The sequence below is a fragment of the Mustela lutreola genome, chromosome 2, assembly GCF_030435805.1.
Source record: "Mustela lutreola isolate mMusLut2 chromosome 2, mMusLut2.pri, whole genome shotgun sequence".
NCBI classification, from domain to species: domain Eukaryota; kingdom Metazoa; phylum Chordata; class Mammalia; order Carnivora; family Mustelidae; genus Mustela; species Mustela lutreola.
Window position 1 is genome coordinate 5,515,271 of NC_081291.1, and position 134,421 is coordinate 5,649,691.

Below are 134,421 nucleotides of genomic sequence, written 5' to 3' on the forward strand. Positions count from 1 at the left end.
TCAAAGAGAATGAAACTTTTGCACCATTTTCAGAGTTTTTATAGAGATGCCAAATTGATATATTTACATGTAATGGAAACATGAAAAAGTTTTATTAAACAATTGTTCATAGCTGTGTAGACATTTTAATTCAGTTTCCAAAGCTCTCAAAGCGTATTTTTGGAGTACGGAGTGATATCGGTTCGGGGTGTTACTTACGGTTCCAAATGACTCAATTGTCCAAATACTTAGATCTTTCCACAGGGATCAGGTTTGTGTTAAATGCTGTATGTTAACTCTGACTGGAATTGTGTGATATTTTGGTAATAAATGAAGTGGGCTCATCGAGATGTGGTGGTGTAGGGCTGATGGTGTGTGATTATAAGCAGCCCCGCTGAGCACAGTGCCGCCCAGGGCCGCAGGTGACTCCCTCCTGGCTAGGTGAGCGACAGCTGCCTTCTGCCCGGCTGTCCCCTGTGTGCCCTGCCACAGAGTGCACTGGGACAGCCCAGTCCCAGGGTGTAGAGGGGAAGACCCCCTCCCACCCCCGCCCACTGCCCCTGCCCAGATGTGCCCCTCATCTGGACGTCCACACAAGCCAGCCCCCTCCTCTGGGAGACCCAGAGGCCTCTCTTCTCCAGAGATTCTCTGAGAGGTTTGTGGGCTTCCTGCGTTGCCCCTGGGCCTTGCCTCTCCATCTGCTCCCCACACCAGAGCCCCGTGGCCGTGGCCATACTGAGTATCTTCTGATGCTAACCTCCTTTGGTGATGAGAGAGTGAGTTCTCACGTGGAGGCACAACAGAGCACAGGGGTCCGTAACACCCACCCATCTCCCTCCTTTCCAGATGTGGCTAAACGGTCCCATGGGTTCCCTGTAGAGAGGATCAGTCTGGTGCCACCTGGGGAAGCAGGTTGGCATTCCAGCAAGAAGGGGCTCTGAGGGTGTCCCTTGGGTCCTCGGACCCAGAGCCAGCTTGGGGCCTCCAGCCGGGGCTCCTGGGGCCCCGGGACCCCTGGGCAGCCTCTCAGGTGCCGGTAGTCCTAGGCATCAAGGAGAAAAAGGATCTGGGTGTCAGTCCTTCTCCGTGTGTTAGATAGCAGGGCTTCCTGGACCTGAGCACGGTCCATCTCCTCCAGGAGCCTCGTTTAGAAGCAGACTTGGTGTTGGCAGGTCCGGAGTGAACCAGAGTCTGCATGTCTAACCAGCGCCCCTGGTGAGGCCAGAAGTGTGCTTCAACGAAGCCTACCAGCCCCGCATCTCCACCTGATGGCTGCCAGTTCCCCCTCACCCCAGAATGTGGAGGCCCGAGAGACAGCCCCGTGTGCAAGGTGGTTGGGGGCCGGGAGCTCTCTTCACCAGATGGTCTCCTGAGCTGCTTCCGTGTTTCCATTCAAGGTTACGCTTTCGAGGACCTGCCTCCCTTTATCTCTGAATTTTGTTTTTTTGTTTAACCTCAGTAACATCTTAGCCCGATTTGAAAGGATTTCCAGGAGAGAAGGGAAAAAATCACAGGCACCATTGTCCTCTGGGAAACTGGTTTGTGTTTAATAATAAGATCCAAGTCGTGACATGAGAGTGCGGGCCGTGGGGGCACCGTGAACTGACCCCCTTATCCTCTGGGGCTCAAGAAAGATGCTGGTGGCCGAGGGCTTAGAGCCTCTGACCCCTGGCAGAGCCCTGGGCTTTCCACCCACCAGCTCCTCCACGTGCTGGGGCCTGGCAGTGGTCGGAAAGGACCAGCCTGAAGACCCCCAGCCCGTGCGGGCGAGCCGAGAGCCAGGCGGGTGCGGCCGCGTGTGGCGGCACAGAGAAGAGTGGGCGGTGGCTGGAAGACGATGACAGGCAGGCGTGGCTGCTGTTGGCGACCAGTCGTGCCGTTTGCTTTGCCGAGTGCTTGGCAGCCCTTGACGGGCTCATCCCTGTGAGGGAGAGGTTCGTGCGAGCGCTGCGCGGGTGCCCATTTTACAGATGGTGCAAATGAAGCTCGGCCGGTCGGAGAGGAGACGGCATTCGGTGCTTTGCTTTTTGTTTTTTGGGTTTTTTTCCTTTTTAACCAGTCTGGTGTAGAGCATTCCAGGTTTCACTTGCTTCTTAGTTTTGTGAGTGTCACAGACGCTATCAGATACAGTCTGTGCCGGGCCAGGAGCTCCAGGGACACCAGGGGCCGCACAGGAAAGATCCTGGAGTCCAGGGCGGGAGGACGTGCGGCCTCCGGGAAAGCCAGTTCTCTACAAGTGGATGCAAGCATTCTTCGTCCTCGTAAATAAAATTGCCACGTCCCAGGGAAACCACCGTGTGGGTCGTCACCAGATGCGGACGGCGTGACGGGGACAGTCTGAGTGGACACACGGAACTCGTGGCAACTGGCAACTTCCCACAGGGGCCCCTCCGATGGCCGGGCTGCCGAACCCGGGGCCACAGGACTCCCGAGGAGGGTCACACGTGCTTGAACTGGAGGCTCAGGGGCACCCGCTCTGAGGCAGGTGGAGGTGAGCGCGCTGCCTTTCCCCAGGGCGGGGCCAGTGTGGCGCGTGTGTCTCCGCAGGTTCACAGGTCTCCCCGGCAAGCTGGCCGGAGGCAGGTGGCGGAGGCCTCCAGGGCTGAGGCCACCCCCGCGGTGAAGGGGGACTGGTACCTCCGTCCCTCCGCTGCCTTCTTGCCACCAGTGTTGGGCCGGGACGAGGCAGGTCCACTGCGAGTCCCCACAGGGCATCCGCGGTGTGTGAGCTCACGGGGGACAGGAAAACAGCCCGCAGCACAGCGGTTCCAGGTGAAAAATGGAAGTGACCAAGTATAGGGACTCTTGGCAAGGGATGTGTGCAAGGCGGAGGTGTCAGAGTCCCGCACGGACCGCTGACGGCCGAGGGGGCCGTCCCGAGAGACCTGGTTGGTGGTGGAAGACGCCCGCCGTGGAGGCGTCTGGGGCCTGGACCCACAGAGGCACAGAAGCACGAGCCTTAAATGTGCTTCGGCAAAAGGCGTCCAGATTTATTATGATCTTTTCTGATCATTTTTAAAACATCTTAAAACATTCCACTCATCTGTTTTTGTGACCCAAGGAAAAAGATGTGTTTGGTAAGTTATTTTTAAACCTTTCAGCCACGTGAAGATGCCGTCTTAAATGTTTGAATTTAAAGAGGTTGTGTGTCAAGCACCCCGTGTTCTTCCCTCTCTTTCCCCCTTGTTCGGGTCCTTTTAATCCCCCCCTGCCCGACGCAGGTTATATCCCTGAAAAGGCCAGGAATCAGACTGGAAGGTGTGGCAGCTTGTCGGTGAGGACGGGGTCGGCAGGGGACAGAGGGAAGGAGGAGTCAGGGCCCTCCCAGCCACCCCTGGCGACATCCTGCAGGCTGGCGTGAGTCTTAGAGGCAGGGGGACATTCCTGGGCTTGTAGACATGTCACGCAGTCACACGGCCGTCTCCTGTCTCTGCGTGTCTGTCTGTCCAAACTGCCCCTTTCTATGACCTCAGTCCATTGGGTCAGGGCCCACCCTACTGATCAGCTTTCAACTTACCACCTCCTTGAAGACCCTGTCTCCAGATAAGGTCACATGCGGAGGTCCTCCTGGTTAGGACGCCAACACGTATTTTTCAGGCGACACAATTCAGCCCATACCTGGCCTTCTCCAAGGTTTGCCAGCAGGTCTTCTCCGAGCTCCCCCAAAGCAGTGCGGTGGGGGTCCACTGCATGCCCCACACTGAGCTCCCCTCCGTGTGTTTCGGGAAGGAGACTGAGCGTGCTTCCTGCTGCCTGGAAGGGTTCCTCCTGCTGGATTCCACGTGACAGTGGCTGGCAGGACAGGCTACACGATTTGTGAGGCACAGTGCAGAATGAAAACGGGCTTTGTTCAGAAATTTCAGACAAGGGGTGCCTGGCTGGCTCAGTCGGTGGAGCATACGACTCTTGATCTCAGGGTCGTGAGTTCCGGCCCCATGTTCTTAAAAAAGAAGAAAATATTTCAGATAAAATGTGGTCCATACGTTGGAATATATGCAGCCTTATAAAGGGAGGACATCCTGACCCCTGCCATGGTGTGGAGGGACCCCGAGGACACAGGGCTCAGCGAGAGCAGCCAGACCCAGAAGGACCCGTCCCGCAGGACCCCGCTCCCAGGAGGGCCCCAGGAGAGTCCCGTCCACACAGACAGGAGAGGAGAGGGTGGGAGCTGGGGCTGGGTCAGGGGCTGAGGAGTCCGTGCTTCGTGGGGACGGAGTCTCTGTTTGGGGAGATGGAAGGTTCTGGAAACAGAAGGTGGGGATGACGGCAGGACAGTGTGAGTGTGCCTCATGTCACTGAGCTGGACGCTTAATGGTTACGATGGCAAATCTCATGTCATACGAATTTTACCACGATTAAAAATAAAGTTTAAGGGGCGCCAGGGTGGCTCAGTGGTTGGGCCGCTGCCTTCGGCTCAGGTCATGATCTCAGGGTCCTGGGATCGAGCCACACATCGGGCTCTCTGCTCAGCGGGGAGCCTGCTTCCTCCTCTCTCTCTGCCTGCCTCTCTGCCTGTTTGTCATCTCTCTCTGTCAAATAAATAAATAAAATCTAAAAAAATAAAAAATAAAAAAAATAAAGTTTAAAAAATGTACTGAGAATGTTAAAATGGCCACAGCAGAGCGCGACACGGAGCACGGGGCCGCGTGGGTCTGCAGAGGGTCACTCAGCCCCCCAAAGCCGCCCACCTGGCTGCGGCTCGCGCCACCTGCTGCATGAGCCTGCAGGCCTCCAGGTGCGGCCGAGACTCCCTTGCCCTTGGTGCCCAGGTCGGCGGGGGAGGTACCCACTCCCCTTGCTGGTGCTGACCGCAGCCCAACACACCCAGTCCTGGCCAGTCCCCGTGAGAATCCACACTGGGGTTGCTGGCGGAGAGTACTCAGCGCCAAAAGAAGCAAGGTGGGCAGTGACGGGGTGGCAGGGGCCTGGGTGTTTGTCTGGGGCACGGCCCCTCCTGGGCTCCCGGCCCACCCCGAGGGCTTCTGCCTCCGCAGGCAGCCTGAGGTCGGGGAGCCTGGCAGCCCTGGCCCCGAGCCCCTGGGGGCGGGAAGCCCACAGAGGACAGCAGCCTGCTGTCCCCTGCCGCCGGCCGCCGGTGCACTGTCCTCCGCACGTGCTCGCCCTGCCTTCCCTCTGTCACTGCCCACGTCCCTCCCCACCCACACTCCCCACTGGTTCCTGGCCCCGCCAGCCTGGGCCGCCGAGTCCCCTACGGCCTCCGTCACTGGTTCCTGGCCCCGCCAGCCTGGGCCGCCGAGTCCCCTACGGCCTCCGTCCTTCCAGCTGTTCTGGCACTCCGTCTGCACATAATCACGGGGTCAAACACTCGAGAGCGCGTGGTCCGTGGGTGAGCAAATCGTGGTCCATCCGTACAGCCGCGTAGGACTCAGCCGTAAGAAGGAGCAAAGCTCTGACAGGCTGCCGTGTGGACGAACCTAGAAAACGTGCTGAGCAAAGGAAGCCAAGACACAAAAGGTCCCATATTGGGGCGCCCGCGTGGCTCAGTCGGTTCGGCGTCTGCCTTTGACTCAGGTCATGACCCTGGGGTCCTGGGATTAAGCCCCGCATCTGGCTTCCTGCATGGTGGGGAGTCCGCTTGTCCCTCTCCCGGCACCCCCAACTTGTGTTTTCTCTCTCTCCCTCTCAAATAAATAAAATCTTACCCCCCCCCCGAAAAAAAGTCACATATTGTCTGATTTCATTGCTAAGAAATGTCTAGAACAGGTAAATCCGTAGAAAGTAAATCAGTCACTGCCTGGGGCTGAGGGAGGAGGGCTGGGAGCAGCTGCTTCGTGGGGACAGGGGTTCCCTTTTAGGGTGATGGAAATGTTCTAGAACTACAGACTGTGACGTTTGCACAACTTCTATGCGCTAAATGCTGCGGAATTGCTCACTTTAAGAGGGCGAATTTTCTGTTACATGGGTTTCACCTCAGTCAAAAGACAAAAATCATCTTCGGTGTTCCAACTGCCAAGAATCCGATGCCAGTGAGTGCGACCAGCTGACTCACCCACGGGGGCTCGGCCCTGGCGGTGCCAACCTGGAAGGCTCCGAATGGGTCTGTTCCCACAGGAACAGGGAGTCGGGAGAGCTAGGTATCTGTTGGCAAGGGGGGCTTGAATAACAGAAGTGTATCGTGTCACAGGCCAGGAGGCCAGAAGTCAGAGATGCGGCTGAGGGCAGGCTGGTTTCTTCTGGGGGGGCAGGGGGAGCCCATTCCAGCCCTTCTCTGGCGTCAGGGGCCTGTTGGCCATCTCTGGCGTCCCCTGGCTTCTGGGAGCTTCACCACCATCTCTGCCTCCATCTTCACACGGGTGTCCCTGTGTGCGTGCCTGTGTCCAAATGTCGCTTTTATAGCGACGCAGTCCTGTCGGATTTGGGGCCCCCCGCCTCCAGGATGACATCATCATCTTCACTAACCGTCCCTGCAGTGAACCTGTCTCCCAATCAGGTCCCATCCGGAAGTGTCCTGAGGGTCAGGACTGCAACATACGAATTTGTGGGGAACAGCCTATTGCTTCACAACAGATTGGAAATTATAAAGATTTATTTATTTTAGAGAGGGAGAGAGAGAGAACATGAGTGGGAGGAGCAGAGGCAGCAGGAGAGAGAATCCCAAGCCGGCTCTGCCCTGAGCACAGAGCCCGATGCGGGGCTCGATCTCACGACCGTGAGATCACCACCCGAGCCGGAACCAGGAGTTGGGCGCTCAACTGACGGCACCACCCAGGTGCCCCCGGACTGGAAGTTTTAAGCCAAAGTCAAAACCGGAGCCTTCACTGCAGCTCGTTAGGGACCGTAGGCTGCCTGGGGAAAACGCCTTCCACTAGACAACCACGCGCGTGAGCCCTCCCAGGCCAGGCTGAGAGGCCAAGTCTGGATGCGGGTCGAGGAACTGGGGAGGTTTTGTGGAACCAGGAGGGGCCAGAGGAGGGAGGAGGAGGGAGAAGCCCCTGGCGGAACAGGACAGGGGGATTCTGAGAGCAGTGGGGCAGGGCTCCCGGGACAACTCCATCCGCTAATATGGCAGAATGTGCCAGAACCCAGGAGGGCAAGCCTGGGGAATACGGGGCCCCCAAAATGCTGGCACCATCAGCTGGGACCCTGATCTCTACCCTGGCAGTTCCCTCAACCCCCCACTCTGGAGAAGTCTCAACGGCAGAGGGCAGGAGAGGGTAGAAGAAGACGGGGCTTGATCCCAGGACCCAGCAGGGACGACCCCATCTTCCCACTTCATCCGGATGCTGGGATGTGACATTTCCCGATGGGTCGGTGGCTCCCAGCCCCCAGTCCTGCGCCAGCCTTCCTGTCTCTGCCCTTGACGCTGCTGCTCCCTCTTGCATCTTAGCCAGCGTGGAGCCCTCTGTGAGGCTCGAACCCAAGACCTGAGCTGAGATCAAGAGTCAGGCACTCGACAGGCTGACCCACCCCAGGCGCATTCCCCCCCCCCTTTTTTTTTCATTTCATGGTATTTATTGATACTTAGGTGACCATGTGAATGCCTTTTATAAGTCATTAAGTGCTTTACATACCCGAGGAGTTACTAGTGTACGAACTTCCCACACCACCTGTATCCGGTATGTCCTCCCCTCTGAGAACAGGGGGGTCCACAGAGACGGGAAATTGGTCAGAGCTTGCTGGGGGAAGGGAGGAATAGGCACAGGTTTTCTCTTGGGAGGGGGCGATAAAAATATCCTAAAATCAGACATTGCGATAGTCGTACAACTCTGTGAATATACTAAAAACCGCTGAATTGTATACATTTTAAAAGGATGAGTTTCAGGGTGCCTGGGTGGCTCAGTGGGTTAAAGCCTCTGCCTTCAGCCCAGGTCATGATCCCAGGGTCCTGGGATCGCGCCCCACATCGGGCTCTCTGCTCAGCTGGGAGCCTGTTTCCCTTCCTCTCTCTCTCTCTCTCTGCCTGCCTCTCTGCCTACTTGTGATCTCTATAAAATAAATAAATAAAACCTTTTAAAAAAAAAAAAGGATGAGTTTCGTAGTATGTGGATCCTGCCTCAAAGGTGTTATTAATAACACGAATCCCTCCTACTGCACTCAGACGCTCGCCACCGGTCTCAGGGGCTTCACAGACATTCCTCCTCATGTGCTAGATGCCCCCCCCCCGCGCTTGTCCCCAGGACACCAGGACACGTGATAAACTGTAGAATCTTTCCTAAACTTCTTTTTTAGATTTTTTTTTTTAATTTGACAGATCCCAAGTAGGCAGAGAGGCAGGCGGAGGCGGGGGAGCAGGCTCCCTGCTGAGCAGAGAGCCCTGATGTGGGGCTCGATCCCAGGACCCTGGGATCATGACCTGAGCCGAAGGCAGAGGGTTTAACCCACTGAGCCACCCAGGCACCCCCACCAAACTTCTTTTTTAAATAGTATTTAAACTGGGGGCTCCCAGCTGGCTCAGTCAGTAGGACGTGCAACTCTTGATCTCCGAGAGGTGAGTTCAAGCCCCACGTGGGGTGTGGAGTCTATTTAAAATAAACAAACAAATGGTATTTGAAATTGATCTGGGGGAAGTAAAGTCAGAACAGTAACATATACCCACCTTCTTAAAACTATTTTATTCATCATCTCGGGAAATACTAGGTATGAAAAAACCTGAAAATAAAAAAATGAAAGAGGAAAGTCCCTGGAATACAGATGTGGGTAGATTTCTTTTTTTACTCTCCATTTTGGTTGAATTGAAAAACAGATGACAATTTCTTTAAAATCACGAAAACTCTCAAGATACAAAGTGTATTTATTACTGTGTAGCCTCAGTTTCCCCAGATTGTGCTACAAAACTCTCCAGTGTGCCCAGAAGATCACTATAGTTCTTATACTCTATGAGCAGTTCTCCTGGCACAAGGTCAAAGGCACCACTTGCTTCTGCCAACCAAGTCTACTGTGCCTTTTATCCCGGAGGGAGCGCAAGGATAGCTCCTTCACGTGTTCCCTCCGAGCGACTTTTGATGTGGAATGTGGCCAGTGGATGTGTTTCTAGCTGCCTAGAACTCAAAGGTCCGGAAGTAAAATTAATGTTGGCAGCTGTGCGTGTTTATTCCCACAGAATTTCAATACCGGCGACTCAAGACTTTCTCACCCAGTCCTTTTTAATGCCTTGAGCAAGGGGATATAGGAGGAAAGGAGCTAATCTAGCCACTTCTCACCTCCCTGGAATCGAGTCTCTCTCTCTCTCTCTCTTTCAAATAAATCAATTAAATCTTTTAAGAAAAAATAAAGAAGTTTCTCTGGTGATTCTTATTTTTAAAAAAAGACTCTTTTTACATTAGAAGAAAGCAGAGGTATCGCCCTTCTTGCTCAGAGGAAAGAACGGATCCAGAACACATCTAAATGTGCTGGATAGAATGAAATCTTGGAAGAAACACAAGCCGTCGGTAGTGACAGATTAGAGCATGAGACTTGATAAGCGATGTGGCAGATTATGAATTTGATAATCCGGAAATGTTTTTATCTGTTTTGCCTTCGGCACACAACCGCTCTTCCTAGAAAGAGGCTTTCTGGATCTGACAGCAGGAAGATCGTGAAGTCTAGAAAACTTAACAATTGCAGCTATAACAGTTGCAGCCGTATTTGTGTAAGACTTTCTCCCGTCCTCAGATTTCTGTTATTTTGTCATAATGAGGAAAAACTCAAAGATGCCAAAATCTTTCATCTTTTGTTTAGGCGGGGAGGAGCAGAGGGCGAGGGAGAGAGAGAGAGAGAGAGAGAGACTCCCAAGCAGGCCCCACGCTTCCCTTAGCACGTGCTTCCGGTCCATTCCTGTTGCAACAGTGCAGAGCGTCATCCCCTTTTTGGGCTGAGAACCGTTCCTGCGCGTGGATGCGCCGCGTGACGTTTTTATCATTCATCAGTCAGTAGATGCTGGGGTCACTTCCCCCCTCTGGCTGTTATGAGCAAGGCTGTGTGAGTCTGGGCATGTGCAGGCCGCTTCCATGCCAGCCGTTTTTCTGTTTTTTGTTTTTTGTTTTTTCTCTTCTCCCCTCGCCATCTTCCCTTTCTGGATCACGGTCACAGAAGCGGGGTTGATAATCGTACCAAGACTGCAAAGACAGACCCTAGGATGATAAGTCCCCCAAAATACACTCAAAGCACGCCCCACTGCGATTTGCCTGCGCCCCGGGTGCTTTGGCCTTCATGGGTCCCCCAGGCCATAAGGAAAAAATGCATATATATATTAAAAGTTAAAATTTGCAACTGGGGCGGGGGGCATAAAGATGGATATAATCCAGACTAGATTACAGGTGTTTTTTTTTTTCTGATTGTAAAAGAAACGGAAACATTTGCAAGGACCCCCAGAGTACTGGGGGCCCTAGGCATATACTAGATAAGTCAGCTCTGCTAACAGGTCCGGCCTGGCTCTTGGGAGGGCCCGACTCACTGACTACCCCACCCACAACCTACCCAGGCTCTGATGAGCGCAAATGATTTCGACAAGAGAGATCAGCGCGGTGGTTACTAATGGCCTGCGTTGCCCACCTGATACCCGAACAGGCAGGTGTGGCCATTCCACCGTCACCGAGCCCCGTCCAGCCCGTCTCCTGGCTTCTCAGCAGAGCCCCCCCCCCGGCCAGGCCCCCCGGTTTGGGACACTATGGTGGCTCCTAGTGACCTCCAGAGGCCTCCTCACTGCAACCAGAGGGATCTTTCTGCAAAACAGAAAGAACGGTAGGGCTCGCAGGACACCCACCGAGTCCTTCTGCACCCGGGATATTTGCATAGGTCATCCCCCCAATCCCAGAGCGTCCTGACCTCTCCCCTGCCTGCCATCCCTCCCCACAGCAGCCTTCGAGAATCGAGAATCGCTTTTGGCCCATCACAGACCTCCCCGCTCGCTGCCCTTTGCTTCTTGGCCTAGAAAATGGGGGGATGCTTGCTGTCAACTTCCCAGACTTGAAGAAGTCAGCGTCTGCCTATGCATGGCTCTTGCTTCTTCGTTACCCTGCCCCCACCCTGCCCCGGGGCCAGGAGTGCCCCCTGCTCTGACCTGGGACGACAGCCCTGCCCTTTCTTTCCAAGGTCACATTCTCTCCGAGGCTCCCAGCCGCTGTGGGCAGCTTCCTTCCCCTCGGCAACTTTGGGCGCCCATCTGTACCCAAGAGCTTATGCTAGCATCCGCCTCAAAGGTGTGGGGGGGGCCGCGGTGGGGGGGCTGCTAAAGGAGCCGGCACTTGGGGGGGGCAGGCGGGCTGGAGCAGAGGAGGGGAGCTCCAGTGCCAGTAGCTATTATGGTACCTGGAGGAGGCGAGAGCAGGAGATGGAGAAGAGAGCCAGCCGGTAGGGGAGGGAGCAGGGGCGGGAAGGAAGCCAGGCAGAAGGCAGACAGAACGCGGAGGCCTGTGGGCAGCAGCAGCTGGGCGTGGGCAGGGGCTCTGGGCCCGAGGCAGGACTCCCAGAAGCTGTTGGAGGAGTTTGCAAGCGCGGCCCTAACAAAATACCACGGGCTGGGGGGAGGGGCTTACACGTCAGAGGGCTCCCCTGCCCCCACACCCCTCCTCACCCCTCCCCCCCCACCCCACCCCCCGCAGGTGGCAGGGCCTCTGTCCTTGGCTGACAGGTGGCCCTCTCTGCACCCATGTCCCGTGTCCCGTGTCCCGTGTCTGCCTCCTCTTCCTCTAAAGGCACCAGTCACACTGGACCGGGATCCATCCAAATGACCTCATTCACACTTGCTTATTATCACTTTTAAGGCCTTATCTCCAAATCATCGCATTCTGCTGGGCTGGGGGTGGTAAGGAGGTTCACAGATGAACTTGGCGGGGGGCGGGGATGATGGTCAGCCCAGAGCGGCCAGCGGCCAGCGAGGGGCTTGTTGGAAGAGGGGCTTGTTGGATGACAGGAAGCTTGAGGAGCCATTGGTTGCAAAGAGGCAGACTTCTCTTGCTAAGGATGTGTCTGGGGCCCCAGCCGGTCTCCCCGATACCAGAGGGCTGTCCGGGGCGGCCCGCGGGGGAGCCTAGCTACGTGGTGAGATGCCGGACTCTCTCATTCGGGTTCTTCACGGCTACAAAGGGCCTGATGAAACCAGTATGCGAAGCTCTTGGCACACTGCCTGGCCTCGAGAGCTTAATAAATCATTCTTAATTAAGATGATTTGGCTGGCAATATTAATCTAGGAAAACCACCATTTGGGCCAAAAGGAAAAAAAAAAAAAGAGCCTGATTACATAATGATAAACATCACGAAAAGTTGGAGACATGGCATTATTAAAACTCTGTGCCACATAGAATATAATCACACCACATGGAAAAAATGTTCGAAATAGAATAAACTGCCAGAAACGTAATTGCAGTGAGAATTTAAGAGACTCCGTGGCAAAGCGAGGTACGAGAACAGAAATCCTCTATCCGACAGTCACACTCCTCGGTATTATCCAAACTTACAACTGCACCCCCAAACCCGCGCGCACAGGTGTCTAAGGTTGATTGACTCATCAGCACCCAAACCCGGAAGCAGCCGAGACAGGCTTCAGCGGGGGCGAAGAGACAAACTGCGGGACATCCCGCCAAGGGGGTGATATCCAGGGTGAGAAAGAGATGAGCTCCCCAGCCCTGAAAAGACACAACAGGGGAACTTCAAATGCAGATGAGTAAGCAAGAGAAGCCAGTCTAAAAAGGCTACTTACCCGCTGTAGGAGTCCAGCCCCGTGACATTCTGGAAAAGGCAAAGGCACAGCAGACCATGCAAGGATCAGTGGCTGTCGGGGGGGGGGGGGGGGGGCGGGGGGGGTGGGCAGGGGACGATGAAGGAGCCCAGCACAGGGGAGTTTTAGGGCAGTGAAACACTCGGTATGTCACCCCAATGATGGGTGCATTCATTAGCCATCTGTCCCAACCCGTGGAGTGAACCCCAGTGTCAGCCCTGGCTCTGATCGATAACGATGTCGGTGTGGGTTCACTGATGGTGACAAAGCCGCCCCTTTGGTGCCAGGTTGACGGTCGGGGAGGCCCTTGTTTGTTTGTTTGTGTTTAAAGATTTTGTGTGTTTGTTAGAGAGAGAGCACAAGCAGGGGGCATGGCAGGCAGAGGGAGAGGGAGAAGTAGGCTCCCCGCCGAGCAGGGAGTCTGATGGGAGACTCGATCCCAAGGAGCCCTTGTTTTTTACATTAATGCCTTTATTGAGAATACAGTACCCTTCAGGGAGATAAATATATTAAATGTATGCATTCATAAAAAGTAATGACACAGAGGGGTGCCTGGGTGGCTCAGTGGAGTAAGCACCAGCCTTCGGCTCAGGTCATGATCCCAGGGTCCTGGGATCGAGCCCCGCATCGGGCTCTCTGCTCAGCGGGAAGCCTGCTTTTCCCTTTTCCTCTATCTACGTATTCTCTCTCAAATAAGTAAATAAAATATTTAATTTTTAAAAATATTTTATTTATTCGACAGAGAGATCACAAGTAGGCAGAGAGGCAGGTAGAGAGAGCGAAAGGGAAAGCAGGCTCCCCGCTGAGCAGAGGGCCCCATGCGATGCAGGGCTCGATCCCAGGACCCTGAGATCATGACCTGAGCTGAAGGCAGAGGCTTTAACCCACTGAGTCACCCAGGTGCCCCTGAAAAAATTTTTTTAAACTTTCTATTTTAGAAGATTTACAGAAAAATTCCAAAGATGGTACAGAGTTGGGGCGCCATCGTGGCTCAATGGGTTTAAACCTCTGCCTTTGCTCAGGTCATGATCTCAGGGTCCTGGGATCCAGCACCGCGTCGGGCTCTCTGCTCGGCGGGGAGCCTGCTTCCTCCTCTCTCTGTCTGCCTGCCTCTCTGCCTGCTTGTGATCTCCGCCTGTCAAATAAATAAATAAAATCTTTAAAAATAAAAAAAAGATTACAGAGTTCTCATGTACCTTACAATCTTTCCCCTAGTTACAATATCTTAGAATAAAGTCTTTGTTATGATTAATGAACTAACACTGACACATTATAATCGACTAAAGTCCATATTTTATTCAGATTTTTTCAACTTTTCCATGATGTCCTTTTCTCTACAATCACCTAGCTGTCATGTCTCCTTACCCTCCTCCTGGCTGGGCCAGCTTCTCAGACTTTCCTGGTTCGTTATGACCTTCCTTGACAATTCAGAGAGGAACCAATCAGGAATTTTATAGAATCTCCATCAGCTGGGACCTGTCTGATGCTTTTCTCACAGACAGACTGGGGTGGGGGGTTTTGGAGGAAAACCCCAGAAGGGAAGGGCCCCTCCCATCATATCACATCCTATCCAGACAGAGTACATGCTGTCCGCAGGACTAATCTCAGGTGTGTGTTCAAGGAACAGTAACAAAGACTGACAACATGCATAGGCCAAGAAGAAAATCTCTAAGCACAAAAAGTAGACACTGCCCAGGCCTCAGGTTCTGTTACAGTACAACTACAGAAAATGCAGGGGGCGCTACCCCGGAGCCCTGAGTCTCAGCCTCTCCGGGCTGCACAATCAAAACACCCTAACACTGATGGCGGCGGGTGGGGGGCTCTAAACTGGCCCCCATGGTTCCCATCTCCTATATTCGTGCTCCTGTCTGATCTTCTCTCCTTGAGGACAGACAGGATCTAGCGAGTCCATTTCAACTAAAAGAATACGATCCCTGGGATCGGAGATTAGGTTACAGAAAACCGTGACTTCTGTCTTGCTGGCCCTCTCGTACACCCGTGCACGTCCGCTGGCTGTCGTGTTGGAAGCTGCCAGATGCCCACTTGGCAAACCCTGCAGAAGGCTGCCAGCCGGCGGTCCGTGAGAGACGGAGGCCCTCGGTCCGACAGCCGGCCAGGGACTGAATCCTGCCAACAGCCGCAGGAGTGATCCTGGAGCAGAACCTCCGCACCGTCGGGCCTTGAGAAGATGGCTCGCAGACCCGTGAGACGCTCTGAACCAGGGGACCAGCTGGGCCATGCCAAGATGCCCTTCCCCCAGAAACGGTGAGAGCATCCAAACTGGTCTTAAGCCATGATATGGTGGAAAGATAAAAACAGCTTTATTGGGGCTCCTGGGAGGCTCAGTTGCTAGGCATCTGCCTTTGGCTCTGGTCATGATCCCAGGGTCCTGGGATCAAGCCCCGCATTGGGCTCCCTGCTCAGCGGGAAGCCTGCTTCTCCCTCTCCCACTCCCCCTGCTTTGTGTTCCTGCTGCTCTTGCTGTCTCTCTCTCTCTCTCTCCGTCAAGTAAATAAATAGAATCTTAAAAAAAATAAAAATAGGGGCCTGGGTGGCTCATTGGGTTAAAGCCTCTGCCTTTGGCTCAGGTCATGATCTCAGAGTCCTGGGATCGAACCCCGCATTGGGGCTCTCCGCTCAGCGGGGAGCCTGCTTCCTCCTATCTCTCTGTCTCTCTGGCTGCTTGTGCTCTCTCTCTGTGTCAAATAAATAAATAAATAAAATCTTTAGAAAATAATAAATAAAGTAAAATAAATAAATAAAAATAAAAATAAATAAATTAATATAGCTTTATTGAGGTAAAACGGATAAGCAAAATCTGCAAATCCTTAGCGGATATAATGTGACAAGTGTGAACCTGCGCGCACTTCTTGGGGCACCTGGGTGGCTCAGTGGGTGAAGCCTCTGCCTTCAGCTCAGGTCATGATCCCAGGGTCCTGGGATGGAACCCGGCATCGGGCTCTCTCCTCAGCAGGGAGCCTGCTTCCCTTCCTCTCTCTCTGCCTGCCTCTCCGTCTACTTGTGATCTCTGTCAAATAAATAAAGAAATGATCTTTTTAAAAAATAAATATTTTATTTCTTTATTTGATGATGGGACGGGGGGGGGCAGGAGAGCCCAAGCAGGGGCAGTGGAAGAGGGAGAAGCAGACTCCCTGCCGAGCAGGGAGCTGGATGTAGGGCTCGATTCCAGGACTCCAGAATCATGACCTGAACCGAAGGGAGACACTTAACTGACTGAGCCACCCAGATGCCCCTAAAACTGAAAATTTTAAAGTGTACAATATAGCATAGAGAACTGGAGGTCCTGTGTGCACAGCACAACTCACTTTGCTTAACTGAAACTTGCACACACTGAACAGCACCTGCCCATTCCCCCACCCCCTAGTCACCCGGAACCACTACTCTGCTCTCTGTCATTCTGTTTTGGAAGAATCTGTTCCATGGCCATGGTGAAATAATAGTGTTTCTGTGATAATCCCAGACCCAAATCTTGACCTTCGTCGATGAAGACTGCATGCACACACACTCCCAAGAACAGGCTTTCTGGATGCTTCTCCAGAGGGCAGCTCCCTGAGTGCCTTGGTCCTTGTCCTGCTCTTGGTCTTGCCATGGCCTTGCCCAGTGCACACTCACCACACGGCGCTGGGAAGGTTGCCTGCATTCTGCCACCACACCAGGCATCCTGGAGCACACACACGGCTTGGTCTACTGATCAGGGAAAGGTCTTCTTCGTCAGCTGCACTGGGGGAGTGCGGGGCGCTAAACCGCACACAATGATGTCTCACAGCCTGGAGTCTTAAAAGTCCAAGATCAAGGTGGTGGCAGAATTCGGTCTTTCTGACTCAGAGAGCGAGCGAGTGAGCAAGCGCGAGAGAGATCTTAACCAATTCTTTTTTTTTTTTTTAATTTTGTTTATTTATTTGACAGACAGAGATCACAAGTAGGCAGAGAGGCAGGCTGGGGGTGGGGGAGCAGGCTCCCTGCTGAGCTCACCCCACGCAAGTCTCCATCCCAGGACCCTGAGATCATGACCTGAGCCGAAGGCAGAGGCTTTAACCCTCTGAGTCACCCAGGCGCCCCAGATCTTAACCAATTCTTGAGTGTACAGGACAGGATCGTCAACTACAGAGCCCACTATTGTAAAAATTGGGGGATGTTTCCCAAATCGGGGTATCCTCCTGAGGCAGGGGCTGTGCTATCTCTGTGTTCCTCCAGGCTCCTTCCGATGTTGGTATACACAGTGCCGCAGCGAGCGCCCAGCCAGACTGCTGCTTACAGAACTAGGAGCTAAGGAACGGGTGTGTTTTAAGCCACGAACTTGGTGGTGAGTTGTGGTGCAGAAATGGAAAAATAACATCTCACCACATAAGGTCGTTGGAGAACTTAAATGAGACACAGCACGCACAGCACTTCCTACGGCGGGCGTCCGGGTCAGGAAATCAGCGACTGTTGGTATCACTGACCACCCACTGTGTGCCCAGTACAAATCAGCTGGAGCACATCGCTGGCCTGGAAACCTCAACTATTTCCCCACAGGGGACCAGGGTGATGAATGCAGAGCAAGGTTCTCTGCCCACACCTGCCGGGCTGGAATAATGCCTGGATGGATGGACACACCTACAATGTCCCCTGGGCCCAGCATGACATTTGCCAGCGGCTGCTCTCCCTTCTCCATCTCCCCCCCATCCTCCCTTGAGCTCTTGCGGCCCAGCAGCTCAGCATGTAAATACACTCCTCCCTCTCCCTTCATAGACATCATAAAAGATGGAACCTTTGACCAAGCCAGCACACGGAGTGTCCCCCGATTACATCATGAACCTCCTGTTGGCGCGCATCGGAAACACGCATCACCTATGGGACCTCTTGACAACATAGGAACTAATCATGCTGAAATTAGTCACCTTCAGAATGTGAGGCATGTTTACAAGACAACAGCCCTTCCAAATGCTCGGTCATAAATGATCCCTCCCCCCAAAAACAAGGGGACTTGTATAGATTTCTTTTTTAAGATTTTATTTATTTGTTTGACAGACAGAGATCATAAGTAGGCAGAGAGGCAGGCAGAGAGAGGAGGAAGCAGGCTCCCTGCTGAGCAGAGAGCCCAATGCAGGGCTGGATCCCAGGATGACCCGATCCCAGGATGACCCGAGCTGAAGGCAGAGGCTTTAGCCCCCTGAGCCACTCAGGCACCCCAGGGACTTGTTTAGATTAAAGAAAACTGAAGGAGGCATGACAACCAAAGTGACGCTTGATGGAACCTTGGATTTTTCTTTTTTTGAAAAGCTACAAAGCAGGACACCTGGGTGGCTCAGGGGGTTAAGCCTCTGCCTTTGGCTTGGGTCATGATCCCAGGGCCCTCGGATTGAGCCCAGCATCGCATCGGGCTCTCAGCTCAGCCTGCTTCCCCCTCTCTCTCTGCCTGCCTCTCTGCCTACTTATGATCTCTGTCAAATAAATAAATTAAATCTTAAAAAAAAAAAAAAAAGCTACGAAGAGAAAATTGGGGAAGGAATACTGGAGAGTTTTATTTGATTGATTTAATTGCCAATAATGACTCTCTCAGGTTGATAAGGGCATTGTGGTCTGGTAGAGAATGCCCTTATCAGAAATGTGCTTAGGTATTTTTTTGTTAAGATTTTTTATTTACTGGTGCACCTGGATGGCTCAGTCATTCAGTGTCTGCCTTCAGGTCAGGTCATGGTCCCAGGGTCCTGGGATGGAGCCCCTACCGGGGGCTCCCCGATCAGCAGGAAGCCTGCTTCTCCCTCTCCCACTTTTCCTGTTTGTGTTCCCTCTCTTGCTGTGTCTTTCTCTGTCAAGTAAATAAAATATTTTTTTAAAAAGATTTTTTACTTATTTATTTGAAACAGAGAGAGAGAGAGCAATGCAGGGCTTGATCCCAGGACCTGGGGATCGAGACCTGAGCTAAAGGCAGACGCTAAACGACTGTGCCATCCAGGCGCCCCAGAAGAGGTATTGAAGGGGAAGTGTCCTGATGTCTGCAACTCTCTTTCAAAGGTTTAGCAAAACAAACAAATATGCTTGTATACATTTGTGTCAATACATATAAGAGATGGCAAGGGTCAAAATGAATCTAGAGGAAGCGTCTATGAGTGTTCATTATACCACTCTTGCAACTTTTTTGGTGGCTTTTAAATGTCTCAAAATGAAAAGGTGGAGAAGCACAGCACCCTCAGGCCTCCCCATATGTTCCTCCAGCTGCCATCATTTCTTCCGCTACACACAGCAAAGATTCCTCAGCGGTGTCCATGCCTGCTCTATGGGCCGGCTGAGTGTTTACTAATGGGCCCTCTAAACGAGCCAAAGCTCAAGATCTGTAGTGTCTGCCAATTCCTGTGGTATAAATACTCCCACCGTGGCTGATTTTCAAGCCTTGGATGTAGCGTCACGGGACACGGAGTTGATAGAGGATGCAAAAGTGCACAGGACAGCATTCCCAGCATCCAGATGTGACTTACGTAAATACCTCCAGTAGCACAGCTAGCGACACGTGGAAAAATAACGAGAAAGCACTGCGTTTTGAGTATTTATTACCTTTGCCTAAATACGATCCATGTGATGGGGAAGTTTACACATGAACTTTTCAACAACGGCTGTTTGACAACTAGCTCCCAGATTCCTAAAAACTTGACAATTAGCTCTCGCCGGCCAGTACAAGTTGACTCCGGCTTACCTCTGTTAAAAAAAAAAAAAAAAGGAATCTCAACCCACTGAAATCTGGCTTCCACCATCACCGTTCGACCAGAATGCCCTTGCTTCTCACCAGGGACCTCCGTATTGCAAAATGCCAAGAATGACGGACCCGGCCTGGCTATGCCTACCTTGCCCGAGTGCAAGAGTCCCCGGCAGCATCCAACACTCCGCACACCACCTGCCTTCTCTGAGGTCCTCCAGATGCTCTCCCTACCTGTTGACCAGTCCTGCGCAGTCTCTTCCCAGGGCTCTTCTCCCTCCACTTTACCCTCGGCCTTAGATATGCCCATTTGACACACTCCCAGGTGCCCTGATCCGATCTCATGGTTTTAGCTACTATGAAGAAGCCCTGACCTTCTTCTCAGCAACAAACCTATATATCCCAACCACTTAACTAGTTGGCTCTTCTTGGAGTCAAGATATTTCAGACAAATCCAGAGTGGATCGCAGACTCCCACCTGGAGGTGGAGCTTCTGAGAGACAGAGAATTGTCCAGCCCTGAAGCTAGAGGGAGTGTGTGTTGCCTCCCTTTCAAGTCCCACAGACCTTATCACAGTTTAAAACCTCAAAAGGCTACAAGAGGGCAAAGGCAACACGCGCGGACTTCGCCACCGTCCCCATCCCTCCCAGACTCAGACTGCGCGGCCACGTCAAGGTACCGCCACTTGGTGGCGGCATTCTCTAAATGGCAAATAGTGTCCCGGAGCTAAAAAGACAAAAGGCCTGATCTTCTTCAGGGCCAAGTGTGTCAAGTCACACGGAATCCGTGGAGGAGTGGCGTCCACCCGGCCTGGTCTCAGCTTCACCTTCCTGTTCTGGACTAAAACCAACAGGCGCTTTCTCAACGTTTTGCACAAAGTGGGCTCCTGGGCTCTCGCTTTGGAGCAACTCACTTGCCCTTCTGTCGGTCCCTCCAGGCCACTGTCAGTGAGACCCAGGGCCAGTCACTACAGGGCCGGCCCGCGGGCCCATCGGTCAGAATCCAACGGAATCGCCCTCGTCCTTCCAGCCGCGGCAACCCCGCGTGATCTGCCGGAGAGCTCACGGCTCGCGACGCAGCACCTCCTCACGACCCGCCCCTTCGCAGTCTTATCCAACCACAGGTCTCCGCTTCAAAAAAGTGCCCGCCCCCCGGGTGACATCCAGTACCAGGCCCCGCCTTCCGAAATCCTGCCCTATCAGAGGCCTAGCTGTCTAGGAATTTCCCCCCTCATTACGCTCCGCCCTATGCCACACCGCTCTCCAAGGCTCCGCCCTCCCCGGGAATGCTGTCTAGTCATAGGCTGTTTCTTCTCCGAAACCCCGCCCCCAGAGCCGGCTTTTCCCAGGCCCACGCCGCGCCACATCGACGCGGCGGGTGACGCCATCGGGCCGCGTCGCAAGAAGGTCACACGGGATCCTGCAACATGGCGGCGGCGGCGCTGTGGGGAGGCTGGTGCCGCTGCCCGCGGGTAAGTGGACGTGCGGGGTTAGGGTGGAGATTGGGGGCGGGTCCAGGGAGCTCCAGGCCTGCGACCTCCAGGGCCTTTTTGTCCTCAGGCCTTTGGCCCCCTCCGCCCTCCCTTGGGCTCGGCGAGAACCTTGGGGTTGGGGCATTGGGTCGGCGGAGGCCGGGCCCGGGATCCCGGAGCGAAGCTCGTGGGCAGGAGCAGAGCGTGCCGGGTCGGAGGCCGCCATGGGCGGAGCCGGGCGGGGGGCGAATCGCCCCTCACTTCCCGATCAGACTCCACGTGCTTCGGGGAGTGAATGGTGGCCTGGGCGCCCAGTGGAGAAACAGCGAGAAGTCAGAACACCGTGACAGTCACGGCTCGCGTTTATATGCCAGGTCCTCTACCAAGAGCATTTCCTGCCTCGCTCCTCCTAACCCTCCGTGTGAAAGTGCGGCTGGTAGTTGTCGCCCTGGCTGAGAGCTTGGGTTCACAGGGGCGGTGGGAGTTGAGGTGTGTATAGCGCGCTCAGAAAACAGTAGTGCTTCATGTTGTTGGGACTGGGTGAGGAAACCGGGGCTCAAAAAGGTTAAGCAACCTGTCCACAATGTCAGCTACTCCAGTAGCTGACACGGCCAGCACCCTGGGTCAGGCTGACCACAGAGCCGGAATGCAGGGAGGAAATGTCTCATAGGGATCCTAGTGTGGGGAGAAAGAAGCTCTCTGATTCAACGCTGGTTTTTTTTTTGGGGGGGGGGGTGCTGCTTGTCTTAAGAGTCAGGGCTGAGAGATTGAATCTCTACATGTTTGGATTTGGGCACAAAAACTGGTGGGGAACCAACCTCAGGTTTGGGCATACTGTGGGATTTCTTTCCTAAGTTAGACAGACTATTTCAGACTGTTGCTGAAGTCAGTGGCTCCAGGATCAATAATGTAGGCAGAGAAGAAGAACTTACTTAAACTCTTGGGAGTTGCTCTCTCTCTCTTAAAGATTTTACTTTATTATCTGGCAGAGAGAGAGAGAACAAGCATGGGGAGCAGCAGGCAGAGGGATCGGGAAAAAAGCAGGGAGCCTGGTTCAAGGCCTGGTCCTAGGACCCTGGGATCATGACCTGAGCCAAAGACAGATGCTTACCGACAAAGCCATCCAGGCATCTCAGGAGTTACTGTTTGTTTTTTTTTTTTTAACAATTTTTTTGGTAAGTTTATTTATTTAAGTCATCCCTATCCCCAGCATGGGGCTCGAACTTATCACCCTAAGATCAAGAGTCTCAGTCTGTTCCAACTGACCCAGCCAGGCATCTCAGGAATTACTCTTGAGCTATAGGAGATGGTGACATTTGGGATGTTGCTTAAAGTTCCTGGAGAATGGAGGAGTGACACAGGGAGAGGAAAGGGCCAGAGAGTGGAAATGGAAGCGTGATTCTGCGGGGTCACTGACATCAGCATACCTGGCTTAGCTCTGAGTGCTAGGGTTCAACATTGAACAAGACCTGCACAGGCCCTTCTCTTATGGGGCTTAAGTTCTTCATTTGGTGGGAGCAGAAATGCCTTTTATATGACATTAAGAGTATCTTTGCTCAGGTGGGTCCCCTCAGTTGTCCCGCTGGCAGCCCAGCCCTGGACCAGGACATGGTAGGTTTGTCCCAGGGTTGTGCCTGGACCAAGAAGTTCTCCGTGTTTTACCTCTGAAAGCCCAGGTCTCTGCTCTTCCAGGGCTGGTAGAAAGGGGGTAGGCTGTGAGAGAAGACTGCTTACTGCCAGTGTCGAGGCTCTGGGTGCCCATTTCAGGTTCTGGGATCAAATCAGACTGGCATGATTCACCTTCTTCCACTGTAGGTTGGCCTTTCCCAGGCCTCCTCTGGTTTCCCCCAGGTTCAGAGGCAGGAAAGTAGACATGGACTCTGGAGGTGCAGATCCAGTGTCGTCTTTTCCGCAAGATTCTACTGGCTTCTCAGAATTTAGCAAGATTGCCGAGCGACTAGCATGCAGCACAGGCATGCGGTAAAAATTGGCAAATCAGTCTTGGGCGACCCCCCTGCTTTTTAGTGTGGCCTACCTGCTTCCCTGTCAGTCTCTTACCTGTATTGGGTCTTTTCTCTCTTCTCGCCCAATTAGAGATGCCTCGGCAGTGGGGTCCAGTTCCTGTCCAGCCACAGCCTGCTGCCGCTACGCCACCGTACCTCTCAGACGCGCTGGCCCGGGAGAGAGCTGCCCGTGGTGAGTGACTCAGAATGCCGGCAAGCTGAGGGCAGGGGAACGTCTTCTGAAAGATTAGGTCTAGGTGACAGGAAGAGAGGGCCTCAAGTGTTGCTCACACTGCCCGGGGCCGCTGATAGGCTGACATTCCACAGCTAAGCCCTTCGAGGTTTCGGAGCCCAGCCTGCTGGTCCTCTCGGGAGGAGGTCCAGCCTGATGGAGGGGATGACGTGTCGGCTCTGATGGCTGGGAAGGCGTCCCTGGACTCTGCTGAAACCCACCTCCCTGCGACTCTTCCCTTTTTTCTGTGACAGCCCTCCAGGCATTGGAGCAGAGTCACCCACATCAGGAGCTTGGTTTCCTGTTTCTTTTGTTCCTCAAGACCACATTTTCTAGAGCTTTTGCCCTTCCCTTCATACCTCTTCAACCGTGCTTCTTTCTGTGGGTGCCTCACCGCTATTGGGAGGAAAGCCCAGAAGCTGACCTACCTCCCCAGACCCACACGGGGGGTGGGCAGCCCACACCCTACCGTTCCCTCTGGGTTTCCTCTCAGCACTAGACTCTCTCACGTAGACAGTGGTGCAGTCCCAGACAGTCTTGGAACTTGGACTACCCCCACCACCACCACCACCAGAAAGCCTGGCCAGGCTGGCCCTGCGGCTTGATAGGGGCTCGGGAGTCGGTCACCCTGAAAGTGGGAAGGCCGGCCGTGTCCACGGTGGTGCACTTGCACACTGTGAAAGTGCCCATTGTCCCATGGCACAACTCCCTCGTGTCGCTGTTCAAGCATTCCCTTTTCGGAGCCTACTCTCATGCTTGCGGCAGAGCGGAGATCCGAACCTGGCCTAGTCTGACCTTGAAGCCTGTGTCTTGGGCAGTGGACTGACTCTTGTTCCTGGAGTGGGGCCTTGGCCTTTCTTGTGGCCTCCCTAGGCTCTGGCTTCTGGGTTTGTCGGGTTTTCCTACAAGAGAGACCCCTGAGCTTTGGTTCTTGGTGACAGTGATCCTGTGGGTTGATGAGGGAGGTTTGTGCCAAGCCCTGGGGTGACACGTGAGTCCCAACTTTGGACTTGAGAGTGACCCCCAAAGGAAGCAGTTGTTCCGGCCCCAGAAGCCCAGGGAGCAGGGTCCCATGCCAGCTTCTTTGGGATAAGGGGCCACGGAGTCCTTTGAACTCCAGTCCTAGGACAAGGGCCCCTTTGGCTGTTGACCTTCACCTGGGGTGAGCACATTTGAGTCCCTCTGAGGATTCTCACCTGTGCCTCTTTCTTGTCCAGGGTTTCCTCTGTTGGAGAAGGAGCCTGGTAGTTTGTTTTGTTTTAGAATAGACTTTATTTTATTTTATTTTATTTTATTGAGATCTTATTTATTTATTTGACAGACAGAGATCACAAGTAGGCAGGGGGGCAGGCAGAGAGAGAGGGGGAAGCAGGCTCCTCACTGAGCAGAGAGCCCGATGTGGGACTCGATCCCAGGACCCTGGGATCATGACCTGAGCCAAAGGCGGAGGCTTAACCCACTGAGCCACCCAGGCGCCCCAGAATAGACTTTATTCTTTTGTGCACTTTTAGATGTACAGAAAAGCTGAGCAGGAAGTACAGAGAGTTCCCATCAGCTCCCCCTCCCCCTCTCCTCCCACCTGGGCACAGTGTCCCTGTGAGGCGTCTCTCCATGAGGCGCGTTTTGCGTTAGTGGAGCGCGGTAGCTACGGCTGATGAGCCAGTATCGATCTGTAATCATTACCTGACGTCCGTGGTTTACCTCAGGGTTCACTCTGCACATTCCTGGGCTGAGGACAGACGTCTGCTGCGTGTCCACTGTCATCGTGTCCCAGAGAGTAGTCTTGGTGCCCAGAAACTCCCGTGGGCTCTGCCCATTCATCTCCCCCGCCAACCCCCACCAACGGGCCCCTGATAACCACTGATCCTTTTACTGTCTGCATGGTTTCACCTTTTCCAGAAGGTCCTAGAGCGGGATCATACCGTTTGGAGTCTCTTCAGATCCGCTTCTCTTACTTGGCGGTATGCAGCCAAGGTTTCCCTGGGTCTTTTTTATTTTTTTAAAGATTTTATTTATTTATTTGACAGGCAGAATCACAAGTAGGTGGAGAGGCAGGCAGAGAGAGGAGGAAGCAGGCTCCCTGCTGAGCAGAGAGCCCGACGCGGGGCTCGGTCCCAGGACCCTGGGATTATGACCTGAGCCGAAGGCAGAGGCTTTAACCCACGGAGCCACCCAGGCGTCCCTCCCTGGGTCTTTTTTAAATTGAGATGTCATTGAGATAGGACGTTGTGGCAAGCCACTGCATCTTTTCATGGCTTGCTAATGCATTTCTTTTTATTATTGAATGATATTTTATTGTCCGGACATTTCACAACTTACCACCTGATGCTTTTTTATTTTTTTATATATATGTTTTCTAAAGATTTTATTTATTTATGAGAGAAGGAGAGACAGAGTGTGAATGGGGGTGGAGGCAGAGGGGGAGGGAGAGGCAGACTTCCCACGGAGCGGGGAGCCCAACTTGGGGCTCCATCCCAGGACACAGGAATCATGACCTGAGTCGAAGACAGATGTTTAATTGAATGAGCCCCCCCCCAGGCACCCAACCCGATGCTTTTTTGATTTGACTTTTGTCACTCAGGAAAGAGGTAGCTGTTCATTGTGAAACCCGTATCGGCGCAGAGGAGAAAGTACAAACCCTTTGTTTTTTTTCCCATTTTTTTCTAGTCCAGATCTTATTCTTCTGGAAACAGGAAAGGCTTTCTCTCTGGCTTGTTGGATAATATCAAACAAGAATTAGCCAAAAACAAGGAAATGAAAGAAAGTATAAAGAAGTTCCGAGATGAGGCCCGCAGGTTGGAAGAGTCTGACGCGCTCCAGGAAGCCAGGAGGAAATACGTGAGTCCCTCTGCTGCGCGTGTCCCCCGCTGGGACACTTGCTTCCCGCGCGGTGCCCGTGTGGCAGGGGCAGGCGAGGTCACTGTGCTGGCACTGGGGGGCGAGGGGACAGGAGTCCGCTGCCAGCCCTCCGTTTCCGTGGTGAGATGGAGCGCGGCCTGTGCACACCAACAGCGCCATCTCCATCTCGTGAGCAATGCCGGGTCTCGGAGCCCCCCAGCTGCAGGATCCGAGTGTGCATCCGCCGGGCGCCCCTGGTGACCGCGGGAGCAGTAGGCTTGAGACGCGCTCTCCTGAGAGGCGCTCGTGGCTCTCTGAGTGAAGTGGGTAGAAAGCGGGTCACCGCACTGTGGGTGTCGTCATTGATGAGCAGCTGCGAGACGCCTGCCATGGCGAGCGGGCTGCACCGCCTCTGCCACACAAGGCCTGGGAGGTGGGGCAGCCCCCCACCCCGCATCCGCTCTGGGTCTCTGGGCTGTTTGTTCTCTCGGCGCCCTCCCGAGCCATGCGCAAGGTCTGCTCCATCTGTGGTAGATCACCCTTCCTCTCCATTAAGGAAGGGAAGGGGGCTGAGGGGTGGTTTGGGAGCAGGGCAGGTGGGACCGTGGCTGTGGGGGATCCGGCCGGGGCTGGCAGCTGCAGGGGTGCCGAGTGAGGCAGGACCATGTCAGTTAATGTCAGATGTGGGGGAGGGGTGGGGGAGGGGACTGCTCTCCCTTGCACCTAGCGAGAGAGTGGAGGGTCTCCACAGGTCCGCCTTCCGGCTGCTGAGCCCGCTGGAGAGGCTGTGGGGCAGTGAGAGGCCCCCGGGGCGGGGGAAGGAGCCTCTGAGAAAACACTTCTTTGGACCCTCCCCTGTAAGAGAACTGTGGCGTCGTAACCAAAAGAAACACCATCCCTACCGTAGAGAACCATCGAATCGGAAACCATGCGGACGAGCGAGGTGATAAAGAAGAAGCTGGGGGAGATCTCGGGCACAGTGAAGGAGGTAATGGTCTCGGGGCCCCCGCGCTCCGCGCTCCGTTGGCCTCGCTCCGGGGCCATCTGCTCGGTGCCTCTGGGAGGAGCGCGGAGCGGGAAGCAGCAGGCAGAGCCGGCGCCCGGGACTCGGCAGGGCGGGACTTGGCCCAGGCGATGAGTGGCCGTGGGCGGCGAGAAGGGAAGAGCGTGCCTGGTCGGCCGCTTCCGGAGTTCGGCTGCAGGGCGCCCCTGGGAAGGAGGGTGAAGTCAGACTAGCCCACGTGCCCTGCAGTTTACCGCCTGGGTGAGAAGCTTGCTTGCAGCTGGCAAAGACCGAAGGCAAGAGGAGGATTTTTTTCTTCCTGCCGAACAACTGGGAAGCGCTGCTTGGCCCGCAGGCCGGGGTGGAGACGGGAGGGAGATGCTGCGGCCTTCCTTTCCGGGGCTTGTTTTGCTTTTCTCTGTTCTGGGCAGGAGAGAGGGTCAGGCCAGTGTCGTGCTGGACGCAGGCTCCTCCCCTGTGTTCCCCAGGCTGCCACTCCTGCCCGTTCTGGGGGGAGCCCAGCAGACCTGGTGTCTAGCCCGGAGCCCAAGGGCCCAGCACCCTGGACATCGTACACGGGGGACCTGAGTCTCGGGGCCCCGTGGGCCAGATGCTCACCTGTTCCTGCCCTTGGGAGGGTTAGACCGGCCTAAGTCTGGGGGAGCTCGTGCGGGCCCCAAGGGGCGCTGTGCTGACATCCCCCTCCCTCTGTCTCAGTAGAGTCTTGACGAAGTCAGTAAAAGCGACCTTGGCCGAAAAATCAAGGAGAGCGTGGAAGAAGCAGCCAAGACTGCCAAGCAGTCCGCCGAGTCAGTGTCCAAGGGCGGGGAGAAGCTGGGGAAGACAGCCGCCTTCAGAGCCCTCTCGCAGGTGGGTCAGGCCTCGCGGCCGGGGTGCCCTGGCCTCCCTTGGCCTGCTCTGAATCCAGGAGCCAGAGCTCCCAACTCGGAGCGCCGCCCTGGAAGCGGGAGCCCCTGCCCGAGGCACCGGGTCTGTGCTCCACTTGAGGCCGGGCAGCCTTGGGCGAGCGAGATCCTCTGAGCTGCTGACTGTCTTTGCTTATGGCCCTAAACCGGGGACCTGTTGCACTCCGGGTGACTGGAAGTCCTGAATTCGTTCCCCATCACCTGTCGAATCTTCCTTGGCTGGGTCCTCTCTGGCCATGGGGGTCCCAAGATAGAAAGCCCATGTTTCTGCTCTCAAGGGGCCTGGGGGACCTGGCAGGGATGAGCAGTTCCTGAGCGACAAGTGAGGGAGGACTATATAGGGAAGAGGCCACAGGTGGCGGGGGCGGGGGGCAGGCTCTCCAGAGGGGGGCGCGCATAGCCCCCTGCACGCAGCCAGAGCCCCTGCCTGGGGGTTTGAGACGGAGGCCGAAGAAAAGCAGGTTCCATCTAGAACAGTCCTGCTGTCCATGCAGGGAAGTCAGGCAGGTTACTCAGGGCCACATGACCTCAAAATTGGGGGAGGCCAAGGCCCTGGGTTGCCATCAGGCCCTACACTGGGGTTCCCAGTGCACATGCACAGGCCCGCCGTGGTGGTCCGCAGTGTCGGGAAGGTCCTGGGTGCCCACTGCGTGGTGGGCTGCTTTCCTCCAGGGGGTGGAGTCGGTGAAGAAGGAGCTCGACCAGAGTGTGCTGGGGCAGACTGGGCCCTATCGGAGGCCAGAGCGGCTCAGGAAGAGGAAGGAGTTTGCGGGAGAGAAGTTCAAGGAAGAGAAGGTGTTCGAGCCCAATGAGTAGGTTCGGCGCCCCGGTCCCCCCCACCCCCCGCGCCGTTCGTTCCCCAGCTGCTTTACTGCTCTGGAGTTCCTGCTCCCTAGTGCTTCTGGGGGAGAGGGTGGGGCGGTGGGAAGGGGAGGGAGGAGGCAGGAGGCTGAGAGCTGTCCGGCTCCACCCTCCCCTCCGGGCCGGGCGGGAGGGAGGGCTCGGGTGCTCCCCCGCTCACCGCTGGCCCCGTCTTCCCTAGAGAGGCCCTGGGAGTCGTGCTGCACAAGGACTCCAAGTGGTACCAGCAGTGGAAAGATTTCAGGGACAACAACGTGGTCTTTAATCGTGAGTGTTCACATCTCCAAGGCTCAGCTGACAGCGTGGCCGCAACAGCAGACGCTTCCTGAGTGTCCCCCTGGGCTGGGCATAAGCCAGATCCCCTCACTTTACAGAGGAGGAGACCAGGGTCCGAGGGGACCAGCCGCTCCCACAGGCTCACCAAGCCAGTGAGCAGCAGAGCCCTGGCCGAGCACAGGCCAACAGTGGCCAGCCCCGCTCACGCGGGCAGCCCGGGACATCTTGGGCCGGTGGGCCAGGGACCCTGCCGTGGGGGCCGTCACCCGCCGCTGTCATTGCCAGAGCTGTTGCCAGCAGCAGGGCGGCCAGGCACACCCGTCTCGCTGGGGCCACGGCTGTGGATTCCACCATGAGATACTCCCCGCTAGGGAGAGCGCTGGTGCGGCGCAGCCAGCCAGCTCGCGGGCCCGGCTTGCTCTGCTCTCGTCTGGGGTGGGGGGCCTCCCAGGGGCTGCACACCCTCGTCCCTTGTTCTGTGAGGCTTGCTAGAGGCCTGTTTCCTGTGAAGGGAGAGCGCCAGGCAGCGGGGCGGCCCCTCACTGTTCACATAGCCCCCTCGACCCACTGCTGGGGACACAGGCTCGGAGAGGGCCCCACATTTACCTTTTCTGCTCTGAGAGTGGATCTCACAGGGGCCCCAAAGAGCCCTCGGAAGTCGTGGAATAGAGGCATCATTTTGGAAGGGCCTCTGACCCTGGCCCACGTCCCCACAGGGTTCTTCGAGATGAAGATGAAGTATGATGAAAGCGACAACGCACTTATCCGGGCGTCCCGTGCGCTGACGGACAAGGTCACGGACTTGCTGGGTGAGTGGCTTGCCTGTCCTTGCCACTGGGGCCGGCCTCGGGAGGGCCGTGGGCCCTCGACCCACTCCTGGCTCGGCTGCCTCCAGGGGGCCTGTTCTCCAAGACTGAGATGTCGGAGGTGCTCACGGAGATCCTGCGAGTCGACCCCGCCTTTGACAAGGAGCGGTTCCTGCAGCAGTGTGAGAATGACATCATCCCCAACGTCCTGGAGGTGGGTTGCCCCTCAGTGGGCCCTCCCTGTTCTGCCCTGCTTCGGTCACCCAGGGCTATGCACAGCACACAGGCTGCGGCCTGGTGGGGCACTGTGCCAGGGGCAGACGGCTGTCCCGGCTTCAGAGGTCTGAGTCCCCACGCCTGGCCTTTGTTTGTCACGCGCCTCTGAGAAGGGACCCGGGGCCGCCCATGGGCCCTGCTGGTCCCCACGATGGCAGGTGCTCTCTGTCTTGCCTTGCCTGTGGGGTGCGTCTGCTCCCGGGACTGAGTTCCCCATCACGATGTCCGGCAGCAACTCCTACCTCCGTTGCAAGCTGGCCTGGAGCCTCCTGCCCGGCTCCGTCGTGCTCACTGCTGGAGGCGGTTCCCTCGAAGCTGCCTTGAGCGGCCGCCTGGGGCCTTTCAGGAGTTGGGGACACTATGGCACGGGGGCCAAGCCACAAAGAGGACCCTGAGGGGGCTTCCCTCCGAGGTGTCCTCTCTGTGGGAATCCTGGTCCCATCTCCTAGCCCCTCTTTATGGCTCAGAAGCGAGGAGAGAGCAGTTGGCTCAGGGTCCTGCCACAGTGCACCCTCCCCAAGGCCCGTGCCCGAGGTTGGTGGCCTTTTCTGTGCCATGTCTGTTCCTTTAGCCCCCACGATGTGGCCGGACCCGGGGAAGGTCCTGATGAGACCCCAGAGGGGCCCTGCACTCCCTGATGGGTCCCTATCCCCGCCACCTTCCTCCTCCATCCCAGTGACCTTCCCAGGGTCCCCTCCCCCTCCGATTTCCCAGGTCCCTCAGGCCACTCTGGGCGGGGCCGGGAGGCTGTCGAAATGGAGCAATCCCCAAAAGCAGCTGTCCGAACACAGATGAAAGGTTTCTTCCACGGGAGCCTGCCTGTGTTTACCCTCGGGTCCTGGGCTCTGGGTCCTGAGCTCCTTCATCACCTTCTGTGGGTGTGGCCCTGCCTGTGGGTTCCTGCCGAGGCCTCCCCCATGCCATCTGGAGGCCACGCCCGGGTCCCTGCCTCTGGGCCTGTGAGGACCCAGCGGGGCAGAGCTCCAGTGGAACGAGAAGGCAGCTGCTGCCCTCCTTGGCTTAGTTTCCCGGCCGGGGTGAGCCCGCCACGATGCCACCTTCCTCTGCCTCTCGTATGAGGCCTTTGGGACCACCCTGGGCTTCTGGGGGTCAACACACAAGGCCCTTGGTCCCTGGGGGCCCCTTCTCCCCAGCTAGAGTCTTTAGTGGAGGGCCCCCCAGCTGGATCATCCCTTCTGAGACTCAAGCTAATTTTTTTTGTTGTTGTCCCCTTTTAGGCCATGATTTCTGGAGAGCTCGACATTCTCAAAGATTGGTGCTATGAAGCTGTGAGTACTTCTTTCTTTTTATTTTTTCTAGTTAGGCCTAAAAAGAATCACAGCCTGGAGATCCGCTTGGGCAGGACGGTCAGAGAAGGGCACGACAGGGTCTGGTGTCCTGATTGTGGGGAGACCCCGGGGGCCAGGGCTGGGCGGAGAGGGGCTGTGAATAGCCCTGGGTGTGTGTGACCTTCCTGTCCCTGGGCCAGAGTCCATCATCACGCGCATGTCACAGGCGTCATGAGGAAACAGCACGAACACAGATGCAGCATTTGCAGGACACGAAGCTCTGATGGGACTCATTAGCTGTTCTCACTTCAAGTTCCCGAAACACAGATCAAAACAGACGGTGATAGATTTCCCGCATGGGGAGGAGCCGTGTGTCCTGACAGGGCCTGACTAGGCTGCCTGGAGTCAGGGCTCCGGGTCCCGGGGCTGCACGGCGCCGGGCTGTGGACAGCGGGCCAGCCCTCCTCGGGAGCACACTCTGTCTGCCCCGGACCTGGCAGCCTCTGTGTCCCCGCAGGGCTCTGGCCAGCCACCTCGGCTCACCCTGCTCACTCCCTGACCTGTGTCTTCATGGGGCTTTTTTTTTTCCCCGAGCTTATTTGTATTAAGCAATCCAGAGCCTTTTTTGGCTGATTCTATTCTGCTTCCAGCTCACAAACAACTTGGAGAAAGCAGAGGAGAAGATGTCAGGTTTTTTTTTTTTTAAGTACTCCTCTGCATGGTGACTAATCCAGCAGACATTTCTGAGAGTGGGGGTGGCATTTTTTTTTTTTTTTTTAAATACTTTGGGTCCATTAGGATGTGGTTGATTATCTTTGCCAGAAAGCTGCTGGTGCCCCAGGAAATGCACTTGAAATTGCAGGTGCTCTTAGAGAGGGTGTTTTTTAAATGTCGTTTTTTTTTAAAGAATCACACCAGAAATGGGAGTGGCAGCGTTTGGGTTTTTTTCTTGGTAGATCAGTTATTTCCGTAAAAAGTAGGTATGATTGGAATGTCTTCCATCATAGTTGCTGAGTCCAGAGAAGGTTCCAGAGGAAAGCTGCAAGGCTGCCCATGTCCCGGGCCTGGGCGCAGGCTTGGGGAGAGGGCTGTTGGGGGGCGCTGCTGCCCCTGGGGAAGAACGAGCTGCCTGCAGCCAGCAGCTTCTCAGAGGAGCTGGTCAGCGAGGAGCAGGCCTCCCGGGCAGCCCATGTCAGAGTAGCCGCGGATTAGGGCAAATCCTAGAAAACGCGTTTGATTCCAGGCCAAGACTCAGGACTGTGAATATGGGCAAGTCCAGGATCAGTCAGAGAGGCCTCGCCGGACGCCTGGGCCTGTGGTTTCAGATCCTGTAGCGGAAAATTACCAACCCTTCGGGGCTACCACTTGTAGTTCATGGTTTTGATGCAGCGCTGCCTTTGCTGTGAGGGACGGGGCCGTGCTTCGGACCAGCAAATGGGTGGCAGCAGCCGGCTGCTCGGAGCCGGGCTCCTGGCATCTGCCACTCCTGGCATGGCAAACCCAGGCGCCAGGAGCCGTTGCTGGACAGTGCCGGGGCCGAAAGCACGGAGCTCGGCTGGCGAGCCAGGGAGAGTCTCCCAGGCCTGTGCACCCGGACCCGTGGGGCGCCGGCCCTGGGGCGTGCTGGGGACTACAGGTGTGCGGCTTCTCATTGCAGACCTACAGCCAGCTGGCCCACCCCATCCAGCAGGCCAGAGCGCTGGGCCTGCAGTTCCACTCCCGCATCCTGGACATCGACAACGTCGATGTGAGTGTGTCTCCCTGGGGGTGTGCTCGTCACAGGGGTGCCCTGTCCCTGGAGGAGCTGTGGCACGGGCAGGTGCTTGGGTTAAGGGACCTCCAGGGTCCCTTTCAGTGGGAGCCTGTGGTGGGAGAATGCTTAGGCAGGTGGCAGACACACTGGATGCCTCTGCCCTGACCTCGGGGCCCCGGAAGGCAGTGCGTGTCCCTGCACCTTTACTGGGAAGGGTGGGCGCTTTGTCAGGACCGCTCAGGCCCCCACTGTCCCTATGGGGAGCTGAAGACACGCCAGCACGTGCTTCCCTCTTCCCTGCCTGTGTGCAGAACTGGCCCCTCTGGGAGGCCTTGATGTGTGCACCCAGCCCATGTCTGGGGCGGCCGCATGGGTTCTTAGCAGTTGGGACTTGGGCTCACACTGGGAAGGACCTTGGAATCCCCCACCCAGAAACGGGCGACCCCTCAGTCTCCTTCTGGGGCCTGGGCAACAAGGGGCACAAAGGGAGTGCTGGGGCCGCCTCTGCAAAAGGGAGGAGCAGGGAAGGGGTGTGGCCACTCTCTGAGCACCGGCCCCGCCCCCTCCCCCAACAGCTGGCCATGGGCAAGATGATGGAGCAGGGGCCTGTGCTGATCATCACCTTCCAGGCCCAGCTGGTGATGGTGATCAAGAACCCCAAAGGCGAGGTGGTCGAGGGCGACCCGGTGAGTGAGGGAGGAATTGGAGCAGGACGGGTGGGTGGCCGCCCTCAGCTCCCTGTGCTCTGGAGCCAGGAGGTTTTATGACTGCAGAAGCAGCAGGGCTGGGCCTTCAGAAGTCGAGGGCCCTAGCTGGGCCTGGTGGAGGTCAGAGGGTGACGGAGCTGTCTGGTTGTGCCACATCCTGAGTTGCAGCCTCTGGAGCCCAGAGCCAGGCTTACCGCCCGCTGCCCCACTCCCTGGTCCCTTCCAGCGGGAGTCCCCTCTTGACAGTCCCTCATCCCCAGCCCTCACCTTCCCCACCTCGACAGGACAAGGTGCTGCGCATGCTGTACGTGTGGGCGCTCTGCCGAGACCAGGACGAGCTCAACCCCTACGCAGCCTGGCGGCTTCTGGACATCTCTGCCTCCAGTACGGAGCAGGTCCTCTGAGCGTGGTGGCCATGACTGGGGGCTCCTGGGCTGGATCAGCACACAGTGGACACCCGGAGGACTGGTGTCTGCCCACAGCAGTTAGACCTTTGGGGACAGGACTGTTGGTTCTCTACCAGGGTGACTGGAAGCAGCTGGATGGGGAAGGGCTGGCAGCCGCAGAGGGCTTCTCTCCACACTGCGGGCCCACACTGCTCCTCTGCCCTGTGGGGCTGCTGGGCGAGGTCACTGCGGTGCACAGGCCAGATGGTGCCAAGGGGCCCCTGCCCAGGGATTCTCTGGAGGCCGGACGGCAGGGCCCAGGCCCCTGCCACTCAGAGTGGCCCACTGGCCACTTCAGCCAGGCCATTTTGGCTTTGTTTTTTAACAGTGCCCTTATTACCCTGTATATATGCCTGATATTTGGACATAATAAAAGACCAAAGTGCAGGAAAGCAGCTTGGGTCGTCTGATGTGTCTGTCACTTGGGGGGGGCGGGGGGAGCTGGGACTGATGATGGGGTGGTGGGAGCTGGCCAGGAGGCCACAAGGAGGTGGGCAAGGTCACTGAAGGAACTGTGGCTCTGGAGGAGCAGTCTTGCCTGGTCAGGACCCTGCTTCCCCTGTGGTGGTGGTGGGGGCCGTGACACAAGAGCTAGCTAGGGAGCTTTTCAGTAGGCCCGCTGGGGTTTCAGAGGGTTGGGGTCCCCAGAGCTGGAGAAGCTGGAGTGCCGACAGGAGTGATTTTTGGAGGCACTGGGATCCGCCCCCGCAGGACGTTTGGTCCAGGGGTCCATCGCACAGAATTGCGGGGAAGGTGCGGAAGTCGGGCTGGGCTGCCTGGATGCTTCTGGGGTGGGGTGGGCGGGGTCCTGGGTGCTGAGGCTCCCCGCGGCGGAGGTCTCCCGGGCGCCTCGGGGTGGGAGCTCCGTTCTCGCCGAGTCCGGGGCGGGGTCGCGAGCCCGCGCACCGTTCCCTGCGCAGCCTCCGCCCCCCGCGGGGGCCCCGCCCCCCGTCGCCATGGGAACAGCCGCGGCGGCCCGGCTAGCGCGCGGCTCGCCTGCCTCGGTCTCCGGCGCTCCAGGGGCGGGTGGGGTGGGCTGAGCCCCGGGCGCCGCCGCCGCCACCGCCGCTGCCGCCGGGGAGAGGCCGAGAGCGGAGCCGGCTGGGTCCCGGAAGAGAGCGCAGCCACCGGGCGCACGGTCCCCGTCCGGGTCGAGGCCAGGGTGAGGGGCGCGGCGGGGCGGGGGTGGTGGGGGAGGGGTCCCCGGGACGCCGAGAACAAAGGGAGAGGGGCGGGGGACAGGGCTTCGCCCCGCTGCGCCGCCGGGCTGCGCGTTCGCACCTGTTGTGCGCGGGCCAGCCGGGTCCGGGCTCCCTGTCCCCACTCTCAGCGCCCCCACCTGCGCGCACGGCTGGAGTTGGGTCCCCGCGTGCCTGTGGCGGCTTGCCCGGGAGCCGGGCTTGGGCGTAGCCAGGGGGACAGAGGCGCGGGCGGGGGCTGGGTCCGGGCAAGGTCAGGGGGCGGTGGCGGGAGAGGCGGCGCAGTGGGCGGGAAGGCGCATCCTCATCCCAGCGCCCCCGGCCGGCTCCTCTTCCGCAGGGCGCGCGGCGATGTGAGCCATGAGCGCGACGTGGACGCTGTCCCCCGAGCCGCTGCCGCCGTCGACGGGGCCCCCGGTGGGCGCGGGCCTGGACGCGGAGCAGCGCACAGTGTTCGCCTTCGTGCTCTGCCTGCTCGTGGTCCTGGTGCTGCTGATGGTGCGCTGCGTGCGCATCCTGCTCGACCCCTACAGCCGCATGCCCGCCTCGTCCTGGACCGACCACAAGGAGGCGCTTGAGCGCGGGCAGTTCGACTACGCGCTGGTCTGAGCCGCGCGGGGCCGCTCCCCAAGGGCGGACCCGACGGGGGCGCAGCCTGGCAGGGGATCGCGCTCAGGACCCCGCCCCATCGCCTAGCCCGAGGTGGGAGGGCGTTAGAGGTCCAGCTCCTCCCCCTCAGACCCTTCCCATCTTTCCTCCCGGCCCGGCCGGAGCCCCACTTCGTGCCTTTATCCCGCCCCGTCCTCGCTCCATAACTCGACAGCTCGGCTGGCCCCCGACTGGGAAGAGGCCCCCCATCCCCACCCCAAGGCGTATAGGTGGTTCTGCTATTGTCCTGTCGCCGAGCATGAGTGTCCCGTCCACTCCTGGATGCGGGGGACCCGCGTGTCCCCTCTCTCTCCCCTGTGGTCTGGCCACCCTCACTCCTCCGCCCCCAAACCCCCCTTAGTGTTGAGACGCTTCTGCGGGGCAGTCTGTCCTGCGCCCGCGTCGTGGAGGCTGCCATACCCACGTGCCCCGCGCGGCCTGCCCCGGAGTTCGGGATCCGAGAGCACCGATGGCTGCTGTGTGTCCAGGACGCCCGGCACCTTCGGTGGGAGGAGTGCGGGCAGGTTCTCCCCAGCACAGGTCAGCACCCCCTGGCCCTCCTTTCGCTTCCCGCGCTTCCCTCTGAGCCCTCCTGAGCATCCCCCGGTGGCCTTCCCCAGCCCTTCTGCCCGCTCCCTGCCTCCGAGCGGATGTTGTCAATAAAAGCTATCACTGAGCGCTTACTACCCGGCCAGCCGCGCGTGACCTGTACCCTCTGCAGGACCCGCAGTGAGCCCTCTTAGCATCGCTGCCCCACGGGCGGGGGACCAAAGTCAGGCAGCCGCAGGGACTAGCCTGCACGGTGCTGAGTGGCAGGATTCCAGCCTGGCTGGAATGTGAAGCCGGGTCTGACTCGCACATGCTCTTCGTGGCTGCCCCACGCTGCCAAAACAGCCAGGTGGCGTTTTGGGGGGACTGGCCTGTGAACTAGCTCTGTTCAGCAACGTGCATCGCTGAGATCCACCCCCCCCTTTCTTTCCCTTGACTTGGGAAGAACCGGGGGAGGCTCCGTGGAAGTGGGGGGCCAGGGAGGCCCGCTGAGCCAAGAAGTGGCAGGCTCTCCTGGCACGGACCACAGCTGCACCCCAAACCTCTCTCAGCCTGGTTCCTCCTGCCCACCTTCCACGTGCGCTTTGGAAGCCAGGGGCCCGGCAGCAAGCGAGTGGGCTGGCTGGGCTCCACACCCGCCGGGAGACGTGGTCTGTGCCCCAGGGAGCCGTGCGCAGCGTGTGGGGAGAAGCAAGCGCTTCTATAAAAGGCAGGCTGTGTGACTGCACGGGCTCTGTGAACGCGATTCACCCGCTCCCAGAGGACTAGTTGGGCTGCGGGGGGCGGTGCTGTGCTGTGGGAGGACACCCGGCTCCCGGCAGTGCGCTCCGCAGCCTCTCCCTGAATCTACACCCTCAGGCAGGCTGGGGAAGGGGGACCCCTTGCAGGGAGACACCACCACACTCCCGGGCATTTGGGACCTTTGGCAGGGGTGCAGCAGCAGCATTTCCTCACCCAGCCCGGCTCCTCCCTCCCTGTCCTCAAGGCCCCTCCACCCCCAGCTCCGCCTCCCTCCCTCCCTCCTAGCACCTCCTCACTTTGCTAAGGCCACCTGGGGGGGGCTGCTCCCGTCTCTCTGAGCTCCTGCACAAGCAGCCGCCACGCCTAACCCTTGACCTCTACCTGGGGCCTGGCTCCCCCTCCTGGCTTCTCTTCACCGGCGTGAGGTGAGGTCACCTGCGCTGAGAACCTGTCAGGCTCAGAACTCATCCTCCACACAATCAGCAATCACCGAGGGTCCCCTTCACGGCCAGACCAAGGTCACTCCCCGGGGCACAGAACCAGACCTGGCAGTGGCGGCCTCTACTGACGACTGGGCCTTCCTTCCGGCCTGCCCCCCCAGTTCAGCCTTGAGATCTAAGGCTCCCTCAGTCCTGTCTGACTTCTCCCTCTGGCACTTCGGGCCTCCACTCCCATCATTCACTCACAGGAAAAAGGGAGCAAGACAGATTGACAAGAACTTTACTCACAGGATGTAGGATGCAGATGTTGGACAGGACAGGAGCTCCCCGCCTCCCGCTTCCCCCACCTCAGTTCCGTGGCCAAACCCCTGTACAACCGTGCCTCTGTTTAGGAGACCCCTGCTGTGTTGGTCACCTTAGAGGCCAACCCCTGCTGCCCACCATGTCAGGGACCTTCCACCGTGACAGGATCCTCCTGATAACCTGGGGCCAGCCCAGGCAGCACTGAGGGCCGGGGGGCTCGCAGATGTCTGCTGTGTCCTCCGTCCGCTGGGCCTTCACCTAGCAGGGCCGGCTGCCTGGCCCAGAAGTTCCAGGGGCACCAGGAACGGGTTCAGGGGGCAGACCCCAGCTGCTTGCCAAACAGACCTTGGCTCCCTGGGCCTGGCGTTCTCGGGGGCCTGCAGCTCCGCCTGGCTGGCCTGGCTGGCCTCCTTGTGCCCCTGGGCGCCTGTCCCGGCATCCTCAGCTCCGGGCGCCAGGCCCTCGAATGCTGGGTCGGGTTGGGGGGCTGTCAGGTGCGCGTACATATCCGACAGGTGTTTAACCAGGGCCTCGCAGGGCAGGCGGAGCAGCTCTTGTGGAAGTGCCAGGAGCAGGTCCAGGACCACTGCTGCCTCTGGTGATGGACACAGAGGGCTGGGGTGAGGGCAGGGCAGGTGTGCTACCTGGGGCTCCCTCCCTCACAGCCCCTGTCCGTTAGTCTCACCAGCTGCAGAAAGCTCAGGGCCATGACACCTGCGGGAAACAGACGACAGGTACTTGTAGATCTTCTCGAAGTCCACGGAGAAGTCTGCTTCTGCCGGCGGCGCCAAGGGGTCAGACAGGGATGCAGCTGCGGCCTCCGAGGCGGGGCCATTCGTCTTCGGGGCGGGGCCAGGAGTGTCCGGGCTGGGGTCCTCCCGCCCGCCAGGGGCGCTGAGCAGCAGTAGCTTTCCCCTCGCCTGTGTGGACTTGGGGGGCTTGGAGTGCAGGAGGCTGACGGGCTCCGTGGCGGCGATGGTGAGTACCTGGCAGGAAGGGAGATCGGGGAGGGGAAAGAGGGGGAGGTCCTCCTACAGGCCTCCCTCCTGCCCTGCACCCCGCGGAGCCGTCCACCTCCACCTGCTCACCAAATCCCCCCTGTTGGACGTAACACGGAGGGGCTGTCGCAAGCAGGGTCACTGAGGCTCCGTGTGTTCAGTGACTGGCCAGCGTCCCAGGGCGGGCAAGAGGAAGGCCCCCTTAGCCTTGCGCGCACCACCCTCTCCCGGCCTGCGGGATGGCTGTACCTGTGAGAAAGCCACAGTCAGGGCCTCCTCCAGCGGGCCTGTTATCTTCTCTGCCAGATCCATCCATACCTGGAGGGGGCGACAGAAAGGCCCACGGTGGGCCTGGGGACCCACCCTCGGGGGTCTCCAAGCCCTGCCCCTCCTGGGGACCCCCTGAGGTTATTCCCCTCAATACCCACATCATGCCACAGGGGCCGGCCTCGGGGGGGCGGGGGGGCTTGTCCTGCCTCACCTCGATGGGGGCCGGGGTCTGTGTTTCCCGGCGCCTCCGTCCCTGCGGGCCACCGGGCTGCACCATCTGGATGGCCTCCCGGACCACGCGGCCCTTGAGCTGCCGCAGGAAGTCCCGGATCTGGAGAAGAGAGGAGGCGGCCGAATGGGCCTTCTGGGCGCCCAGGGCTGGAGAGAGAGGCCAAAGCCTACCGCCTGCTGCGGGACCGGCACTGCTCCCCAGCCTCCCGCTACCCCGGTGTGACCGGTCTCGGGGACTCTGCCCCGGGGTTCGGGGCCAGGCCCCAGATGTGACCAGCCACCCTGCACAGGTGTAAGGCCCAGGATAGCTCCGCTCCCTCCCCGCAGCCACGGCCCACCCTTTGCTAAGTACTACCTCGCTTCACCCACTCGGCCCCGTTTCCTGGCTCTCACTTCAGCCTCACTGCCCCGGGGTCCCGCGGCTCTTTCCGCCCTGACCCGGCCTCCATCCACTTGGTCTAATCGAAGTTCGACCCTCAGCCTCTCGCAGGCGCGGCCTCTACCTCGCCCCGCCCCTCAGCCTCAAGCATGCCCCGCCCACGCCCAGCAGCTCCTCCAAGCTCGCCCCGCCCCTCGGCCTCATGCATGCCCCGCCCACGCCCAGCAGCTCCTCCAAGCTCGCCCCGCCCCTCAGCCCCGGCCTCCCCGTCCCGCCCCTCGGCCTCACGTACGCCCCGCCCCCTTCGCTCACACCCCGCCTCCTTTCCAAGTCCCCTCGCCCCCATCCTCGCGCTCGCCCCGCCCCTCCGCCGCCCGGATGCCCCGCCCACGTCCTAGCCCAGTCTCCAGCCCCGCTCCCTTCCCGGGACCGCTCACCTCCGCCTCGCTGCGGCCGGGCAGCTCCCGGGCCAGCTCGGCGGCATCCGGCTCCGGCTGGCCCTGCCGCGCCTGCAGCAGTCGTAGCAGCTGTCGCTTCTCGCGGGCGCTCCAGGCCGCGGGGCCGGTCACCTCGCCCAGGTAGCGCGCCGGGGCCGCTCGCCGCCGCTGTGGAGGCTTCATGCCGGCGAGGGCGGTCTCGCCGCTCCGGCCCGTTTCCCTGGTAGGCGGGGCTACGGAGGCCGCTGGGGTCAGAAAGCGCGGCGCGGAGGCGGAAACAGATGGGGGCGTGGCTCCGCGTTGGTGGCCCAGGAGAGCGGCGTAGATGGGAGATGGAGAGATTGGCCGGCGAACTGAGGTGGGGGCACATGAGACACCCCCCCCGTCCGCATTTTATCTCATCCGTGACCTGGAGCCGAAACCATAGATCTCCTGCCGTCTCTCCATTGCGGGACTAAGTCTTGTAAAACTCCTACTGTGTGCTTTGCTTCTCCAAAAGGGGTGGACCCTGGCAGGAGGGCAGCTGTTCAGTGGTAGCCAAGAACCTGGGTTGTGAGGCTGGCCTGCCCGGAGGACCTAGAGCAAATGGTTTGGCCGAACCGAGCCTCAATTTCCTCATTGTAAAATGGAGCTAGCAGTCCTGCTCCGGAGAAGGGAGGAACTGGGGCGGCAGACATTCTAAGAGCTCTAAACTGGACGGAGTGGAGACTGAAGCAGAGGCCAGAGGTCGAGGCCTTAGCGAGGGCAGGGTCCAGGGTGGGGGTGGAGAGCGGAGAAAGCCTGGCTTTGGAGGAGGGCAGGTGCAGGGGTTGAGAAAGGAGGCGGACCTTTTTTTTTTTTTTTTCAATTTGACAGAGAGATCACAAGTAGGCAGAGAGGCACACAGAGAAGGGGAGGCAGGCTCCCCACTGAGCAGAGTGCCCGACCTGGGGCTCGATCCCAGGACCCTGAGACCAGGGCCTGAGCGGAGGGCAGAGGCTTAATTGACTGAGTCACCCAGGCGCCCCGAAGGTGGACCTTATTAAAACTTAAGCAGATGGGATTGTTTGGGAAAAACTCCCTTGGGTCTGCCCTGGCCCCCATCTGCACACGTATATATGAGTGTGTGGGCCAGGTCCCCAAGTCCTGGTCCAAGGCCTCTGCTTCCTGCCCCCTATAACCGCGCCAAGTGCACACGCAGACTTCAGAACTCAGTAGGTCAGACCGGGTGTTTATTTTGAGCCCAAGTGCGAAAAAGAGGAGGAGCCGTCAGGGGCACGAGGGTTCAGGAGGCAGAGACAGTGGTCCCACTGGGTCTGAGGTCCACCCGGCTGGTCCAGTCCTGGCGGGCCTGGTTCAAGGCCGTGGCTGTTGTGTCTCCGGACCGTGCTGGGGGTGTGCCATCCCTGGGGAGGGGCTACCCAGACTGAGCGAAGCAGAGGGACACCATGCAGGCCGCCCCCTTCCCAGCGGATCATTGGCCGCCTCCATCAGTCTGTGTGCAGGAGTGAGGGTGAGCGGTAGGTCTGAGTCGCGAATTCTCCTTGCCTAGTACTTGTTCAGGTCTGAGGACCCCTCTTGTGACACAGAGCCTGAAGCTGGGTGCAGGTGACCCCATGCCCGAGTCTGAACTCCACCAAATTTTGTGACCTTTGACAAGTTACTTCAGAGAGTGCCTCATGTTTTTCATTTCTAATATGGGGATTATAATAATATCTACCTGAAAGTTGTTATGAGGATTACATTAATTAATATTAATGAAACCTTGAGAACACTTCCTGACACAGGAAAAGCCTATGAAGTCATTATCATTACCTCCCTCTTCCAGCTGTCCTCCAGGCCCCCCGTTACAACCCCCCCCCCCGCCCATTTACCTGCCTTATTGGGGCCTCCTGGGCTGGGGGCCGCTGGGCGAGTCTCTCGGGGCGGGACCGGGGTTCGGGGGTGCTGGAAAGGAGAGGCAGGCTGCGGAGCAGTCGGGGTTGCTGCGCATTGAGCCGGGGCAAGTGCGCCCCCTGGCGGCTGCTCTGGGCGTAGCGCAGGCAGGTCTGGGGATGGTCGTGCCCCACCGGCTGGGTGGCGGCGACCCGGGGTTCCGACCCGCGGGAATAGGCTGGGGGCCGTGCGGAAGTCCCGGCGGGCCGAGGTTGGTACCTGAATGCGCACAGACAAGGCCGAGCCCGGCGGCCAGCGCAGCGCCCAGCACGAAGGCAGCCAACACCAGCGCCACCACGGGCGCGGGCTCCAGGGCCGCGGGGGCCGGGGCGGGAGGCTCAGGACGCACGGCTTTGCTGGGGATGCCCTTGGGTGGCCCTGTGGGAAGTACATCACAGGGACTGGGCCCAAGCCCCAGGTTCCTCCTCACCCCCCTTCCCGGGACCCTGCGAAGAACTGCGCTCTCACCGGGGGGTGGCCGCGGCACTGTGACCACGATGGGCTGCGTCAGCGTGTGCAGGTGGGGACCGTCGGCACCCAGACTCTCGCCGCTGCCGGCGCCCGTGCACGCCTCATCCTGAGGCAGACACTGTGGGGAGGAGGAGGCAAGAGATGGGGACGTCAGGCCCCAGGATTCAGGGACCTGTCCCCGGCGCTCCCGAGAGATATAGGTGTCTAGCTCTCTATTGCAACCAGGAGTCGCACCAGTAAACTGGAAATCCGACCCCGTGAGAGGTCCCCGAGCCCAGCCTCTAAGATATACAAGCATCCAGCCGCCTAGCCTGTAAGGACTCCAAATCTCAGGCCCTCAAGGTCACACGATCCAGTTCTTTGAGAACATTAGACACCCAGAAGTTTGGCTGCTCAGCCGCCTCTGCATCTGTAGAGCCAGCCAGCCCTGGAGGGAGCTCAGAGTTCCACCCAAGGTGTCCCAGAGCAAGCCCAGTGTTCATTCCCTGTCCCCTGGGGAGCCCCTAGGGAGAGCGTCACAGCCCTCCCCCTCCCCACCCACCCACACTCCCCGCACAGGCCCTGAAGCCCAGCCACCAGCCTGAGAGAGACCCAGTGACTCTCCCCAGCTCCAAGGGTCTCCAGGCTCCAAAGCGTATGAATCCTAGATCCCCAAGCTCCAAGGGACTCTTCCTTCAGAGGCCAGAGGGCCTGGGCCCAGCCCCCGACTGGCCCAGGCGGCCATTCCCCGCCCCGCGCACCAGCGATGGCGGCGGCAGCGTCAGAGGCGCAGGTGTCCGGCGGGCTCCCCGGAGGCGGCGGCAGCGGCTCAGCTGGCAGTGCAAAAACTGCACCGAGGCGTTGAAGACCGGGCGCAGGCGGAAGCTGAAGCGCACGGGACCGGCAGCACCTGGGCGCGCCGGCGGTGGCGGGAGGACGACGGAGGAGTCGGCGGGGCAGCCCCCTCGCAGCAGTGCCAGGGCGGGCCCCGGGGCCGGGCGCGAGGACGGCGTCATCGAGCAGCGGTGCAGGATCAGGCCCCAGCGCGGAGAGGGACGGGCCAGGGCCGCCTAGGGTGCGGGGGCGGGATAAGCACCAGCCCCGGCCGCCCCCATCCGGCCTGACCCGGCCCCGAGCGCCCCGCGTCCACACCTGCACGAACACGCGGCTGTCGGCCGGGACCTCGAGCGGCCCCGCGCGGCGCGGGAAGGCGTCCTCGGCGTCCGACAGCTCCAGACTGAAAAGGGGTTGGCGCAGCCAGGGCCCAGGAGCCGCGGGGAATGGAGGCGCTGGCGGGAAGAAAGGGTGACACGACAGAGGTCGCGCAGCCCCTCAGCCCCTCCAGGCCAGTGCAGCGACCTCCCCGCCTCCTTTGGGAAATGGGTGCTGTTGCAGTAAGGATTCACCCGCGCTCGGCTCCGCGCCGGGTTCACTGCTGGCAGAATAGGTGTGGTGTGTCCCCCTGAAGGTCCCGGGACCCTCACAGCCCCGCCGCAGAAGCTGGGAGTAAAGCTACGCACCTCTGGGGAGGAGCCCCCACTTCTCGGACCTGGACTTCTCCACCCGGCGCAGACCAGGGGATCCCCTGGCTGGGCCAGTCCAGTCGCAGGGTGCCCGATGGGGGTGAGGCGGTCAGGCTGGGGGAGGGCAGCTCCCCAAGGGCCCCAGGGCTGCTCTGTGGGGGCAGCAGGGCCAGCTCCGGGCAGAGGGTGCCATCCCCCACTTTCCTTTCCAAGCGTGCTGTGACCAGTGGGGAAGGGAAGAAGGGGGGTGCTGTCTCTCTTCCCCTCTGGCACAGCAGGAGCCCATCCAGGCCTCCAGGGTCTCCGGTTTCCTCACTCCCGGACTCAGGGCAGCTGCAGCCCCAGGCAGGGACACACGTGCACCCACACCCTCTCTGCCGGAGGGACCCTTGTCAAATTATGTTCTCATTTAGGACGGCCCCCACACACAGTTCCTAAAAGCACTGGCACACTGCTCTCCCGCGCTCATGGGCCTCATAGCTGCTGGGGCCTCTGAGGAAGGTGGGGGGTCCAGGAGAGGAACCTGGAAAGGGGAGACAGAGGCAGGGCCCACCTCCCCGGCCCCCGTGTCCCCCACCCCCTGCAGACCCCCCTACCCCCAGCAGGGCAGGTGAGCAGTGGAACTGAGAAAGGGCAACACGGGGGCGGCAGCGTGACGGGCCATGTCCCCAGCATCTACGTACCAAGCGGCCCGCTGGGCGAGGTGGCGACCCCAGGGAGCAGGACCAGCAGCAGGAGCGTGGCACCCGGCATGCTGGACCGGCGCTGGAGTGTGCACTCCCGCCTCGGAGGCAGCCTCCGGGCAGCACCGAGGCCCTGCAGGTAGGCAGGCAGCCGTGGCCTTGGCTGAGCGGCCACCCAGGAAGGCAGGGCGCGGGGGCGGCAGGCTGAGGGGTGCGCATCAGAGCCGGGCGCCCAAGGTCTGCCAGGGATTAAGGGCTCCTCTCTGACCAACCTGTGGCTGTTGGGGCGTGGGGGGGGTCCCGCACACTGCTCGCTTGATACCAGGCCACTCAGTACAAACACCACCCTACCGGCCCCCGCTGGGCTTCAGTCTCCCCTCGTGCAGAGGCCCCTTCCCCCAGAGGGGCACGGCTCTCCCCCCCCCCACCCCCCGCCCCCCGCCAAGGTCAGAGCTCACAGCCCCTTCCCACCTCTTGCTGCCTGGGCCTGCCGAGCTGAAGACAAACCACAGACTCAGTGGAAGAAGAGGGACGGTTTATTCTCAAGCGGCTAAGGGCTTACAAACAAGGGCATTTCGTTTTTTAAAAAGGGTGTGTGGGGGGGGAATACTGGCGACCAGAGAAGGAGGGGTCGAGGGCCGGCAGCCCGGGCCAGGCCACCCCAGGCCCCTGCCTGCCCGCTCCGCCCTCTGCCTGGTCAAGAAGGATGGCTGGTGACTGGCGACGGAGGGAGGACAGGAAAGAGGCAGAGGGAAGAAGAGGTTCCCCCAGAACCCCCACTTCGCGCGGAAGGGGGGCAGGGACGGGCAGACACACTCACAAAACAGAAAATAGTTAAATAAAAATAAATCCAGGTGGCTGGCCCAGGGCCTCCGCTGGCCCTGGGCCCAGCCACGGAACCTTCCAGCTACCCACAAAGGCCTCCCCCGCTCCTTGGCTGGGCCAGGTGAGGGAGGGTGGGGGACCAGACCTGTGGGCCCCCCACCCTGCCCCCATCCCCTCACAAAGGGGACGGGGCAAGAGAAGGCGGCGGTCCCCCTCCGGGGCAGGGGGCAGAGAGCAGAGAACTCTGTACTTTTGAACACGCGGCGTTTCGGAGTTCAGGAGCGGGAGTGAGAGTGGACAGGACGGACGGGATACAGTGACGCCTCGGCCCAGATGGCGTCCGTGGCCGGCCAAGCTCCTCACCTTTGCTGTTGGTTGGTTTTGTGGTTCTGTGGGTTTCTGTTTGTGTTTTTTGTTTTGTTTTGCTGTCCACTTGATTTGCATGCATCACCAACAAAAAGGAAACACACCCCCTTCCCACTGGGGCTGCTGCGGAGGGCGCAGGGCGCACTGGCCAGCTCTGGGGGAGTCCAGGGGTGCTCAGGGGCACTCCAAGGGCGTCCCTGCCTGCACACGCCCAGCCCTCAGCCAGCCCCACCTCTGTCCTGTGTCACGTCCTCGAACCCCCACACCCGCCCCCTGTACCCTCTCTCCTGCCTCCCCGGGGCCCCCGGGCCCCCGCTCCTGCCACTGAGCCCCTCTACCATGTCCCTGCCGCAGCAGCGTCCGCTGCCCTCACCGGGCCCTGCGCCCGCCTTCCCTGAAGGCCACCCTGTGTGGCCGCCGCCCCTTGGGCTCCCTCCACGCCCCCTGAGGTCCTCAACTCACCCCACCCCAGCTGTGGCCAGTCTCCAGCCGCAAGGGCTGGCCCCAAGGGAGGAGGAGCCCCCCAGAACCCACCTTTGGGGCTCGCCAACCCCCCAACCCCTGCCCCAGACGCCTATACCCACAGGCGGTTGGGGGGCTCCACCACAAGCAGCTAAACATGACTTTGGTAAAAGTTTCTGAAGGTACCGACAAACCCCATGAGAACAAGCTCTTTGCCCCCCCCCCACCCCAAACACCCCACCAAGTACAATAAAATACAATAAACTCCAAAAAGGACCCCCTGAGATCAAAGAGAGAGAGAGAGAAAGAGACCAGCCCAGGCCCAGCTGCAGTCGTAAGGCCCAGCCTGCCTTCCTGGGGCGAGGGCACCAGCTGACGGATTCGCCACTGCCGGAGACCTAAGTGGACCCAGGAGTCCCGCTGGGGGGCGTGGGCAGAGCCCAGGTGTGGGCAGGAGAGAGGCAGAGGCAGGGAGGGAGACGCGGAAAGCCAGAGAGGTAGAAGGGAGCAGAGAGGGAGGCGGCGGCAGGGAGCAGGGCTGCGGAGGGAGGCGGCGGCGGAGGGGCAGGCACACGGCAGGCGGTGGGAGGGAGGGGCGAATGCGCGGGGAGGGGCGGGACGGGCGGCTCTCTCCCGGGCCCTGGGGGCCGCCCCAGCCCAGAGGTTACGACTGAATAAATAGCGAGTCTGCTCGTGGCCTGCTGTCTTCCGTTCACAGTGTCTGTCAGGGGGACGCGCACGGCCGGCTGACCCGGGGAGGCCGGCTGACCCCGGGGACGGGAGGGGCTGGGGCCTGGCGAGCCCATCTGTCCACGGCTGGTGGGCAGGGGGTCGGGGCCGGGTCGGCGCCCCCCCTACTTTCTGTCCTCGGCCCTCAGCAGCTGTCCAGGTCCCAGGTCTCCCCTGGCGGGCAGCTGGGTGGCCAGATGGGGAAGGGGGGGCCTGTGGCCATGCCCCTGGCCCCCAGTGGGGCTGGCCGCCACCACGTGGCTACCTGAAGAAGGGCAGGTGGTGCTGGCTCAGGACTCCACTCGTCCTCGGTGACTCGGTCTTCGCCATGACGTCCTTGAACCAGGACGCCACGTCCACCTCCAGCATCTCGTAGCGCTTGATGAAGCTGTGTTCCTGCGGGGCCGAGGGGCGGGGCTGAGGACGGGGGGAGGAGCCCAGCGGCAGCTCCGCCCCTGGGGGAGGGGGGTTCCGGAGGAGAGGGAGGGGTGGGGAGGGGCCCCAGGTACTCACAAGTAGCTTATTATACTTTGGTCTCTTCCTGTGATCCTTAGTAAGGCTGGAGGAGGAGGAGCAGGAAAGAGGAGTAAGAGCCGGGGAAGGAGGGGCAGCCGGGCGCTCCGTCTCGGTGTCCCGGCTTGGAGGGGGTGGGCACCCGTGACCTGGGGCTGCTTGCTGAAGCCCGAGGCCCCGGAGCCCTGCACTTAGGAATCCGGCCTGCGACGGAAGCCCAACCTGGACTGTGAAGGGCTTGTGGGACAGGTGAGTGGGGCTCCCGTGGGACAAGCAAATGCAGCCCCTGTGCAGGCAGAATTCGGCTCGCAGGGGCTGGACACACAGCCCCCCCAACCCCACCCCGCGAAGGGCCAGCTTCTACCCGCACCCCTGCTGGGAGGGCCTGCCTTCTGGTGTGGGTGGGGGGCTGCTCCGTGGTCGTCCCCCCAGCCCCAACATCCCTAGCTGGCGACTCTAAGCACCTGCATCCCTGACCCCTCGCCCCGCCTCCCGGGGGGGGGGGAGGCAGGGGCTCCTCACCAGTCTTTGACAAAGGACTGGAAGTCCCCTGAGAAGCCCATGTGCCCGGGCAAGAGCGGGGGCTCTTCCTGGAGGACTTTGGTAAGGACCTCAAAGTCTGTCTTGCAGTTCTTGTAGGGAAACTGTCCCGTCGCTAGCTCCACCTAGAAGAGACGGCGGGGCCGGTGGGGCTGAGGACGGGTTCCTCCTCTCCCTTCCCGCCTCCCTCTGGATCCTCAAACGGTGGGGGCCCCCCACTCACCAAGGATATGCCCAGGCTCCATACGTCGGCCCGGATGTCATAGTCTGGCTTGGTGGGGTCCGGAGGGTCTATGCGCTCCGGCTGCCGGGGAGCAGAAGGGGAGGATGTACCCCCGGGTCCGGTGCGTCACATGGATCCCTCAGGCCCACCCACCCAAGCGCTGCGCGTCTGGGGCCCCACTCACCGCCATGTACGCGGCACAGCCGGCGCTGCGCGTCTTGGCCTTGGAATCGACCAAACGTCCGCTGATGCCAAAGTCACAGAGCTTGATCTGGCCCCGCTCGTCCAGCAGGATGTTCGAGGGCTTGACGTCTCGGTGGATCACGCCGTGCTTCTCCTTCAGGTAGTACAGCGCCTTCACGATCTGCAGCAGGGACAGCGGGACAGCACGGGTGACGGGAGGACACCAGTGACAGGAGGACAAAGCAGGTGGGTGGGTGGGGGAATGGTGGCGGAAGCACCCGGCCAGCCGCACCCCTGCCCGGTCCACTTACCGCCACCGTCATCTTGCCCAGGATCCGCTCGGGGATGGGGCCCTGCACCCGCTTCTTGAGCTTCTCCGCACATGTGCCCATGAGCTCCATGGCGATGAAGACGTCCGTCTGCAGGCGCAGCACAGGGAGGCTTGGGTGCGGCTGTACCCCCCAACTCCCGCCCACCCCACGTGGACTCCGCCCAGGAAGGAGGAGACCAGCAGAGCCCCGGGGGACAGGGGAGCATCCGCGGCCGCCTGCCAGTGCTCACGTTGGTGATAAACGTGCCGAAGCACTGCACGATGTAGGGGCAGTCGTGGCTCTTGAGCACCACGTCCAGGTCCATGAGGATCCGCTTGTTCTCCTCCTTGTTCCCCGAGCGCCGCATTTGCTGCACAAGGACCAGGGGAGCCTCAGCCCGCAAGTGGGGAGGAGTGGGGGTCGGTTCTCCGGACGGGGCTCACGTGGGGCGGGGCTCACCTTGACGGCGATGACGTGGCCCGTCTTCCGGAAGCGCATCTTCCACACCTGGCCGCAAGTGCCGCTGCCCATCTCCCCCAGGTTCTCCAGATCGTTGATTTCGGCCTGGTAGCGCTGGCCAGGACAGCCAGAGCTGGAGGATGGGCCGGGCCTCGGCACCGCCCCCACCCCAAGACCTAGCCCCGTGGTGTGCCTGCCCACCCCCCAGGGGGCCAGGGCCAGGGTGGTACCTGGCCCCCGATGGTCAGGTAGCCGGTCTGCTTCATGATCTCCTGTAGCTTCTGGTCAATCTCAATGCTGAAAGACAGGACGGAGGTCTTAGTGGGGGACGGTCCCAACCAAACCGAGGCCACCCTGGTTCCTGACCCACAGGGGTTCCCACAGATTTAACCACCCTCCTCCCTAGGACAGGTGAAGTGGCCCTCCCCACATCCTCTCCTGACCCCCTCCCCCCACTGGCCAGCCGCCCCTGTTCCAACAGCTCACCTCTCCATGCTGCGGGGCATGAACAAGGTTGATGGAAGCCCCAGCATGTTGCGGGGCCGGGCAGGGGGTGTGGGGTGCTGTGGGGAGCTCTCGGAGCACGGTGAGCGGCTGCCCCCATCATTGGCCAGCGGGAGCTGGAGGGCTGGGTGGGGGGTGAGAACCAGGAGTGAGAGGGGGTTAGCCACCACCTGGCACTCTGGGGCCTTGGGACTCTGGTCTCCCCCTTCCTGGCATCAGGTAGGCCAGCACAGACCCCCCACCCCCCACCCCACTGGGCTGGAGGAGCTAGGGTCTCCCTGACCACTCTCAGAGTGCCTTCTCCCGCCCCCCTGACCTGGAAGAAGATGGCGTGGGCTGGCAGGGAGGGGTGGTTTCCAGAGGCTAAGGGGTTGTCCCCAAGTCTGTGCTGACACGGGATCATGGCCCAGGGACTGATGACATCCTTCAGCCAGGCGGCCCGCCCGATATGCCCCTTTCCTCCCCACCTCTGCCCAGGAAGCTGGCCCAGGGCCACAGCGCCCACACTCCGGACCATGCGAGGAGGGAATGCCTGCTAGGATCAGCCTGGGTTCTGGCCCTGACGGCAGCACTGAACTCGGCTGCCCATTAAGAATCAGGCAAGACCATCCCAGGGAGCCAGTGGGCGAGGGCCCCATGCTTCCTTCTGGCTGCCTGGCCCCACGTTCTGTTCCAGGGTCAGGGAGGGCCACCCTCTAGCCAGTGGGCTCATCTCTGAGCCTCCCAGTTTGGCCTGCAAAGCTGGGGCCAATGGATGGGGGCAGGACCCCAGGCTGGGCCTGTGTCCTTGGGGTGAGGGGATTCCGGTGGCACAGCCCCCGCCAAGGGCCGGCGGGCTGGGGCTGGGGGTGGGGAATGGGCCAGCGGGGGGTCTTCTCAGCAGCCTGCATGCGAACAGCTCGGGCATGCTCCACGCAGGCGGGCAGGCAGCGGGCAGGCAGCGGGCACCCCAGGACGGGCAGGCGGCATTCGGGGATCAGGAGGGCAGGAGACAGACAGACAGATGGGAGCCAAGACTCGGGGCCCAGCTGCCCAGAGGAGGCACTGCAGAGACAGTCCAGACAGGGGCCCGGGACAGGACAGTAGGTTCCCGGAGGGGCTGGGATCCTCCCTGGATGGGCTGCCAGGAGGGTGGGAGCAGAGACCCGTGTGGCCCCTGGAGAAGACAGATGATCCTCCACTGAACCCTTGTAGCCCAGATGCCCAGATGCCCAGATGCTCTAAAAGGGGGTCCCTAACCGTGGAGGGCACTGGCTGCAAGTGTCTCTAAGTGGGGCCAAAAGAGAACCTTCCTATGGAGAACGGCCGGGAGGCCTGGGGCCACCGTCCCACGACCCTCAGTTGATGCCCCCTTCTCTGCCTGCACCTCCTGCCGCGGTCCACGCTCTCCTCCCACAGTTCTGCAAGCGCCTTGTGACGCGGGCCCGTGGACAGTGACCCGTGGACACAGACGAATACGCTTGAATTGCTGCCATCTGGGTACTTTCTCCGCCCCGTTACCCCGGGCCCAGACCACGTCCAGAGTGAGGGAGCAGGTCCGTGATCCTAGCCTGCAGCCGCAGAAGGGACACGGGTCTTGGTGGGGTCTGCTCAGAGCAAAAGAAGAGCTCTGGGGACCCCAGGGAGCCTCCTGTGCTCCCTCCCTGTCGCTCTAGGCCCTGGCTTTGTCACGTCCCTGCTGCACTCCTCTGTCATGGCCGGAGTCCTGATCCCTCTGTCTCTGGCTCAGCAACCTCAGGGGCACCTGAGGGGCCCCCGTGCTCCCCTGTGCCTGGACTCTCTGGCGACACTGCCAGGCTCTCGCCCCCTGAGAAATATCTGGGCCCCTTTTCTGCCCTGCATGGTCACCTCCTCTCTGGGGTGAGAACCACACCCCGACCCTCTGCACGCTTCTGGGGGTGGGGGGAAGACACTGCCAGTGGCCCTACAACTGAAACACGGTGGGGACCTGAGGGGGGCTAAGGTGGGCGAAGGGAGGAGGTACACAAAGGCTCTGAGAATGGAGGTTACAGAGGTGGTGAGAGGCCACGTGGCAGGTCAGGAGGGCACAGTGAGAGCGAGAGGCTGAGTAAGAGAAAGAGAGAGAGAGAATAAGAAAGCGCATGGGAACACAGGACCAACAGGAGCCACAGACATACCGGGCTGTCAGTCCAACATACATGCACACACACACACACACACACACACGGGATGGCACAACCAGCCCCCACGCACACACATACAGACAATATGCCGAGAGCCCTGAACAGAACCAGCCCCACGCTGTCTTAACACACACACACACACACACACACACACACACACCATCTAGTTCCACCTACACAAGGGCCAACAGGGCCAGACCCCTCAGATGTGTGTCTGTCTCTCCAGCTCTCTCTCTCTCTCTCTCTCTCACACACACACACACACCCACACCCTGCACACACCTGCTCCGCACCCACAAGCAACCGCACTCAGGACCCTGCCGGCTGCTTCCTCTACCTTCGTTCACGGGCTCCCTGCCTCCCACGAGCCTGGGCTCGTATCCCAGCTTCTCCAGAGGCCTCCCTGACCAACCACCCCCTGCAGACCTGGCCTTTTCTACAAGGCATCGCTGCTTTCTCCGCTTCTTCCACACTGGGAAAGTGCTCACTGTCCGTGACTGTCAGCGACAAGGGGCCCTTGGTCCATTCTGTCCGCCGCTGTGTCCCCAGAGTGGAGCGAAATGTGTTTGCTGTGTTGTTGAAACAAATCAACAGGAACAGCCCGACAGCCTGACTCAACCTTCTCTTTCTCCCTTACACACGCATGCACACACGTGACCTCTCACAGGCGGCGGACTCCCGGTGGGTAAAGGAGCTCACTTCCTCTTCCAGGAGTCCAAAACTGAGCCCACCAGGAAGGGAGGAGTGGAAGGTAAGTGCACAGAGAAGAGGCCAAGTGGGCCGAACACTGTTGATCACTGATGGTGTGCAAGGAGAGAAAGTAAGAGTGACAGGAGCGCGCGCACACACAGCATGGGGGGTAGGGGAGGGTATTCTGCGGCAGGGGCAGCGGTTAGGTCAATGGTGCAGACGTCCAAGCGACGATGATAAAAAGGCTGGTACCTGCTCGTTGGGACGGGGCAGGAGCAGGGCTTAGAGTGATCACAATAACTGGATGGGGAAAAGGAAGAAAAAAAAAAAAACAACACCACGATAAATCACAACAGAAACAACTGATTTGTTCAAAAGAAAAGAAATCAAATCATAATGAGGAAGAGGGGTGAGGCGCGAGGCTCCAAACTGCAGAGACGGGTAGAAACCGACAGAAATGGCAGGACCGGGAGGATGGATGGAGCTGACACAGACACACATGCCTGGAGGGGGCTCCTCAGGGACCTGCCCGCCATGGGCCTCACCGTGCCTCACTGTGCACCTGGGACAGCCACCCCATAAGGGACCCCTGGCCCCATACCCAGCCCTGTCTCGACCGTGCTGGGGCTAGCGGAGGCAGCACTGCAGAGCCCAGTAGGGAACCTCCAGTCCTGGGAGGGCTTTCTGCCCCAGGGAGGAGCCCACACGTCAGAAGAGGGAAGGACAAGGAAAGGACCGCACACAGGGGTCGGGGATGGTCGGGCTGGGTGAGCAGAGAATGACTGCAATGCCCTGACTGGCGGGGGAGGGGTGCCCCCTCCTACCCGGAGGACCCCTTAGGAGCTACATAAGCTACAAGGATCATATCAGGAGAAGCACTAAAGAGGCCAATTTGCCAGCTCGAGAGACACAAAGTGTGTGGTGGGGTACCATTCGTCAGGTGTGTGGGGAGGGTGAAGATCTGATGCCCTCTAGCTGGGGGATTTAGAGGGGGGGGGGGCATCCTGTGGGACCTAACAAAGAAAGCAGACTGGCTGGGGTAATCCCAGGCCAGGTGCATCCCAGGCCAGGTGTTGGGGGAAGGAGCAGCAGCTTTTGAATTCAGATGGTAAGACGCCAGGGAGGTAGGTGGTCACAGAGAGAGCGGGATCGGAGACAAGCGGTACGTGGTCTGGGAGGCCGAGTTATCACACACTCGCCTCAGGTATCCTTAGGCTAGGTGAGTGTGGGTGTGCAGGGAAGAGGGAGTCCCTGGAGTCCAGGTGATGAAACGTTGCCAGGCTGGGGGTTGGGTGTGTAATTTTGGAGAAGCTAGAACAGTCCCCAAGACAGCGGCAATGAAACCAGTCAGAAGAGTCTGAGGGTGCCTGGTGTATGTGGGTAGGGTGTGCACGGGACAGGGCCTTGCTAGGCCCAATGACAAGGGCCCAGCCTGGGAAAAAGGGATTCCCAGGCACAGCCACCGGGAAGGAGTTCGCAGGAATAGGGAGTTATTTGGGGTCCTATGACCTCAGGGGTCACCCGGGCCGGGTGTGCGTGTGTGTGGGTGTGAGTGGATCGTCCACGGAACCATATGACAAGGACCCAGGTGCAGAAGAGGAAAAAGGGCCTCCTGCCGGGCACTGAGATGGCAGCAGCGAAATCATCTGGTCGGCAGAGGTGTCCGCGTTTGCCGGGAATCTGCATGTGGTCACGGTCGCGTGGATTAGGGGGAGCCGCGGCTCCGGGTAGGTGACGGGGACACAGGCTCCGAGAATCACGGTGAGGGGGCGGGTCATCAGGTGGTGGGGGGCCTTGCCCCGGGGCCGGGTAACTGGGCTCGTAGTCCCCGTAAGGGGAAACCCCTACGTTGGGGGAGGACTGCCCGGGAGCCCGCGGCCCCACGCCCCCCGGGTCACCGTGACCCTCTCCCTGCGAACAGACAGCAGGGGGTATGGGGCGGAGAGGAGGAGGAGCAAGAGCGCCCCGGAAGCGGGGGCGGGGCCTGACGGCGGGGGCGGGGCTTACCGCGGCGCGCGCCCCGCCCCGCCCGCCCCCTCCCCCACGCCGCCGTGCTTACTGGGCCTGGGCCGCTGGGGGCTGATATCCAGGTTGAGGTCGATCCTCCGCCGGGCCTCGCGGTTCTCCTGCTTCAGCTTTGCTTCCAGGCGGGACAGCTTCTGCTCCAGGGAGGACGCCGCCATCTTCCCCGCCGCCGCCGCGCACCGCCCGGCCGCCCGTCAGTCCGGCAGACAAACACCGCACTGCGCCTGCGCCCGGATGACCCCGCCGAGCCGCCGTCTCTCCCTGCATGGCGCATGCCCGCGGCGCGCGCTCGCCCATCCCTCGTACCTAACCTCTGAGCATGCGTGCTTCTTCCCAGCCGGAGAGCTGACGCCACCTAGAGCTCGCGTCTGGCAGCGTGCAACGCCTCTCACCGTGAAGCGCACGCGCTGATTCCGAGCGCACTCTCGGGAGGCGCTGTGTGGAAATCCATTCACACTGTTTTGCAGAGAAAGGCGGGGGCGGGGGGGGGGTGTCGGTGCGCCTGCGTACGGAGGGGTAGACGCGATCCCGCGCGTGGCCTTTTTTACGCATGCGCAAGCTTGGCCCGCTCTTTTGCCGCTGTTCCCGGGAGTAGCTTATTGCTGTGTGTCCTCCCCAGCGTTGTTTTCGCTCTTCCCCGCCCGGCCTGTTCTCTGGCACCCACGCTCCCTCACAGCTGCCTTTCTCGTCTGGGACAGTGCTTCATTAGGATCCTTGTTAGGCTTAATTGCTGCCTTCTCACCATAATTAGGCGCCCGTGGGGAGCCCTTTCTATTTCAGCAAGCTCGGGGTTGGGCAAGGACTGGCGGGAGGGGCGGGGTAGGGCTCGGTCACTGTAGGGTCTCTAGGACCAGCGGCATGACCCCTGATATCGAGGACACGGCCAGGGTCATGGCCAGAGTTCCAGGTCAGACCCAAATCGGGTATTTCAAGACTTTCCCTCTTCTTCCAGCCCCAGAATGTGAGCCCTGCTCCTGGGCAATGCAGAAAATGGGCCTTGGTGTTAATGCGCCTCAGCCTGTCTTCCCCGAGGCTTAGCTAGTGTGATGAGTGCCTCGGAAAATGTCCCCAGCTGGAATCCTGGTTTTCGGAAAGCAGTTTGCCTCTGCTCTCAGTTGCCAGGAAGAGGCTCACATTTTGGAGACACCTCGTGGTGTCCAGTTGCAGGAGGTCAGGGTCAGGCGGCTTGTCCCATATGACCCACATACTCCTGGTCCAGCACAGGAACACTGGTGGGCGATGAAGGCTTGTGGGAACTTCTCTGGTGACAACTGACGGGTCAAACCGGTACAAGAGAGTGGGGTCTGGAGAACTAACAGATAATGTAGAGGAAAAGGGGTTCTCCAGAAAAAAGGTAGGCAGAGGATGCCACGTCATTTCTCCTGGTAAGTCAAGATCGCTCTGCCTCTGCTTCTAGGACAGAAAAACTCATACCCTTGATGCTGGCAGGTGAGTATCACTGCTTGCCTATAACCGACCCGTCTGGTGAAATGGAAGGCTTAGACAACAGAATGGATACCAGAGATCAGAAGTTTAGTTTTCATAATTCGTATTATTTATTGAGCATCCTCTGATAGATGCTCCCTCATACAGGGAGTATTTGAAAGACAAGTTCCTGCCTGTGCTCAGAAGAATGTAACCTCCATCGAAGGCGTTCTGAACCCTGGAGTCTGCCATCCTTCGGATGTCCATGAATGGCCCTCTGGGACGTCTGGGGGAATCTGCTGCCTGCCTGAAGTCGCTTGCGGAAATTTGCATGTATGTGTACCTGAGCATTTTCCTGGGAAAGGAGGTGCCCAGCTTTTGTCAGATGTTTAAAAAAGTCTAGGACTTAAAAAGGGTTCAGAATCCCTGCACTGGACATCCAGATTCTGGAGGTCCACAATTCCCAACATACAGACCTAGGACCACCTTCATTAGAATTACCTGGGATGCTTACTGACAGTCAGGTTCCTGGTCTCCAGCCAGACCTGAGTCAGTCTTTCAGGGGTGGGGCCCAAGATGTTTTGTTTTGGGGATGTTGATTTTGATGCGTAGCCAAATGTGAGAACCATTTTTCTGAGTGCACGTGTACGTAGCAAACAACTTATAAATAAGGGATTGGCATCAAAGCTGGGGGTGAGGGTCGTCGGTCTCCTGTGTCTGTGTCCCCTCCTTGGGAGAGGACCCCAGATAGAAGCTGTTTTGGTCCAGGGCGGGGGAAGGGTTGAAATCCCATTGGGATGTGCCGCACCCCCTTATATGGCACTAATTGAGCTAGAATGTCCACGGGCGGGGCAGGCCAGCCAGCCAAAGACACAGGTGTGGTTTTAGCCTGAGAATCCAAGGACTGAGTTAATCCCTCTCTGACGTTCCACCCCAAATCCACGGCCTCCCGTCTCTTCTCAGACCAGCCCCAGGATCTTGCCTGGACCCCACGAGGCTGATGTGTCTGCTCCTCCTCTCTTGGCCTGGGCCGTCTTGGCCACCTCTCTTCAAGACAGCAGCAGAGACTCTGGCGTGGAAGCATCCAGAAGGCCTCTACCCCAACCTTCCCCACCTTCGCTTCATTCCTCCTCCAGTTTCTCCCGCACCTCTGCTGGCAGGCCCTCGTAAAGGGCATCCTCTACCACGAGCCCCACTTTCCTGAGCCCCATGCAGTTGCCAAGCTCTTCTGGCAGCACCTCCAAGCGGTTGCCCCTGAGCTCCAGGCGCCCGAGGGCTCTGAGGGCCCCCACCTGGGGCGAGAGCTGGCTCAGGTGGTTGTAGCCCAGGAGCAGCGTCCGCAGCTTGCGGCAGAAGAAGAGCTCGTCGGGCAGGGCTTCCAGGGCATTGTAGGACAGAGCGAGGTGCTGCAGGTTCTGGAGGAGGCCCAGCTCAGGGGGCAGGGAGCGCAGCCCATTGTGGGAGATGTCCAGCAGGCGGAGGCTGCAGCACATGCCCAGCTGGCTGGGCAGGGTCTCCAGCTTGTTGTGGCTGAGGTAGAGCTGCTCGAGCCCCCGGAGCTTCCGCACGTGCTCGGGGACATAGGCGATCTGGTTGTGCCACAGCCTGAGCGTGACCAGCTTGCGACAGTGCTGGAAGCTGAGGATCTCCTCGATGGACCGCAGGTGGTTGTCCTTGAGGTCCAGTTCCTGCAGCGCACCCAGGCTGAAGATGGCGTGGGGGATGCGCTCCAGCCCGCAGGCCACCAGCTCCAGCTCCCGCAGCGCCGCCAGCTTCTTGAGGCTGTTAAGGGCCAGCAGGCGGGCCCCATCGTTGTGCAGGCTGAGCCGCTGCAGATGGCCGGCCACGTCCGTCACGCTGGCGGGCACCTTGCCGGCGTTGCTCCGCAGAGATAGCACCTTGAGCTGCTTTAGCTCCCGGAGGCTCTCAAGGGTCGCTGCCCGAGCCAGCTCCGGGGGGAAGAGCCCCTCGAGGTGCAGCTCCTCCAGGCCCCGCAGCCCAAACACCCACAGGGGCACCTCGCGGAGCTCCTCGCACTTGACGCGGATGACCTTGAGGCGGTCCCGCAGGAAGACCTGCAAGGAGAAGGGCAGCCTGGCCGGCGAGTGCAGCAGGCTGAGCTCCTGCAGGCCCACCAGCTGCGAGAGGCCCGGGGGGAACGTGATGTCGCAGATGGCCTCCAGCCGCAGCGCCTCCAGCTCGCTGAGCTCGAAGACGGTGTCGGGCAGCCCCGGGAGCATGCAGAGGGCCAGCTCGAGCCGGCCGCGGGCGTTGCGCTGCAGCTTCTGCCGAAGCTTCTCGGGCGTCCACTCGTGGTTCAGGTTGAGTTGCTTCAGGCGGCTCTCGCTGACCTCGGAGAGGAAGACGGCGAAGCGCTTGGAGTAGAGCGAGTCATACTGGTCGATGAGGTGGAGCATGAAAGCGAAGTCATTCTTGACGTCCGGTATGTCCCCCATGCCGGTCTCCTCCCGCACCGAGCGGAAGGAGTACTCCTTGAGGGGCCGGTGGAAAAGCCAGTAGAGGGTGTAGAGACAGGTCAGCCCGTAGACGCACACGAAAGAGATGTAGCAGAACGCCAGCTTGGAGAAGAGGTGGGCCTTGGTGTGGTTGCAGCAGAAGCTGGCGTAGCCTGTCACCTCCGAGGTCTCGACCCTGCAGGCCACCAGGAAACTGATCTTCTCCACATAGACCAGGTTGTAGACCAGGATGGCGAAGAACTTGCAGACCTTGAGCACCGTCTGCCGGATGTACATGGTGTACAAGATGTCGCCTTCCTCCACGTGCACGCGGAACTTCTTGACCTTCTCAAACAACGCCTTGGCCTGTTCGCCCTCCTTCTTGTCCAGCAGGGTGACGGCCGGTGGCTCCGTCACCACCTTCTCAGGCTCCATCAGTACCTTTTCCTTCTCACCCTCACTTGCCTTTCCTGGCCCCGCGGACGCCTCCACGGTCGCCGTCGCCCGTCCCGCAGCGGGGCCCTTGTGGTTGTCCCCAGAGACCTCGGACAGGGCCCGCGTGGTCCAGGGCGAGTCGAAACACTTGCCCAGAATGGAGATGAAGTGCTCGATCTTGGAACTCGTGCCGGGGAACTTGAACCAGAAGCTGGTGCAGACCATGAAGATGAGTGTGTGGATGACGACCAGGTAGGGGAAGTACTTGGCGTACCAGTGGAGGGCGGTCTCGTAGCACAGCTGGTTGATGAAGCTGTACTGCTGGAGGTCCAAGTTGTTCTTGAGGCCGCTGACCTCCCGGAGGCCCCCCATCTGCTCGGAGACGCCCCGGGGCAGCAGCTGCTGGCATGGGGCTTCGGATAGATTCTCTCGGAGTTCGTGACTGGGCAGACAGATGATCTTGTCCTGTGTCACCTGGGAATGAGGCGAGGAAAGAGGATCAAGGAGCTGGGTCGGCTTGGATAGCTGGCTGAGGGGGGCAGGTGGGCTGAAGGTGGGAGGAAGCCCCAGGCCCTGCTGACTGTCCTCAGCTGGCTGTGATTTTGGAAGAGTCGCTAAGCCTCTGAAAGCACCTCAGTCTTTGAAAAAAGGAGTTTGGTTGAATGCGATGCTTGGTCTCTCCCCCTCTTAGCCCTGGCAAAAGATCCTGAAGTCCTAACCCTTAATACCTGTGACTAGATCGTCTTTGCAGAGCACACGTGATCAAGTTAAGGTGAGGTCATTAAGGTGGGCCTTACGTCCTTTGGACAAAGACACATGCACAGGGAAGAGGAGCTACGGGCATCTATACACCAAGGAATGTCAGAGGCCACGGGAGAGCCGGGAAGGAGAGAGGCAGGGAACGCAGGCTCCCTCTGCCTCACAGCCGCAGAAGGAAATAACCCCCCCGTCAACGCTTTGATGTCCCCCTTCCAGGCTCCAGAACGGTGGCACCCCCTTCCGGAATCCCCAGGCCCCGCCCCGCCCCGGCGGCGGAGCGCCTTACCTGCAGAGTGCAGCCGAAGACCCCGATCATGAGCATAGCCACTGTGAGGTACTCGGCCAGCACGTCCCACCAGGGCTTGAGCACCTTGAAGGCGGGCTGCTGCTCCGTGAACTGCTTGAACTCGGCCACCGGAATCATCTTTCCTGCGGGGGAGGGGCAGGCAGGGGTTGCAGAGACCCTCAAGAGGGGGTGCCTGGTCGTGGGCCCCCAGCGAGCCGGACACCTGCCTCTGCTCCCAATTTGCCTTCTCGCCTGTCCCAGCCTGGCAGAGTGCACGAGCTGTGTGCCCCCTTCCCCTCTGCCCCAGACCTCACCTCCTTCCTGGAGCTGAGCTCCTACTGTTCTTCCCACTTCTGCTCCCCGGGATCCTCGCTCCCATCTGACGCTGCTGGCCCTTTCAGAGGTCAGGACCCGCAGTCCACAGGGCCGCTGTCCCCCAGCTGGCCCGTGTGGCGCTCTCCCAGAACGCAGCCGCCGCCCACCCTCGATGCAGAGCCCGAAGCGCTCGCTCTGCGGCTCTGACTCCAGACACCCAGCCCCAGCTCTCTCTGCCACTGGGCCAGAGCGCGTCTGAGGCAGGCTCAGGACTTCCGGGGTGTGGGCCCCCCACCCCCTTCAGGGGCGCTCTGGGCACCACCTCCAACCTCCAACCGGAAAAGCCGGCTGGAGCCTGGCTCTGGTTACAGGGCCCGAGGGGCAGGGAGTGGCAAAACCGAAGGCTGGTCAGTTAGGGGGAGGGAGCACTAGGACACCTGGGTTTCTACAGGGGTTGGTGCCCAGAATCTGAGGCAGAAAACAGAAGCCTGGGTAGGGGGTGCCAGGATGCCTGGAGGGCAGAGGATCAGGAAATGGAAAACACAGGGAGAAGCCAGAGTGACACCTACAGCCCGGGACTGGGGCTGGGCGGCCGGCCCACTCTGTCTGTCCCTGGGTTTCATTTTAGACCAAGGTATCATTATTTCAGATACGGACGGCCAGGAGCAAGTCACATGGGGGCGTGGGCCACAGGCTGGGACATCACCCTCCCAAGCAGGGAGCGGGGGGGGGGGGGGGGGGGGGGGGGGAGCCTGCCTCCCACAGGGAGCCTCCCTACCCAGCGCCCTGAGGCTGGACGGAAGGAAAGTGAGGCAGCAAGACCTGCACTGCTTCCCAGGGGGCTCCGAGGCTGGACCGCCCCTCCCAGCATCCGTGCTCCTCTACCCTGCCAGTTTTCCCATATGGGGTTCCCGGAGACTGGGCAAGGGAGGGAGGCATCCGGGCCATCAACGGGTCCCCCAGCCTCTCACCCATTTCCTAGGGGAGGGGAACCTGGCCTTGGCCCACACCTCAGTCAGTTACTCGACACTTCCCTCCGACCCTCCTTTTTGTTGGTCCCCAGGTCAGTGAGGCCTTGGGTTGGCTCCTGGGTGGGGATGGGGTGGAGGTGGGCAAGGATACAGGATGCGGGTTCTGCCCACCAGGCTGAGGGCTGAGGGCGGGGCAGTCCACCACACCTTCTAATCCCATCAGAGGCCCTCACTTTGGGATGGCAGGGGCAGGGCCCCTTGACTCAGGCCCTGACTCACCCCAACCGGGCACGCAGACAGGGGGTGCTCAGACAGAACCGAGGCTCCCTCCCACAGTGCCCCATCCTTCCCTCTCACCGTGACACCCGATCCTAAAAGGAAAACTGTATCAGTCCAGTCCCTGGGGAATCTTAAACACGTGGGGCTCATGCCCGGGGGGGGGGGGGCAATGTACACAGCAGCCATCCAAGGGGACACCTGGGGGCATTCTGGAGTGTGCGCCTGGATGTACACGCTGAGCTGAGGGGAGAGCCGGGAGCCAGCTGCTGGGGACCTGTCCCTGTGAGGGACCCCACTCCGCTGTTCAACCTAAGGAGAGCACTTCTGGGGGCTGTGGCAAAAATACATGGGCAGGGACCGACGTTCTGCCTGCGTCCATCTCGCCTGGCCAGGAGCTCTAGCGCCCACCATACCAGGACTGCAATCAAAGGCAACAAGGCAGAGACACCCAGGGTCCCCAGTGGAAGGCCCTGTGGCTCTCACGGAACAAGGTATACATACACAACACCATTGGAGGCAGACATGGGGGTTATCATTATCTGTCTCCATGACTCAAACTGGATGGCCCGAACCTGCCATTAAGCTTCCACAGACACAAGATGGGCCCCCCCCACTTTGTCTGAGCTGGGCCCCAGGGCGGAGGGCTTGAGGGAAGGGGAGTCCGGAGGAAAACAGCCACTCGGCCACACGCTCCTTATGGCCACCAGATGCTTCCAGGACCTCCTTTCATCCCAACTCTCGGAGGGAGGGTGTTGCAACCCTCATTTTCCAGACTCTCAAGGAGGGAAATAATCAGCTGGAGGTTTCACAGCTACCAGTGGTATTTAAGGCGTAACCCCCAAGTCTCATCTGCCTGGTAGCACCCCCCCACACCGCCTTGTACGCTTGTGGGTGAAAACCTCTGCTGAGATGCCACCGTGTCTTCTCCAGGAGACCCTCAGAGGGGAGCTCCAGCAGAGCAGATGGGCGGTCGGCAGCTGCTCGGATGGCCAGGCTGGAGGGTCCTGGTCCACCTAACCACCAGGCCCAGCCCGAGCTCCACCCATCCGTACCTCACCCCTGCTTCTGCTCTCTCAGGCCCTCTCCGGAGCTCCCAGGTGGCCTCCCAAAACAGGGCACTGGTGGGTGCTCCTGGTCCCGGCCCCCCCTCAACCCACAGCCCATGCTCATGGGCAGGGAAAACACAGTGATAGTTGTCAGCCCTGAAACAGGCTTTGGAACACACGGGTCCAATCTTTGGCTTTTACACAAGAGAGAAACTGAGGGGGAAAGAAAGTGCGAGAAACTGAGAGAGGGTGGGGGGATCTTAGTAGCAGATCTTGGGCCAGGCCCGGGCTTGGGGGCTCCCAACCTAGTATGTTTCCAAGCCGCACTGCCAGGACTTGGGAGCGGAGGGAGTCTTGAGGTTTAAGAGTTCTGGATGGGACACCATGGAGAGGATCCCAAGGGGTGAGGTTCTGGGGGCGCTGAGGGGTTCGCAGAGGTGAGTTGTCGCTGTCTCTTTCCCCCAGCAGGCAAGGAGAGGGGAACAGGATCAAGACCCCGGGGATGGGGGGGGGTTCCTCCATCCTGCTGACCTTCGTTCCGTTCCGTCCTAGCCCAGACCCCCCACCCCCACCCCGCTCCCTGACAGGCGCCCTCGGGCTGCCGACGGCCGAGTCTCTCGCCGCCCCCACCCCCTCCCCAGTTCATTGTGCCTCCCAGCGGGCCGCGGGCTCGGGCGCCAGGGTCAGCGGCACCTGGGGCGGCCCTCATGCGGGCCAGACCCGCGCCCCGCCGCCCCGTCCCCGGGGACAGACAGCCATCTACTCACCGCTCCGGCTGGGACGCTGGGCCCAACTCCTGGGTCCCTGGGAGCGGAGCGGCCGGGACTCCCGCAGAGTTCCCGGGCCAGCCTGGGTGAGTCAGGGCGGGCGGGCGGGACAGGAGCCCGGGAGCCGCCCCGCCTGCCCGCCCCGTGGACGGCCCGGCCCCGCCTCCCTCTGGGCCCTCTCAGGTCGCCCCCAACTCCCGGCGCGGAGGGGTTGTGGGAGGAGGGCAGTCGTGCCCCCGCTCTCCCCGCGGTGGGTGAGGGGCGGGCCGGAGGAGCGGGGGTCTTAGACCTTTGGCTCAGGCTGCAGTCGGGGAAACGGAGGGGCCCGGAGGGACTGCGCTCCCAGAACCAGCCTCGGGGCTTCCTTCCAGGATCCAGGCTGCATAGACCCTGTCAGGAACAGGTGACGAGCCTCCCCACCCCCGCCCCTCCCCCAGGTGTAGCCACCTTCAGGCATAGCCAAGGGACCAGTGAACAGAGTCCGGGGAACCAAGGGGGGTTTCCCTTTTCCTGCTCTGAGCACCAGGCCAAGGGAAGCTGAGCAGAGTGGGGGCGCTTCTTGGTCTGACCCTGCCCAGCCTTGAGTTCTGCTCTGGACTTCCCTGGGAAGGGTAGGAGCAAGCTGCCCTCAGGTCTGGGGTAGGGTGGGGGGTGCCGAGCCAGGAAGCACAGGGGCCAGAGGGCTCTGAGATCCCAGGCTTGAGGGCAGCCTGGGAGGCCAGCTTCTAGAAAGGATGACTGCCTCTCCACCCCCACTCATTCCTCCTCCGCGGAGGAGGCCTACGCTGAGTCTTAGAATCAGAAAGCACCCGCTTCAGCCTGAAGGCCTTTGATGAACCTTGATCGCTTCTATCTGTAAACCTCAAGGGATAGGGGACCTTGACGGAAGGGGAGAATGAGATCCCTCCCCTGGGGAATAAGGAGCCCATGAGTCCGCTAGACCCGAGATAGCCAGACACTCCAAACCTTGAGGATGGGGACCACCCCCTCTCCGCTTAGGTTCCTCTGTGAAGCCTTGCGATTGGCACGACCCTGGGAGGCACAACTTCTCCAAAGTGTCTGTGAGCTCCCCCATGGGCAGCCCCAATGTAGACCTTCATTGTGAGGCCGAGATAAGCAAGGCCCCGTTCTCTCTCAGAGCTTCTGCCGGAGCAGGGGCAGCCAACACGGAGGTAAGCAGGCAGACAGGCCAGGGAATGAGATCTCGGTCTGGGAAAGTGCTGTGCATGTCACTACGCAGGGTGAGGTGGGTGAAAAAGGCCAAGCGCCACTTTGGGGCATTTGAGATGGAGTCATGTCTCCCTCTCCTTCACCCCTTCCTGCCCAGGAGTAGCTCCTTAGATCCATGTCCTGGGGGTGGGGGTGGTGTTTAAAGCTTTATGTTGAAGTGAGCATCCTTTTTTTTTTTTTTTTTTTTTAAAGATTTTATTTATTTATTTGACAGAGAGAGAGAGAGAGACCACAAGTAGGCAGAGAGACGGGCAGAGAGAGAGGAGGAAGCAGGCTCCCTGCTGAGCAGAAAGCCCAATGCGGGGCTCGAGTCCAAGGACCCTGAGATCATGACCTGAGCGGAAGGCAGAGGCTTTAACCCACTGAGCCACCCAGGTGCCCCTGGAGTGAGCATCCTTTAAAAAAAAAAAAACAACAACAACTTTATTTATTTATTTCAGAGAGAGCGTTTGCAAATGTACATAAGAGCATGGGGAGCAGCACAGGGAAAGGGAGAAGCAGACTCCCTGCGGAGCAGGGAGCCCAACACAGGGCTCCATCCCCAGACCCTGGGATCATGACCTGAGCTGAAGGCAGACCCTTAATAGACTGAGCCCCCCACACGCCCCCGGAGTGAGCATCCTGAGACACCTTACTTTACACCCTTGTACGAATCTCTGAGGTCACTGGGATAGAAGCCCTAGGACCCTAGCACATGAGATTCCTGCTCCCCGCTGGGTCCCCAACATTGGCACGGTGCCTGCCACCCCATGGGGCTTCAGTAAATGATGGGCGTGTGGAGGATTGAGGTGTTGTCTCAGTTCAGACGCCTCTAGGTGCAGATCCTGAGACAAGGAATCGGACTCCAGTGGTCTCCCTGGAAAGTGATCTCAGGAAGCACTGAAGTGGGCCGAAGATGGGGAGGGGAGACCTGCAAAGGAAGGAGGTCAGTAAGTATTAGCAATGGCACACGAATGAGGGCAAATGAACAGGTGCGCAGGCCGCTAGGGTTCTCTTCTGCTGGGGAGCTCTGGGAGATGGTGTGGGACCGACCTCCACGGGGTCCCACCCAAGAGCCGAAGTGTTGACGCACTAGCTCCTGTCAGACTAAGAGCTGCTCTGGGGAAGGGGGATAGAGAGGGTAATAACTCCCTGGCACTTTGGACTTTCTGCCCACGTGGGGGCTGTGGGTGCTCAGATGATAAAGAGGAGTTTAGTTGCCGGAGTGGAATGGCGATGTCACGGGACACGCATACTCACTCTGCTTTCACACAGTCTCTCACTATGAAAGACGGCCGACTTTACATTCCCATGGGTCCCACGTGAGTTTTTCCACATTGATAATAACCAGTCTAAAAAAAAAAAAAAATCAAGGTAAAACACTGTAACACAGAACCCACCATTGTAACCATTGTTAAGTACATTCCCCTTGTCCTGAAACCATCACCACCGTCCGTCTCCGGAGCACTTTCCATTTTGCAAAAACTGAGACTCTGTCTCCATGAAACATTAACTCCTCATCCCCCACCCCAGCCCCTGGCTTCCACCATCTACTGTGTCTTTATGAATCTGATTCTTCTAGAGATCTCATATAAATGGAATCATACAGTATGCGTCCTTTTGTGACTGGCTTACATCACTGAGTACGATGTCCTCAAGGTCGATCTGCATTGTAGCAGGTGTCAGGATGTCCTTCTTTTTTGAACGCTGAGAACTATCTCATTGTGTGGATGTACCACGTTCTGTTCATCCACTCATCCATGAAGGGGTACCTCGCCATTGTGGCTCATGTTACCATGAACATAGTTGTGTTTGGATCTATTTCTTTTTTTCTTTTCTTTTTTTTCCTTTTCTCTCCCTCTCTCTCTCTCTCTTTCTTCTTTCAATTCTTTTGGGTGGGATTGCTGGGTCATATGATACTTCTTTAATTGTTTCCTTTTGTGAGGAACCACCATACTGTTTTCCACTGCGGTTCCCCCATTTTGTACTCCCACCAATGGTGCACGAGCCTTCTTATTTCTTCACATCCTCACCAATGCTTGGTATGGAATACCCAACTTTTTAGGTTTTGTGAACATGAGGTCGTTTTTTATCTCCCCACCCCCCGCCCCATCCTAGCAGCTTAAAACCACTTGCATTTATTGTCCCACAGGATTTCGGAGGCTCAGGAGTCTGAGACTGGCTACAGCGGGCCGTTCAACAGTCTCCCTCCCCCACCAGCACCGGCTACCAGTGCTTTGCTTTCTGTCACTGTAGATTAGCTTGCCTTTTCTGGAGTGTTATATAAATGGAATCAGGCAGTGCATGGTGTGTGTGTATGTGTGTGTGTGTGTGGGGGGGGGTTCTTTTGTTCAGGAGAATGTTTTTGAGATGTGTCCCTGTTTTGAGTGTCTTGGTAGTCTGTTGTTTTTTTTTTCTTGCTGAGGACCATTCCACCATAAGGCATACTTTGTTTTGTATAATCTGTTCCCGTTGATGGACGTTTGGAGTGTTCTTAAAAGAGGGCAGAGTCCAGATCCCAATGGAAGGCAGGATGGATTCAGAGTAGCCTTGGAGGGATCTTGCCCTGTACAAGGTAGGAGGCAGATATCTGGGTAGCTGGCTGTGACTCACTCAGAAGGGCACTGCTGGTGAGGGGGCGGGTGGGCTGGCGGAGGGACCAGGCTGCTGTCGTGCCAGAAGGGGCTCACACAGGTGACGCTCGGGAAGACTTGGGGGCAGGAGGCAGGGTCTAGAATGATCTGATCGAGAGGGCAGTGCCCCGAGGAATGGTGAGAGGACACTCCCGCAGTCTGGAGGAAGGTTTTCCTTGAAAGAAGAGCTACTGCAGAGTTCCGACCTGTTCTCTTCCATTCCCTGACCCTCAGTGGTGAGCACAACTCCTAAAGTGCAAAAACCCAAAGCCCTACTTCCAGCCCCACCCTATTTAAGTCTGCCCCCCCCCACCTCCTCCCTCCAGGACAGCTTCAGCCAGGAGACAAATGACTCCTCTTCTTGTCCTGTGCATGGAAGTCCCCCAGTTCCAGACAAGGAATGAACAGCCCATGTGCGGACGGACATGCAGACATGTGATGGAGAACGGGTTGGGGCAGAGAGCGCTGGTGCTTTGGGATGGGGTAGGGGGTGGCTAAGTCCGGAGAGAGGAAGCATCCTAGGCAGAAAGCACTATGTGTGTGTAGGGTGGTGGGGATGGGGAGGGTTGGGGGGGGTAGCTTGTGTAGCAATAGGTAGGGGTGCAGGAGGGCGCTTGGCATCAGTGGGCCAGTGCGGAACAGCTGAGGATGGCCATCTCCTTCATGCTTCTGCCTCCTCCATGCCACTGTCCCTGGTCAGGGCCCTCCACTGAGACCCCTGCAGGAATTGTTTAAAGTCCCCAAAATGACACCTCCAGCACCCCCCCCCCCCCCGGCTGTGCTGGGCAGCCTCGGCCAGGATGGGCTCTGCTCCTTCATGCACCAGTTTTGACCCCTTCCACCCCATTCCCAATCTTGTATCTGCCCGCTGCCCCCGCCCCCCAAAGCTCGGCTCTGCCGACTTGACTTCCCTTTTTCATATGACATAGGAGGGCGTGGAGGGGGTGGTGCTCTGCCCTGCCAAAGGCTGGATCACCTCTCACAGTCCTGTCTCCTCCTCCCCATCGTTCCTTTCTTCTTGTGTTCCCCCAAATCCGAATCTACCCCTAAACTTCCAGGGCTGTATTCTCTCCGTAGTCCGCCCCCCCCCCAACCAATTAGGATTTTTCTGGGGTCTGGGAAAAGTCTTGGATATGAGAGGGGCCGAGGCCCCCGAGGATCCTTGGGGGGCCGGGCCTCCGCGGTCGCGCGGTTGCGAAGGCGAGGACTGGGACAAGGACCCCGAGGGCCGGATTGGTTGAATGGGCACGAGGCACGATGCTCCCGCCCCCTGGTTGTCAGGGCCCAGCCTATCCGCGTCCAGGCGGGCCTCGGTCGCCAGGTGGTTGGGGTCGGGGGGGCCGGGGCAGGTGTGTGTGTCGGGAGGAAGGGGCTAGGCCCTCCCGGGACTCCCAAGGGATTCCGCCGAAGCCCCTGCGGCTGGGAATCGGGGGCCCTCCGGCTCGGGAGCCGAGAAGCCGCGCCTCCCTCCACAGCGCCTCTCCCCGCCGCCCCCGGCGCGCTCCCGCCCACCGCCTCCCGGGTCTGGAACGAGCGCGCGCGCCCCCGTCTCCCATCGGCGGCGGAGGGGCGGGCCCGGCTCCCGGCGCCACCGCCCGCAGCCCCCTCCCCTCGCCCGCCCGCCGCACGCTGCAGCCCCGGCGCTCCCGCCCGGCCCCACCCCAGACGACCCAGCGTGGAGAGGCGGGCGGCCGGAGCCCGAGGTGAGCGCGGCGCGAGCAGGTGGAGCGGGCGGCGCGGACCAGGGCCCGGCTGGGGGAGGGGGACGCGCTCCGGACGCCGCTCTTTGTCTCCCCGAGCCCCATCGCGGGCCGCTGGGGCCGCTCCTCCTCCTGGCAGGTGCCCGCATCCTAGGGGAAAGGTCTGGGGGGCTGGCGAGGGGACCCGGGCGTGCGCTCCCGTCCCCCTTAGCTGGAGCCTATAGCAGCCCCCCGTCCCCGAGGCTGGTGGTCCGGGTCCTGAAGGGGCGAGGGGTGGGGGCGTGGGTCTCGTCCTGAAAGGGAGCAGAGGCGGGCGGGCTGGGGCTTTAGCTTTGGAGGAAGGCGGTGGGGTTGGGACTAGGGGACAATCCTGAGCAGCTGGGCGGATGGGTGGGTGAGTGGGTGTGTGCGTGGGAAGGAAGTGGATCGAGGCCGGGTTTCGGGCGCCCATGGGTGACAACGCTGGGGAAGGGGCAGCGAGGGACCAGGACCAGGGTCCGTGCAGGCAGCATAGCAGTGCAGGAGATGCTGATCCATCCGTCTGTCTCCTCATCAGGTGCGGGATGGACAAGAGGGACAAGGGCAGGTCAGGGGCGGCCACGCGGACGCCGGCTTCTCGCCCTCCAGGCCTTCCTACCCCCAGGCCCCCAGGGTCTCCCCGACCTCCTCCTCCAGTAACCAGCGCGGCTCTCCGCGTCCTGGGAGCAGCGGGAGCTGCGGGGCGAGGGCCCCTGGCTGAGCGATCCGGGGGTATCCGGGCAGCCGCTCTCCCGGAGGCTGGTCCCCGGGTGGGACCAACACAGAGCGCTGGGACAGGCCCCCGGAGTCCAGGTACCGCACCATCTTTCCCCCATTCAGATCCTATCTTCCTGCCCCCCTTTCCTTCTAAGGCTCCAGTCTCCCCTTCCTTCCTGGGGCACCAACTTGACTTGGCCTTCTCCCCACAGCCTCCAGGCCCCCAGCTGCTGGGAGAGGGGAGCGGGCCCTTGCCAAGACCTCAGGCCCAGGCTCTATCTCCAGCCCAGGACGTGCCAGCGGGACCACCAGGTAAAATGCCTCCCCAGTCCCTTTGGTAAGGGTTAGTGTCACTATCTGGAAACTTAATTTTACATGTGAATTGGGGAGTGGGAGCATTTGCAGGTCACTGGGTGCAAGTTGAATGAAAGCCATTATTGGTCCGCAGAGAGGGTATAAATGAGAAAATGAGACTTGGGAGAAAACAAGGAGCTCTGTAACTGAGGGCGGCCACTCCTGTCCCTAGGCTAGGCTCTCTTGCACAGAAGGGGCTTCGTCCCCCAGCTGAGGAACCCGTGACCAGAGGAAAAGCCCCAGAAACCCCCAGAAGGAGCGCGCTGAGCGCTGGGGCACGGAGAGGTACGTGACCTGGGGAGGATGGGGGTTCCTGGGCAGTGAAGGGGAGGAGCCCTGAAGTATCTCTGACCCTCCCGCCTTCTGCTTTGTCTCCAGACTCTTCTGGGCCCTCCCCAGGCGCCCCTTCCCCAGCCACCTCCCGTCGGTCTCGGGCTGCAGGCGCTGAAGTCGGTCTCCCTCGGGCAGCTCCCAGTGCCCGGCCGCGGCCTCCAACCGAGGCTCCCAGGAAATCAGTGAGCAGTGCCCCGCAGCATGTTACCGCAGAGCCGAGCCCCGCCGCCAGGAGGCGACCCGGCGCCGGCGGAGGCCTCCAGAAGCCAGCCTCGCGCCCCTTGGGGTCCAGCGCCACTCCTCTGTCCTCTCCCGCCCGCTCTGGGGCCTCACCGGGTGGAACACCTCGGGCTCTGGGGCATCCCTCGCCGCCCAAGACGAAAGGGGTGCAGGTTCTGCGCCCCCGCCAGTCCACACCCCCAAGGAAGGGCGCAACCCCTGCGCAGGGTCTTCCTCCTCCTTTAGCCACACCCTCTCCGCCGGGTTCGAGGGCACAACTGGCACCGCCTCCGCATATCACCGGCACTCCCCTGCCTGCCACGCTCCCTCCCTCTCCACCGACCACGCCCCCTTCTCAATCCGCAAATGGTCCTTTGGCCACGCCTCTTTCTCTAGCCCCTCCTCCCTCCGCTCCACTCCCTCCTCAGACCCTCCCCTCTCCGCCAGCCACACCTCCTTTGCAAGACCCACCCACACACCTGGGTACCTCCTTTTTGGAGGCGTCCGCCTCTCCCACGAACACTTTACTGGCTTCATTCTCTCCATCATCGTCAACCCCTCTGCAGAGTATGCCCCCAACCCAGGCTTCTCCAGCTTTGCCCCCTCTTCTGACTCCCCCCTCTTCCTTGGCCACATCTCCTTTGTTGGCTCCAGGACCACCAAGCAAGACCCCACTCCAAGCCCCTCTTACTCAAGCAACGTCTCTGCTAAACCCGCCCTCTCCCCAAGCCACACCCCCTCTGCAGGGCCTTTCCACTTCGACTACTACTCCTCCACTGGCCAGTCCTTCCCTATCTCCTCCCTCTCTTGAGGCCACACCCTATACAGTGACCACGCCTCCCACACAGGACACCTCTCCGGCCACATACCCTCTGCAAGCCTCTCCCTGTCCTCTGACCACCTTCTCTTCACAGGGTCCTCCTCCTCCTCTGTGCTCCCCGTATCCCTTGGCCTCACCATCTCTGCAGGCTGCACCCTCTGCCCTGGCCGTGCCCACTCCACAGACCCCACCTCCTCTGGCCACACCCCATCTACAGGCCACTCCCTCTTCGGCCCCGCTCCCTACACAGGCCCCACCTTCTCTGGCCTCACCTCCTCCGCAGGCCCCACCCTCTTCCCTAACCACTGCTCCTCAACAAACTGCAGTGTCTCTGGCCACACCCCCTCTGCAGGCTAGTCCATCCCCGAGCGTGCTCCCAGTTCAGGCCCCACTCTCTCCGGTATCACCCCCTTTGCATGACCCTTCCTCTCCCTTGGCCGTACCCCCTCCCCAGGCTCAACCTTCCCTGGCTTTGCCTCCTCTTCAGGCTCCTCCTTCTCCCCCTGCCTCACCCTCTCCGCGGGCCCCTCCCTCTCCTGTGACCCCGCCCTCCCCGCGGGCCCCACCCTCCCCTGTGGCCATACCCTCTCCGCGGACCCCTTCCTCTCCCCTGGCCACACCGTCTTCGAAGGCTCCACCTTCCCTGGCCTTACCTCCTCTGCAGATCCCGACTCTCCCTTTGCAGGCCACGCCCTCTCCCCTGGCCACGCCTCCTCAGGCTCCACCTTCCCTGGCCTTGCCTCCTCTACAGGCCTCTCCACGCCCTTTGCAGGCTCCTCCCTCCGTGGCCACGCCCCCTCCTCAGACTCCACCTTCCCTGGCTCTGCCCCCTCTGCAAGTCCCTCCCTCTCCCCCGGACTCACCCCCTCTGCAGGCCCCTCGCCGCCCCCCGACCCCAGGTCCGGATGCCCCGATCCCGGGCCCACGGCTGACCCTGGCGCTGGCCCCGGCTCCGCCGCCACCGCCCTCGCGCAGCCCGTCCAGCACGCTGAGTGGCCCGGATCTGGCGGGCCACAGCAGCAGCGCCACCAGCACGCCGGAAGAGCTGCGCGGCTACGACAGTGGGCCCGAGGGCGGCGCCGCGGCCTCCCCGCCCGCCGACGCGGAGCTCGCCGCCTGCCACCCGGCCTCCTGGAGCCGAGGTCCCGCTCCGCCGCTGGCCGTCCGCAGCACCCCAGGTAAGCGGCCCCTGGCTCCCGCCGGGCTGTGGGAGGGGCAAGGTGGGAGGGGGGCGGGGTGGGAGGCCAGGGGGTGTTCAGCTCGCGGATAGGTCACTTGGGTCTGGGGCGGGACGGAGGCGAGGGGCGGGGCCTTGTGGCGGGAGCCGCGCTTTACGCCCCATAGGCCCAGCCCGGCATCTCTCCTCGCAGGAGCGCCCCTGCCTTGGCCTCCCGCTGCCGGCTCGGGCACCGCTGACGGCCTGTGCACTATCTACGAGGCTGAGGGACCCGAGTCGGCGCCCCCCGTCCCAGGGGCGCTGGATGCGGGGCCCGGCGCCGGCGCGGGTAGCGGGAAGGTGGTAGCTGGAGCCGGCGCGGCGGCGGCCTCGCGTGGCGCGAAGCCGGCGCGCCTGGGCGAGCTGCCGCTGGGGGCGCTGCAGGCCAGCGTCGTGCAGCACCTGCTGAGCCGGACGCTGCTGCTAGCTGCGGCGGAGGGTGCTGCTGGCGGCGGCGGCCCAGGAGGCGCGGGAGCTGGTGGCGTCGCGGGGGGCGCCCGGACTGCGCTCAGCGACGCCGAACTGGGCCGCTGGGCTGAACTGTTGTCTCCCCTGGACGAGTCCCGCGCCAGCATCACCTCGGTCACCAGCTTCTCCCCGGACGACGTGGCATCCCCGCAGGGTGACTGGACGGTGGTGGAGGTGGAGACCTTCCACTGAGCCAGACCCTTAGCCCCGCCTACGACACCCCTTCTCTCTGGTTATGCCTCTCTTGTCTTGGGCTGCCCGGCTGCCCTCTTTCGGGAGTCTGGCTCCCGGTGGATTGGACATAGCCCCTGGAGGCCTAGATTTGGGGCCAGGCTCGCGTTCCACCCACGCCTCTGGCCAAGGTCTTCCCCCTGGAGCCCGGCCGGGTGTCTTGGACTCCCTCCGGCTCCCCTCGAGCCCCGCCCCCTCCCTGGTCTAGGCCCCACCCCATGTCCTGAGTATTGTCTACTACGTGCTCCCCGAGTTTGCAATAAAGGCGGGACCCTGCAGCCTGCGCTCCTCGCGGTCGCCGAGGGGGGGGTGGTCCACCGCGGGGCGGCGGGAGGGGCAGGGCACGAGCGGGTCGTAGCTCTGGCTGAAGGTCTCTTGCACACAACGCAGCGGTGCCTTTTCTCTGTTAAGGCGCGGGCTCGAGAGGCAGGGCTGCGATGGGACCTGGTGCGGCTGAGTCCCCGCGGTCCAGCGCGGCGCCCCCACGCACGTGCGTGGGCCTGGGCTTTTTTCCTGGGAGATTTGCGGTGGCAACATTAGGCGCAGGAGCGGCCCATTGATACTGCGAGATCGAGTGCAGGAGTGATGCGTGCCGGGCGTGGCTGAGCTACCGAAACTCTTCCTATACTCCCCTAAGGGAGCCGGCATCTCTTGCTGAGAGGAGAAAGACATGTGGGAATGGCTCTTCCAGGTCTGGGACGAGGGCAAGGCGTCCCTTCCTGAGGCCTCCTCACAGGGTGCACCTCGGGAGTGCCCAGAGGAGGGAGGGGAGGGGTCGCTGAAGACCTGAGGGTGATCTTGGCTCTCCTGCGCTCTCCCAGCCCAACCCAATCCAGGGCGCACTGCGCTCTGTCACTGAGGAGGCTCCAACGCAGAAGGTAGGTCTGCAGGTGGGCCCTGGGCCCCTTAAGAAGGCCTGGTGTAGACTACAGGGTCCTCGTGGGTCAGGAGGCTCCGAGGATTCCTTGCCCCTGCGAGCCCGCTGTGCAGAGAGGGTTCTGCGGGGAAGGAGCAGCCTCTCCCCAAGGCTGAGTGGGAGACCGAGAAGTCTTCACATTGCCTCTCGCTCCCCAGGTGCTCCCACCATGCCCCTTTGTGCCTCCCAACGCATGGGCCTCCCCTTTCCGTCCATCTCAGGATGCCCTCCTCAAGCCCCTCCAGCCAGGCGTCCTCGCCTGTGCCCACAGCAAAGGTTCTCAACAAAGTCAGTCTGTTTTCACCTGTCTCCCTATCAGAATTTCTTGTCCTTCCTCTGGCAGCTGAATCACCCTGACCCTGGACGACTCAAGCCCCACCCAGGCCCTTCTTCCTAAATAATGGGGCCAAAAATTCGGCCCCCGGGCCTTTTTTCCCGGAGGGTCTCCTGTGTTACGGCAAGTATGATGCAGGCCTGGTGGGGACCACAAACGGGGCTGGTAAAAGGACAGAGCAGGACCGTGTTGGACCCTTAGCCTGGTCTCTGCCCCCATACCCGGTCCCTGTAGTCCTGTCAGGCACAGATCACCGAGTCCTGCCTGTCCTCACCCCCGATGTCAGCCTGGGGTCCTAGTACAAAATCTACCTTCTCTCAGTGGGACGGTGCACCTCCGCCCCTGGGGGCCAATGTACATGGAGGGGGCAGGCTGCTCCCTCATTCAAGATTGGAGTTCAGTGGCAAACCAGAGGGCCCTGCAAGGACCCAGGCATCCTTCTTTCCAGATGCTAGGGCTGAATCCTGACGTGCTGGGCAGCCAGGGCATCAAGACCAGCCCCCGAGATGGAGCAGGGCAGAACCTCAGACATTGCCCCCTGGGGCCCTGCCCCTTCCTGGGGAGCCAGCTGGGGTAGAATTACCCGTGGGAGCAGAAGAGACAGCAACTGTCGGGGCTCTCAGTGTTCAATCTGCATGATGGGAATGGTGTGGGGACACACACTGGCTGGGCGATGGGTCAGTGCGTGGGACGTGGCCGTCCTAGTGCAGAAGCAGCTTCATGCCTTGCTGCTGGCAGGTGTCAGGCCACTGCGGGTGGGGGCGCTTCGGGTGCAGAGGGCAGGGCCCGGCTGGCATGTGCCTGAACCCAACCAAGATTCTCCTCCTGGGAAGCCTTCCTTTGCCATCCCTGGCTCTCCCGCTACTCATCCCCCCAACCCTGCCTCAGCTCCACGGGGAACCCCACAAAGGGCTCTGCCTCTTTGGGCCTCGTTTCCCTCCGGGGGGCCCCTACTCACTGTCCCTACTGCCCAGCTGTTGGGGTTCCATCCTGACCTACTGACCCCCAACACTGTGGTCCATCTGATGGTGCCCCCTCTCCCACCTAAGCTCCCCATGGCTCCCCGGTGCCCTCAGTTCAGAGCACAAATTCTGGTTCCCGAACCGATTCTCAGTCTGGCCCTGCCCACTTCCTTCTTCAATGGCATCTTGCGCCTCCTGCTGACCTGCCAAGTCTCGCTCTCTGCTTTTGTCTTTGGAGAGGACTCCACCTCCCACCCCCACCTTCCAGGAAACCTTCCTTGATTCTTTTGGGCAGTTACCCCACAAGTCAGCAGGCTTAGCCCATAGCCCCACGCCACTGTCTGTCTCTACTACACTGGGGACTCCTCAGCCCGGTGCAGGGCAGAGGACCCCGAAGGTCTCCGGAAGTGTGAGCAGAATGAACACCGATCAGATCCCGCATCTTCCTGAAGCCTTGTGCCCCCACAATCCTCCAGGTCTCTCAGGGGAGGCACAGGCTAACTTGCCTGGGTGAAAAATCATGCCTCCCACCCAATACCTCCTCACTCCCACCATCTCCAGAGCCGCCCTTTCGAAAATGGGCATGCCATAATGGTCCATGTGTCAGCCTGACATCTGAAGACCTTTGTGACTTGTCCCCCCATCAGATCCCCCCCAACCCCCAACCTTTTGTTCACACGGAACCAGCACCTGCCTTTTTCTCTCCCGTGCTGCCCCCCACCCCAGCTGGGCAGCCTCTTTGGTATCCCTGCTGGCCTGCTGGGCCCCCTACCTCTGATTCCCTTAGACCGTGGGAGGCTCCCATAGGCAAGGACCGTCTGGTCCCCTTGGCACCGCTTTTCGGGACAAGGAGCTGGGGACTCACAGCTGCTCGCCGTTCCCCCAGGCGTGCTGTGCCCTTGTCTGTGACTGTGTAAATACACTTTATTTTCCATCTTTCCCGCCTGGGCGACATGTGGAGTGTGAACAGGCAGTGTGCAAAATGGTGGTGGGCAGTGTGGGGGGCACATGGGAGAGCCCCTCGGATGCCCACCCTGGTCCCCGGGCTTTGTTAACACTGAGGAGCGGGCGACCGGAAAGGGGTAACTGGGCATGGATCCCCACCCCAGGAAGCGCCAGGGAGATTGCTTTTGACGCTGCTCCAGGCTCCAGGAGCACCGACAGGGTCTGAGGCCTGAAGGTCACAAGGCCCTGGGGGCAAGGGGCTGGGGGTATCGTTGGACTTTGGCACCGTTCTTGGCTCTGACTCTGCAGAGAGCACGGGACCACCATGAGCAGCCGAGGGGAGGTAACGCCTCTGGAAAGGCTCCTGCCCCTGGGGCATGGCCTTGGCCAGAGGGTGAGGCCGGGGACACGGGAAAGGAAGAAGGGATGGGGAGGCGGGGGACCACTTGGAGAGCAGGCTAGCTTGGGTGGGGGAGCCCCTCCATCATTGGCCAAGACAAGGTGATGGGAGTGTCCCAAAAGGGAGATGTGGGGTGCTGGGGAAAGGGGGTCTCTTCCTTGCAGCTGCTCTGGCCCCCAAGAAGCAGGGACAGACAGGTCTGTCCTGCCCAGGTCTGGGCTGGTTCCTGCTGTCCACTCGCACCCCGGCTGGCCCTGCGTACAGTAGGGGGGACTTTGGTTTCTGCTGCAGGGGCCATGATGCCCGCACCAGGCAGGAAAGCCTAGCCTGGTCATCTGTGCCCAGCCGCCAACGGTCCCCAGGGGCATCACGGGGTGGTGACGTCCAGCCCAGAGCGGCCCCTTCTTCCTTACGCCTTCTTTAGCTCCGGGGCCCTTCCCAGCAGGGCCACCCTTGTCCCAGAAGAGAGACTGCTGGGAGTGGGGAGCTTCCTGCTCATCCAGTCCTGGGACCTCTGGGTCATTCCCTGCCCTGGCTGTTAAGAGGGGGCAGACCCTCCAGGGAGCCGGGCTGGAGGAGTACAGACCAAGATGGGTAAACACTGCTGGGGAGAGTAGGCCTGCTGGGGGGACCCTGAGGATCCTCAGACCGTGACCGTAGCCTCTGCGCCCCCGTGCTCTGGGCTGAGCCCTCCGGTGGGCGGGACCACGGAGGGCGTGGAGTTCATCAGGTGGGGGCCCCCCTGGCTCCAGCACGCAGGGCACGGAAGGCCTCAGTTGTCCAGGCCCTGGCTATAGGGCGCGGCCAGCTCATCCGCGTCGCTGTCTGAGCTGCCCTCGCTGTCCTTGACCGGCCGCTCCAGTCGACGAAAGAAGCGCGCGTCGCGCGGGGACAGCGGGTAGAGCGCGTCCTGCAGCGCCGCGCCCACGCCCACGCCGACCCCGAGCAGCTCCTCGTCCGACGACGGCAGCGAGTCCTCATCCAGGTGCCGCGCCAGGCCCAGCCCGTCGAAGGCCAGCGGGTCCTCGAAGGGCGGCGGACCCTTCAGCAGCCGCACCTGGGGCGGGGAACCCGAGCGCTGAAGGCCCGCCCCGCCGCGCCCCGGCGGACAGAACCCGGCCGCCCCGCCGCTCCTTCCGTCGCCCCGCCGCCCTCCCCGCCGGCACCGCCCGCCCCTGCCCCGCGGGGGCACACGCAGGGCTTCCGCCCCTCCCGCGGCCGGCCTGCGCTCACCTCCGCCTTCAGCTCCTCGATCTGGTCCTTGAGCTCGCGGATGTACTGCGACGAGTCCGAGTGGTTCAGTTGGCCCTGGATGCGGCCCTCCTCCCTCTGCGGGGCGGGCCAGGTCACCGCGGGTCAGCGCAGGGCCCGCCCCGGGGTCCGCCCCCCCGGCCCGGCACCCCCGGCTCACCTGGATCTCCAGCTCGGCGATGCGCTGGCGCATCTCGGCCACCGCTGCCATGCTGTCCGCCTCCCGCAGGCGCACGGCCATCACCTCCTCCTTGCTCTGGGGGCAGAGGGGGCGAGGGCGGGTCAAGGGGCGCGGCGCGCCGGGGGCCGGGCCGGGGCGGCGGGCGGGGGCGCACCTTGCACTCGGCCTCGGCCTGCTTGCGGCGGCTCTCGCTGAGCTGCGTCTGCAGCCCCTTGTTCTGCGCCGCCAGGTACTGCAGCTTCTCCTGCAGCGCCGCGCGCTCCGCCTCCACGCGGTTCAGCAGGTTGCGGTGGATGTTGTCCTGGGGGCGGACCGGCGGGCGTCACGGCCCGGTCCGGCCGCCGGCCTCCCGCCCCGCCCCGCCCCGCCACACCCCCTGCGAGAGGCGCGGGCGCCCGGGCCCACCTGCGTCTCGAGTTCCACCACGCGCTGTCGCAGCTCGCGACCCTCGGCCAGGGCCTGGGCCTCGCGCAGACGCACGCTCATCAGCTCGTCCTGCAGCTCGCCCAGGACCAGCTTCCGGGGGGACTCCTTCCAGCGGCCGCCGCGGGACAGGTGGGCCTGGGGGGAGAGGGGGCCGGTCCGTCTGCAGCCGCGAGGGCCGCGCGGGCCCTTGCGTGCGCGCCGGGCGGGGGCCCTCACCTGCCAGGTGTCCGAGAGCTCCTGCAGCTGCAGCTTCAGCTCCCGCGCCGAGGCCACGGCCTCGCCCTCCCGCACCTTGACCGCCTTCAGCTCCTCCTGCAGCCGCGCCACGTTGTTCTCGTCGGGCAGCGAGCTGTTCCTCTACAAGGCGAAAGGGGGTCAGAGCCCGGGCAGCTGCGGCCAGGCGGCCCCGACAGAGACCCCTCCATCAGGTCTCCTCTGAGCCCCACCTTGAGCACCCCGCGGGGAGACTGTGTCCCCAGCACCCCAGGAGACACCAGGCGAGGGGCCCCAGGCCTCTGCGGAGCAGACCCCACCCATGCGGCCCCAGGGAGAGATCTCAGAAGTTCAGGGGTGTGGAGAGCGCCAGCTCTCACTGGACTGTCTCAGGGTGACCCCCTGACGCCTGCATTCTGCGTAAATGTTACTGCTGTTAACCCCGGGCAGGCTGGGCAAGGGCGGGTGCCTCCCCATCCTGGGAACCTGAGATCCGCCCCCTGGGGCCCATGATCACACTTGGGACCTGTCCCAGCAGCAGCTGAGACCATGGGTGGCCCCTCCCTATCGCTGCTCCTTACGCCGCCAGACCCCAGGCTAGGCAGCCCCTTCCTCTGGAACAGGCTGAGGGCCAGCTTAGACCCGGAGTCCAGCGTTCCAAGGGCTCAGTGATGAGGGACTTGTGCTCCAGCCAGATGGGAATCTGGCTTGCTGCGGGGGGGTCCTCACTGACCCCTGTTTGAGTGTGGGCGTTGTTGGGGGGTGGTGTTGGTGGCAGGATCTCCTGGGGCTTATTTCCCTTTGATGTGGAGGCAGGTGGGAGGGAAGCCCAGCTCTGGGCCGGCTGATGGGGACTGAGAAGCCCATGGATAGGGCAGAGACACCCCACCTGGGAGGGCACCCCAAATATCACTGGCTTGAGAGGAGTGAGGCCTGGTTCCTGCCGTGTGTGAGTGGGTCCTGCTGCCCCCTGCTGGCCGGGGCACCTCTCTTCCAGCGTCTTTGCAGGAGCTGAGTCAATAGGGAGTCTGGGACAGCCGTTGAGCTCCGCCCAGGAAGTCTGGGGCCCCCTTCAGGGTAGCAGGCTCCAGAAGAGGGTGATCCCAGTCCAAGCCCTGGGTGGTATCTCCCTGGGGGTGGGGAAGGGGAGAGCAACCCTGATGGGCCTTGGCCTTCCCTCCCAACTCCATTCCCGAGCCCAGGGAGGGAGACACACACACACACACAGGTGGGCCTGTCTGCCCAGGGAGCCCATGGAAGCCACCACACCGCTGGCCTGGGGCACAAGGGCAGGTGTGCCCCTTGAGGAGTCATTCTGTTTTGTGTGTGCCCTGACATGTGTGTGCATGTCTGGGGCTTGGCAGGGTCTGTGGTGAGGGGCCCAACTCCCCAGAGGCCCAGAACCTTGCTGGCGAGCATGGGGGAGCAAGCAGGGCACCAGAGGGTCAGGGAGGCTCTCTAGGTTCCTTGGGAAGCGGGTCTGAGGCGGTCTGAGGCGCCCTGCTGGTCTGCCTGGTCACCCCTTCCTGACCAGGGCCTGGCCACACGCCTCCCACAGTGCAGCCGGCACCTCCGCTTCCTCTTGCCCATCGTTCCCCGGACAGCCACCCACATGCCCACCCAGTCGCACCTTCTCCATGTCCAGAACCTTGTCCTGCATCTCTCGCAGAGCCCCCAGCGTCTCGGTCTCCCGCAGCCTCGACTGCTCCAGCTCGGTCTCCAGGTGGGCCACGAAGTCCTCAGTGAGGCGCGGGTTGTCCTGGGGGGCAGGCAGAAGGCTGTGCTGGGCCCCAGGCTGCCGCTGAAGGATAAGCAGGCCTTCCTGCTGCCTGGCTGTGGGCCCGGGCCTTGCCCCTGCCCCCCAAAGCCCCCAGGCTGCCAGAGGGGCTCAGGCTGCAGGTAGACACGGCTGGAAGGTGAGGAGAAGCCGTGTATCCCCTTCCTGTGCCTTCTGACCTTGTGGGGAGAGAGCCCAAGCCCATCATGGGGGTTCTGATGCTCTGTGCCTAGGAGTGTCCTGGCTTAGCCTCTTTCCGGGGAAAGCCACAATGAAGGGACCTTCTGAAGGGGTCTTTGCAGGGTCTCAGGCTGCCCCTGGAGGGATGCCAGTGGCTGGTCCCAGGACTGGGCACCCTTCTCCCTTGGTGGTCGCTGTCAAACCAGACAGTGGGGGTGGGAGCGGGGTCGGGCTCAGGGCTGTGGCACTCCTGCCGCCCCTTTCTCCACCTCCCTGCTCTCATTGGACCCCCATTTCAAAACAGGAAGGGAAACAGGAAAGTCTGCTGGGATCCCTTTCTTGCTCAGTGCCCAGAAGGTACCCCATATGGGGGCCCGGGGAGGTGGGTGCGTGTGCCTCGAGCTCAACAGTGAAGACCTGGCTGGTGGGTGAGGGAGGCTCCTTAAAGGCTGGAGCTCGGGGGGCGGCAGGGGAAGGTCTCCCTGGCCCGGAAGTGGGCATTGCGCCAAGGTCGGGATGAGCCCGGCCTTGGTTTCCCCGTGGGCCATGCCGCTGGCGGGTCATCAAATAAGGAAGGTGGCCTGGGTGCAGCTGAAGGAAAATCCCGAATCCACATCCTGGAGAAGTGGGTTCTTCACAGTGTTCTGGCCCGAGGGCCCGCCTCCCAGGATGCAGAGGTCCTGACTCCACAGCACAACCTGGGCCGCCCCCACACCCCCACTCCGCCAGCTCAGAGTGGTGGGCACAGACCAGACCCTCTTCTGGGGGCAAAGTGCTGGGCTCTGGAGTGGGGAGCCCCCCCACCGTCTCTCATGCTAGCTCCCACTCTGCATGGCTGGCCCCTGGGGAAGTCTGACAGCCCTGGGGACACTCCAGGGCTCCCCTAAGGAATCACAACCACATCAGTTGGGGGGGGACCCTGCAGGTAGAGCTGGGGTCCCAGGATGCCTCACGGACGGGGGGCGGGGGAGATAGAAACCCCAGGATTCCCCAATCTGGGGGTGGGGCCGCTTCCTTGGAGGGGGACAGAATCTGCACTCCCTCTGGGTTTCTCCTCCCCTCCCCTGCCCCTCCCAGGGTGTAGGGGGCTGATCCAGAAAGCAGGAGCGGTGGTGTGGGGTGCAGCCCCCCCCCCCCGCCCCGCTGCCTGGTACCTGCTGCTCCTGGAGCTGCCGGATGGTGCTCTGGGCCTTCTGCAGGTCCTCGGCCGCCGAGCTGCACTGCTGCCGCACCACTGCCAGCTCCCGCTTGATGACATAGTTCTCCTCGGCCTCCTGCGCCCGAGTCACCTGCCCCTGAGCACAGGGAGGACAGGACACCGTGACCCTCTGCTCACACTCCAGGCCCTCCCTCTGGCCCGCCTCTTGGGAGGCCCCGAGAGGGCGGATGTGGGGTGGGACAAGGGCAAGGCCTCCCGCACTCAGAGCCTGGGATGGGGCGCCCCACCGGGTCTGGGCCTGTGGGGTTGGTGGGGGCACAGGCAGGAACAGGACACGGGGAGGAACCTTAGGGCACACACCCACCCCAGGCCCAGGCTCTGTGGGGCTGAAATGGAGAATGGGGACCCCAGGCTGGGGCCGAGGCCAGCTCTTTCCCCTGCTGGCTCCCGGCTCTCAGCCTCTGTCCCAGGTGAGGAGAAACCATCCTTATTTAGGACTGAGGCACAGCAGAGGCCGGGCTCCCCTGGCAAAGGTGGGGGTCTGGAGGCAGTGGAGGGCCCAGGGACTCAGGACCAACCCCTTAGGGCAGGGTTGGGAGGTGGAGCACAGCTCTTCTGGAACCTTCTCCAGTCCTGAATCCTGGGGCCTCCATCTACCTGGGGCTAAGACCTCCCCCTACCTCATCCCCTCAACCCACCCAATCCGGGTCCCCCCATTCCAGGCTCGGAGCCACCAGGTGGCGGGCAGAAGCTTCCAGATAAAGCCATTCAAGATGAGGCAGCAGCAGAAGCAGGTGAGAGAAGATGGCAGGCCTTGCAGGTAGGAGCAGTGAAGGGCCAGAGTGGGGTGTGTGTGTGTGTGTGTGTGTGTGTGCGGCTCAGTGCAGTGCACACATCAGGGCCTGTAGCTGACAGAGCCTCGGGGTCCGCACCCGTGTCCCCTGGAGGGAGGAGGCTTTCTGTCCCCATGCGTGTACAGTCACAGACAGACTCACACTTACCCACACCATGCTCTCACACGCACACCCCTCCTTCCCCCTCGGGAAAGCTCTGTCTCCCCCGAGAAGCAGTCTCCAGCCACCCCCATGCATGGTGCCAAGCCTGCCCCCTTCTGCCCGCCCCCGCCCCGGGCTGGCAGCGGCCAGGGAAGAGGCGGGTCCTGGCTGTGGTGTGCGGGGACCAGGAGGGACCTGGGGGGGCGGGAGGGACAAAGAGCTACAGTACCTGGATTAACCTATCAGCCAGAGCAGCGCTCTCCTACCCGGCGGAGGGGGTTCCGAGCGACAGGGGGAGGAGGCAGAGCGGAAGGCGCAGGGACAGGAGAGGGGGAGAGACAGACAAGAACCACTTGTCACTAACACGCAGTGGACTATCTCTAGAAGCAGGGGAGAGAGGAGTGAGACCAGAGAACCAAAGAACCAGCAGGAGAGGACCCGGAGGAAGAGCAAAGCCAGAGCTGGCTCCGTCCTGGAGAGGGACGTGTGTGTCTGGGCAGGTGGGGCTGCCGTCCCGGGGGGCTGCGGGATGGGGTGGTGGCAGGGATGGGCGGGGAGCGGAATATTTTAACATGGAATAAGAATCGAGGCTTTGGCGCAAGAATCGAGGCCCCCCTGTGGTCAGCGGGGGCGCCGAGTGGGAGTTGGAGAGGAGAGGCAAGTGGGGCGCCCCTCCCCGCCTTTACTCCCATCTTTAAAAACAGAATGGGGGCCAGGATCAAGGTTGTGGCATCCCCCCACCCCCACCCCACGGCGCCAGTGTAAGGCCGCCCCTCCTCTACCTCCTTTCTTTCCAGGGTGAGGCCTCCAAATTACAGGGTTGGGAGCCTGTGGCCTAATTCGGGGCACCCCGGTCAAAGCAGCAGTCTGCCTCCTTCCCCCTACACAGGCAGCCCAGGAGGGACCCGGGTTTACAGTTAACTGGGTTGTAATTTCACACCCAATCCCAAGCAAAGCTGCCCTATGCCTCTGGTTCTGTGGCAGCCCAGATCTCAGTGGGGCTCTTGGTGGGGGGCCACTGGTTCAGGGTGGGGTCCGGGCAGGGGGCTGGCTGGCCCTCTGGCTGCTGGGTCCTGCTTGGGGCCTGCAGAAGTTGGTGCCCCAGGCTGGTGGCCGCACTCCTCACCTTTTCCAGGGTCTCGATCCGTTGTTTCAGGAGCCGGTTCTCCGTCCGAAGCCTCTATGTAGGGAGAGGGGGAAAGTGTGTCAGAACCCACTCCCACTCCCATAAAGACAGAAGTCTGTCCCCTTAAGGGCCAGGTTGCCTCCAGGCAAGATAGAGCCATCATCAACCCTCTGGGGAAGGCATCCGAGAAAACAGGGCCAAGTCCCGTCAAGCATGGCCCGTTCGATTTTTTTTTTTTTTTAAACAAACTTTGGTTCATTTAAAGTGATCGCTTTCATGGATATGCACTTGTGTGTCAGGGGTCAGCCATCAGCACTCTTGCCTTCCTGGGAAGTCTCCTGGGAGCCCAGGCTGGGGCCTGTCCAAGGCCAATGTGATGCTTCCTACAAGGGCAGGCCTTCCTCTGGGCCTGTCTGTTCCCACCCCTCACTGCTTTGCTTCCAGCGCCAGAATGAACTGTCCTCAGAGTCAGGATCCCGGGGAGGGGGTCCTGTTGATACCACGGGCCTCCTTGAGCTGGACGGCTATGTTTCTGTGACCCACCAAAAGTCAGGGGACTCAGAAGCCGTCACTTCCCTCCAGCGGGGGTTCTACAGGCCTCTTGCTTTGCTTTTCACCTTCTCCCCTGGACTGATGGGTTTGGGTTAGATATTTGTGGTTTTAAGTTCCCCATGGCCTTTGGGAAGCAAAGTGAGGTTTATATATGCCTCGCATCTTAGTCTCTACTTATGTTCCCTTTAAGGCGCGGGTGTGGATGGTTGGATCTTAAGTGTGTTCTGAACGAAGACCAACCAGACCCTCCATCTTCCTGAAGCCCCGAGACCCCACACTCATCCATTATTAATGGGGGAGCTGCCTCTCTGTGGGCCACACAGAACATTTTCCGGATTCTTCCGGGAAGAAGAAGGTGATGGAAACACCTAGAACACTCTCGGGAAGCATCTGCAGTCAGAGAATCACAGATGTGATTCACAGTCATTCACCGATGTCATGCATGGGGAAACTGAGTCAGAGGGGGGCAGTGTCTTGTCTGAGCCCCGCAGCTTGCCTGGGTTAGAGGTGTTTCAGGCACAAGTCTCTGCCCCACATCTGGAATCAGGAGTCCGGATCTCTTGGAGGGCTCTTGCCCCATCTCTGGGCTTGACCCACCACTCTGTAAGCACAGAGATCCTCGAGAAGTTCGATGTGGCCAAGTAACAACTCCCCTCTCCCGCTTACTCCAAAGAGAAAACGACACAAGGAGTGAGCCGGAACTGCGGGGTCTAGGTATACATCAGGCTTTTTTTTTTTCTTCTGTATTTTTGATGCTCTGACATCTAGCCACGCGGCCGGTCTTGGAGAGACTGCCCCGCCTGGGACTGGCTGATTCCTAGACACAGCAAACCAGTAGTAGTGTGCCTTTCAGATGCAAACCAGCCAACCCAGTGCCTACACCCACCTACTACATCTCACTCATGCCATCCTGCCCAATGTTCTCTCTGCCTTAAATTGCCCCCAAGACAACGAGGGACCCCCTGTAGACTGCAGCTCCCTGAAACTGTTCAAAGGAACCAACCTTTAACTCAAACTCGACTACCCAGCCTTGCCCATTCTTTTCTGTGGAGACCACAATAAAGGCTCTGGCCCATGCTTTGCCCCCTCACCCTCTGCCTCCGGACCCACTCTGATGCTTCCCCATGTTGCCAAGCATGGTGGGGCGTGCCCCCTCCCTTTGGGAACTATGAATAATAAACTCTTCTTTCAAAGGCAGTCTCTGTGTTGGCTCCATGTCTGTCACTTTGCCACACCTGATTAAAGCAAATTCCAGGTATATTTTGAAATAGGCTGTCAGGGAAAGAGCAAAGAGCAGGGCCATGGGACAAGGCATCTGCCTGGATCCTTTAAGCCCGTGGGCTCTCAGGCTCCTCTCAGGAGAAGTTTCCAGGTGGGGCATGTAGTCTGAGTATCTGCTGTGTCCCTACCTACTGCTAGGTCCTCTGTCACCAGATGGGGGCAGGCCCATGACTGCATGAGCAGGACGGGCACACAAGTTTGGACTGGTGCATCAGTCAAGCCACCATTTCTGAGAAAGGGGAACGCCTGCAAACTTGGGACACAAAACTACTTCTGGAAAACGTACAAATGGGGCCAGGACACAGACGGTCTCTTTCCCTTCAGGTATGGGTGGCAGGTGACCTGGATTCTAATCTAGATTCTGCCTCTCCCTTTCTAGAAACTTTTTTTTTTTTTTTTAAGATTTTATTTACTTATGAGGAAGAGAGAGAGCAAGAGCAGGGGGAGTGACAAGCAGAGGGAGAAGCAGGCTTCCCACTGAGCAGGAAGCCCGATATGGGACTTGATCCCAGGCCCCTGGGATCATGACCTGAGCTGAAGGCAGATGTGTAACTGACTGAGCCCCCTAGGTGCTCCTCCCTCTCTAAAGGAGGTGGAGATGTTGATAGTGGTGGTGGTTAAGAAAAATAGAAATAAATAATAATAATCTGAACAGTAGAGCAAATCTTATCCCCATTTTGCAGAAGGGGACACTGAGACTCAAAGAGGTGAATCTTCCTGCGTCACATGGCTGGTCCATGGTAGAGTTGGGATTTGAATCCTGGTCTGTGGGACTCTAGTCCCAGCCGCTGTGGGGCTCTGTCCCTGAAGAGGACAAAGCCAGGGGTTATGTATTTGTGTCTGTTCCTCTCACTGGACCAGGGGGGTGGGGCCTCAGTCTCCTATGACTCTGGTACACCGTAGGTGCTTAATAAATGCTTGTTGCATGAATAAGTAAAATTACGTGTGGAAGGTGAAAGCAGAAAGGAGAGGGAGGAGAGTCTGGAGGGTCGGAGGGTCACAGTGGGTGGGGAGCCCTGTGGCACCTGGCTCCTGCCTGCCCCGACCCCAGGGCTCCGTCCACCGAGGCCGCCTTCCTGACATTCCTCGACTCCATCAGGCCTGCTGCAACCTGGCCTTTTGCACGGACTCTGTGGGCCTGGAGCGGTGGTCCCTGGGGTCAGCTCCACCTCTCTGCTGCATGTTTTTACCCAGAGTACTTTCTGGAGTCCATACTCTGTACCTATGGGTTCCCCAACCATCTCCCCATTGTAACTGGGGGGTCTCATGAGGGCAGGGACCTATCCAGCTTCTCTGCCCCCCCCCAGCCCTGGGACGGGTCTCCAGCAGCAGGGTGGGCCCTGCTGCTGGATGAGGGGACAGGTGGGCGGAGGGAAGACGCCTCAGATTCCGAGGACAGGCTGGCTCGTGGCCTGGGCAAGGCTGCGTCCCAAGAGCATCCTGTCGCTGTGCCCCCCCTCCCTGGGGACTCACTTTGATCTCGATCTGCTCCTCCATCTCCTTGCTCTTCATGGCCGCATACTCCTTCTCCAGCCTGCAGACAGGAGGGCCGCTGTGGTCACCATCCCACTCTTGGGGACCCCGTTCTGCCAGCACCCTGGCCTCCCGGTACTGACCTCTTCATCTTCTTGGGGTTGTACTTGACCTGGTAAGCCTTGAGGACCAGCTTGTCCGGGCAGCTGTCGAACTGGTGGGGGATCACCCTCTGGAAGTACTGTCGGGGGGTGGGCACAGGCCATCCTTGACACACAGGCCCTGACTCGTGGCGGGGGGGGGGGGGGCAGAGCCCTGCTGTACCCTGTTTCCCTGAGGAGGAGCCGGTCTGCCAGGGACATCATGTCCCAGCTCAGGGCCCAGCCTGCAGTGGGCGCTCTGTCAGCGCGTGTGGAGCAAGTGAGTGCATGGGCTGTGGGGGGTAAGCAAGTGCCTGCAGTCCGGACTGCCTTCTGCCCCGGAAAGCAGGGCTTCAGCAGCTCCTGCAGCCGGCTGGAGGCCCGGTGGCGGTGGGCCTTTTGCAGAGGAAGGGGGTCCTATCGCTGTCCCAGGGCAGGGAGAGGAGGAATCAGGGCCATGGGAGCAAGGCGGAGGGAAGACCCCTTGGTGGCCGGCCTGCCTGCCTGGGCCCAGGGAGCCCGGGCGAAGGGTTAAGCACTGGCGCCGGTGGAGGACACAGCTTGCTGCGGTTCAGGGTCAGGCCGGCTCCCGCCACCCAGCCCAGCTGGCCCCCTCTGGCAGCTGCACACAATGGATGCCCGTGTTCACGGACACAGCCGTGGCCTTTGTGCATTCTTCCCTGAAGCACCAGCTGGAAGATGCTGGGAGGGGAAGGGGCCTGCCTGATGGGGATATGGCAGCAAAGCAGGCTGGCCTCCCCTCCAGCGGGCAGGGCGGGCGTGAAGCTGCCCCAGGCTCCTCACTCCCGCCCGTTGCTCTCACCTGGCCCAGCTGCCGGGGCTGAAACCACACCCAAGGCCTTGCAATCTGGCTACTATCACTATTTGCCCCATTAGACTCTGGAGGACCCAGAGCTGGGAGCAGGAAGTGGGTGGTGGGACCTCCTGGGGCTTGGCCCAAGCCTGGGCCTTCCACCATTTCCTCTTGACCCCAGTAGCCAGGTTGCTCCTCAGAGCCCGCCTCGTCCTCCAGGAAGGCCTCCGGGAAGCACGGGACAGGGCAGATGTTCAGGAACGCCTTCCGCCCGTGAGGCCAGGCCCTTCCCCATCTCTCAGGAGGACTTCACCTGCCCGGGTGCCCCTGGTGTAAGGGAATCCCACCCTACCCGGCCCTCCTGGCCCACCTGGGACATCCCCTCCATGTCCAGCTGCATCAGCTCTGTCTGGTTCACCTGCAGAAGCGCGAGGCCCACCCGGAACACAATCTCCAGGCCCTGCAAAGGGGGTGATGGCAGCGAGTTTGTCGTCCTGCTCCCCCAGGGCGGGCAGCTGGGAGGAGCTCTGATCCGCCCCCCCGCCCTGCCTCCCCCAAGCCCTGGCCCTTCCTTAGCCTGGGCCTGGCTGGGATTTGTTTCCCACGGCAGGTATCTGGGGGAGGAAGTGGTGTTTGGGGTCCTCACCTCGTACATGAAGATGTCAAAGACACGGGTGGCAACGGGGAGCGGGAAGGTAGTCAGGAAGAGTGTGAGAAACCAGGACGAGGCGTACATGGACGTGTGGAAGCTCTGGGAGCGGAAGTGAGTGTTCAGATCCGGGAGCTGCTCCTGGGGCGAGGGGGTGGGAGGAGGAGGCCAGGCACCGTGAGGAGGCTGAGGGCACAGTGGGGCCCCTCCCCGCGCTAGTGCGGGGGCTCAGTGCCCCCGCCTCCAGGGAGACTTCCTGGCCCGCCCCGGGCAGCCTGTGGCTCCCTTCCTCTGTGCGCCCTTGGCACTGTGTTTGGGTGAGGCTGAAGCACCCAAGAGCTCTACGTGGCAGGCGGTGGGGAAACAGGCAGGGGTGGCAGTAGCGGCAGCAGCCGGTGGGGAGGGGGCTGAGTACACTCGGGGAGCCTGTGCTGGCACAGTTACTTATGGGATCCCCACCACTGCCTCAAGAGGGAGCTTCTAAGGCTCAGGGTGGGGGAGGAGGATGGTTATGTGGTCAGGTCACTCCCCCAGGTCACCCAGACAGCGAGAGTGGGGTGCGGTGTGAGCCCAGTGCAGCTCACCCCGTATTGTGTGACCCGCCATCGCTGTGCCCACCCGCAGTCCCCCCATCACACTTGGTGCCCAGCAGTGCCCAGGGGATGCGGGTCTGATGGGCTTGAACTTCAGACTGCTGAAAAGGGACAGAAATTGGGGAAACTAAGGCTGGACAAGGGGTCAGGAGCCCCTGGATGTCCTTCGCCAAGAGAGATCAGACTCTGGGGATGTCTCCCCGCCGCCCTGGGGCTTCATCCCACAGCCCGGGGTTCTCTGGGCCTGTCCCCCTACTCCAGGGATGGCCTTGCCTACCCAACCCGGGGCAGGTGGCTTCTTCTCTGTGGCCCAGACCACCGGCTTGCCAATATTACCAGGTCCCCTCCAGTGACAGTACCTTGCTACCCAGTGCCATGCAGAACTACACAGCCCCACCCGCAACCAGCTTCTAAAGCGGGCCCTGTGCGCGCGCACGCGTGTGCGTACATGCACGCACACACGCACACGCGCCCGCCCAGTCTCTGTCTGCCAGCCAGGGGCGGGGCCTGCGGGGGCTGCTATTTATAAACAGAGAAGGCTGCGCTCCAGTATCAGCAAAGGCAGGCAGACAACACTTTCCCTCCTTCCGCCACACTGGGGAGCAGACAGGGAGGGGGCCGGGGGTGCATCCGACCAGAGCCAGGCTGAACCCTCTTGCCCTAGCAGCTCCGGGAGCCCCGCGCTTTCAGGAGCCCCCACTACCCATGGCTGGCCCTCGCCCAGTCCCCGGAAGCCCTCCTTCGGGCCTGTACCCCACAGCCTCGCTGGCACAGGACCCCTTTCTGAACTGGAACATGCAGGCGACTTCGTGGCCCTGGGGTTGTCAGTCGACGAGACGGAAGTGGGGCTGCCCTAGTTTAGCACCTGTGGGTGCGGCCGACAGGGGTGGGAGGGTGCAGACCAGCCCCGGCCCGCGCCCACCTGGAGCATGTACTCGAACTGGTAGATGCAGAGCCCCAGCTCCGCCATGCTGGGCTTGAAGAGCTCCCGCAGGCGGTACTCCTGCATCAGCCGCACGAACACACAGAAGGCTTCTTCCTCGGGCATCTGGGGGAACAGGCAGGCTTGGGAGGGGTGATCGCCACTCTTTTTACGGCCCTGGGGTGCAGGGCTTCGCCTGCTTCTGTTCCATTTAGATTTACAGAACAGGGACTGCGGGGGCGGCCCAGACCCTCCTAAGGGGCCTCTGGTCAGTATGGCCACCTGGGTTTGACTGATGGGAACCCTCCTGAGGCCAGGGTCACCTGCCACAGGCCGCCCGGTAGGAAACTGTGGCGCTGGGACTTGAAGCCCAGGTCTGCCCACATCCAGAGCCCAAACTGAGACACCCTCTGGTCCCCCTCCAACCCCAGCTGTCTCCATTCTCGCCTCCTGAGTCTGCTGGGGTCTCTGGAGGAAACCCTCAGCCCACCCAAGACCACACAGGCTGACCTAAATCCCCTGCCTGAGGTTCAGCCCCTGGATGGTGCCGGTGGCCAGCCTCTCTGCGCCCACCCACTGGTGGCTTGGCCTGGAGACTGGCAGAAGTCACAGACGCATGGAGAGGGAAGCTCTGACTCTAGAAAGACCCTGGGTGGAGGGAACACTGCTCCTGCCACAAGCCTGGCCCCAGCCACCTACCTGCATGAGGAGCAGGCCCACGATGAAGGCGCTGCCCTGGCAGTAGCCCACCTCCCTGTCCACCAGGGAGTACGCCTGCAAGGGAACACACACGTTAGGGCCCACCCCAGCAGGCCAACACCAACGGTGTGGGAGTGGGGGAGGTGGGGGGGTGAGGACCGAGGGTTCCAGTCCTCACCTTCATGACATTGAAGAGGACCTCCTGGCCCAGGCTGTCCTGGCCCTTGAAGAACTCATGCTCTGGGTAGGTGCGGGCAATGTCTCTGCGGATCAGCTTCTCGCACGGCGAGGACATCTTGAGCAGCTCCGAGTACTGGTTCTTGACCGGCATGTCTGTGGCGCTGCACAGGAGCTGCCACACGATGGCCCGGAAGTGGTGCGGGATGCCCTTGCGGATCAGCTCCTGTCAGCGGGGCGGGGCGGGGGCGGCAGGCTGCTGGACCCTGTCCTGGGGCAGCCTCCCCATGGCCCCCCGGACCAGCCCTCGCCCGCGGCCCAGAGCTGGGGGAGCTACTGTGCCGCAGAGTCCACACCACTTAATGTGCTGTCCCCAGCAGGGCACCGGACACAGCAGGGCAGGAGACAGCCGGGTACCTGAGACGCCAGCGTGACAGCCGCTTGTCTCGCCATTCCCACCCCGTGCCTCGTCCCGCCCGTATCCTGGCAAGGCTCATCTCCACCGCTGCCCTCTGCCCTCGAACCCCGGAAGACACCCCCCCCCAACCCCCGACCCGGGGCGGCTACCGGGGGCCAAGGGGCTCAGCTGGCCCCGCCCTGCCTCACAGGCTCCGCCCACCTTCAGCAGCTTCTCCTTCCTTCGTCGCCACTCCTCCCACTCGTTGGCGATCCGGCCCCACAGGATCCAAGTGTCCTCCTCCAGGTGGCTCAGGTTGGAGGAGGCCGAGGAGCTGGACACCAGCGAGGAGCCGCTGTTCCGCCGCGAGCCGTTCATGGAGCGCATGGACTTGGAGTCGGCTTCCAGGAGCCTGGCCATGGAGGGCTGGTGGAGGCGGGCCCAGGCTTCGGGCACCTCCCGCCGCAGCCCCGGGCCTCTAGTGACGCCGTGGGGCGCCCCGCCCCTCCTCCCGGGAGCCCCAGAGGCTGCCAGGCATTGGGTCTAAATTGTTCTTGCCCAGTGACCTTGGCCGGTGTCCTAAACTCTCTAAGCCGCACCCCTATTCCGGGACCCCTGGAGAGTCTGCCTTCCGGGTGTCCCATTCCGTGTCTAGCACTGGGCTGAGAAGCATGTGCATGAGCTGACAGTCTTATCAGCCTAGCAGGGCAGGTGTTGTTAAGATCTGGGCTTTACAGACCGGGGTAGAGAGGGCGAGCCACTGGCGGGGCAGCCTGCTGCGAGTGTTCCCGCAGCTCCGACATCTGGGGCCTCCCAGCCGGTGGAGGGACCGCCCACGCAGGCCTAGCAGATTCCTAGAGATAAGGACTTGCCTGCCAGTGCACCTTTCCTATGCAGACCAGCCAGTCTAGAAGCCACAAACTGATGGTCTCTCCTGTTCTGATGCCCCCAGGCGGGGGGGGGGGGGGCAGACAACTAGGGCTAGCCCCCACCCCAGAGACCGGTAAGATTATTTAAACCAGCCAGTGTTCTACCTGCTCACACAGCCTTGCTGTTCCTTCTTGCAGAAGCCACAGCACATTTTCCCTCCCCCCCTCTGCCCCCCGCCACTGATCCTGGTACTTTCCTGTTTAGCCCCACATGGTAAGGCGATCCCCCACTCCCAAACCCCCTTAGGGACCATGAGTAACAAACTCTTGACTGTGGTCCTCGTCATATCTGAATAATAATAACAACAACACCCACATTTTAAGACGGGGAGGAGCCGAGGAGAAAGGTAGGAAGGCCTGGCTTTGCTCTTCCATCCAACAGGGGCTCAGTCAGCAAAGGCCGGGCCTCTTGCAACCTTGGTCTCATCTGATTGGGGACACTGTTCCTCCAGGGGTGAGAGAACCACACACAGGACCCCTGTCGAGCCTTTGCCCAGGGCCAGGCCCAGGTCTGAGCGTGAGGGGCCACCAGGAACTTCTAACTTCTGTTTGGGGCTCCAGTTGCACCCCCGAGGCTGCGCGGTGTGCCCCAGGCCCGCACTCACCGGTTCTGCTCCTCCAGCTTGGCCAGCAGCTCCAGCTCATCGGGGCTGAGGTTTTCAGAGTCTGAAGTGGGGGAGCAGGTGGGGGCCGACAGGGCCTCTTGGGATGAGGAGTCGGGGCTCAGAGTGGGGCTCGCCATGGTGGACAGGCTCATCGGCTGTGAGCAGGGCCAGGTCACAGCTCTGTCTGGGGACCAGAGACACACATGGTCAGCACTGGGTGGGATGCCTACCCTGTCCGGCCGGCTCTGGGCCCGCTGAGCCTGCTGCTCACCTGGGTGCGTTTCCCCGCCCAGGGCTTCCCATCGCTGGTCTGTCCACTGGCGCGCCCCTCATCCCCATGCACTCCAGCCCAGCGGATGGCCTAGCTGGCTCCTTCCACTCCAGACGCTACCTACCAGAAGCCCTGCCTGTGTCTAGCTGTATGGACGGAAACAGAAGCTGTCCTACTGTCCCTGGGCATGAAGGCCAAGTCTCAGCTTGACCCCTCTGAGTCTTCAGCAGGGCCACGGGCCAAGAGTCCCTGTCACTCAGACTTTGGGGGTGCAGAAGCCACTGTTTCAGTGGCCCTTCTGATAGCCTCGGTCCCTGTCTCTGGCTGTGGCCGATCCCGGGAGCCCGGCATCGGCATCTGACCTTCCCCATCTCATCAACTGAAGTGGGCTGTTGGCACAGCCAGAAGCAATTATTCTCTACTGTTAATTGTCCGTTGCTGCCAACAGCCGGAAGAGCCGACTCCCCTTGGGCTGGGCAGCCAGGGATGGGCGCATCAAAGTGCTGGGAAGCTGCCCCAGTGGCTGCAGAGAGAGAGCCACAGGCTCTCATCAGTACCCTGACGGCGGTCTGCTGTGTGCCGGGTGGGTGCCAGGCCCATTTGTCTTGTTCTTCTTGGGGATGGTCTGGCCTCACCCTCCTGGGGGGTTCTAGAACACTGGCCTCTTGCTTCCTGCCAGCTTCAGGACAGGCAGTTCAGCACCAGGCCGAAAGCCAAGCTCTGGACTCCAACGAACTTGGGTCTGAACCGTGGCTCCCCCTCAACCAGCTGTGAGGCCTTGGGCCGGCCATTTGGCTCCTCTGAGTCTCCAAAGACAGAGGATCATGTGGGACTGACTTCAGAGTAACCATGGGAGAACAGTGATATTTAATGACTGCTCTCTCCCTCCTTGCTGGCCATTTTTATCCATACCAGGGCCAGGGCCAAGGCCAAGGTCTAGCTGGACTCCAGGGTTCTGCTATGCCTGGTGTGAGGACTGTGGGCAGGAGCTGGCGTCACCCCGGTGGGAGGGTTTAGGGGTTGGGAATGGCTAGAAGAGCGGAGGCAGGGGCCAGGGTGGTGTTCCTTCTACTCGGTCATGCTTCTGGTAAGCCCAGGCTAGCATCAAGGGTGTAAGAAGATGGGGTCTCCAGGGCCCTGGAGGCAGGAAGAAAATGCTGCTCCCCTGGCTGCCGCTTTGGAGGGCTCCTTCACACCCACCTACTGCCCCGCATAGTCTGAGCCAGGAATGCACTCCTGCCCTTGGACCCCACCTGACCTGGCTCTGACAGCTCAGCCCACAGAGGGGCCCTCTGACCCCAACCGACACCTGAGGTCCCCCACAGGTTGGCTGGCCTTGACCTTGGCCATGCACTTCATTCCAGCTTCCTTTCCTGTGCTTCACTGTCATGGGCGCAGGGGAGGTGGGCATCCTTTTCCCACCTTGTAGGGTACCCAGAAATCCTCCCTTCCCTGGTCTCTGCGGGCAGGGAGGGGGCTGGGGCCACTGGTCCTGCCTCTGGGTCCCAAAGGCTCTCCAGTTCTGTTGGGTGCCAAGGACTCTGGCTTTGGTGAGTGGTCCAAACCAAGTGGCCCATGCCGGTGGACCTGGAAGACTTTTCCTTCTCATCGCCTAGCTGGCCGGGGATGACTGGCCCAAAGACCAAGCCACTGTGCACCGTCTAGCCAGGAGTTAGTTAATCTCTCCTGAGAGGTGGACAGTGGGGGCCACTCTGGGGCCCTCTGCAGGGTCAAAGTCTGTGACCAGCCAGGGCAGAGTTGGGCTGTGGACAAGAAGTGCTGACCTAGAAGGATCTCTCTGGGCGGGGGGTGGGGGGGTGGGGCTGGGAAGGCAGTGTGGGTTTCCCGACGTCAGATTTGGGAGGTGGGGAAGACGGGGTGGAGGCGAGGACCGGAGCCTCCTAAGCACAGCTGGCTTGGGGGAGGGGGGCTCTATGGAAAGAGACCACATGTGGCCAGGGTAGTGGTCTGGGCCCACCATGTCCTTGCTGAGCCGGGGAGATCCAAGCCTTGGAGTGCATTGGCACTCCCACTGCTGCCCCCAAAGGGCCCAAGAGAATGGTTCAGCTCTGGGTTTCTGATTTAAAAACACAACCAGGGGCCAGCCACTAGCGGGATTTGTTCAGCTGCTTATCACATATTCATGTGAACTTCATACAGGAAATAAAACTGATTCAATACATAAGGCTGAAATTTGCAGTCTGAGAGGCAGAATCTTCTGATCCCTCAGGAACTTTCTCTTGACTCATCGCCAGACTAAACACAGCCTGGCTTTGGAAGCCATCCTCCTGATGCACACATGTACACACACACACACCCCTTGTGCACACTCACACACTCATAATTCACACTCACACGCCCACACATACTTACCTACATTCACACACTATTTCACACCCCACGTGCTCACACTCATGCACTCTTGTACCACTTTCTGGCATGTGGGTACACACACGGACACATACAATCTCGCACCCATGCACATGGATACACATGCAGACACACACTCAGATACATGCACACTCATACACATCTACACCATCTCACACCCACATTGTCGCATGCACACACACACACATACACGCACGCACACTTCCTGCACTGACCAGATCTTGTCACCCTCGGGACTCAGTAGATTGGGATGGATCCTGGCTTTCTGCCCTCCTAGCTCTGTGGGTGGCCCGTTGCCTCCCTGATGCTCGCTGAGGGCCATCTGAGGCCCAGACACTGTTCTAGGCCCAGGGATACAGAGCAGAAAGAGGCAGATGAGACACCAACTCCACAGCCCTCCTGCCCTTACTGGGTGGGTACAGAGACACAGAGACAAGGCAGGCACCCTCGAGGGCTAGGGGGCCACAGGCCTTTGAGATGCACACACAGGCCCACTAGGTCTGAGGCCCCGGCCTCTCGGCATCCTCAACTTCAATCCCCTTTGCCTCTGTTCCCCTCAGCCACTTAAAGGGGGCGCTGGACCCTGCAGAGCGGGCAGTGGGCCACCTACCCCTGTGCCCACTGGCATTACCACCCTCCATACCCCTGTAGCGTGGCCCATGGCTTACAAGGCTGAGTCAACCCAGAGGGACACCAGTGAGCTGGAGCTGGGGCAGGGGGGCAGAAAGGTCCAGCTGCTGGATGTCTCCCACCTCCCTTCCCTTTCCTTCTAGGTTTGTTTGGACACAGCCACTCACACTTCCTCCTTCTTGAAGTCCTCTTCCAGCTAGCTCAGAGAGACTACGCTGCTAGCTGTTCTCGAGTCTTCAGTGACCACATATGTGCCTCCTTTCCGTATATAGATGTGTATGAGTGTGAATGCATTTGTCCTCTCTCCTGAGCACCGTCTAAGATTGCCAGCCAGCCCCCGAACATCTCCCTTGGATCCCCTGCCAGAGCAAGAACTGCCCCTGTCTGGGTCCTCACTTCTGTGGTGCCCCACACGGAGCCTACAACACAGCACTTGAGAAACCTCTGAGGAACAGCACCCACCTGCCCGCGCACCAATGTTTGCTGAATGCCTGTCAGATGCCGGGCACCACAGTGAGCAAAGATGGACGGAGCTGCCGCCCCCCACCCCCCGCCCTGAGCGCTCGGGGTGTCGAGAGTAAGAAACTATCATCTAAGCTTTCTCTTACAGATTGAGAGACATGCTTCAAAGAACAGATAGAGTGGCACACCATCTGGCAGCTCCCTAAGCAGTTAAATATGGAGTTCCCATGTGACCCAGCAATTCTGCTCCTAGTATCTGCCCAGAAGAATGGGAAACATACATCCCCATGGAGACTTGCATGTGACCCTTCACAGCAGTGTCATTCGTGCTGAACAGTGCAAACAATCCAATGTCCCCTGAAACGGATGAGCGGATAAGCCCAGTGCGGTCCATCCATGCACTGGAATATGATTCAAACATAAAAAAGGAAGGAAGCTCTGACACATGTTGCTGTGTCGAGGAGCCTCAAAGACCTGTGCTCTGTGAATGAAGCCAGATACAGACAATCACAAGTGACATGACTGCCTTGAGTAAGAAATGTCCAGAATAGTAGATCCATAGGGACAGGAAGTTGGCTAGAGGTTGCCAGGGGTTGGGGGGTGGCATGGGGAGACCTGCACCTGGGATTTCTTTTTTGGAGTGATGAAATGTTCTGGAACTAGACTGTGATGAAGTTGTACCACGTTGTGGATATACTGAAACCCACTGACCTGTTCACTTTAAAAGGGTGAATTTTATGTTATGTGAACAATAACTGAGAAAAAAGATGATAAGGGCTGGGCTGGGCTGGCAAAGGAAGGGCGGTGCCGAAGCAGGAGGGAGGCATGCCACTTCAGGAAAGACTAGAGAGTTCTGCAGGGGCCAGACTCCCACAGGGCCCTGCAGGCTCAGGCAGGAGCCTGACTGGGCTTGAATTTTAGGAAGACCCTCCTGGTCCCTGGTGTAGAGATGCTCATCCAAATCATTACTCCCCTGACTAAAGCCAGCGCCTGCTCCTGCTGCACACGGAACTAGCTGGGCCCATGGTCCTGCTCAGGCCAAGCCTGGCGCTACTCTCCTGCTGCTTGTCCAAACCCTTCAACCACTCCCTACTTGGTGATGGAGCCCAGATGTTTTCACCTGGTGCACCCAGTCCTGCCACCCTTGCCTCCTCCTTCATCCCGGCCCCATGTGCTCAGCCCTCCAGGACCCCCTGCTTCTTCCTGTCTGTATCTTCGCACATGCTGTGCCCTCTTGCCGGAAAAGCATCCTGCAACACCTGCTTTGAATTTTTTTCAGTGACATCATTCCCATCAAAACCCCACCTCCAGCATGACGGCTCACTTCTCTCTCTCTGAAAATACTTGCCCTCTACACTTCAGCCCTAGGCACAGTCCATGGCAATTCCTTCTATATGGGCCTGTCTGCCCTGCTGGGTCATGAGCATTCTGAGCGCAAGGACCTATCTTCTTAATTTTCTACTCCAAGCCTCTAACCCATCTGGAATTTAGTAGGTGCTCAATTAACATTTGCTGAGTGAACGGAGACAAAAATTTCTGTGCTGCTCAGCCAAGTGACCAAGGTCAACATCAACAGCGATAAGTCATATTGAGAGCCTGGGCCTATGATGAGCTGAGAAAGGCATGTCACCTCTGCATCTTTCTCCCCAGAACACATCATCCCGGTTTAACTACGAGAAGAACATGTGACAAATCCAGATCAGGGGACATTCTAGAAAATGTCTGACCAGTCCTCCTTAAATCTGTCAAGGTCATCAGAAATAGGAAAGTCCAAGAAACCGTCCCAGCCATGAGAGCCTAAGAAATATTGGTGACAAAATGTCATGCAGGATTCCAGATACGATCCTGGAAGAGGAGAAGGAAATTAGGGCAAAACTAAGGAAAGCTGAGTAAGTGTGGACTGTAGTTAACGTATCAGCGTTGGTCTGTTAATTATAACGAATGCACCAGACCACCTGAAGATGTTGCTAATTGGGGAAGCTGGGTGTGAGGTCTGCAGGAACCCTCTACTGTCTTCTCAATTTTTCTGCAAATCTGAAACTGTTCTAAAAAATAAACTTGATTTTAAAAATAATTTAAAACAAAGACGTTGTGTCAGTGTAGACAGAAAAGTAAAGGCCGGCTATAACTCATGCGAGGTCCCATGGTGAGTGGGACACTCACAGGACCCCTTGACTAGGCCACAGGGAGGAAGGCTTTGCATTTGGATTTCTGACTCCAGAGTCTCTGCCCTAAGTAGATCCTCTGTGCTGCTGCTCTCTCTGCATTCTTTTACTTTAGAAACAATATACATAAAGCACGAGAGCCCAATTTACCGGGTGCTCAGTAAAGCACAGTCATTACTTTGCAACAGGGAGAGGGAGTGAGGGTGTGCGCATGCGCCATTTTGCAGAACTTGGCATTTTCAGAGACAGGAATAAAGACCCCAAGTTTCCTTTCAGTTTGGCTCCCTACCTCCCCTTCCCCTGGCTTCTAATCCTCTACTTCTAATGATTACGGGGGACACAGACTCATTTCTGAACCAGATGTCTTTGGAGATGCCACGTGACCCCATATGCCCAGTCTGCCAGGACTGACGGTGTAGGCCAACTACCGTGGTCCTGGCTGTTCCAAGTCCTGGGGAAATGGCCCGGGATTTGGGTCCTTTTCCTTGCGAAGGGGGGAGCAGCTGATGGGTAAGCTTGGATAACGAGGACAGCAACTGGAATTCAGGGCTGTCTGCCCCCCTCTTTTCCCCAGTCCTACCTACTCTTCTGTGCTCTGGATATTTCCATATCTGTGTCCCTTCTTTGCCTGGCTGTGTGTGTGCATGTGTGCGTGTGTGCATGTGTGTGTGCATGTGTGCGTGTGTGCATGTGTTTGCGATACACTTGACCTCAGTTTCTTCACCTGAAAACAGGGCTAATGATAGTACCTGCCTCACAGGTTTTGTTGGGAGGAATACCTGAGCTAAACTTGTCACGTTCTTAGGACAGGAGCTGGTCTGTGGCATTCGTTCCCTGCCATGGATGGAACATTCCATGTGAGCAGGGGCTGTCTAGCCACCACTGGATCCCCAGAGTTCAGCACCCCACCAGGCATCCAATATTTGTGGAACGAATAAACAAACCTCTTCCGCAGCAGGCCCTCCTGCAGTGGGGTGGCCCCCTTTAAAGGTTAAGGGTGGTAAAACTATAATTATCGTTATTGGAAATAGTAGTAGCAGCAACTAGCTTCAAACTAAAATCTGGGAGGTGGACCATTATGATCTATGGAATCCCTTCTGGCCTAAAAGAAAAAAAATGCTTACTGCCCTGTGAAACCACCAACTTCCTTTCTACTGCTGGGAACAGGCTCCTTCCTGGAAAATCCTTCATTTCTCTATACTCTAGATCCCTGAGAATGACCAGGGAGAAAACTGAAAGCCCTTATAAGCCTTCCAGGGACAGGTGAATAAGAGAAGGGGCATCCTGCACAGGCTCCTGGCTCTTTAAAGCCAGAATGGTGTCTTTCCTGCTGCCTGTGTCAGTGGATAAGTCTCGCTGGGCCGGGTGACGGGAGGTTGGGGTGAGATGAGTATGCCCTGCCTTCGGGAGCTCTCCGAGGCGGATGGGTCAGCCTCTTTCTGTGGAAGAGATCCAGGCCATCTTTTGTAGGTGGGTGGGTAGGGAGGACTGTCAGATCCTAAAATGAAGCAAGTATTTACTAAGCACCTGTGGTGTGCCCTCCACTCGCCTGAGCCTCAGCCTCGAACAAACAGAGGCTCTCTGCCCCTGTGGGACTTGTGGGCTGGTGGTGTGGGAGGCGCACCTCAATGAAACCATTTCACAACCCACCCCAGCGCACTGAGCCAGGCAAGACCAGGGCAGGTGAGTCGCACTGAGGGGGTCTTCTGAGAGAGATCTCTCCCCTGGCTCCGGTGAGCCTGTTCTTACTCCCTTCACCCGCGCTGTTTGACTCCAGGAACATGTGTGCTACACACTCCCCTGGGCAGGGTAGGGCTTGCTGCCTCTCTTGAGTTCCTGCAACTACAGGTCCCTTTTCCCAGCGAGGGGCGCACAGTGTGTGCCCCATGGATCGCATTGGGGCCACAGGGCCTATGGGATGAGGCCCACCAAACAAGGCACGACTCCCTGGATGCACCAGGCTTGCTCCAGCTTTGTGAGCCTCTGTCCAAATACTCTGCCTGCCATGCCCGCCCCGTGAGCTCCTCTCTGGGCCTATCCATCATCCCTGTTCCGCCTTCCCTGACGGCCCCGGGGCCGCACCGGACCCTTTCCTGCACTCCCGCGGCATGCTGGGTATAATTCTGTCCCGTGCTCCCACCCGGCAAGCAGCAGGCCATGATGGTGAGGGTGCAGGCTGGAATCTGGGTTCCTCCAGTGGTTTGGAGGATTAAATGAGATAGTACGTAAATGGTGCTTGGCCCTGGGCCTGACATACGGGATGGGCCCAATCAGACCCAAGAGGGTCTTTAGAAGCAGGACAGAGACCATGTGTGACCTGCCTTCAGACCCCAGCACCTGACTCCGTTCCCGGCACCAGGTGGGGCTTTCCCTGGACAAGCCAGCATCAGTATTCTGCCAGAAGAAACTGAGATCACTCTCCGCCTCGCCCCCCCTGCCCCCTTCAAAGCACGCAGACAAAGACAGAGGCCTGTACCCCCAGCCTCGGGTAAAAGTGCACTGATCCTTCGCATAGGCTCTCCCCAAGCGCTTTCTTGGGTTTTCCTAAGAAAGTTCATTGTCTATTCTGAAGAGCCTTCTGGGCCTCACTGCATCGGCACAAGGGCCCACCCTGGGGAGGCTGTGGAGACTGTTTCCTGTGCGCCTCATGACCTTCAGGAGTCTTCAACCACTCCTCCCTTCAGCCAACTGGGCAGAATGAGCCTCTCCCTACCCGGGTCTGTGCGTCAGAGGTGTGCATGAGGCAAGGGCATTGCTAGCAAGTAGGCCCCTCCAACCTTCTGTCCCCATGGGAGGCTTCTGTGTGGCCACAAACCCTACAACAGCCCATCTCTCAGCCCCCAACTGGGCTGGCTTCCTGAGATGCAGCTTGGCTGCAGAAAGAAGGCCATTATCCAGTGAGGTGTCAACGAATGACAACCAGGGGACCAGGACGGCCAAGGATTCTGCTAGCACCCATAGACGGGTGACTGCCCTGATGGACCCCACGGACCCCTCCCCCACGGTGCCCAAGGGACATTCAGGACCACATCCTAACCTCGTGGGCTCCCCTGCAGTACAAAGCAAGGTTCTAAGGATTTATCCCCCCATTTTCCAGATGGAGAAGTTGAGGCCCTGAGCCAACAGGAGCTTCTTCCTGGGGCCATCCAGAGCCCACTGCAGAATATCCACAAAGAAGCCTGGGTTTGTGTTTCTGAGGCTTTCCAGGCTTGCTTGTGTGGCTTGAAGGATCCCAGACAGGCAGTGCTGGGGGCTGGACTGGTCTGGATTCTGCACAGCTGGGACCCAGGCTCCTCCTCACTCCCTGCAGTCCTGGCTACACCATCTCGCCAGTTCCGTGATCTCCCATCCTCATGCCTGTGCCAGGGCCAAGCCACCTGCAGCTGCTTCCAAACCACCCGCGGCCGACCACAAAAGCCCAGGGGAACCCACAGGTTGCACCCGAGGGGCGGCAGGACGGGTGGGGAGGACCAACACAACCAGGGAAGATGGGTGGACATGGGTCCTCCGGCTTGGTCAAAGCCCGGCCAAGGGAAAAACCAAGCTGACTCCTCGCTCGTGTCCTACCCGAGCCTCTTCAGCACATTCTTCCCCTCTGAAAATATTCCTTAACAAAGAGCTGTCTGCTTCTGGCAAGCCCCAACCCAGCCCCACCGGGTCCCAAATGCCAGGAGAGAAGGAAGCCGTTTCATTTAGGCATGACACACTGGTCGTGGGTGAAGGAACTCACGCGGGCTACCCGGGGCTGCCCCCGGCAATGGTGCAGGCCCTGCCACTTGAGGCCAGCGGGCGAGACAGGGTCAGGATGCTGGTCCTACCAGTCCGGTCGGACTTCGGGAGCAGCCTGAACTCCCCCTCCCCACCAGGGGGTGGCATCAATCAGAGGGCAGCCTGTGCTTCCCTTTGGGAGACTTCAGTGTAGGAGGGAGAGTGAGTGCCCTTCCCTTTGAAGAAGGGCAAAGCAGGGAGAGACGGATGAAGGGGAAGAGGCCCGGGGCAGGTGTCCACAGGGGTGCTGGGAGATTCTGGGTCACCCTGCCACCCTTCCGGGCCCCGATGGGGATACGAGGTCAGGGAGGCTGGTGTGGCCGGGCAGGCTGGCTGCCTGGGGCAGGGCGGGTAGCTCATGTCTCCGAGCGGGCCTGAGCTGGGAGCTCTGGGCACCACAGGAGGACCTGGGCAGGTGGGATCCTCGGAGGTGTGTGAAAGTGCAAGGAGTCCTGTGTGTGAGAGAGCGTGTGTTTGTGTGTGGGGGGAGGGAGGGCCCAACTGTCTGGGTCTGGGTTGGAGGTCTGGGTTCCTGTGTGTGTGCTGGGGATCCAAGTGTAGCTGTGTGTGTGCGTGTGTGTGTGTGTGTGCGTGCACGTGTGCCCACGGCAGATCAGGGGCTCCTGGATGTCTGTGTGTCTGAGTTGTCCAGGGTTCACAGCCATCTCTCTCTCTGAGAACTGTTGGCTTCCAGATGTGAGTGTGTGTGTATGTGGGGGGGGGGGCCACACAGGTGTGAGCGTGCGGCTCTCAGAAGATGCGTGCCTCTGCACCTGAGGAGGGTTCCGAATATCTGTTGGGAGGTCCTGAGCAGGAGGTGGGTTTTTGGGATGAGTCAGACTCAGGGGTGTGTGTGGGGCTGCTGGAGCGTACTGGGAGGAGCCTGAGGAGTGATCCCCGCCCCCCCCCGCCCGTGCCCTTGGGCATGGGGTTGCCGGGGGTGAGAGATGGGCCAGCAGGCTGAGGGGAGGCCTGCGGGGAGGAATCCTGATTTACAGAGGCCAGGGGAAGGGTCCTGCGGGGCTGGAAGGGAGGGGTAGGGTTCTGAGGCTCTTAGCCTTGGGGCTGGGGGCAGGTCTGGGCCCAGAGATGGGATGAGAAGTGAGGGGAGGGATGGGGTGGCAAGGGGTCTGCAGATGGCAGCGGTCCTGAGGGATCCGGACGGGGGGGGGGGGTCCTCGGCCTGCGAGGGGGGGCGCCTTGGGGGGCGGGTCTGCGGGGTGGGGGCTGGGCGAGCCCTGAACGGTCTGGGAGGAATCCTGAGGGTCTATGGAAAGGGTGGGCGGGGGTCACGGCCGCGGGCGGGGTGACGACCCTGGAGAAGGGGTGGGATGGGGGAGGGGGCGCCCGGAAGGGCCAGGGGAGGGGCCCCGAGGGGTCCGGAGGCATCCGGAACGAGGGTGGGCGGGGGCCTGGGCCCAAGACTGACGGCCAGGATCCGTGCCGGGAGTGCCGAGGGCTCCCAGCCCGGGTTCCGTGGCTAGGCAGCCCGAGTCCCGGTCTTGTCGGGCCCCCGCGGGCCGCAGCGCGGAGCCGCCGGCCTGAGAAGGGGCCCGGGAGGCCGGGCCCGCGCCGCCTGCCTACCTGCGCCGAGCACGCCGCCATCGCCGTGCCGAGCTTCACTGTCCCGGGCCGCGCCGCTGGATCCCCGCCGTGCTGCTCGCCCCGCAGCCCCGGCCCGGCCCCCTCAGCCGCCCCCCGGGACCGCGGCCGCCGCCGGTTCTGCCGCTGCCATTTCACCCGCTGACAGGAGCGGCTGCCCCGCCCCCGAGGTCCAGTCAGCCAATTCACCGCCCCCAGACACCCTGGCTCCGCCCACTATTCAGGAGTGACGGGGTGCCGGGCCAATCCGTAGCCATTCCGTGAGGAGGGCCCTGGCTACGGCCAGAAGGTTGCCGCCTCTAAGGGGAGAAGCAAATTGAAATTAGGAAAGCAGTGAAGGACGGGTGGTTTTGCCTATCGAAATGTGGAATGCTGTTGAGCAACACTTGGCGTCACCAATAACAAGGAGCGAGGGGTGTGTCTCTGAGGGAAGGCTGCGGCCCTGAAGAACCCCAGACTGAGGCAGCCAAGCGTTTGGCTCTAAGCCCCGCCCAGAGCCGGGCTTTCTGCCCAATACCTAGCCGTCCTGAGCCGTCCATTATTATCTGCCCCTCAAATCTCGGCCATGGCAACTGTTGGGGCTCTATAAAGAAGATTGACACCTAGGGACCCAATAACACTGAAGGAAGGCGGTGCAGTAACACCTCTTGGCCAATGGGATCATGAGATTGGTTTTAGGTTGGCCTCCCGGGCGGTGGGGCTTGAGGCCGGATTGAATGAAACAGGGGAGGGGCTGAGGGGGGCGTGACCTAGACCAATAATGGGGCGGGGCCAGTAAGGGAGAGGCTAATGGGTTGGGTCTGAAAAGGGGCGTTGGCAGGCTGAGGGGGCGGTGATGCGACCGCATTTTTGAGTCCGGCTCGGTGCCGGGGGCGGGGCTGTGGGGGTGGGGTCACGTCCAAGGCTCAGGCCCGTCCCCTAACGTAGTCTAGGCCTGCTTGAGTGTCTTCTCCGGGGCTCACAGTGCCTTATGATCCCCCGTCAAAACTCTGATCAGGCTATGTCATCACTGCTTACCCGGCCCTCCCATCCTCCCGCTGGGGGGTGGGGCGCGGGTGGGGGTGATGCAGGGCCTAAGTCGGGTCTCCCCGGGGTCCCCAGCGTTGCTGAGGAGGGGCCTGGCTGGTGGGAACTAAGTATAAATGCTTGATGAATGAATGAGTAAATGAATGGTGGGCCCGAGACTCTCAACAGGGAAGGAAAGGGCGGGGGAGTGTCACTCAGGCTGGAGAGGATCATGTAGGGACAGTCGCGGACAGCATGGCAGACTTAGCAAAAAGGACAGGATTCCACCCCGAGGGGTGGGCCCTGGAGTGGGTGGGGCAGGGAAGGACCCAGTCACAGAAGAGAGGGTAACACTGTAAGTTCAGGTCGGGGCCTGAAAATGAGGAGGCAGAAATGGGTGTGGGAGGGCTGGGATGGAGCCGGGGGCGTGTCCCGGACTTGTAAAGTCTGAGACCTCAACCTTCTAAGTACTAGGGGCTTCTATCTGGGTGGGGGAGCAATGGCTGACATCTGTTCGCAGCCTGTCCCTGGCCATCTCTCTTTGCCTCTGTCTACACTTTGTTCCAATCTGCATTTTGCTTCTGTCTGTATCCTCTCCGCCACTGTGTATCCTCTCTGCCCCTGCCTCACTCTCTGAATCTATCTCTTACTATCTACATTGCATCTATTAAAATTCTGGAACTGTAAGAAAAGCCCCAAAACATATTTCTAAAAACTCCAGTGGTAAAAATAAATGTAATGCATTCCTTTTCCCCACATGCCCATATCCCCTCTCCTTCTTTTCTTTTTTTTTTTTTTAAAGATTTTATTTATTTATTTATTGGACAGAGAGAGATCACAAGTAGGCAGAGAGGCAGGCAGAGAGAGAGAGAGGAGGAAGCAGGCTCCCTGCTGAGCAGAGAGCCCGATGCGGGACTCGATCCCAGGACCCTGAGATCATGACCTGAGCCGAAGGCAGCGGCTTAACCCACTGAGCCACCCAGGCGCCCCTCTTTTTTTTTTTAAAGAACAGATCTTTACCTCCCTTTTTTAAAAGTCAGCTTTTCTGCTGGGCATTTCATAGTCCTGACAAAGTTATAAGGTGACTTTGGATTTGCAGAGTATGAAGCTGAAATGATTCTCATCGACATCGTCCCCTGATTTCTGGGTGGGCTTGGGGGGGTGCTGTAGACCTGCATGGGGGTGGTTTGAAATGCAAGCCAAGGTGGGCCTTAAGTCAGAAGGGTAAGAATAATAGCAAGACATGGTAGGGATCCAGTGACCAGCAAGGGACAACCTTTATGTTGGCTGCCCATGGTCCCTTAGTGTGGGGAACTGAGGAGCCATTATAAGGGCCAAAGTCTTGGGGTTTACCTGGGTTTCTAGAGGTTTTCCCCACAAGGAAAAACAGTTTGGTGTGACCACACCTTCCCAGGAACAGAAAAACCGACTGGTAGCAGGGATGTGAGAGACAAAGGGGTCTATAGAGTCACATGTCTGGGTGGGGTCCAGGGTGCCCCAGAAAGGGGTCACCACCAGTTCATTTCTGGGGCCTTGCCTGGGAGATTAGCAGCATCTGGTGTCTGGAGAATAAAATCAAACCCAAGAAAGATGCACCGCGCATTTGACCCTCTTGTCCTCACATTGCCATTTTCACACAAAGGAGGATTTTATTCTGGGGACACTTTGATTCCATTTTTATAAGCACAGTGGAAAAAAAAAATCCAACACATTTCTGTTGGAAAATACTTTTGAATCACAAACTGCATTTAGCCAATTAGATTCCTGGATCACTTTTCTGTTTAGTGCAGCTAAACTGTTCTCAATTTTTTTTTTTCTATGCTCATTTTTACTTGATTGAAATCATCTTTATCAGGAACATTTTTTTTCCATGTGATTTTTTTTGAAACATTCGATTCATTAATCAGGCTCATTTTGTCCAATTTTTACCAACTGTTAAATCTACTGCTGTGATTTTTTTTTTTTTTTGGTGTGTGGTTGTCATTTCTCCAAATTTTGCACATTTGAGTTTATTAAAAGACTCTTCTCTCAGTGTTTCACTGATAACAAATTTTAGCACGATCAAAATTTTTTTCTGGGTTAAACTTTGGACTCAAAAGTCATTTGCTATGAACATTGACTAGTGTCAGCCTAGACCTCATTTGTCTCATAGAGAGAGAGGTTTAAAAAAAAGCCACAATATCTGTGGCTCCTTTTATGAGGAAGTAGAATCTGTTTTCTTGTCACTTGAATCTGTGCTGGCTTGTCACCTGTTCTTACGAACTAGCCCAGCATTTATGATGCTGGGCTAGTTTTATTTATTTATTTATAAAGATTTTATTTATTTATATGACAGACAGAGATCACAAGTAGGCAGAGAGGCCAGCAGAGAGAGAGAGAAGGAAGCAGGCTCCCCGCTGAGCAGAGAGCCCTACAAGGGACTTGATCCCAGGACCCCAGGATCATGACCCCAGACAAAAGCAGAGGCTTTAACCCACTGAGCCACCCAGGCACCCCAATGCTGGGCTAGTTCTAAGCCTAGACCTTAGGAGGCACTGTGACTTTCTTTTTTGAAAAAAAATTTTTAAAAACCACATTTTTTAAAAAAGTAAGCTTCATGCTCAATATGGGCCTCAAATTCATGACTCTGAGATTGAGAGTTGCATGTTCTACTGACTGAGCCAGCCAGGGGCCCCTCTTTTTGGAAAATTTTTAATTGTGATGAAATACATATAACATAATGCTTGGCTACAAACCAGTGACATTACGTGTATTCAGAGTGTTGTGCATCAACACTACTATCTATTTCCCAAAAGTTTCCATCATCCCCAAGGAGAAACTTGTTCCCCATTAAACACTAACTCCCCATTCCCCCTGTCCCCAGCCCTTGGTTACCTCTATTCTACTTCCTGTCTCTATGAATCTGCCTCTTCCAGGGACCTCATATAAGTGGAATCATACAATATTGGTCCTTTCATGTTTGGCTTTGTTTACTCAGCATGAAGTTCACAAGGTTCACCTGTGTTGTAGAATGTATCAGAACTATATTCCTTTTTCATGGCTGAATAATATGCCATTGTATGTGCGAACAATGTGTTGTTTATTCATTCCTCTGTTGATGGACATTCAGTCATCTTCCAGTTTTGGGGGATAATGCTGCTGCCAACACGGATGTTCTTTTGCTTGCTACCTAGGAATAGAACTGCCGGATCGTAGAGTAATTCTGCGTTTGGCTCTTTGAGTTTTCCAAAACAGAAGAGCTTTCCATGGTGGCTGCGTCAGTTTCCGTTCCCGCCCGCAATGCATAAGGGTTCCTGGTTCTCCGCCTCCTTGACAGTACTTGATATTTTTCACTTAAAAGAATTATAGCTGTTTTATTTTTTAAAGATTGTATTTATTTATTTATTTGAGAGAGAGAGAGAGAGAAAGAAAGAGAGAAAGAGAGAGCACGTGTGCATGCTCACGAGTGGGGGAGGGGTAGAGAGAGAGAATCCCAAACAGACTCCACATTGAGGGCACAGCCTGACTTGGGGCTTGATCCCAGGACCTGAGATCATGACCTGAGCCAAAATCAAGCATCAGGCACATGAACAACTGAGCCACCCAGGCGCCCCATGAAGATCTTAACTATTTTTTTAAAAGATTTTATTTATTTGTCAGTGAGAGAGAGAGAGAGATCACAAGCAGGGGGAGCAGCAGGCAGAGGGAGAAGCAGGCTCCCGCTGAGCAGAGAGCCCAATGTGGGACTCGATCCCAGGATCCCAGGATCATGACCTGAGCTGAAGGCAGATGCTTAGCCGACTGAGCCCCCCAGGCGTCCAGAAGATTCTAACTTTTGATGAAGATCCAGTTAATCTATCTTTCTTTTGTTGGGTGTGCTTTTGATGTCCTATCTTAGAATCTATTGCCAAAGCCAGTGTCATAAAGATTGAACCCCACGTTTTCTTCTAAGAGGTGTATGTCTTTAGCTCTTATATTTAGGTGTTTTTTTTTTTTTAAATCAATTTCCAGTTAACTTCTGTACCTGGTGTGAAGTAGGGGTCCACCTTCATTCTTTTGCATGTGGAGAACCAGTTGTCCCACACCATTTGTTGAGGACACCATTTTTTCCCATTGAATAGACTTGGTACCACTATAAAAAATCAACCGGCTGGGGCACCTGGGTGGCTCAGTTGTCAAACGTGTGCCTTCAGCTAGGTCAGGATCCCAGGGTCCTGGGATGGAGTCCCGCATTGGGCTCCCTCCTCGGTGGGGAGCCTGCTTCTCCCTCTCCCACTCCCCCTGCTTGTGTTCCCTCCCTCATTGTGTCTTTCTCTGTCAAATAAATAAAATCTTAAAAAAAAAATCAACTGGCTGTAGATATATGGGTTGATTTCTGGACTCTCAGTTCTACTCTACCGGTGATATGTCTATCCTTATGTCAGGACCACAGTGTTTTGCTGACTGTAGCTTTTTATTAAGTTTGAAATCTCAAAGTGTGAGTCCTCTGACTTTGATTTCATTGTCAAATTTTTTTTGGCTTTTTGGGGCCCCATTGCAATTTCATAGAACTTTGAGGACTGGCATCTTCACATCTGCTAAAAAGACTGTTGGAGGGGCGCCTGGGTGGCCCAGTGGGTTAAAGCCTCTGCCTTCGGCTCAGGTGGTCATGATCTCAGGGTCCTGGGATTGAGCCCCACATTGGACTCTCTGTTCAGTGGGGAGCCTGCTTCCCTTCCTCTCTCTCTGCCTGCCTCTCTGACTACTTGTGATCTCTCTCTCTCTGTCGAAAAAGTAAATAAAATCTTAAAAAAAAAAGAAAAAAAAGACTGTTGGGATTTTGTCAGGGATTGTATTGAATCTGTAGATAGTTTCAGGAGTATTGACATCTTAAGAACATTAAGTTCGCCTCTCTGTGAACAAAGGGTATCTTTCCACCTATTATGTATTCTTTAATTTCTTTCAGCAATATTTTGTAGTTTTCAATTTACAAACTTTCCACCTCCATGGTTAAATTATTTCCAGGTATTTTACTCTTTTTGATACTACTATAAATAGAATTGCTTTACTTACCTTTTTCTGATTGCTTGTTGCAGGTGTATACAAATGTGGCTGATTTTGTTGTTTTGATTTTTTATACTGAAATTTTGCTGAATTAGTTATTAGTTTTACTGGCTTTCTTGTGGATTTTTAAGGATTTTCTAGATAAAGGATTATGTCACCCACTGGTGAACAGAGGTAGTTTTACTTTTTCCTTTCCACTTTGGATGCCATTTATTTCTTTTTCTTGTCTAATTGCTCTGGTTAGAACTTCCAGTAAAATGTTAAATAGCCATGACAAAAGTGGGCACTTTTCCTTTTTCTTGATCTTAGGGGGAAAGCTTTCTGTCTCTCACTGTTGAGTATTGTCTTAGTCCATTTGGGCTTTTGTAGCAAAATGCCATAGAATGGCTGGCTTATAAACAACGGAAATTTATCTCTCTTTTGTTCTGGAGGCTGGAAAGTCCAAGATCAAGGAGCTGGTAGATTATGTCCCTAGTAACTTCTTTTAGCATTTCTTACAGAGCAGGTCTAGGGCCATGAGCTCCCTCAGCTTTTGTCCGAGAATCCTTTCATTTCTTCCTTATCTTTTTTTAACTTTTTAAGATTTTATTTATTTGACAGAGATCACAAGTAGGCAGAGAGAGGCAGGGAGTGAGGAAGGGAAGCAGGCTCCCCGATTTGGGGCTCAATCCTAGGACTCTGGGATCGTGACCTGAGCTGAAGGCAGAGGCTTTAACCCACTGAGCCACCCAGGTGCCCCTCTTCCTTATCTTTGGAGGACAATTTTGCCAGATACAGAATTCTTGGTGTATAGTTTTTTGTTTTTTTTGTTTTTTTCTTTCAGACGTTAAATATGTCACCACAGTCTCTTCTGGCCTCCATGGTTTTTTTTTTTTTTTTGTTGTTGTTGTTGTTGTTTTAAGATTTTATTTATTTATTTGACAGAGAGAGATCACAAGAAGTAGGCAGAGGCAGGCAGAGAGAGAGAGGAGGAAGCAGGCTCCCCACTGAGCAGAAAGCCCAATGCAGAGCTCGATCCCAGGACCCTGGGATCATGACCTGGGCCGAAGGCAGAGGCTTTAACCCACTGAGCCACCCAGGCGCCCCAAGGCCTCCATGGTTTTTGATGAGAAGTCAGCTCTCAACATTATTGAGGCTTCCTTGGAAATGATGAATCACTTCTTCTGTAGCTCTCAAGATTTTCACTTTGTCTTTTGACGGTTTGATAATAGTGTGTTTCAGTCTCTGGGTTTATCTTATTTGGAGCCCATTGAATTTCTTGGATTTGTAGATTCATGTATTTCACCAGATATGGGGTGTTTTTCTACCACTCTCTCTTCTCCTCCTGGGAATCCCATAATGTGTATATTGGTCTACTTGATTGTATCCAAAGATGCCTTAGGCTCTGTTTATTTTTCTTCATTTTTTTTTCTTTCTGCTCCTTGAGTTCAATAATCTCAATTATCCTATCTTCAAGCTCTCTCATTCTTTCTTTCACCTGCTCAAATATGCTATTGAACACTGCTAGTGACTTCTGAATTTCAGTTTTGTACTTGTCAATTCAATTATTTCTGTTTGGTTCTTTTTTAATAATTCCTATCTCTTTATTGATGTCATTTCAGTCACACATTGTTTTTCTAATTTCTTTTCAGTCTTTGTCTTTATTTTCTTTTAGCTTGTTGAATATATTTAAGACAGTTGTTTCTAGTAAGTCTAATGGTTGGACTTCTTCAGGCATAGTTTCTGTCGATTTGCTTTTTCCTTTAAACAGGCCATACTTTCACATTTCTTTGTATGTCTTTGATTTTTCTTGTTGAAAACTGGACATTTGCATATTCATAATGTGGTAACTTTGGATATCAGATTCTCCCCTTGCTCCAGAGTTTGATGTTACTGTTTTTGGTTTTTGATCGTTAAAAGCTCTGGTAGCACATTTGATTAGTGACTTTCTCAAGCAATTCTTGCAAATGCTATATTCCTTCATGTGTGTGGTCACTGAAGTCTCTGTTCCTTAGTTTGTGGATCAGCTGGTGTTTTTACAGAGATTTTCTTGATCATCAAGAGATTACAAAGCAAACAAGTAAAATAAAACAAAAATCCCACCTTTCTGTCTTCACAAATCACTTCTGTGCCAGAGCACCCCTTCAGCACTTAGCCAGGCTTGCACTGAGCCTAGAATCAGCCTAAAGTAAACCTTGGGGTCTTCTCAGGTCTTTTTGGAGCATGTGTTTTGCTTTGGGCATGCACCAGATTTTCTACATTGCCACTGATACACAGGGGTTTCTGAATGTCTTAATTTTCCAAAAACACTCTCCCCAGCTTTTGAGCCTCAGGCAATGTATTGCATGTTTTGACCATAGTCTTTGCCCCAGATGTCTATGAATGGTTAAGTCAGCTTGCAGGGTGTCCAAGCAGCACCCAAGCCTTCTCTAGTTTGAATGCCAAGTAAGCAAAACAGAGACATGTACTTTGTGTTAGTCTTTTAGGTAGTTCCCAGACAGGTTAGAGCAGACATACATTATAACTTCTGAATAAAGTCTGCTGTGCTCCCTTCAGGACCAGGGACCAGGGTCTCACACTGAGAACATGGACTTCCCTTTTTAAGACACTGCCACACCAGGAAGAGGGTGGGACAGGGCAAATAAAAATGCCACAAAGCCTTTTACCATTCTGAAGTTGCCTTTTTATTAACCAGTGTTTACTTGGTTGCTATAAACCCTTGACTCTTCCAGAGTTCTGAAAACTTGGTTGTGGCAGTTTCTGCTTGTTTTTTTTTTTTTTTTTTTTTTTAATGTTTCTGCTGGGGGTTGATGAAAGCTGCATACTCTGATTTAGTCCAAGCTGGTCCAGGTTATGAGAATTATATGATTTCATCGCCTCTATGGCCTCAACCGCCTTCCAATCAGCCTCCAGCTATGAGTGAGGTTATCTATTCCAACTTCTTATTGCTGTGCGACAAGCCACCCCAGGACTCAGTGGCCTAAAACAGTGGCCATTTTCAAATATGTTTCTGTATTTGTGGACAAGACACAGAGGAGAAAGTTTGTTTTGCTCCATAGCTTCTAGTTCTTAAGCTGGGAAGACTCAAAGGGCTGGGGTGCCTAGTGGTTGGAGGCTGGAATTATCTGGGATAATTACTCACGGGTCTGGCTCCTGGACGGGGATTGCTCAAATGGCTGGGGACTCGTTGTGGGGGGGTCTCTCTCTCAATGCTCTTGGGACTTTCCATGTGGTCCCCCACATGACATCCGCAGCATGGCATCCCCAGGGTAGCTGGACTTCTTACATGATATCTCAAGACTCTGGGAGTGAGTCTTCTGTTAAACAAGGTGGATGCTGACCAATGAGGAATACCAGGGGCTCAAAGGTCAGGTTCAACTGTTTAGATTTCTGAGATCGGTAAGAATTTTATTCCATCATGATTCTTAAATGGAAGAGGATTCATGTTATTTTGCACCCATAAGTTTTAAAGTTTTCGCTCTTGTGGTCAGGTCTCCGATCTGTTTAGTTTTTTAATACGGTGTAAGGTCAGGGTCTAACTTCACCCTTTTGCATGGGAATATCCAGTTTTCCCAGCACCATATTTTGAAAAGATGTTATTTCTCAACATCAAATCAAAACAGCTGAGTCCACCCAATGACTACCTCCCTCAGCTGGAATACTGTCCAGTGTTCCAGACCAGTCTCATCACCTCTGAGCCTTGTCTGAGAAATGGGAGCACCTTTCCCCGTCCCAGGCCTCCCGCTGAGCAGAGAGCCCGATGTGGGGCTCGATCCTAAGACCCTGAGACCATGAACTGAGCCGAAGGCAGAGGCTCAACGCACTGAGCCACCCAGTGGTTGCCTGTATATTGATTTATTTCTCTGCCAAGAGAAGAAAATCTTCAAATGTAAGGGAAAGAGTCATCTCAAAGGCTGAGCCTTGACACCACAGTTCTGTCTTCAAATTCTTGATATCTTAACCTCAATGTGAAAAATGGTTGTAGTCTTGTCCTGAAGCCAAAGGTTCAGGGTGATCAAGATATTGACGGTGCCTCCCAGAGCTGCCAGTGCCACAAAGACAGTATTTGCTGTATTTTGCCTTATTTTCTCTTATTTCAGAGCCTCATGTGAATATCTTTCCCCACTAGCCCATGTACTTTGTTCAAAAGTGTCTTGTACTTGCTGTCCATTTCTCTGCACAGTAGTTGAAGAGACACAGAGAGATCAAAAAACAAACAAACAAACAAAAAAAACCAAGGTGGATGCTTGCATGGTCTTTAATGCTATAATATTGGAGGTCATGCAATATTTCTGCTGTACTCTATTGGTTGAAGCAGCCACACTGAGATTCAATCTTTTGATTGTTTAAGTATTTTCACTGTAAAAGTATTTTCAGTTAGGGGGTGCTGGGATGGCACAGTCAGTTAAGCCTCCAACTCTTGGTTTTGGCTCAGGTTTGTGATCACAGGGACTTGAGATTGAGCCCGGTGTTGGGCTATGCACTCAGTGTGGAGTCTGCTTCAGATTCTCTGTCCTTCCGCCCTTCTGACTTGTGCTCTTTCTTTGTCTCTCCCTAAAATAAATAAATAAATTTTAAAACCCCACTATTTTCTATTATGTTTTAAAACTGTGCTGGCTAAGTAACCAAATTTAGCTAATCTACCCACTGACCACAGATGTAGAAATAAGCCCAGCTGTCCTCAGCAGAACTTTCCATCTGAGCCTGACCCAAATTTCTGAATCACATAATTATAAATGAAATAGATTTTATTTTGAACCATTAATTTGGAGGGGGGAAGTTTGTTATGCAGCAAAAGCTAACTGATGTATCTTGGCAGATATATGACACTTACCAAGCATGGTATCACCTGATCACTTCCTGGAGCCTTACAAGGTTATGCGAGCGAGCAGACCTTGACTTCTATGGTCCGGTGACTCCTCCCTGCCTGTGCTCACTCTACAGTCCTCCACCCTTGGTTCTACCTGCTGTGACAATTCCACCCATCCCACTGGTCCTTGATTAGTTTCAACAACCTGTGAATAGAACATAATAAAAGAAATGTCAAATTGAACCATCCCTAGCTCTTCTATTCTTAGACCATACACCTTACTTTGTTCAGTCTTTCATTTTACAAGTGTTGATTGAGCACATGCTGGATGCCATTCACTCTTCAAAACACTGGACGAGTGAGAGTTAACATGAACAAGCATGTTCCTGGTGTAACAAAATTTATATTCTGGTGGGATATGGTAAGACATTTCTAAAATCATTCGCACTGGTCCCCACTTCCTGGTATTCATGGCCTTGTGTAATCTTCTTCCAAGGAGTAATTTGCTTCTAACGGACATAATGCCTCATCATTGAAGAAATGTCGTTTGTGTAATCAGGTTACAAAAGAGTCTGACTTCCAATTCTCTGGCACACTTTCTCCCTTGCTGGCTTTGATGAAGCAAGTTGCTGTGTTGGAATAATTCATGTGGCAAAAATCTGAAGACATCCTTTGACCAGCAGCCAGCCAGGAACTGAGGCCCTTAGTCCAACAGGAACCAAATGCAACCAAAAACCATGTGAGCGAGCTTGGAAATAAATCATTCCCCAGTTGAGCCTTCAGATAAAAACCCAATCCTGACCATCCCCTTGACTACAGCCTCATGAAACACTGTAGGCAAAGGATCTACTAAGTCATGTCTAGATTCCTGACCCACAAATCTGGGATAATAAATCTGTGTTTCGGGGCACCTGGGTGGCTCAGTTGGTTAAAGCCTCTGCCTTCGGCTCAGGTCTTGATCTCAGGGTTCTGGGATTGAGTCCCGCATCGGGATCTCTGCTCAGCAGGGAACCTGCTCCCCTCACCTCTCTCTGCCTGCGTCTCTGCCTGCTTGTGATCTCTGTCTGTCAATTAAATACATAAAAATAAATAAATAAATGTGTGTTTCTTCAGTTCACTTGGTTGGTAGCCATCTGTTATGCAGTAATGGGAGAGCTTCCCTGTGAGGGGAGTTGGAATGAACAAATAATTCAGAAATAAATCACAGAGTGATACAAGCTATCCAAAGGACCCAAGACGTTGGAAACATGAACGGACTAAGTATCACAGGAAACGCTGGAAAGGAAAGTAATTAAAGATCTAGTACACCACCAGGCCAAGATGATTCTACAGCTTCACTCTGGTGTCCCCATACCCTAACCTGACCATTTGGTTCATATGGCCAGTTTGGGTTTTCAGGTTTGGCTTCTTGGATCTTGGATGGTCTCCTCCTTCAGTTCTGGCCTTGGCGCCTCCTTCTGACTTTGCTGCCCCTGCAGCCCCACGTAGGCTCCAGTCCTGGAGAAACTGGGTGAGCAGTCTGTCCCTGGCTGCCTTTCATCCTCAGCCCCCCAACAGGGGAAGGGGATTCGGATAGCAAACTTCATGAGTGATAGGCGCATTTCAAGGTCAGGCAGAAGAGGAGCCTATGAAGGGGATGGAGAAGCAGCTGGAGAGACAGAGGAGAACCCAGAGATGACACCATCAGGGAGGGAAGTCTTAGGAGAGTGGGATTTCCAGCAGAAAAGGGAGTAGTCACCTTTCTGTGGGTGCAACCAAGACAAAATGGGTCTGTTGATTTTCTCAAGGGGAAGGGTAGACTGTCATTGGTCATTTTCATGGAGTGGTAGGAGGTAGCAGTAAGAAAAACCTTTTCCAAGAAGTTTGGTGACACCTAGAGGACTGAGGAGTTGTTTGTTTGTTTTTTCTTCCGAAGAGGGGAGGGGCATGCCTATGTTCCTGGAAGTCTTCCTGTTCCAAGATGTGAGGTAAGGATCATCCACATCCCCAGAAACGGAGCTTCCAGGACTAAAGCGGAGCAGAACCAGGAGTTGACTTCGCGGCAGGGCAGAAGTGTGTGGTGGGGCTGCCCTTCTTCCTGGAGCAGCAGTGTCCAGGGAGTGCGAACGCTCAAGGAGAGGAAAATGAGCAAACCCCGGGGGGAATTGTGAGGTCACTCTCAAGAACATGCAAAATGTTGGAGAGATGGAGGAAGGCTGTGGCACGCTAGGCAGACGTCCCAGCCAGTGCAAAGGCAAGGAGGCAGGAACAGGTGTGGCATCTGTTCCGTAAAGCAGCGTTGAAGCCGCTCTGAGCGCTGGGTGGCGCTGTCCAGCCTGGCAAGAAAACCAACACGCTGTTTCCTGATTCCTGACCACAGCGGGGGGGGGGGGGGGGGTCTCCTCCTGGTCTGTGGACGTTAGCTGAGGTTCTGGAATTCTGTTGCCAGCAAGTTTCTGAGATGCCAGCCGAGCCTGGCCAACATTTCAAAGAAGAGGGAGAATGCCACCTCTAAAGCCGCAGGTGTCACCTGTTGGAGCCATGGGAAGTAAGTGGGTTTTGACCTCCTATCAGGGGAAACTTCCTATCAGCTCAAAGCTTACAGGGTGTGGCAGAGTCTGTGAGCCCAGTTAGTTTGGGAATGGGCTACAAGTGGGTAGAGAAGGAAGACTTCTTGGAAGAGGTGGTATGAAAAGGTGATGAGATTTGTCATGGGGAGAGAGATGGGAATATGAGTGGGGATGTAGGACTGGGTAGCCATATGTGTCTATGCGTGATGTTGACGTCGAACTGGGTAGTAGAGTAAACCAACATTTGCTCATTCCATGTGTTCCCTAGACATTTCCTGAACATCACTTTTGAGCTGGTTTCTGTATGTGGAACTTGGTTTATAGTGGGGACACTGATCTGAAAGACAGATCCAGGAAGAGCCTGGAGGAAGCACCAGACCCAGCTTGGTGGGGAGATCTAGGAAGGTTTCTCTGATATCATAGGGAATATATCTGGTGTTTGTGCCAAAGGTTCCAAGACCCTTGCAATTTTCTGAGTGATAAGAGTGTCATTTGTTACTTAGAAGGGTCTCTTTGGAGCATACCTGAGTTTGAGATGACTTGGCATAGGGCCCCTTCCTCAGCCTCAGGAGGATCTGGTCACCAAGAAGTCCAAACGATTAGAAGGTTGCAACTTCTGGGGGCTTAATCTTTCTTAGAGGTTAATCTCTTAGAAAATTCTTGAACAACAAGACTTGGTTAGCTTCCCGGTTGGTGAGGTGTCCCTATGTGGGGGTCCTGTGCAGCCCAGTTTTGTGGGGACGGAGTCACCAGCCTGCTGGATCTTCTGGCTCATTCTGTGCACCTCTTCATTTGGTTGCTTACCCGTATCCTTTATAACAAACCAGGAAATGGACGTCAGTGTTCCCCCTAAGTTGGATAAATAGTTCTCACAAATGATCTGAAGAAATCTGAGGAGGTGGTCGTGGGAACCCCTAAGTTATAGTGGGTCAGTCAGAGGTAGGGGTGGCCTGGACTTGCAGTTGGTGTTTGAAGTTGGGGACGGTCCTCTGGGACTGAGCCCTTAATCTGTGGGATGTGTTAAAAACAAGGCAACAGGCCCCAAACACGCTAACCCCACCGTCACGACACCGAAGTTTAACTCAATCACAGCTTGGCTCTCTCAGAAGTGGAATCTTAACCAGCCAGTCAGGAATCACCTGATCAGCCCTAGTTAGGTGACCTGCCTCATGGACCCCTGCCCTCCCCTATGGGCGAGGAAGCTTGCAGTAATGGAACCTCGCTTTTTTGGCCCAGCACAATTTCCTTGTTCTTGCTTCCTTCTTGCCTCGTCCAGCTCCTCCAAACTTTCTATCGGGCTAGATTGGAAGCTGCTCGATTCATGCATAATGGGATAAAGGTAGTTAAGAGCTTTAAAACTTACTCAGTGGAACTTTTTTTTTTTTTAAACAGATCTGGTGTTATCTCCAGCTTGATAATGTCAGTGCTGAGTTAAATTAGTGGGACATCCTGTTGGTGTTGGCTGGGGATTGGAAAACAGTTTGGTGATGCTGGAAAATACTCCGAGAGCTTCCAGAAGGGAATTACACTCTGGGGGAAAGGTTACATTCTGAAGGACAAATTGTTTGAGCAGAGGTGGAGTTGGATGCTGAGAGAAGGAGTGTCACCTTCTGGAGCGATTCGCACACGCAGAGATTGGGAAGTCAGACAGAATGTGACCTCCCAGAGGAGCTGAAAGTATTTCAGCAGGACTCCCAGCCCCAGGAGGGAAAACTGGATGGCTGGTCTCGGATCGCTCAGGAGGTGCTCAACCCCAGATGAAATGGTTAATAACGAAGGTGGTAGGAATAGTCCATCCGAGAGAGAATATCTTGCTTGGGGTTCCGAGGGGTTGACATTTCATCTCTGCTGATGTGTCTGCAGATGGGAAAGCCACCACCTCCCCAGGAGAACCAGCTGGGCACAGAGAGGATGCCAAATGGGGCAGACTTGACCTTGGACCCCAGGTCTGCCTTGTGCTGTGCAGCCATGGGCAGGTCTCCTCAATTCTCTGTGCCTCCGTTGTCCTCATAGGTGAAATGAGTGTCACCACTTCTCCACACCAGCGATGATAATTCATTTAGTCATACCTTCAGCAAACACTGATGGAGCGCCATTTCTGGACACTGGGGGTACAGCAGTGAAGGAAACAGACTTAGTCTCCTCCCTCTGCACAGCCAGTCCCCCTCTATTTGCTGACATACTGTCTGTGGTGCCTTCATGTTACCGTGGCAGAGTTGAGTCATTGTGACAGAGACTGTATGACTTACAAAGCCAAAAAATATTTGCTGTGTGCCCCCCCCTTTTTTTAAATGTTTGCCAACTCTTGGTCTAGAAAGTTACATTCTGGGGGAGACAGAGAGTGGACAGAGAAACAGATTTTGAGCCTGAATCTGGCTCCCCTCCTCTCTCTCGTGGACTCCCTAAATCTGAGAGGCTGTATTATCAATCCCCCCTCCCGTTTTTTTGGAGTTTGAGGCACAGACAAGAAAGAAGATGGTGTGCTTTCTTGCTCTGTCCCCCAGCTCCAGCATCCATGGGCGGGGGACATAATTTCTGAACTTTTTTTGCTGTTAGGTGAAATGAAATAATAGTAATGAAATGAAATAATAGTAGCTGTGTTATGGGAATTAGCTGAGATCGTGTGCAAAAAGCACTTAGCAGAAAAATCAGCACTCAAGGAAATGCTGGTTGGATCTTTCCTTTCAGTTAAAATGTAGAAGAACCCAAAAGACCCTCACTTTCCTTGTGACGACTAGGAAAACCCAGAGAAAAACCCATTTTTTTTTCAATAGAGTTAGTTAAGAGTGGTGATCGCAAGGAAGTTGTGATGATCTGGTTTTCAGGGATAAAATGAGCCCTTCGTAGATGAGCCAAGAGCAGTGGCACCTTCCATACCAGGGGGCAGGCAGACACCAGCTCTGGGTATGGGAGGGCTTGCAGGGATAGAGAGATGTTTAGGAGACAGAGCAAACCATCCCATTCTTAGATGAAAAGAGTAAATGTTCAGAGTGATGGCCACTAGAGTGCTGGAGTCCAAACTTGGTAAGGAGGGCATTCATGCAGAGGGGTAAACTGGTATGGGGTGTTGGGGACTAAGTGAGGTAAGAAGGATGACACGACAGTCTGTCTGCCCCATGCAAGGAGTCAGGGTCCAAGCACAGTAAAGAAGACATCCATACAGAGTTGTGGTGGTGGAAAAGAGAGATTGATTATATATGGGGGAATGGATTAAACAAAGAAACAAATAATAAAATTCAGGATAATGGGAACCAGATTTCCCAACATCAGAGAAGGGTGTTATAAAGTTGAATGGAAAGAAAACTCGAATGAACCCTATTGCATTTAATTGGAGGTGTTGGTGTGAAATCATGGTTTTCAAATATTTGGAGGTGTGTGTGTGTGGGGGGGTGTGTGGTGTGTTCCCATTTGTCTACCAAAAGGTCCTGGGACCAGTGATACCTCAATAACAATGAGCACATCCAGGTCTTGGTTTCTGAATGCCATTCTCCATTTAAAAGCAACTAGGTGTAAAAATAATGAATACTGTTATGCTGAAAATAAATAAAAAATAAATTTAAAACACACACACACACACACACACACACACACACACACAAAGCAACTAGGGCTCTTTGGGAAAATGGCTGGTTCCAGAATTGGGACAGAGGAAGCCTGAAACATCTAGTTAGACCAGAAAGGAAGTGTTGGAGAAGGTCTTCAGTTGGAGAAGGTCACTCGTTGAACTGTGAGCTAGACCTGAACACCTCAGACGCTCCCCACTCCCTCCCCAATCCTTGGAGTGTGGGTGTCACTTGCCTTCCCCATGCCTAGAGGCTGCTGCAAGGACATAGCCTTTGTGAGAGTGATGTGGTGTTATGGCCATCTGGATAATATATATGAATGAATTCTGTTAAGGCCTCTGTATAAACTTTTAAGATTCTGGTAGGCAGGTGTGGAGATCTACTCGTCTTGTAAACACCCAAGACAAACCTCATATGTAATTCCTTTGCTTATTAGAACTGCCACCTAGCAATCTGGAGTGGACTTTTTCTTTTTCACCCTGCCCTATGTGTATGGGGACTGGTTTCAGATTTCACCCAGAGAAATTCCTGAGGTTGCAAATCAACAGGAAGAAAAACTGATTAGCAAAAAATGGATAGGCAGATATCAAAAGGACATAGAATCAAATCAAAGACAATTTAAGCATCAAAAATATGGGGGGGGTGTTGTTGGGAGGAAAATAACATCAGCAAGAATGGCAGAGTAAATTTTGCCCCTCTATAAAAACAAGGGAATAAACTGCAAAATTTGTCGGAATCAGCATTTTTAGGACTTTGGAAATCAACCAAAATCTTGCAACAATTCAGGGAGTATTTAGTGGAGAAAAACAGCTGAATCTCAGTAAAGAACAGTGAGATCAGTGGAATTTTAACTTACTCTAGTTCCATTCCCCACTATCCAACTCAGAAGTATCCTTTATTTTTTTTTAAGATTTTTAAAACTTATTTGACAGACAGAGACCACAAGTAGGCTGAGAGGGAGGCAGACAGAGAGAGGGGGAAGCAGGCTCCTTGCTAAGCAGAGGGCCCGATGTGGAGCTTGATCCCAGGACCCTGAGATCATGACCTGAGCCAATGGCAGAGGCTTAACCCACTGAGCCACCCACATGCCCCCAGAAATATCCTTGAAAAATAATAGCCCTTGGGGCACCTGGGTGGCTCAATGGGTTAAACGACTGCCTTCAGCTCAGGTCGTGATCTTGGAGTCCTGGGACTGAGTCCTGCATTGGGCTCCCTGCTTGACAGGGAGTCTGCTTCTCCCTCTAACCCTCTCCCCTCTCATAGTCTCTCTCTCTCACTCAAGTGAATAAATAAAATCTTAAAAAAAGAAAGAAAGAAAGAAGAAAAGCCCATATTGCTGGTACTGGAGGGAGAAGAACACAGCTGGAGCTCTTGAAAATCCTCATTTCTGAACAAAAGTCATTATTTCATCTGCCTATTGGTTCTCTGGAAGACCTCACTTGAAAGGCTAGTCTTTAGTTGACTTTGTTTGAACTTGTCCAAAGCTAAAAGCCTCTCCCCAGTGAACACTTGTCAAATATTTTAAAATGACAGCTGTGTGAGGTGATGGGACAAATAATAACCTAATCACAAGTCTCAAAAGGAAAATTTAAGGAACGAGATGCCCTTAGGGGCTTTGAAGGCTCTGTGAAAGCAGGAAGTGAAGGCTAAGGCAGAGTTTCAAAGTTTCTGGCTGCACATTGAAGTTGTGTCTGAACATACAAAGACCCTCAGCAGAGACTGGAAGACTTATAGAGGCATCCAGGGAAATGTCTGTCCAACCATCACCTAACGTCTAAGCTAACTGACTAGAGATTTTAGTGGGCATACATGGCGGAAAATATAAACTTTGCAGAACTAGTGCAGAAAAGTAATTAAATAAACAAAAACCAGCAACAAACAGCAGCAACAGCAAACCTTTAGGAGGACGGAAAATCTGATTTCCATAGTTGTTATATTATTTGAAGTGTCCCTTTCCAACAAAAATATTATGGGACATACAAAGAAACAAGGAAGTATTACCCATACACAGGGGAAAAAACAGTGAGTAAAAACTGTTCCTGAGAGAGCACACATGTTGGAGCTACTAGACAAATATTCTAAGTCACTGTTTTATTTTTAAAAATAAAATAAAATCTTAAAAAACCAAAAGTATGAGAACAATATGTCACTAACTAGAGAATACCAATAAAGAGAAATTCTGAAAAGAAACCATATAGAAATTATGAAGTTGAAAAGTACAATACCTGAAATGAGATTTTCACTAGTAGGTTCAATAGCAGATTTGAACAGGCAGAAGAAAGAATCAGCAGCGATTGAAGATAGGTCCATTGAGATTATCCAGTCTGAGCAATGGGGGGGGTGGGGGGAAGGATGAATAAAAATCTACCCTGAGCCAGGGTGCCTAGGTGGCTAAGTCTGTTAAGTGTCTGTCTTTGGCACATGATCATGATCCCAGGGTCTTGGGATCTCCTTGTGTCAGGCTCCCTGCTTAGTGGGGGAGCCTGCTTCTCCCTCTTCTCCACACTTGTGCTTTCTGCCACTATCTCAGTCTCTCTCTCTCTCTCTCTCAAATAAATAAATTAATTAATTAAATCTTTAAAAAAATTTAACAAAGCCTCAGAGACTTGAGGGACACCATCAAACATACCAACATATGCCTAATGGGAGTGTTAAAAGGAGAGGGAAGATGGAAAGGGGCAGGAAATATATATATATATTTTAAAGATTTTATTTATTTATTTGACAGACAGAGATCACAAGTAGGCAGAGAGGCAGGCAGAGAGAGAGGAAGGGAAGCAGGCTCCCTGCCGAGCAGAGAGCCCAATGCGGGGCTCGATCCCAGGACCTTGGGACCGTGATCTGAGCTGAAGGCAGAGGCTTTAACCCACTGAGCCACCCAGGCACCCCAGGGGCAGGAAATATTTGAAGAAATGGCTGAAAGCTTCCAAAATTTGATGAAAGTGTTGGGCTACACATTAAGAAGTTCAACAGACTCCAATTAGGCCAAAGAGATCCACACTTACACACAAAATAATCAAACTGTTTAAAAACAGATTAGAAAGCATCTTGAAAGCAGCAAGAGATAAATGTCTAATAATGTATAAGTGGTCCTTAGTAAGATTAATAGCTTATTTCTAATCACAGACTATGGGGGTCAGAGGCAGTGGAAAGACATATTCTAAACATTAGAAGGGGGAAAAAAACCCTACCAACCAAGAATTATATATCTAACAAAACTATGTCATTCAGCCATAGAGGAAAATACCAATACATGCTTCAACATAGAGGGACCTTGAAAATATTATGCTAAGTGAAAGAAACCAGACACAAAATGTACATTTTGTATGATTCCATTTATACAAAATATGCATCATAGGTAAATCCATAGAGACAGAAATAGATTAGTGGTTTGGGGGTGTGTGTGAGGGAAGTGGGAATGGAAGTGACTACTTGGTGAGTATGGGTTTTCATTTTGGGGTGAAGAAAATATATATAAAATGGAATTATAAAATTATAAAATGGTGATGTTTGGGGCACCTGGTGGTTCAGTGGGTTAAAGCCTGTGCCTTTGTCTTGGTTCATGGTCCCAGGGTCCTGGGATTGAGCCCTGTGTCAGGCTCTCTGCTCAGCGGGGAGCCTGCTTCCCCTCTCTATCTGCCTACTTGTGATCTCTGTCTGTCAAATAAATAAATAAAATCTTTTAAAAAATGGTGATGGTTGCATTACATCCACAACACTGCAAATGTACTAAATGCTACTGAATTGTACAGTTTAAATGGTAAATTTCATGTTATGAGTATTTCACTGCAATCAAAGAAATAAAAGGAATCCTCTAAGATGCAGTGATAGAACATTAGGTGGTTTCTCAAACAAACATGAAGAAATAAAGATCGCCCATAAAGGTAACTACATAGGTAAATGTAAAGACAGTACAAATGTAATTTTTCCTTGTAACTTCTTTTTCCCCATCTGATTTGAAAGACAACTGTAAAATGCAGCGATTGAAAGTCTAAGTTGATTGGCACACATGTATGAGAGGTAATTTGTGATAATAGCAGCATAAAGGGAGAGAAAATGGAACTATACAGGAGCAAAGTTTTGTATACCATTAAAACTAAATTGATATTGGGACGCCTGGGTGGCTCAGTTGGTTAAGCAGCTGCCTTCGGCTCAGGTCGTGATCCCAGCGTCCTGGGATCGAGTCCCACATCGGGCTCCTTGCTCCGCAGGGAGCCTGCTTCTCCCTCTGACTCTGCCTGCCACTCTGCCTGTGCTCGCTCTTGCTCTCTCTCTCTCTCTCTCTGACAAATAAATAAATAAAATCTTAAAAAAAAAAAACTAAATTGATATTAATCCGACCTAGGTTGTTATACATTAAGATGTTAATAGTAATCCCAAAGGCAGCCACTGAGAAAATACTTTGAAAGTATATAGTAAAAGAAACATGAGAATTAAAATGATACATTAGACAATATCTATTAAACACGAAAAGATAGGGGAATAACTGAGGACCAAAAAAACATAGGACATACAAAAAATAAATATCAAAATGGGAGATATAAACCCTACCTTATCAGTAATTACATTAAATATAAATGAACTAAACTCTCCAATTAAAAGGGAGGGATTGACTGTGGCCTCAGCTGCAACTTCTTGCTAGACATGTTTCTAAAGACAAGAGAAACAAAGGCAAAAATGAACTATGGGGACCTCATCAAGATAAAAAGATTCGCACAGCAAAGGAAACAGTCAACAAAACCAAAAGACAACCAAAAGGATGGGAAAAGATATTTTAAAATGACATATCAGATAAAGGGCTCGTATCAAAAATCTATAAAGAACTTATCAGACTCAATGCCCAAAGAACAAATAATCCAATCGAGAAATGGGCAGAAGACATGAACAGACATTTTTCCAAAGAAGACATCCAAATGGCCAATAGACACATGAAAAAATGCTCAACATCACTTGGCACCAGGGAAGTACAAATCAAAACCACAATGAGATACCACCTCACACCAGTCAGAATGGCTAAAATTAACAAGTCAGGAAATTATGGATGTTGGCAAAGATACATAGAAAGGGGAACCCTCCTACACTGTTGGTGGGAATGCAAGCTGGTGTAGCAACTCTGGAAAACAATATGGAGGTTCCTCAAAGAGTTGAAAATAGAGCTACACTATGACCCAGCAATCACACTACTGGGTATTTACCCCAAAGATACAAATGTACTGATCTAAGGGATACCTGGACCCCAATGTTTATAGCAGCAATGTCCACAACAGCCAAACTATGGAAAGAGCCCTCATATCCATCAGCAGATTAATGGATAAATAAAATGTAGTATGTGTATACAATGGAATACTACTCAGCCCTCAAAAAAAATCTTGCCATTTCCAATGATGTGGATGGAACTAGAAGGTATTATGTTAAGTGAAATGAGCCAACCAGAGAAAGATAATTATCATATGCTCTCATATGCAGAATTTAAGAAACAAAACAGAGGATCACAGTGGAAGAGAGGAAAAAATAAAGCAAAATTAGAGAGGGAGAAAATCATAAGAAACTCTTAACCAAAGGAAAGAAACTGAGGGTTACTGTGGGGGAGGGGGTGCGGGATGGGGTAACTGGGTGCTGGACATTAAGGAGGACACGTGATGTAAAGAGCACTGGGAGTTAAAAGTGACGATGAATCACTGACTTCAACCTCCGAAACTAATAACAGATTATATGTTAATCAATTGAATTTAAATTTAAAAAATTAGAAATTAAATAAATAGTGATTGATCAATAGGGAAAAAAATCTACCTCATTCTCTGAAGCAAAAAATATAGCCTTAGATAAAAAAATATATAAATTTCTTGAGACTAGAATTGGTTGTTCACAGAAAAAGAATATCACATGGTCACAAGCACATTAAAATATACTCAACATCATTAGTCATGAAAGAAATATATATTCAGATCATAATAAATATTACTTTGTATCCATTAGAAAGGATAAAATGAAAATTAAGAACAATACCAAGAAATATATATCTATTATGTATTATCTAATATATATCTAATTCTATATATAATAAGAATTAGAACAACCACTTAGGACAATTTTTTGGCAGTATTTACTAAAGTAGAATATGCATGCATACACTGTAATCCCAAAATTCCACTCCTCAACATATAGCCAACAGATATATATATATGCACCAAATAACATATTAAAAAACCTTCATAGTACGCTTGGCGTGAAGTCTGTTTGGGATTCCTTCCCCTTCTCTCTCTCAAATAAATAAATACTTTTTAAAAAAAGAAGGTAGATATTGACAGAATGGATAAAAAGATGATCCAATTATATATTGTCTGCAGGAAACTTACTTAGGTAAAAAGAGAGAGAAAGAGAGAAACATATAAGCAATTGAATCGGGTAGGAAACCAGGAGTCCATAAATACATAAATTGAGAGTTTGATACACACAGTTTCAAAGTGACTCCCTACAAACTACTTAGTAATTACAAAGCAGGAAAAGAGTAATTGCTTAATGTGGTGATTAATCAGGGACTCAGAGGTCTACCTGCCAGGATCCAACTCTGAGCCCCACCACTTCCAAGCTGTGTGACCTCAGGCAAGTTGCTTCCCCTCTCTGTTTCTCACTTTCTTCATCTGTCAAGCACGATACTCACGGTCTCTTTCTCCTAGAGGTCTTGTGAGAATTGTCAAAGACAACCGGAACACACCTGCGATCCAACAAATTCAGATTTATTACTTGTTTCTACAAGGGAACCAAGAGGCACATGTAAGGGCTGTTACAACCCCATGACCAGCCCACAGTATTAAACCTCAGAAGAAGTGAGGTTTAATACCTAGTGTGAGGCAGGGTAATAGTCCCATTTCACAGGCGAGGAAACTGAGACCCTGACAAGGCAAGCCAATGGTCATAGGACTACAAAGGGGTGGGAACAGCGCCTCCGGACACCAGAGTTGACCACTCAGCTCTTGTCCCCACCCTCACGTCCCCTCTACTCCTTGTGTCAGCACTTTGTTCTTCCACCCACTGTTCTGGGCGGAAGCAATGTCCTGTTTCTTGTTCTTCTTCCTGAACCAGGGAGGAGCGTTCCTGAGGACGGGCTGCAAGGGCAGCACGTGGGGTTATAAAATCCATCCTCGGGAGAGGAGCCGGAGAGAACAGGAGAATGGCAGAAATGTGTGACTCCAAGGACCTGGGGGACCCCGGTGAGTCTGGGCCCCCACTCGGGGGTGATGGTAGGGAGGGCAGGACTCCAGGGTCCCCGGGGTGAGTCGGGGCTGCCCCCCAGCTCACAGCATGGCTTGGCAGGCTTCAAGAGCTCAGCTGACTGTGTTCTGTCCCGTTCAGAGGAGGAGATGTTTGGGGACAGGAGAGTAACGAAGAAATACACTGGTCTACTCAGGGGCTCAAAGATCTTGCCAGGTACCGAGGGGGGCGTTTTCAGGGCAGGCATCTGGGGAAGGAGCAGCTGGGGGTCCGTGTCCAGCATGGGTGGCGGGGCAAGGTCTGTCCCTGAGAACCTCGGCTCTGCCCATTTGCTGGTCCTGCAGGGTGTCTGACGCGGGCCCAGCTGCCTCTACTTCTTCTTCTCGTCTCTGTGGGCTTCTTCCTGCTCCTGGTGGCCACCCTGGTTCAAGGTGAGTCAGGGGCCAGTCTTGGGGCTCGTTAGGTGTTTGTCCTATTTCACAGTCCCCAGACCACAAAGGCTTGGGCCTGTGAGCTCCACGCCACCTGCTGTGTGACTGTGGGTTGGTTACTACCTCTCTCTGGGCCTGTGTGAGATGCAGCCCATCTTGCTCCACAGGGAATTTAGGCTCCCAGAAACCTTGAAACCAGATTCAACACGGGGTCAGGCCTACAACTGATGCTGATAAAGAGAACTTCTCAGGGCACCTGGGTGGCTTAGTGGGCTGGGCCTCTGCCTTCAGCTCAGGTCATGAATTCAGGTTCCTGGGATCGAGTCCCACATCGGGCTTTCTGCTCAGCAGGACGCCTGCTTCCCCCTCCCCGCTCCCTGCCTCTCTGCCTACTTGTGATCTCTCTCTCTGTGAAATAAATAAATAAAATCTTAAAAAAAAAAAAAAAAAAGAGAACTTCTCTGCTCTCTTATAGTCTCTAGCGTTCGCCAGTCACTGCAGAAAGAGAAGTGGGACCATCAGCAGAGCCCCAGCCAAGGTGAAGAAGGGCCGAATGCAGGGTTTGGGGCCAGGGAGGGCTCAGAGGCAGTGAGACTTTGGATGAGCCACCGCCTGCCCCCTCCATCCCATCACCCTCCCCTCCCCCACCCTTCTGCCCCTCTGCCCCCACTGTGACCCTGACCCCAGAGGGTTGAAGTTGGGGAGGAGACTGGATCCGTGGAGGAGATCCTGGGGGTCAATGTCAGCAAGTCATTCTCCGAGTCTCTGTTTTTTATTTGCATAATAGACTCTTGGGGTCACTGTGCAATCTATAGATCGGCTCTCAGGGGCTGCTGTCTGCACTAAGCACACACTAGGTGCTTCCTAATAGAAGTCTCCTTCTCCCAGTGGGTGTGTCTCAGAAGCCCCCACGATCAGACCTGGATGAGATCCTCCAGCAGCTGACTTGGATGAATGCCACCCTGGGTAAGTGTCAGACACCAAAGCCGGGAGGGAGTTCAGGAACCACAGGTGGGGCGGGAACTCACTTTCTATGGTTCCCACCCCAGGAAGGCAGGGCAGGGCAGAGCAGGGCAGGGATCTGTCCCTGGAACTGAGCTGACAGCTGAACAGAGGGTTCTCCAGAGCTGACAGTGGTGCTGGGGGCCTGTCCGCCCTGCCCCCACTCTCCTCCCCAGCTGGCCTGTGCCGCCCCTGTCCCTGGAAATGGGAACTCTTCCAGGGAACCTGCTACTTCTTCTCCCAGACCCAGAACGTCTGGAAAGATGCCATCTCGGCGTGTCAGAACTTGAGGGCCCAGCTGGTGATCATCAACAGTACAGCGGAGCAGGTGGGCCGGGCAGGGTTCCTGTCGGGGGCGGGGCCGTGGGAGTGTCAGCCAAAAAGCCTTCTGTCCTTCCTCTGTCCTCCGAGAGATGGAGGCCCTGCGGAGCTGGGGAGGGGGAGCTGGGCAGGGAAGGCTTCCTGGAGGAGGCCCCAAGGTGGGCTTGGGAGGGTCGTGTGAGAGAACCTGCGTGGCAGAAGCCCACTGTGGACAGAGGGGGGGACTCAGCGCGCTCCCGAGACCGTACGCGATGTCTCCCCAGACGCAAGTGAACACAGTTCCACATGTGTGCGCACATGAACACACGGCCACGCACACACGCGCGTGGGAACACGTGCAGCTTGAGTCAGGGCTACAGGCTGGACCACAGGAGATCTTTCACGGGGCGGGGGGACAACCGTGGGGATGCGGGCAGGCAGGGCCGGTGACATCTTGCTGCCCCCCCACCCCCGCCCCGCCGCCGCCCCAGAAATTTCTGAAGTCTTGGAATACGAAAAATAACCAGCGCACCTGGATCGGCCTCAGTGACCACCACAATGAGGGGTCCTGGAAGTGGCTGGACAACTCCCCCGTACAGCTCAGGTGACCAGCTAGAGGACATAGCCCTGGGGGTGGGGTGGGGGGCGTGGGCAGGGAAATCCAAGCCAGGGGCCCTCGGTCGCTTGATTGGAAAACATCACCTGATGAGCCTGGTGGAGAGGCAGAGTCCTGGTTCCATCCCAGCGGGGAGAGCCCGACTCTATCATCCTAGGCATGGGCCCAGGAGTCTGCATTTTTTGCTTTGCCAGAGCTGATTCCATGGAAGGGGTGTTTGAACCCTCATTTTTGAAAGCAGCACCTCTGAGTCCTTACCCCTCTCTGGCTGGTGCTTGGACTTTTAGTGCCCAAAGTCAGGGACCTGCTCTTGGGGGGGGTGGCAGGGTTGGGCTCCGGGTGGAGTAGGGGGGCTGATAGCTGCCACGGTGTTCACAGCTTCTGGAAAGAAGGGGAACCCAACAACCACGGAGACGAGGACTGTGTAGAATTATACAGCGAAGGCTGGAACGACAACCGATGTAGCGTGGAAAACTTCTGGACGTGTGAGAAGCCCTCGTCCCCCTGCCCTGGCTCCTGAGGGTCCATGCGCCCTGCTCTCCACCTGCCTCTAGAGATCAGGCAGCTTGGGCATGCGTTCTGCTCCTTTCTCTGGCCCTTTCTTTCTGTTTCCCCCTCTGGTGATTTGCCATCCTCCTCCTGCATGGAGGTCTTCGTGATTCCGAGGGAGAGTCTGAGACCCCTTCTCCTCTAAGACCTGTCCCTCCATAGGGTAGAGACCTCTCCCTTCTATTGACGGACTCGACCCCCCCCCAGCCCCCCATGACATCCCCTTAATAAAGTTGCACATGGCATTATGTGCCCCATGGAACGTATGTCTATTTTTAAAACGGTTTTATTTATTTATTTATTTGAAAGAAAGAGAAATAGTGAGAGCGAGAGAGAGAGCACAAGCAGGGGGAGAGGGAGAAGCAGGCTCGAGCCCGATGCGGGACTCGATTCCAGGACCCCAGGATCACGACCTGAGCTGAAAGCAGACGTTTGACTGACTGAGCCACTCAGGTGTCCCTTATGTCTATTTTTTGAAACTGTTTAAGTGACTATAGTTTTACACTATATACTATACTTCATATTTCATACTATAATTTAATATATTATGTTTGATAGTAACTGAGACATTGTTGTCTTTCAACATGTTTCTCTCTACTACTGTGTATTTTCTTTCTTTCTTTCTTCTTTTTTTAAGATTTTGTTTATTTATTTGAGAGAGAGAGAGATAACGAGCAGGAGATAGAGGGAGAAGTAGGCTCTCTGCTGAGCAAGGAGCCTGATGCAGGGCTCGATCCCAAGACCCTGGGATCATGACCTGAGCCGAAGGCAGACACTTAACTGACTGAGCCACCCAAGATCCCCTTGTATATCTTATTTCTCAGATACAGTTTTGAATTAATTTGTAATTTTGGTTGGGAATGTACATGTATACATATAGATATGTACATGTCTGTCTGTCTGTCAATCTATGTGTTCATTCATTCCTGAACACATCATCTCATTACAAGGTACCTTTCTTTTCTTTTTCTTTTTAAAAGATTTATTTATTTGTTTATTTATTTATTTATTTGACAGACAGAGGTCACAAGTAGGCAGAGAGGCAGGCAGAGAGAGAGGGGGAAGCAGGCTCCCTACCAAGCAGAGAGCCTGATGCGGGGCTCGATCCCAGGACCCTGAGATCAGGATCTGAGCCAAAGGCAGAGGCTTTAACCCACTGAGCCACTCAGGCACCCTGATTCAAGGTATCTTTAAAATGTCCTTCAGGGGCACGTGGGCAGCTCAGTGTTTAAGCGCCTGCCTTTGGCTCAGGTCCTGATCCCAGGGTCCTGGGATCAAGCCTTGAGTCAAGCTCCCTGCTCGGCAGGAAGCCTGCTTCTCCCTCTCACACTCCCTCTTCTTGTGTTCCCTCTCTCTCTGTCAAATAAATAAATAAAATCTTTAAATTTTTTTTAAATAAATAAACAAAATGTCCTTCTGTAAAGTTTTGTGACTTTATTCATGCAAATTAAAAAAAAAAAACGTAATTTCTGAGTGTGTGTGTTAGTTTCCTATTGATGTTGTAACAAATCACCACAAACAGGGGCTTAAAACAACACAAACGCATCTCTTACAGTTCCCCACCTTCAGTCTCTTTTTTTAAAAAAGTGTTTTATGTATTTATTTGACAGAGAGAGAGATCACAAGTAGGCAGAGAGGCAGGCAGAGAGAGAGGAGGAAGCAGGCTCCCCGCTGAGCTTGGAGCCCGATGCGGGACTCCATCCCAGGACCCTGAGACCATGACCAGAGCCGAAGGCAGAGGCTTAACCCACGGAGCCACCCAGGCGCCCCCCACCTTCACTTTCTTATTGTCTTCCTGTCCTTAACCTTTTGACAAGTACTGGTCAGTTGTTTTACAGACTGTCCCCCAATTTGAGTTCATCTGTGTTGTTGGTTTTTTCTTTTCTTTTTCTTTTCTGTTTGCCTCCCTTTCTTAATTACACTGAGGTTAGTCATCATTTTTGGCAAAAATACCACAGCGGGGATGTTGTGTCCTTCCTAGCGGCACATCTCAAGGATTACGCGATGTCCATATGTCTTGATATTAGCTACGCTCTCCACAATTGCTCGGTTAGGGTGTGACCGCCACTTTCCTCCACTCCTAGGTTCATGTTTCCGCCCCCCTTGGTAATGAGTAAATATCTTGTGAGGAAATACTACGAGACTTCGGAAATACTCCATTTTTCAAAAAATTCCCATCCATGGGGCACCTGGGTGGCTCAGTGGGTTAAGCCGCTGCCTTCGGCTCGGGTCATGATCTCAGGGTCCTGGGATCGAGTCCCGCATGGGGCTCTCTGCTCAGCGGGGAGCCTGCTTCCCTCTCTCTCTCTCTGCCTGCCTCTCTGTCTACTTGTGATCTCTCTCTGTCAAATAAATAAATAAAATCTTTAAAAAAAAAAATTCCCATC

The 134,421-nt window shown here is 57.0% G+C and overlaps 9 protein-coding genes and 1 long non-coding RNA gene across 22 annotated transcripts; 4 read left to right on the forward strand and 6 right to left on the reverse strand.

Annotated features, from left to right (window-relative positions):
• The first annotated feature begins 20,666 nt into the window (after positions 1–20,666).
• On the forward strand, positions 20,667–34,610 carry TIMM44 (translocase of inner mitochondrial membrane 44). Its single transcript, XM_059159774.1, has 13 exons — positions 20,667–20,799; positions 22,894–22,995; positions 25,702–25,872; positions 26,780–26,860; positions 27,596–27,745; positions 28,474–28,613; positions 28,844–28,929; positions 29,655–29,747; positions 29,834–29,958; positions 31,259–31,309; positions 32,967–33,056; positions 33,638–33,748; positions 34,054–34,610. Exons 1-13 carry the CDS (start codon positions 20,755–20,757, stop codon positions 34,171–34,173), a joined length of 1,365 nt encoding a protein of 454 aa, XP_059015757.1. The 5' UTR covers positions 20,667–20,754; the 3' UTR covers positions 34,174–34,610.
• A 572-nt stretch (positions 34,611–35,182) lies between these two features.
• Positions 35,183–36,745, forward strand: CTXN1 (cortexin 1). Its single transcript, XM_059159775.1, has 2 exons — positions 35,183–35,377; positions 35,755–36,745. Exon 2 carries the CDS (start codon positions 35,775–35,777, stop codon positions 36,021–36,023), a length of 249 nt encoding a protein of 82 aa, XP_059015758.1. The 5' UTR covers positions 35,183–35,377; positions 35,755–35,774; the 3' UTR covers positions 36,024–36,745.
• Positions 36,746–38,056: 1,311 nt separating this feature from the next.
• SNAPC2 (small nuclear RNA activating complex polypeptide 2) lies at positions 38,057–40,634 on the reverse strand. Its single transcript, XM_059159779.1, has 5 exons — positions 40,411–40,634; positions 39,575–39,694; positions 39,343–39,411; positions 38,781–39,081; positions 38,057–38,690 (listed from the first exon to the last, which is right to left on the reverse strand). The coding sequence occupies exons 1-5, from the start codon at positions 40,591–40,593 to the stop codon at positions 38,350–38,352; spliced, it is 1,014 nt and encodes a 337-aa protein (XP_059015762.1). The 5' UTR covers positions 40,594–40,634; the 3' UTR covers positions 38,057–38,349.
• A 966-nt stretch (positions 40,635–41,600) lies between these two features.
• Positions 41,601–45,074, reverse strand: TGFBR3L (transforming growth factor beta receptor 3 like). Its single transcript, XM_059159780.1, has 6 exons — positions 44,981–45,074; positions 43,927–44,063; positions 43,536–43,844; positions 42,793–42,913; positions 42,544–42,702; positions 41,601–42,336 (listed from the first exon to the last, which is right to left on the reverse strand). Exons 1-6 carry the CDS (start codon positions 45,048–45,050, stop codon positions 42,269–42,271), a joined length of 864 nt encoding a protein of 287 aa, XP_059015763.1. The 5' UTR covers positions 45,051–45,074; the 3' UTR covers positions 41,601–42,268.
• Positions 45,075–45,494: 420 nt separating this feature from the next.
• Positions 45,495–55,207, reverse strand: MAP2K7 (mitogen-activated protein kinase kinase 7). 2 transcript variants are annotated; one of them, XM_059159777.1, is made up of 12 exons: positions 54,989–55,207; positions 53,182–53,229; positions 50,078–50,219; positions 49,822–49,888; positions 49,592–49,705; positions 49,383–49,502; positions 49,133–49,240; positions 48,823–49,002; positions 48,639–48,719; positions 48,398–48,540; positions 47,876–47,921; positions 45,495–47,758 (listed from the first exon to the last, which is right to left on the reverse strand). In XM_059159777.1, exons 1-12 carry the CDS (start codon positions 55,110–55,112, stop codon positions 47,624–47,626), a joined length of 1,308 nt encoding a protein of 435 aa, XP_059015760.1. In that variant the 5' UTR covers positions 55,113–55,207; the 3' UTR covers positions 45,495–47,623. The 2 variants fall into 2 exon arrangements, with proteins under 2 accessions (XP_059015760.1, XP_059015761.1); XM_059159778.1 differs by lacking the exon at positions 53,182–53,229 and having other exon boundaries at positions 54,989–55,204.
• Positions 55,208–56,486: 1,279 nt separating this feature from the next.
• LRRC8E (leucine rich repeat containing 8 VRAC subunit E) lies at positions 56,487–63,808 on the reverse strand. 2 transcript variants are annotated; one of them, XM_059159782.1, is made up of 3 exons: positions 63,694–63,808; positions 60,316–60,458; positions 56,487–59,744 (listed from the first exon to the last, which is right to left on the reverse strand). In XM_059159782.1, exons 2-3 carry the CDS (start codon positions 60,451–60,453, stop codon positions 57,501–57,503), a joined length of 2,382 nt encoding a protein of 793 aa, XP_059015765.1. In that variant the 5' UTR covers positions 60,454–60,458; positions 63,694–63,808; the 3' UTR covers positions 56,487–57,500. The 2 variants fall into 2 exon arrangements, with proteins under 2 accessions (XP_059015765.1, XP_059015764.1); XM_059159781.1 differs by lacking the exon at positions 63,694–63,808 and adding an exon at positions 60,630–61,313.
• A 1,523-nt stretch (positions 63,809–65,331) lies between these two features.
• LOC131823430 (uncharacterized) lies at positions 65,332–68,340 on the reverse strand. Its single transcript, XR_009350584.1, has 3 exons — positions 66,538–68,340; positions 66,163–66,254; positions 65,332–65,833 (listed from the first exon to the last, which is right to left on the reverse strand). It is a non-coding gene; the product is annotated as an uncharacterized LOC131823430 (long non-coding RNA).
• A 330-nt stretch (positions 68,341–68,670) lies between these two features.
• PRR36 (proline rich 36) lies at positions 68,671–86,225 on the forward strand. 5 transcript variants are annotated; one of them, XM_059159784.1, is made up of 8 exons: positions 68,671–69,238; positions 69,792–70,066; positions 70,183–70,282; positions 70,497–70,609; positions 70,703–72,874; positions 83,078–83,149; positions 83,735–83,850; positions 85,219–86,225. In XM_059159784.1, exons 1-8 carry the CDS (start codon positions 68,793–68,795, stop codon positions 85,243–85,245), a joined length of 3,321 nt encoding a protein of 1,106 aa, XP_059015767.1. In that variant the 5' UTR covers positions 68,671–68,792; the 3' UTR covers positions 85,246–86,225. The 5 variants fall into 5 exon arrangements, 4 of the variants coding, with proteins under 4 accessions (XP_059015767.1, XP_059015768.1, XP_059015766.1 ...); XM_059159785.1 differs by having other exon boundaries at positions 83,741–83,850; XR_009350585.1 differs by having other exon boundaries at positions 68,673–69,238; positions 83,078–83,175.
• Positions 76,723–105,157, reverse strand: EVI5L (ecotropic viral integration site 5 like). 6 transcript variants are annotated; one of them, XM_059159789.1, is made up of 20 exons: positions 104,979–105,157; positions 93,708–93,887; positions 92,396–92,585; positions 91,778–92,002; positions 91,600–91,674; positions 90,901–91,026; positions 89,383–89,526; positions 89,107–89,196; positions 87,926–88,023; positions 87,783–87,843; positions 84,477–84,530; positions 83,580–83,612; positions 82,351–82,491; positions 80,870–81,040; positions 79,243–79,383; positions 79,006–79,161; positions 78,755–78,901; positions 78,580–78,675; positions 78,402–78,497; positions 76,723–78,225 (listed from the first exon to the last, which is right to left on the reverse strand). In XM_059159789.1, the coding sequence occupies exons 2-20, from the start codon at positions 93,857–93,859 to the stop codon at positions 77,941–77,943; spliced, it is 2,481 nt and encodes an 826-aa protein (XP_059015772.1). In that variant the 5' UTR covers positions 93,860–93,887; positions 104,979–105,157; the 3' UTR covers positions 76,723–77,940. The 6 variants fall into 6 exon arrangements, with proteins under 6 accessions (XP_059015772.1, XP_059015770.1, XP_059015776.1 ...); XM_059159787.1 differs by having other exon boundaries at positions 93,708–93,891; positions 104,979–105,155; XM_059159793.1 differs by having other exon boundaries at positions 92,396–92,599; positions 93,708–93,891; positions 104,979–105,155.
• Positions 105,158–128,977: 23,820 nt separating this feature from the next.
• On the forward strand, positions 128,978–132,300 carry CD209 (CD209 molecule). Of its 2 annotated transcripts, none has more exons than XM_059159795.1 (8): positions 128,978–129,135; positions 129,278–129,352; positions 129,481–129,567; positions 130,043–130,105; positions 130,456–130,533; positions 130,746–130,897; positions 131,361–131,473; positions 131,864–132,300. In XM_059159795.1, the coding sequence occupies exons 1-8, from the start codon at positions 129,096–129,098 to the stop codon at positions 132,003–132,005; spliced, it is 750 nt and encodes a 249-aa protein (XP_059015778.1). In that variant the 5' UTR covers positions 128,978–129,095; the 3' UTR covers positions 132,006–132,300. The 2 variants fall into 2 exon arrangements, with proteins under 2 accessions (XP_059015778.1, XP_059015777.1); XM_059159794.1 differs by having other exon boundaries at positions 128,981–129,135; positions 129,239–129,352.
• Positions 132,301–134,421: the final 2,121 nt, after the last annotated feature.

What these genes read in the sequence shown, in the direction of transcription:
- TIMM44 (XM_059159774.1), top strand. Translation starts at nt 20,755, where the DNA reads ATGGCGGCGGCGGCGCTGTGGGGAGGCTGGTGCCGCTGCCCGCGG. An exon ending in CAAGGTCACGGACTTGCTGG is followed by an intron (nt 29,748 to 29,833) that starts GTGAGTGGCTTG and finishes GGCTGCCTCCAG; the next exon opens with GGGGCCTGTTCTCCAAGACT. An exon ending in AAGATTGGTGCTATGAAGCT is followed by an intron (nt 31,310 to 32,966) that starts GTGAGTACTTCT and finishes TTCTCATTGCAG; the next exon opens with ACCTACAGCCAGCTGGCCCA.
- CTXN1 (XM_059159775.1), top strand. Translation starts at nt 35,775, where the DNA reads ATGAGCGCGACGTGGACGCTGTCCCCCGAGCCGCTGCCGCCGTCGACG.
- SNAPC2 (XM_059159779.1), bottom strand. Translation starts at nt 40,593, where the DNA reads ATGAAGCCTCCACAGCGGCGGCGAGCGGCCCCGGCGCGCTACCTGGGC. An exon ending in AGACCCCGGCCCCCATCGAG is followed by an intron (nt 39,412 to 39,574) that starts GTGAGGCAGGAC and finishes CGCCCCCTCCAG; the next exon opens with GTATGGATGGATCTGGCAGA. An exon ending in TGACTGTGGCTTTCTCACAG is followed by an intron (nt 39,082 to 39,342) that starts GTACAGCCATCC and finishes CCTTCCTGCCAG; the next exon opens with GTACTCACCATCGCCGCCAC.
- TGFBR3L (XM_059159780.1), bottom strand. Translation starts at nt 45,050, where the DNA reads ATGCCGGGTGCCACGCTCCTGCTGCTGGTCCTGCTCCCTGGGGTCGCC. An exon ending in ACAGCCGCGTGTTCGTGCAG is followed by an intron (nt 43,845 to 43,926) that starts GTGTGGACGCGG and finishes CCCGCACCCTAG; the next exon opens with GCGGCCCTGGCCCGTCCCTC. An exon ending in AGTGCCGCGGCCACCCCCCG is followed by an intron (nt 42,703 to 42,792) that starts GTGAGAGCGCAG and finishes TACTTCCCACAG; the next exon opens with GGCCACCCAAGGGCATCCCC.
- MAP2K7 (XM_059159777.1), bottom strand. Translation starts at nt 55,112, where the DNA reads ATGGCGGCGTCCTCCCTGGAGCAGAAGCTGTCCCGCCTGGAAGCAAAG. An exon ending in TGCCCCGTCCCAACGAGCAG is followed by an intron (nt 50,220 to 53,181) that starts GTACCAGCCTTT and finishes CCCCCCACCCAG; the next exon opens with CCCTCCAGCTCCCGCTGGCC. An exon ending in ACCTGACCATCGGGGGCCAG is followed by an intron (nt 49,706 to 49,821) that starts GTACCACCCTGG and finishes TGTCCTGGCCAG; the next exon opens with CGCTACCAGGCCGAAATCAA.
- LRRC8E (XM_059159782.1), bottom strand. Translation starts at nt 60,453, where the DNA reads ATGATTCCGGTGGCCGAGTTCAAGCAGTTCACGGAGCAGCAGCCCGCC. An exon ending in TCTTCGGCTGCACTCTGCAG is followed by an intron (nt 59,745 to 60,315) that starts GTAAGGCGCTCC and finishes CCTCATTCCCAG; the next exon opens with GTGACACAGGACAAGATCAT.
- PRR36 (XM_059159783.1), top strand. Translation starts at nt 68,793, where the DNA reads ATGCTCCCGCCCCCTGGTTGTCAGGGCCCAGCCTATCCGCGTCCAGGC. An exon ending in GCGGGCGGCCGGAGCCCGAG is followed by an intron (nt 69,239 to 69,791) that starts GTGAGCGCGGCG and finishes TCTCCTCATCAG; the next exon opens with GTGCGGGATGGACAAGAGGG. An exon ending in GGCCGTCCGCAGCACCCCAG is followed by an intron (nt 72,875 to 73,066) that starts GTAAGCGGCCCC and finishes CTCTCCTCGCAG; the next exon opens with GAGCGCCCCTGCCTTGGCCT.
- EVI5L (XM_059159789.1), bottom strand. Translation starts at nt 93,859, where the DNA reads ATGAGCCTGTCCACCATGGCGAGCCCCACTCTGAGCCCCGACTCCTCA. An exon ending in TTGACATCTTCATGTACGAG is followed by an intron (nt 89,197 to 89,382) that starts GTGAGGACCCCA and finishes CCCCCTTTGCAG; the next exon opens with GGCCTGGAGATTGTGTTCCG. An exon ending in TGGTGGAACTCGAGACGCAG is followed by an intron (nt 78,902 to 79,005) that starts GTGGGCCCGGGC and finishes GTCCGCCCCCAG; the next exon opens with GACAACATCCACCGCAACCT.
- CD209 (XM_059159794.1), top strand. Translation starts at nt 129,096, where the DNA reads ATGGCAGAAATGTGTGACTCCAAGGACCTGGGGGACCCCG. An exon ending in TCAACAGTACAGCGGAGCAG is followed by an intron (nt 130,898 to 131,360) that starts GTGGGCCGGGCA and finishes CCGCCGCCCCAG; the next exon opens with AAATTTCTGAAGTCTTGGAA. An exon ending in AACTCCCCCGTACAGCTCAG is followed by an intron (nt 131,474 to 131,863) that starts GTGACCAGCTAG and finishes CGGTGTTCACAG; the next exon opens with CTTCTGGAAAGAAGGGGAAC.